This window comes from Dipodomys spectabilis, unplaced genomic scaffold (genome assembly GCF_019054845.1).
Source record: "Dipodomys spectabilis isolate Male_0828 unplaced genomic scaffold, ASM1905484v1 ptg000108l, whole genome shotgun sequence".
NCBI classification, from domain to species: domain Eukaryota; kingdom Metazoa; phylum Chordata; class Mammalia; order Rodentia; family Heteromyidae; genus Dipodomys; species Dipodomys spectabilis.
In genome coordinates this window covers 15,475,975-15,620,153 of record NW_024870785.1, presented here as the reverse complement: position 1 = coordinate 15,620,153, position 144,179 = coordinate 15,475,975, and the positions used below count along the sequence as shown (strand labels likewise).

The 144,179-nt window shown below is 41.9% G+C and overlaps 1 protein-coding gene across 1 annotated transcript; it reads left to right on the top strand.

Annotated features, from left to right (window-relative positions):
- The first annotated feature begins 36,403 nt into the window (after positions 1–36,403).
- Rora (RAR related orphan receptor A) lies at positions 36,404–130,369 on the top strand. Its single transcript, XM_042687394.1, has 10 exons — positions 36,404–36,798; positions 95,858–95,943; positions 111,656–111,797; positions 115,228–115,623; positions 122,560–122,681; positions 124,482–124,614; positions 125,415–125,522; positions 126,949–127,059; positions 128,536–128,648; positions 129,328–130,369. The coding sequence occupies exons 1-10, from the start codon at positions 36,768–36,770 to the stop codon at positions 129,490–129,492; spliced, it is 1,407 nt and encodes a 468-aa protein (XP_042543328.1). The 5' UTR covers positions 36,404–36,767; the 3' UTR covers positions 129,493–130,369.
- Positions 130,370–144,179: the final 13,810 nt, after the last annotated feature.

Below are 144,179 nucleotides of genomic sequence, written 5' to 3'. Positions count from 1 at the left end.
CCCCAGCTACTCAGGAGGCTGAGATCTAAGGATTATGATTTTTAAGCCAGTCCAAGGAAGAAAAGTCCCGGAGACTTTTACCTCTCAAATAACCAGCAAAAAGCTGGAAGCAGAGGTATAGCTTAAGTGGTCAGGCACCAGCCTTGAGCAGAAAAAAAAGCCAAGAATTGGAGGCGCTCTGAGTCCAAGCCCCCATTACCTGCGCTAAATAAACAAATAAGTCAGTAAGTGAGAGAGCAGATAGACAAATGAGAATCTCTGGCCAGTTGAACTTGAAAAGGAGCTTTTGAACCTTCCATTCCATCAGTGTTCTCAACTATACAATATGAAGAGGAGGGGAGATGGGCGGGGGGGAAACGTGACATGTAGACATTGATTTCAGGACCATCAGCATTGGCAAAGGATGAAATTGTGCTTGAGATCTTGGCTTTTGCTTCAAACTTCTAATTTTTTTTCCTCTTCCCTTCACCCTAAAATGTAAGAAGTGCTGGAAGGACTGAGTTCTGTACAGGAGACGTGTAGAGACTAGATTCCCCAAAGCAGTACGTGAGTCCAGGATCCCAGCCCTTGGCCGCCCTGGGCTTTGAGCTGTTCCTGCCACGTTAGCAGGCAGTAACTTTCCGTGCAGTTCTGGGCCGCCAGGCAAGGGGTGGGGCTCCTCTGGGCTGGCCCCCTGGCCTCAGCCACAGCCACCACCAGGCCAGGCGCCAGGATGCCTGGGCAATCTCCCAGGCACCACCATCTCCACCACCACCACCACCCCCCTACACACACACCCCAAGAGCCACACGCCCCAGCCTTGGGAGTAATGCAGCTGAGCCAAGTTGGCCGCAGGACCTGGTTACATCCAGGGCCTTTGAACTGCAGTGATGAGATAGCTGTGTCTGCAGGTGCCCCTGCCCTCTGGAAAGTTCTGTCAACAGCCAGTACCCTTTGACCCCAAGCCCACGCTGGGGGCCAAGGTTGAAAAGCAGTAGTTGGCATCTATCGAGTTGGGTAGCTACCCTGTGGGCATTGGTGTGTTATTTAATTTTTTTTGTTTTCATTTTTAAAATGCTTACATAGTAGTATTTGCTGCTGCATGCCGGCACTGTGCTAACTACTTTATAAATGTGAACTCATGTAATCCTCCTGACAGCCTAGGAAGTAAGCTGCATTATTATTTCACTGTTTGGGGAATGAGGAAACTGAAGGAGAGTTTAAATCATATAAGCAGATGAGATGAACACCCTGTCTTTGAGCCAATGCTATACCTTTTTAAAATTCTTTTCTTTTCTATGTTCACTTTTTCTACATTATTTTCACTTACGTATTTTTCCAGCCTGACATTTCTCATTAACAATACGATTTGGATCTGTCTCTATATATGCATTTAACACTTCCTATACAATATATCTTGGGGAAATTTGGTAGGGAGCAAATACAACACTGTGTGAAGCAAACTACCTAAGATTGAGGACTGCAGCAAAGTCAAAAACAGATTTCATGCGCTAAAAAGAGTAGCATTTGGTAAAGGAATATATATTCTATTTTTTCTCTTTCTTTTTGTGCCAGTGCTGGGGCTTGTACTTAGGGCCTAGGCACTGTCCCTTAGGTTTTTGGCTCAAGTCTGGTACTATACCACTTCAGCCACAGCTCCACTTCTAGCTTTTCGGAAGCAGAATTTCCTGTCTTGGCTAGCTTCAACCCCAATCCTCAGATCTCAGTAGCTGGGATTGCAAGCATGGGCCACAGGCACCTGACTAGGGATGAAGAGTGTAAACTTTTCCATCAAAACGAGAACCTATGAGAAGTTGTTCCTGGAACCTGTGGCAGTTAAAAGGACAGAAATGAACAGGGGAGGGCTCAGAGAAGGTAAGTGGAGCTGCTAGAAAAATCAGATCAAATGGAGGCACAAAGCGTGAACAAATGCAGCTGTACTACTCACTTGATGCTATGTGGAAAATAGACTATACAACTTGTGGGTGGAGAATGAGGGAAGGGGTGACATTGTCCAAAAAGAAATGTACTCCTTACCTGACCTATGTAACTAACCTCTCTGTGTATAAACTTTATCATAACAAAAAATTAAAAAAGAAAACTCAGATCAGCTTGGGATAAGAGAATCGATCTGTGGCCTCTGCTTTCTGTGCCCAGAAGCCTGCAGTTGCAGGCCCAAATGCACTCTACCTTATTCAGAAAGTTCCTCAATATTGGATAGTTTGCTTCGCATAGTACTGTATTTGCTCCCTACCAAATTTCCCCAATATATACATAGACATGATGCTTTTCATATGTTTTCCAAGAGCTTTGTGAAAGTCTGAGGGACATGGATGTACCATGTTCTCTGTATGTCAAGAACAAAAGCCACTGTGCCAGGATAGATTATTTCTCTGCTACAATCCAGAGTGATCCCTGAAGAGAAAGTCATGAAGTAGAAGAGACCCTGAGGTCAACTTATAGGCAGAATTCCAACTCAAGTGCAGACAGATTTCAATACTCTGAAACTCAGGAAGAAAAAGTGGTGAACATCTTTAAAAGATTCCAATCTTAGGGGTGAGATTCTCACTTGTTTTTGTATTTTATATACTTATGCAGAAAGAGAAATTAAAAACTTTAACAAACAAAACAAAAATCAGCCTTGCTCATCATGAATGGACCCTCAAATAATCCATTATTTATGAATATGGGTGATTAGACTTGCAGCCCCAAGGTATTTTATCCCAAAAATAGATCAAATGAAACTATAATAGGTACTGACAGTGCATAAAAGAAAATTCAACCCTCAGTAATTAGAGGAGTCAAAACTTGTCTTGGTCTTCAAAAACACAAAAATAACAAAAAAAAAGATGATCGGTTGAAGGATGTGTGTCAATTTAGGTAGTTTGTTTTATTCCCATAATCCTACTTTATATCAAAGAAACCATTACCATGCATTGAATTCTGGAGTGCACTGTTGGTTGTGAATTATCATGGTAGCAGCTTACATCTAACACGATTGCATTCAGAGTGTAGTCATGAGAAGACACCATCGGTGTAGAATGCATTAGTGAACCCCTATTGGCCAGGAACAAGCTTTAACCTTTTGTATAGCCATCAGGGGACAGTTTCCAGGGTCCCTTGTAAGGAGACCCATTGGGGTTTCTTTGGAGCAGGGAATAACTAGTTTATGTTTTTGAAAACCAATCCCTTTTTTAAGCTGAGCACCTTTGGGCATGTGTCAACAGGAGACATTGAGACAGATGGACAGAAAGAGAAACATTAATGAGCTTCCAATGCAGCAGACTCACAAAATTTGGGGAAATGACAAGATACAAAAAGAAATTCCAAGAAATTGCCTGATTCCATAATTTATGACTATTGAGAAGTGGTGTTATTTTGCAGAGAAGATGAGGGTGGTCCTTGACAGGTAAAACTCACAGGAAAAAGATGACTTTGGGCTGTCTTGAAATGAGAAAGGAAATTATTTTTCTTTTTGTTCCCAAAGCACAGACAACCATAGTACTTACGTGTCCTGGAATTTCATAAAGCTCTTGAAAAATAGCCAAAAGAAAAAGAGTTACATTCACATAGTTTCTAGTGGAAGTCTGCTGTGTGTGTGCGCGTGCGTGTGCATATGTGTGTGTGTGCGTGTGTGTGTGTGTGTGTGTGTGTGTGTAAGGGTTTTATGTCACCATGTTCTACTTTATGTGTCTGTAGTGTAATTGTGAGGCCGGAATCAAGGAGGGAAAGAAGATAGCCGAGCTAGTCCCTTGGTCTTAGTCTAGGTTGATAGACTGTGGAGTGCTGATATCAAGCATTGTTAGTTCATCACCATTTTTTAGGATGCTGCTGTCATATCTTGTCAGATCAACTCCAGGTAACCTCTGCCTTACATCTTAGCTCACAAGAGGAGAAGAATAATCAAGCTAATCAGGTGTTAATAGACTAGGAAGGTATGTAATAACGGAAGGATATGTGTCCAGTAGCTTATCTGGAGAGAGTCTATTTGATAAATAAAAACAGCACCTCAGGTACAGGGCCCTATTCACTTCTGCATGACTGAAGATTCTGAGAATCAGCATTAGGCTCAGCATTGTTGTCCAACAAATTTGAGCATCACTCATCCCTAGCTGCTTGCCTGTCTTTCCCCCATACACACAGGGACATCCTAGTCTCCCAACACATCTGGGCCAGACCTCTGAAACAGCCCTACCCAAACTTGCCCTTAGCAACTGTTGTCAAGGACCTGAGGAGCCAAGGTTTCCTATTCACTCTACAGAAAATCTGCCCATCACCAGGTTTGAAGGTCTTAATGGAGATTGGATGGTAAAGAAGCTCAGGGTTTTGAGAGAGAGAGAGAGAGAGAGAGAGAGAGAGTGTTTCTCTTTACTCATTCTTCCTTTTTGATGAATATAGCTCATCATTCACAGCTACTGTAACTGGTCCATGACAGTGCTTCCAGTGGCCCCTTTGTGGGGAGTCTGTGGATATGATGCTCCTTTTGGAAAGCTTCTTTTGTTGTTGTTTGTTTGTTTGTTGGCAGTTGTGGGGCTTGAACTCAGGGCCTGGGCTCTCTGTCCCTGAACTTTTTTGCTCAAGGTGAGCCACAGTGCTACTTCCAGTTTTCTGGTGATTAGTTAGAGCGTCTCATGGATTTTCCTGCTTGACTGGCTTCCAACCATGGTTTTCAGATCTCAGCCTCCTGGGGCAGTTAGGATCATAGGCCTGAGCCACCAGCACCCAGCACTGTTACAGTTTTTGGGTGTTTTTTTGGGGGGGTATGAGATTGATTGACTAATTTTATTTTATTCAGTTGTATTTTTTATTACCTTAAGTAGTTGTATAAAGTGGTTACCATTCAACTATCCCAGTTTTTGATCACTTACTTAGTTGCTACCTCACACATGGCCGTCTTTCAAGATCATGGTAATGAATTCACCTTTTGCTCCTGTATTCTTGAAACAAAAATAGAGACCCCAAATTTCTTTAACAGTAGATATAATTTCTCTGCCTCAATTCTTGGACAAAGAATGTGCTTAAGACTAGTGGGATTCCATACCCTGCCTGACTTGCTTATTCATTTAACAAATATGAGCCACAAAAGTGGTAATTGAAACTATCATATTGTCCTAGAATAGATAGCTAGATAAAGCCATATGTAATATATTATTTAATGTATAATATGTAATGTATAATATGTGTTTGATGTGAAGTATATGTAAGATATGTGTAATATGTAGCATTTAATATTATATATGGACTTTCAGTATATGATATAGCATATCTGTAATATACAACATATTGCATGTATTAATACATGTATTACACATATTAATACTAATATGTATAATATGTAAGATATAGAATGTTGTATATGTACTATAGTATTTATTACATATATAATATGCAATGCATAATAATAACATAATTCTCATTGACAGTTATTCAAGAATAAGAAAAGGGAAAGGGCATGGGAACTACTATGTTGTGATGTTCTTTTTTGTTTGCTTTTGGAAACACTTGAATATTGTAGATCTCTTCTCCCAGATGTATTGTCTGAGGATTATAGTTGATTCCAATGTGCCATCTTCAAGATTTTAGCTAATGAATAGACTACAGCTATTTCTATGGGGAAGAGCAGATAAGTATGTAAAGTGCTGACATATTCATCTGTCCCCTTAAAGCATTGATTTTTACTGACATGTACATGACAGATACATACTTGGTAGCATCATGTTGTACACATTAAATACACAGGACAAAAATTAGGTTTTGAAAGTGCATTATATCCTCTATGAAGCTTCTGTGTCATAGTAAAAGCATGTCCATCAAATCTTCTGAGCTGGGCGCCCGTGGCTCATGCCTGTAATCCTGGTTCCTCAGGAGGCTGAGATCTGAGGATCACAGTTTGGAGCCCACCTGGACAAACAAAGCCATGAGACTCCTTATCTCCAACCAGCAAAAAGCCCAAAGTAGAGCTGTGGCTCAAGTGGTGGGGCTCCAGCCTAGAGTGCAAAAACTAAAGGAGCAGTGCCCAGGCCCTGAGTTCAAATATTAGGACTGGCCCAAAAATAAATTTTTAGCTGCTGAAAGAGACATACATGCTTCTGCCTTGAGCACACAGTGTTCAATACAGGCTTGTCATGAACTCCATGAGTCTTTGAATTAGGTGGACTGAACTTGGTCATGGCCCCTGCTTGGAGTGGAAACATAGGGATTCTTACATGATGATCGTTGACCAGATGTGCATTTTCTCCTCTCAAGCTCTTCGTCTGGAATGAAGTTTGGGCGCATATGCCATTTGTTTTGGTTCCCAGATCAGAGTCTCTTAAACTCCAACCCCTCATATCTGTCCTCCCAGTTGTTGCCTCCCACACCCCCAACACGTTTTTGTGCTTCCCTTCCCAGACTCTCAAATTCTTTCTGAGCTCCTTGGAGGGCTTCAAAGGACAATTTCTTTACTTTTTAGTTAGCAAATGATAACCAGGAAAACAACAAACACATACGCATGGGAATTTCCCTAATCCTCACTAACCAGCAACAGTCCTCATGCCTGTGGGAGGGAGCCCAGCAAGTGTGGGGGATGAGACTGTGCTAGCCGGAGTGACAGAGAAGGTGGGGACTGACATTGGCCACTCACACACCAAGGGCGCATCACAGCACCACCCCAGAGAAACACACGCCCAAGGATCTCAAGAGCCCGCTCATGGAATTGTTTAACATAACCTGTTCACATCTTCTGTTTCTAACCTTGCTTCTGTCACTACCCAGATCACAGCTATAGATTTGTGTGTGAATCTAGTAAATGGGATGCAAAGTACTTTGTATGTATCAGTATGCATGCTAGTGTGTGTGTGTGTGTGTGTGTGTGTGTGAGAGAGAGAGAGAGAGAGAGAGAGAGAGAGAGAGAGAGAGAGAGAGTGTCCTGGGGTTTGAACTCAGGGCCTGGGCATACTGCCCCTGAGATTTTTTTTGCTCAAGACTAACACTCTACCAATTGAGCCACAGTTCCAATTCTGGGTTTCTTGGTGGTTAAGTCAGACTGGCTTCAAATCACCATCCTCAGATCTCAGCCTCCAGAGGATCTAGGATTATAGGTATGAGCCACTGATGTCTAGCCTTTTATAAAGTTTTATGCTTTCCTTTCTGTGTTACCTTTTGGCAGTACTGGAGTTTGAACTCTATGCCTCTCACTAGCTGGGCAGGTGTTCTACCACTTGAGCCAAGTGGTACAAATGACTTTTTCTTTAACCTTTAGTTATTTTTTCAGATAGGGGTCTCACACTTTTTGTCCAGAGTAACCTCAGACCATGATCCTCCTATTTAAGCTTCCAGGGCAGTTGAGATTACAAGAATGTGCCCAACTGGTTTGTTGACATATATCTTGCTACCTTTTTATCCAGGCTGGCCTCAAACCATGATCTTTGCCTTCTGAGTAGTTGGGATTACAGTCATGAGCCACTGTACCCTTGCTCTGAGTTGTAAACATTTCCCAGTCTTTCTCATGTATGGAAATTGTACTACTAAGTATGGATATGTACTACACCCCTGGAACAAGGCCACTTTGTAGAGAAATAAGCACACATGAGATAAGGGCGTAACCGTAATGTCTCTGAGCTACCCACACAGGCACACATGGGCATATGAAGAAGAAGAGCCTCCATCTTCACCTTTCTCAACAGATCCAAGCAGCTTAAATGGGGTCCAGGAAGGCGGGCCCCATCACAGCCCTCCCTTGCCCATTAGCAGAAGGGTTTGTCATCTGCAAAGCTGGTTGTCATGTGTTAATGGCTAGGAGTTCAGGATAGACTGGTTTCAGACACGCACACACACACACACACACACACACACACACACAGAGGCTTTTTTGACAACAGGAACATATCACCAGGATCCTTATAAGCTGGGTTGGCAGGGAGCAGCACCCATGGACCATGGCAATCTCCTGCTCACATTCTTCCTCCATCTACTAGAGATGGCTTCTCCAAAGTTTGGCTGGTTAAACCCAAATCCCACTTATGACTAGCTTTCCCAGATGAGATCTGCCAAGTTTCAGGACTTAGGACTGTTGGTCACAAGGCTCAGCTGAGAACAAAAGCTACGCTGTGCCCCTTTTATCTCTGCCTTCCACCTCCCTAGCCCTGCTAAGCATAGAGAATTATGGGACACAAAAAAGTACAAGGATCAGAAGACTTGTGGTGGTGGATAATGGCAGATCATCCACCACACTGGAGCTGTTGAAAAGTCGCTTTGGTATCCTGTCTCATCTCTAGTCTCTATACCTGTACCTATGTGTACAATGTATACCTTTAATCATCATATTATCTTGGCATTGGATTTGTTTTCTATCTGCTCCTATATGAAGAATTAGCTTGCTAATTCAAGAACTGACTATGATTGAGGCATTTTATGTGCAAGGGTGTCTGTGTGTCTAGCCGTGTCTACAATATCTCTTTATCTTTATGATAACTATCTATACCATATGTCCTGAGTTCCTTCATTGAGAAAGCTGAGTTTCAGAGGCGAAGCAACTTGCGCAGCAGGCGTGCTTGTCAGCGAGTGACAGGGATTGGTTCAAACCTTGGACTGTCAATTCCCAAAGACCTTGTTTTTGATTCTGTGCCAGTCTGTTCCCGTCCCCCACAAAGTCTTGTAGAAGCAGTGGCAGAAGCCAGGCCTTTGAAAGCCACATGGTTGGCAAACCGTATTCCAAATGCTCCCTTTTTGTGTTTTGTGTTTTGTTTATGGAGTAGTGTAGGATTTGAAATCAGGGCCCTAACTTACCCTGGGTAGGCAGGTGCTCTGCCACTTGCACCATGCCCTCCAGTTTGTATTCCTGACTTTCAGATGATCTTCTTAGGGCTTTCTCCTGTTCCCCTTTCACACACAGCCTGTGGATTCCTCTTTTTCACACACACACACACACACACACACACACACACACACACACACACACACACACACACTTAAAGGAAAAAAAAAAAGCCCTTAGAAATTTTGTTCAAAGCCAGGTGCTAGTAGCTCACACTATAATCCTAGCTACTCAGAAGGCTGTGAGAACTAAGGCTTGCTGTTCGAAGCTAACCCCAGGTAAAACAAATCCTCATGAGACTCTTATCTCCACCACTCAAAAATGGCAATCGGTGCTGTGGCTCACATGGTAGAGTGCTAGCTTTGCATACAAAGAGGCTCAGGGACAGTGCCCAGGCCCCAGCTTCAAGCCCCAGGACCAACAACAACAACAAAAAAATTGTGTTCAACCACAGTCCTGCAGACCACCATTTCTACTTACTTGCACTCCTCCAGTAGTGTTCTTATTTCCAGAATCCCCCTCCCCCTAATCTTCATACTGCTTACATACCCACAGCCTACCTGACCCAAGTCTGCTCCCCTCATCTGGTGCCCTACCCTCTTCTCCACAGTCAGCCCTGGCCTTCCCTTCCTGCTCCTGAGAAGAAATCTTGGAACCAAGTAGGCCATTAGCTAAAGGATTGAATCTCTAACCACAGAACTCCCTATTTGCCCCCTAAATAACCAAATCCTATTTTAAGTAATCGTAAAAGAAGCCACATACCTGTGGCTCATGCCTGAAATCCTAGCTAATCAGTAGGCTGATTTCTGAGGATCAAGGTTCAATGCCAACTGGACAGACAAATCCAAGAGACTCTTACCTCCAATTACCTTCAGCGAGGCCAGAAGAGGAGGTGTGATTCAAGTGGTATAGCACCAGCCTTGAGCAAAAAAAGCTAAAAGAGAGCACAAGGCTGTGAGTTCAAGTCCTGATGCTAGCATAAACCAAGAAAAAAAGGATGATAAAGGAAATTAGAAGAAGAACATACTTCCCCCCCTCAGGAATCTACCAAAATGTTTCTACTTGTTGTTGTTGTTGTTGTTTTAAGCATACATATGTATCACTCTTATGTTTCTGCAGTGATTGTATAGCTTCAGTGTTGCCCCCTTTTGAAATTGTATTTTATTCTCAAGTAACTCCGGCTGGCTTCAGACAATAACTTTGTTATCTTTCCTTGAACACTGTCCCTGAGATTTGAGGGTGCCTGTGACACCTCTTCACTGAACAGGAAGATAAAGGGAGAACCTCTCCCTCTTTTTTTTTTTGCTGGTCGTGGGGCCTGAACTCTGGGCCTGAACTCTGGGCCTGAACTCTGTCCTTAGCTCTTCAGCTCAAGGCTAGTGCTCTACCACTTGAGCCACAGTACTACTTCTGACTTTTTCTGCTTCTGTTGTGCTAAGGAATTGAACCCAGGGCCTCATGCATGCAAAGCAAGCGCTCTACCACTGAGCCACCTTCCCAGCCCCACCTCTCCCTCTTTGACCTCCCTTTTCACTTGCCTCTGTAACCTTAATTCTATATCCCCTCCCCCACCTAAATTCTGGACATAAGATTTCAAATTCTGTGATCACTGTTCACTCCTTCATAAATACCATTTAGGATTTTTCTTTAAGAGACATTGATTTCACATCCATTCTTCTGGGCCCCTGGTAGACATTTTATAGTGAAACATGAAGATGGAGGAATCTCCATTTTCAAGTGAAGAAACCCAGGTTCACAAGGATGAAGGTCTCTGCCCCCCAATTGACAAGAAAAAGGACAAAATTTGGAAGTCATGCTGACCTTAAGTCTCGTTACAACTTGCCATTTGACTTTCTCGCTTAGAAAATTCTTCTCCATAAGGCTCAATCTTCTGATGTGCCATTTTCAAGGCACATCAGAGAAAACATAAACAGAGATCCCTCCCCAGAATAATAATAATCTAGATGATGTTTTGGCTATTGACACCCAGAAATATAAAAAAAAAAAATGTAAATATATTCAAATATTGTAAGAGAGGCGGTGTTGAGAGGCCTGCCAACTAGAGACCTGTTACTTATAATTGATTTTACTAATATTTTAGCATCTGACCTGTTTCTCTTAATTGAATTGAAATCACTTATGCAACACATTTGTTTGACTGACTTTGGGAAGAGATAATCACCTTCACCTACACATTTATTTTTAAAATAGAATTTAAAAAATCATTTCTGAGCAGTGGCCTTAAAGATAAAAGTAAAACAAAATTAGAGTTTTCTTCCCTAGGAAATATCCCAGCAAAACTATAGTTATTTTGTTTTAAGGGAGAAATTTTTTAATTAAAAAAAGTACTTCTCACAGTGATCAGTGAGGTCACCCTGAATGAAAATTTATACACACACACACATACACATACAGATATCCAGGTAAGTGTGAGAGAATTACTTTGCCTTCTTGTTTAACTTAGTTGAAATTAGCAATTCCAGAGCCCTTAAAATATAAACTAATTTCATGTTTACAGGAAGTATTTTATCACGGGCAAATGTGTGTATGTGTGTGTATGTGAGAGAGAGAGAGAAAGAGGGAGAGAGAGAAAGGGAGAGAGAGAGAAAGGGAGAGAGAGAGAAAGGGAGAGAGAAAGAGAGAGATCTCCTCTTCTAGGTGATTTGAGAGATAGACACTCTCTCTGGTGATTTGTTCTGCCAAAATTCAGAAATATCCCCCTCTATATAGGTAAATTGTTCAGAGAGACAGACAAAATATCTCCCTGGTGATTTGTTCTGTCAAAATTTAGAAATCTCCCCTTCTATGTAGGTGACTTGTTCAGAGAGACAGACAGACAGACAGACAGACAGACAGACACAGAGGAAAGTAGGAAGAGGAGAGACAATATCTCCCTAGTAATTTGTGCTGTCAAAATTCAGAAGTCTCCTCTTGCAGATGAACGTGTTCTAACGAAATTCAGACACTCTTGGTCAGCCGGGCTTTCCAGTGCCTGACCCAGCAATAAATGAAGGGATCACAGTTCAGAAGCAGAGGAAGGGATTGTCTTCTTACCCACAGGAGGTTAAAAAAATTATGACTCTAACTTCAGACACCAACCGGGCTTACTTCTACCCATTTCTGCCCGGGGTTGGTTCATTGAAGCTTGGAGAAATGTGCCAAAATGAGGAGAGGTTCAGTTATGTTTTTTGTTTTTCATGTTGGCAAGTCTTGTCTTAGAAAAGAAACAGAATGGGTATGCTGGCTTTCATGGATGATAAGATGAGCAGGCCTTGGGGAGAGCAGAAGGAAAGGAAGAAAGACAAGTAAAGAGAGCATTTTTGCATTGAGAAGGGGCAAGATCTCGCTAGCCAATGGTGGGCCTCCATGGACACATCTGTTGTGTGTTACTTTTGACTGTCACTCTCCATTTCTGAATAAATGACCTCAGAACTTCAGTGATTGCCTCCAAGGGAAAATTAGAAAGTGAGTGAGTTGGAGGAAACTTTTTTTTTTGGGTTCCTTCTCCCTGTGCCCAACAAGGAAAGCACTGACAGAAGGCCTTCGTAGTCTTAACTTGAGGCCACCCATTGGCTGGTGGGAGTAGGATGAAACGTTAGCACCTTTAATGTAGGGTTGAAAAATGGAATGCCAGGAAGTTAAAAGGACTTAGGGGAAAATGTCCTTTGGCCTTCCGCTGCATGACAGGATTCTGAAGTGCCTGCTAGTCAGCAGAGTAGACTCAGTTAGTCCAGTGAGAGGGAAGAGGGAAAAAAAAGCAGCAAATCCAGAGGACCAACATCAGTAATATCTTTGAGTACAGTGATGAAAGTATGAGAATGGCTGTGCCAGAAAGGCGGGTCTCTCATCAGATTTCCCAAAGCAGCTTATGTATCTGGCTCGCTGTTGGAGAGAGCTAGCCCTGCCTGGTGGGTGGCATTTACTGAGCACCTACTAAGTGCTCTTGAGTTCTGTACATCTTTCATGAAAAGAAGATTCCATCCTTCTTTTCTTTTCTATTTTTTTTCCTCCTACTCCCCCACCCCAAATTAAGAGATTTTTTAAAGTAGAATGAGATGGTGATTTGATTTTGTTTTCTGCCAGGACAAAGCAAAAGAAAATGTGGAATAGAATCATGAGGGGGGTGAGCCTCTCCCTAGCAATTAACATAGTATGCAAACCAGGAGGCGTCCAAGGAGAGCTAAAACTATGGCGAAATGAATCTCATTTTCCTTCCTCTCATGACTGACTCTGGCACTGATTCTGGTGTTGGAAAGGTGATCAGATCTGCAAATGATCGACTGACATTTACAGACAGAAAGAAATCACAACAAAGCTCCGATTGCTAACTGCAATAGAAATTTCCTTGGAGCTCTTTTGAGGTCTGAGAGACCGAACCCATTCAAGAAGAAGGAATTTTCCATTCTCCACTGTCTATGTAAGAGTACCCAGCTCAGCACAAGTCAAGATAGTTGTGTGGGAAGGGACATTGCCTCCCAATGCAAATTCCTTTTGACTTGTCTCTCCTTAGAAATACTTTCTTCCTTCTCCTTATCTGAAATGTAGCTCAGGTGAGCCCAGGGATATCACCCACTGGCCCACGAACTTTAGGTGTCACAACAACATGATATGCTCTCATTTCTCCACTTTACGTGAACCAAAACACCTGCGGTCCTGAGGGTCTAGTGACCATGACACAAATGGGAACAATATTTCTCAGTCCTTCTGCAGTGGTCTGTATGACACAATCACATTGTACCTGAATGAGATTCAAAGTTTTTGTTCTGATGGCGTCTCTGGATGGGACCCAAGCAAGTGCTAAAGAGCCTTTCCGATTTAATTTCTTGCTTCCTTTCTCTCTGAGCTATTGCTCAATTGTGCTGTTTTTGTTTTTTGTTTGTTTTTTTATTATCACCTTCTTAGTAAGGGCAATGGGAAAGGACACTAAACTGATAACCAATCCTGATCTTTTTATTGTTCCTTTCCCTTCTGCTGGTCTCATTAAAAAAAAAAACAAACTCACAACACCTGGCCATTTATTTCATCTCATGTATTGTCAATCAGCATCACATTTTTCACCTCTTTACTGTGATTTCCCCCCAACCCCCTTTGTGCTGTGTTTCCTGAGTGTGGCCCGCTTCCCCGCTGAATTCAACTGCAACCCAGACAAAAACTAAAGCGTGCGTCTCTCCCAGAGTTCACGGTGAAGGTCACCCCTGGAGAGGTGGACATTGCAGATGTGCTAGAAACATTACAGGCCCCTTTGATGAAGCCCGTGTCTGTTCTTTGTTCTTGGTCCTCGGAGTGGGAGAACAGATGGATCATCATCGCTTTGCATCGTTTAAGACTTTTGATGAACACCTCCCAATCAAAATACTCCACAAATCCTGGCCTGTCGTGTGTGTGTGTGTGTGTGTGTGTGTGTGTGTGTGTGTGTGTGTGTGTGTGTGTGTGTGTGTGTGTGTGTGTGTGTGTGTGTGTGTGTGTGTGTGTGTGTGTGTGTGTGTGTTACAGCACTTCAGAATGACTGAGATGTTCAAAAGGGGCCTTGCCCAGTGAGCTGCTTGCAGGGATCCCATTCCCTGAGGTCGCCCTTCGTTAAGGTCTCTTGGTGGCCTACGGTTCTGTTTGATGGCGATTTCTGTTCATTCCGGATTGTATGACATCTCTTTAGCAGCTTCAAAGGGTCCTCTCCAAGCTGCGATTTTAGCATTTGGGTGCTGATCACCTCAGTCCCTGGACTTTTGTTATTTTCCTTGCCTTTGATGGCTTTCCTCCGTTCTTCTTCAGTTGGCGTTGACTTGTCCTTTCATCTCCAGGGCCTGTTCTGCAATGGCGTTATCTATTCATCTGGGAGTCCAGCCATTCAGCCCTCTGAAGAAGAGGCCCTTTCCTCACTCCTCTGCCCTGGCTGCCTCAGTGGGTAGTCTGGGATTTGTGCCTTTCATCAGGCAAAACTATGGAGACCCCCTTCTTTGGGCAGCCACTTTGGGGCCAGAATAAGGATTAGTGTATCACGATTTCTTTTTTTCTCTCTCTCTTTCTCTCTCTTTTCTGTTTCTTTTTTTTTTTAAAAATCAACCTCTTCTGTGTCTTCTCAACTGGGGTTGAGATGCAATGGTTTCTGTCATGGTAGGAATTTTTATAAACGGTTTCGCCTCTGATCATTGCCAAATGATGAAAGGGTGAACACTTTATCTCTACCTCGTAGACTTTGCACAGATGTACATTTATTGTCTCTTCCTAGAGTGTGACCAAATGACCACTCCTGGAGGGGTTTTTTCCCTAGGCCTGCTAAGATTTTACCTGAGTTATTCATATGTGACCACATGGATTTTCTCTAAAACTCCTGCTACAAATATCCCATTTATTTTGCCTAATTAAACATTGCTTAAACATTGCTTATATTTATTCCAAAAGCTTGAGTACCAAATAATATGTGTGGTATGTCTGAGTGTGCATGCATGTGTGCCCCCCACCCCTAGCATGGGGCTCAAATTCAAGGCCTCATGCTGTTGCTTGACTTTTTCACTCAAGGCTAGTTCTATATCACTTTAGTTACACTTCTATTCCGGCTTTTTGCTGGTTAATTGGAAATAAGAGTCTCACTTTCCTGCCCAGGCCTGGCTTCAAAACATTATTGTCAGATCTCAGCCTCCTAAGTAACAGGAGCTACTGGCTAAAGAATATAATTGTGAAGGTGACATCAGTTATTATAATTCTTTTCTAAATTAATTTAGAATTTCATACCAAGTAGGGTTTCCATGCAAAGTTCTGTGAGGCAGAGATACCAACGGAGTAACCCTTTAGTATAGAGGGAGGGTAGTTTTAGACTTGATCTTTTTATACTGTTGGCAAACACATGCAGTACAACCTGTCTCGATGAAATGAAAAGTATACTTTTAAAAAAAAGGTTTTAAGTGGATTTGTTTTTTAAATCACCAAATGCATTGAAAGAAAAAGAAGAGACATGACTTGGAAATTTATTCTTGATTTCTGAGACCACTGTTAAAATGTACAGCAGGACTACTACATTCCAGAAAATACTCTTCTGTCCCTATCACACTGAAAAAGACTGAAGACTGTAAAACAGCCATCAAATGACAGCAGTCAGTTCATGCTGTACACCACATGAACCAGTTCCTGTAGATTGTTAAGCAGCTCCAACTAATTCAAACTTATTTGGTGATTTGTTGGTAGCCTGTAAGAAAAAGCCACGTGAATTATCTCTTCTGGTCAGAATGAACAGATAATGTACGTATGTGTAAAAGGAAGATATAATTCGAGACAAGGCAATTTTCTGAAGAAGTATGAGACATCCCCATGATTTACCTTCAAAAGGCCTGCTCTGGAAAGTTGCCCTTAAACTTTACTTTTTTCTTTTTGATGTGTATGTTGGTCCTGGGAATTGAAGTCAGTGCCTGAATGCTGTCCCTGAGCCTTTTCACCCAAAGCTGATGCTCTACTTCTTGAGCCACAGCTCTCCTTGCAGCTTTTTGGTGATTAATTGAAGATAAGAATCCCAAGGATTTTTCTGCCTGGGCTGACTTTGAACCGTGATCCTCAGATCTCATCCTCCTGATAGCTAGGATTACTGATGTGAGCTTTAAGCACCCAGCTCAGACTTACAGTTTTTATAAAGAATTTTTTGCAGCCACTGAACAGGATATTGATATAATGTGTATGTACATGCAAAATATCTCTTTTGAAAATCTTACCTCTTGACTTGCATTGGACAGAAACAACATAAAATTTTGCCTCTGGTTGGTTTTTTTCCCCCTTTCCCCATCAAATGTACCTTAACTAATAACCTTTTCTTCTTGAAAATTCCAGCAGGTTAGGCATTATTATTACGAAAATAACCATTAGAATAAGTACCTTAGTATAATGACCTACATTTAAACCAGAGACCTGAGCATTCATAATTCAAGGGAACATTTACAAAAACATTCTAGCTTTAAGTAGAGTTTTTTTTAAGGGGGGTGGTTTAAACAGTTTTTCTTTTATTAATTTTTGGAGACTATTATAGAATATTAGAATGAAATTAGATAACCAACTAGAGAAATTGCTTTATTTTTTCCCCCAGTAGGTTCCAATGCATTGCTTACTTGAGATTAGGACAGCTAAATCCTTGACAATAAGGTTAAGTAATGAGCATTATTATTTGCAATGTATATATATATCAATATATCAATACTATATCTCACAGAAAGTGAGATATCACATGTAAATTGATTTTTTGTAAATGCCTAAATTATTTCATCTTTTTTTTTGGTAGGGAAGGTCTTTCAAAATATATTATGTAAGTCTCTGTCACCTAAGAGAGTTCATGGTTAATCTGTTCTTAATGATTTCCAGTCATTATAAACATTAATTATTATGGCGTGTGCAGTATGCTGTAATTCAGGATGTCTTTACAGAGACCCAGGTGTGGCTGCCTCTTGACCTCTTATACTAAATGGCCCCATACATGCATCCTTGATGAATTCATGTGTCTTTCTTTTAAATCTCTTTAAAAATCTCTTCCTTTAAGATCGATCTGTTTCTCTGCTGCTAATATAGCTGAACTCTCAGTTCCATTCTGATATGCTTCCCCCTGGCCCTTCCCCCCCCCACACACACAATATTCTGTTTCCCAAACCCCTTGATATCAAGATTGTTAGAATTATGTCTCACAGAAAAGAACAATATCTCTGAGTAACTCAAAGGGCAGAAGAAAGATGCCTTTTTAGGCCCTTTCTGGTGATTCTAGTTCTTAGAATTATAACCATATCTTTGTCTATCTTTGTTGTTATTTGGTTGTTGTTGTTGTTGTTTTTCTGGCTCTTCTGTGCTCCATTTTGCAAGGCCTTCAAGTGAGAGATCTATAATTACAAAATGTTATATAGCAGTTGTTTATACTTTCCTGACCATAGTTATAATTAATTTAGTATTACTTTTTCATTTTATTTCATGTCATTTCATTTCATTTTGTATGTCAGCTCTTGGGCTTGAACTCAGGGTCTGGGAGCTGCCCCTGAGCTTTCTCACTCAAGACTGGCACTCTACCACTTGAGCTACAACTCCACTTCTGGATTTTTGCTGGTTAATTGGAAATAAAGTTGTCTGACTGGGCTGGCTTTGAACTCTGATTCTCCTGGATATCTAGGATTAGAGTTGGGCCACAGGGGCTGGGAAGGTGGCTCAGTGGTAGAGTGCTTGCCTTGCATGCCTGAGGCCCTGGGTTCCATTCCTTAGTACCACATAAGGAAAAAATCCGGAAGTGGCGCTGTGGCTCAAGTGGTAGAGCGCTAGCCTTGAGGTGAAGAGCTGAGGGACAGCGCCCAGGCCCAGAGTTCAGGCCCCACGACTGGACCCCAAAAAAAAAAAAAATAGAGTTGGGCCACAGCTTAAAAAATCTAGCTGCTTTTCTTACATATAGATAAACTGGAAATTGTACACATGTCTTGGTGTCAGTATTTGTTGTGTGAGAGCAAGAGTAGTTTCCTTGGTCTGGGAAGGTGGCTCAGTGGTAGAGCGCTTGCCTTGCATGCTTGAGGCCCTGGGTTCGATTCCTCAGCACCACATAAGCAAAAAGAAAAAAAAGCCAGAAGTGGCGCTGTGGCTCAAGTGGTAGAGTGCTAGCCTTGAGCTGAAGAGCTGAGGGACAGTGCTCAGGCCCAGAGTTCAGGCCCCACAACTGGACCAAAAAAAAAAAAAAATGAGTAGTTTCCTTTTAACTTCCTTTTTTAAACATTTCCCACAGTGGCTCCTCTGAAGTCTGTGCCTAGAAAATATCTATTAATTGTCTGAGATTGTAAAATAATTATCACAAACACAAGCCACATATGAGTGAAACTTTCAAAGAACTGTATTTGACTTTCACATCCCGGAACATACCTCTGTGTTTTTCACACCTTGGTTTTGAAACAAAAACAAGCTTGAAAAACTATCATGAAAGACCCACGTTGACCATAAATAATGAAAAAAATGTATGAAAGAGCTAAAAATAAAATTCTTCATAGACATACATTCCAGGCCCACTGCAACTTTTCTCTGTCTCTTTCTCTGTCTCTCTGTCTCTCTGTCTGTCTGTCTGTCTCTCTCTCTCTTGCTGATCCTGGGGCTTGAACTCAGGGCCTGAGCTTTGTCCATGAGCCTCTTTGTACTCAATTTTAGCACTCTACCACTTGAACCACAGTGCCACTCCGAGCTTTTTTGAGTTTACTGGAGATAAGAGTTTCACAGGGACTTTTCTGCCTATGCTGGCTTCAAAACTGTGATCCTTAAATCTCAGCCTTCTGAGTATCTAGGATTATAGGCGTGAGCCACTGGCACCCAGCTTGCAGTTATTTTTTGAAGGAAAAATTTGTAGCTCCTAATTTGCAACTCTTATTTGTTCACTCATTCATCCATCCACTTATTCATTATTATTAACTATAGATATATGTATATAGCTATAGATATATGTATATAGCTATACATATATGTATCTATGTCATATGACATATCATATATTCAATGCCTGCTGAGCCTAGGAGGAATGCAAAGAACAATGAGACCAATCTCATGAGACTGGGACTCGTGAAACAGGTATTTGGGCCAAAATTTGAAAGTTGATTTCATCATAGCCCACCTGCCATTTTAACTAGACTGATTTCTTTTTTTCGGTTAAAACTGAAAACTTTAAAGTGAAACATAACTTGTGGGGTTTTTGGTGTTGTTTTCTCATAAAATTGTCTTGATTCTATTAGAATAGTCCCAAATAATCCATGTTCTGGGAAGAAATATGGAAAAGTGGCATCATAATATTTGTCTGTTTGCTGACAGGTCATTCAGGAGTCCTGTCCAAGGTCATTGACAATAGCCTGGAAGTGATAGGAAGTCATGGGCCTCTGACAAACACACTCAAAAGATGCCGGTCAGCAAGTGACATCTGATCCCTTAGCCTTGACTCATACCTGTTGTTAGGTTTCCTAAGGGAACTTACAGGTTGTTGTTTAATGTTGTTCCCAGGAAAGTTAATAGAGATGCAAGTCAGGAAACAATGAAAGTTTTATGTACAACAATCAGTCTGCATTCTATGGTTTTACTGACCTATTGTTTTGTTTTGTTTTGTTTTGCCAGTACTGGGACATAAATTTAGAGCTTAAGCATTGTCCCTTGGCTTTTTCACTCAAGACTGGCACTCTATCACTTGAGCCACAGCTCCATTTCTGGCTTTTTGGTGGTTAATTGGAGATAAGAGTTTCATGGCCTTTCCTGCATGGGCTGACTTTGAACCATGATCCTCAGATCTCAGCCTCCAAAGTAGTTAGGATTACAGGCCTGAGCCACCAGTGCCAGGCTACTGATCTGTTTTTGCTTTGTAATCAAATACACTGACTTAGCACTTCTCCCTCCCTGCCATTAGCTTGCTTTCTGGGTGACTCAACATGTTTTACATTTTCTTTTTCTTTTTTTTTTTATATTGTGAAAATACCATACAGAGGGGTTACAATTACATGAGAAAGGTAATGAGTACATTTCTTATCAAGCATTGTTGCCTCCTCCTTTGTTTCCCCTTCCCATCTCTTCCCATCCCACCCCCCCCCCAAAGTTGTAAAGTTCGTTTTTCCACATAACGTCTTGTACAACTCATTGTTGCAATGGGTTCACCTGTATCCCTATTTAAACAATTGGTTTTTTCCCTTCTTCTCCACAAATTATACCAGCATCAAATACAGTGAAAACAGGGATTATACCATGGGGGAAGGGATGTTTTACATCTTAAATAGTATCCTTTAATCAGATCTGATCATCATAATTGTGTAAGGCATTCATTTATATAATTTTGGAGTGAAGTTACCAATATTTTGTTTTATGCAGCTTCCTTTCTGCTGTAAGTTAACATTTAAATCCTTTGTTGGCCTTCGTCACACATGGAAAGATCGAGATGATTTTATAGACATTGTTGATTTTTATTGCCTTACAGTTTTAAGAAACACATGAGTTCTTTGTAAGAAAACATTTCCAGCCGAATCATAATGTGCTTATTAATTAAATTTGTCATTAGGAATGCTTGAAAGAAAAGTCTTATTTGCAGAGTATAAACTGCTTTTGAAAAAAAAAGCGTTTAAACATTCAGCAAATGCTTTTTTTTTTCCTAAGCACACCATTGCAGTTTGTTTTAATGCTTTGAATTTATAACCTTATAATGTGGCATCATTATTAAATTCACCAATGCAGAATTGGAAAGCTAGAAATGACTAAAACCAAAATCACTCGCTCTTAAGATGCCACAGTTGGACTGTGAGACACGCAACTCGCTTAACTGAGTAACAAAACATCCACTTCCCAAGTGAAAATTCTTCAATCATTTGAATATTCAGAAAATATAGCACCAGTATATCTCAATTGACAAGTAAACTTACATATATCATTTTCTGTTGGTGTTTTTTTTTATTGCTTATATAGTTATAAACCTCTAGTTTGGGCTCATAAGATATTTATTTTTCTAGTTTTATAGATGAGGAAACCAAAGTTTATGTGACTTAAGCAACTTGTCACCAACCTCATAACCAATAAGTGTTAAAAGTATAATGAGAAACCAGATTTTTCTTCCAGTTTCATTTCTAGAAATCAGCTGGGCAATAGTGGCTCATGCCTATAATCCTAGCTGCTCAGCTAGGCTAAGCTCTGAGGATCATGGTTCAAAGCCATCTTGGGCAGATTTATCTGAAAGACTCTGATCTCTAATTAACCAGCCAAAAACAACAGCAACAACAACAACAAAAATCTCTGAAAGTTGACATGTGGCTCAAGTGGTAGAGCACCAGTCTCCAGCAAAAAAAAATCCAAACAAGAAGAGCCTCATGACCTGAGGTCAAGCCCCTGTACCCTGGCAATGATACACACACACACACACACACACACACACACACACACACACACACACACACACACACACACACACACACACACACACACACACACACACACACACACACACACACACACACACACACACACACACACACACACACACACACACACACCTAGAACTCTTTCTCACTATGTGCTGCATCTAATGAAGGACTACTCACTTGTTCAACAAATATTTACCCAACCTCTATATGTGGTAAAGCTTAGTGTTATAAGAGAGATATAAAGGTTAAAAAGACAATAAATGAAAGTGAACACAATAAATGATGACAAAAAAAACCAGGGTGACAAGTCAGGCTGGGGGCCAAGAAGGAAGGGGTCGTGTAGGGGAGCCACAGCTTGTGTGATGGAGGACTAGGAGGTGGGCCCAGCCCTTCCTAGGGGCAGTGACATTTAAACTGAGATGACAAGATGGGAAAAATAGACAGCTACAGTGCCATCTCAGGGCTGGTGAATTCTCTATTTATGAATTTGCTGCTACCTAAAATTTCCAACCCCAAATCAATATCAACAGGTGCAGATTTTGGTAAACAAGTGCGCATTTGCAGACCCTCCCCGCCTTCCCTGTCCCAGCTCCATCAACACAAGATTCCACCTGCTGGCTTTCCCCTCTTATGCTCTATGAGTAAGGGAGCACCTCAAAGTCTAGTGCTACATTTTTGTAAAATTTTGCACATTTTTTTTGGTGTGCGTGAGCGATCTCACTGTTTACAAGGACTCATGAGCCTAGTGCTTGCCAAGGAGCTGTCCATAGCACTACCCACCAGAAGACGGAAAGCCACCAACAGGGAAAACACTATGGCCTGCAAAAGTTGCCCTCAGCCCTCAGCCCATGAATCATACTCCTTCAGCTGAGAGGTCAGGGTTAGAAAGTGGACAGAATATATTAAATAAGGTGGCTTTTAAGCAGAACCATTCATAAACGTGATTATGTGGACCATGAGCACAGACCAGCAGAACCCAAACCCTGTATTTCCTATGACAGTGGGGATTCCACATTCCTGGTGACTTTATTGAACTTAACGACAGCAAACCTGCAATAGATAGATAAGTACCTAACAGTAAAAAAAAAAAAGGGGGTGGGGAGGAAGGAAGGAGAGAGGGAGGGAAGGACGGAGAAAGGGAGAGGAAGGCAGGCAGGAAGGGGAAGGAAGGAGAAAAACAGAAAGAAAGAAAAGGGGTTGGTGAGAAATCGGAGCCACTGGAACTCCTGTAAGTAGCTGGTGTAAATGTAAAATAGCATGCCACTGTGGAAATCATTTGGCATTTTGTAAATAATTAAATGTGTATGTTTGTGACACATGATCTAGCAATTACTTACTACCCACAGTAAGTAATGACATTTGTGCACGTAACTACCAGTACATGAGTATTCAACTTTTATTTGTGATAGCCAAAAACATTGAAAATGACTTTTTCAATTGATGAGTGAATGAATAATCCAGCTGTGAGACTGAATATTACTCAATAATAAAAAAGAGACAGATTATTGGTATACTTGGCCATTTCGGATGAATCTCAAATGCACAATGAATGCTTACTAGAAGAAAATTGAATAGTGTATTTTTTGTTTGTGTGCCAGTTTTGGAATTTGAACTCTGAGCCTGAGTGCTGTTCCTGAGCTTCTTTCACTGTATTTGATGTCAATATAATTTGTGGAGGGGAAGGGAAAAAAACAAATTTAACTAGGGATACAGGTGGACCCATTGCAACAATGAGATGTACAAGTCGTTATGTCGAAAACAAACTTTACAACTTTGGTAGTTAATTTGAGATAAGAGTCTCACAGACTTTCTTGACCCAGCCAGCTTTGAACTGTGATTCTCAGATCTCAGCCTCTGAGTTGCTAGGATTACAGGTGTGAGCCACCAGCATCTGGCTCAAATAGTATATACTTGTACTCAAATACTGTTCTTTGAAAACAAAACTATAAGGTTAGAAAATGGATCACTGATTGCCAAGATTTGGGGTAATGGAGTAATTTGGTTACAGAGGATCCTAGGGGAATATGAGAATTTTCTTGATTGTGTTTGTGGTTATACAATTAAATACCCTTTTCAGAGTCCAAGCACTTTACACTAAAAATGGTGAGCTTTGCCATATGTCAACCCTGTTTTATTAAAAACAAAAAAATTAAAAATTGGAAGCTGAAGGTTGAATAGAATGTTTCCAGTTTGCTACAGTAACAGCAGAAAATACACTGCAGAGAGGGGGAGGAGGGAGGGAGGGAGGGAGAGAGAGAGAGAGAGAGAGAGAGAGAGAGAGAGAGAGAGAGAGAGAGAGAACTTTATAACCATTCTACTATGGGTATAAATACTAGGTAGTTATTTCTGTTCTATGACATACTGGACAGCGTTACCTCTGAACAGTTCAGGCATACATGCCTAATTTCTTCTTGCTTGTTCATGCCTAAACCTAATCTGGTGACAGGAAAGCTTTCTTACAAGTGTTCCTGACAAGTGCTGAAATCTGCAAACTTCACTATAATTCTAATGGATGCATTATTAATGAGGACTGAATTTTTTAGATTTTCTAATTGTTTTTATAAATGTAGTGTACAGTTACATAAGTTAAATAAAGAATACATTTCTTTTGGGGCAGTGTCACCCCTTCCCTTGTTCTCTCCCAATTTTTCCCTCCCATCCCCACCCACAGGTTGTAGAGTTCATTTTCCACATAGTGTCTAGTGAGTACCACTGCAGCATTTGTTCACCCTTTGTCCCTCCATTTGTGTGCCTCCCTTACCCTCCCAAAGACAGATGAAGAAACAAGACAAAAAGAAAAGAAAATAATAGGGCTGGGAAGGTGGCTCAGTGGTAGAGTGTTTGACTTGCATACATGAGGCCCTGCGTTAGATTCCTCAGCACCACAGAAGCAGAAAAAGCCGGAAGTGGCATTGTGGCTCAAGTGGTAGAGCCCTAGCCTTGAGCTGAAGAGCTGAGGACAGGGTTCAGCCCCAGAGTTCAGGCCCATGACAGAAAGAAAGAAAGAGAGAGAGAGGGGGAGGGAGGAAAGAAAGAAAGAAAATAATAACAACAACAAAGAAAAAACCCTCTTATTTCCATTTCCTGGAGTTCATTTTGATAAATATAATTTTATTTTCTTCTCCTAAGGCTATTCACCTTTGATCTCACCATGTGATGGTCAAGAGTCCTGTATAATTGACCATGTCCTGGTGTGCTTTAGGTCTACCTTCCACATAAGAGAGAAAATGTACTATGTGAAGGACCAAACTCTTACTGGATTGGAATTGCCCAGTTGAATGGCAGTTTAACCTTGGGATAGAAGAAGAATAAAAACAAACAATAGAATCGATGGGCTAGTTTATCTTGCTTACATTTGTTTATTTAATGGTAGACTACTATCAGACATAGATAGCTTACATACTTGTGTCCTTTGATGTTTTCTGAATAGTTTGCAGCCCTACTGGTTCTCATCTTCTCTGTTTTTCCCTTGTTTACAAAGTCCTTATCACCTTTCCTCTACTCTAGTTCATGGCTAGGAGATATTGTCCCAGCAGCTGAGGGTTCCATTCTAGCTTATGAAACTCGGTTTCACCACACACTTACATATACCTAACCTTTGGAGGAATGGGCAAGCTTGGATCTCTGAGACTATTATTGCATTCAAGCCTTTACAACAAAATCAATAAAGCATCACAGTAGTTTCTCAAGAATGTGTGCCATAGATTAAATATTTGTGTTTATGAACTCATGCCTTGTATCATGAAATGTTAAAAAACTTTTGCTTCGTGTTTCACTTAAGATGGGATGTCCATGTATAACCTGAAGGTTATAAAGGTGCTGTTTAGAGACAGGTTACCTGTAGTAGGGGACTAATACTTAACCAAAGTTGTTTAGTGAACGAGGGCTACAAGTTACTCAAAGTGCACTGAACACTGAATGGTTGTGCTTATGATTAGGTGAGTGAAGCCATTGGTTAAGCGACTACAGTACGTAACTGAGATGCTATCTTACAGGACATATCTTGCAAGAACTGTTTGTAAAAAGGAATAGCCATTATCCAATCCACAAAAGCTTTTTTTTTTTTAAGTATTAAGTACCTTTTCTTTTGTGCATTTTCTATTGACTAGCATGAAGTGCAAAAATGGCTGCTTTTTACGTGTGTGGGGGGAAGGGAGGGGAGCGGGGAACCTGATCCCAGGGCTTGGGTGGTTCCCTTAGCAATTTGTCTCTTAGCATTTTTACCATTTAAACCACACTCTACATCAAGCTTTTTGGTGGTTAATTGAAGATAAGAGTTTTGTGGACTTTCCTGCCCAGGCTGGTTTCAAACCATGGTTCTCAGATCTCAGCCTCCTGAGCAGCTAGGATTACATATATAAGCCACCAGAACCCAACTATTTGCATTTTGAACTGAATTTTTTTTCTTTTTTTCTTTTATTTATTTATTTTTTTAATTTTTTTTATTTATTTTTTATTGTGAAAATACTGTACAGAGGGGTTACAATTACATGGGCAAGATAATGAGTACATTTCTTACCAAGCATTGTAGCCTCCTCCTTTGTTTCCCCTTCCATCCCTTCCTGAATATTTTTTTTCTTTTGCTTAGAATCTTTTAGCAATGGCAGAATTAGCCTCTGTGTGTGTGTGTGTGTGTGTGTGTGTGTGTGTGTGCGCGCACGCGTGCGCGCATGCACTTAACATTTCCTTGTGATCCTAACGTTCTATTATTAATATGTAGAATTCTTTCATTATTCCAAAATTTAAAAAAGTCTCCCCTCAAGAGTTAATTTAATAGGTAGCAAGTGTTTCTTAAACACACAAATGGCAACATTGTTTCCAAACAGGATAATTACAACTCTGTACAGTATGTTTCTTCATTAGTAGTAATTAAATAATTTACTAAATTGTGCAATAATTCCTAATGACACATGTAACTCTGCTCAATTACAGGAGCTAGCAATAAAGGAGTTTCTTGCACACATGCCTAGATGTGATTAGAGTACTAATTTCTGGTTCCTAGAGAAGTCTCCTTGCTATTTTTACAATACTAAGTAGTGCTGTAGCACCGGATGCAAGGGAAAAAATGTAAAAGTTTTGAGCTTCATGATGTAAGTACCCTAGAAAGGGTCTGTTAGCGTTTTCTTATTCCATTGGTTTTCTTATTCCATTCTTGTACACTTAGACAAGTCACTTAATTTCTCCATGCCTTAATTTCCTCATCTGTAAAATGAGAGTAATACATTACAGATGTTGCTGGGTGAGGTGGTACATGCCTGTAATTCCAGCTTCTTTGGAGGTGGAGACAAGAGAGGGGATGGCTCAAGGCCAGCCCAGGTAAAGTTAGTGAACCCCTATCTTAAAAAAAGTAGTGCATGCCCATAGTTCCAGGTACCTGGGAGGCAGAAGTAGGATGATCTTGTCTTGAGACCCCTGAATGAAAATCAAACTGAAAAAAAGCAAAAAGGCAGGGAGGCATGGCTGAAGAGGCAGAGCACCACCTGCCTAGCAAGCATAATTCAGTTTGTAATACTGTATCTTTATATTAAAAAAAGGTACAGAATATTTGGCCCTCTTTTTTTTTCATCAAGGCTGGCGCTCTATCACTTAAGTCGCACATCCAGTCCAACTTTTCCCTAGTTGATTGGAGATAAGACTCTCATAGACTTTCCTACCCGAGCTGGCTTTGAACCTCAATCCTTAGATCTCAACCTCCTGAGTAGCTAGGATTACAGGCATGAGCTGCTGGCACCCAGTGTGTAAATGCAAAAAAGAATAATCAAATACATGACGATTAGAGAGGGAATGCCACGGGTAGTTTAGCCAGGCAGAACAGGGATAAGAAGCAAGAGCAGCAGTATTGAATAATTATCGAAAAGTCACTGTGAATTTCAAAAATTATTTTAGGAGTCCTATGGCTTAATGTAATTTGAATGGAATGCCCTCATTTCATCTATCTCCACTTTTCAAAACATAAGGATAGTTTTTAATGCAAGAGAAAAGCAGCAATTACATTGTTAATATGAACCCAACCTATCTAGAAGACTGAAGTATGTGTTTTTTTCCCCTTCCAATGAAAACACGCACTCCGTTCTATTTATACTTTAGTGCTCGCTGTGCAGGACAGGACATAAATAATAGATGGGCTCGTAAGAGTTGAGAATTGCCTTGTGGTCCGTCCTTGTCAGCCCAGATAAATCCATCCCCTAAACCAGACCTGAAATGTGAGCATCAAAACCACTATTGACAGGTAGCTCAACTGCCTGTAATGTCAATAGTTCGAAAATGGGGATTTCATAATGCAGAATAATTGATTACTTTGCTTGACTGAACAAGAACATATTTTCTCTACAAAAGCAAGAGAATGCCATCGTTTGTGTCTGGATTTCTCTCAGCTGTGAGACTTGGATTTCCCAGAGATGCCCATGCTGCTGTGTGGTCTTTATCATATATGATCCCCTCCCCACCAAAAAAAAAAAAAAAAAAAAGCACAAACTGTTCCTCTTTTCTCCATTATTTGAAAATATCTTTTAAAGATTGTTCTCTGTATGTGGTACTGTTCCTAGGGCTTGAACCTGAAGCCTAGGCACTGACTGGCAGGTGTTTTTTTTGGTTGGTTGGGTTTTTCTTGGGGGGGTTTGACTTTTGTTTTTTTCCTCTACCACTTGAACCACAGCTTCACTTCTAGCTTTTTGGTAGTTAATTGGAGATAAAAGTCTCACAAATTTCCTGTCCAGGATGGCTTTGAACTGTGATCCTCAGATCTCAGCCTCCTAAATAGCTAAGGATTACAGGCGTGGGCCACTGGTGCTTGGCTTTTACTCTTTTTTAAATAAATAAAATGATAATAATAGGGGTCTACATTCAAAGCATCTATATTAATAGGACTGTCTCAAATAATGTTTAGAACTCGATGAGATGCAAAAAAAATAACATTACATTTTATCTTGTTCTTCCTAGAGTGCTCTGCTTAGCTTTCCACTCCAATGAAATAACACCCATTTCCAGTTTTATTCTTCCTTGGTGCTGTGATATGCATTTCTTTTGCTCTATGTGTTTTATTAAGTGTAATTTAACTTTATGGCTATCAAACCAACTATTAATCCTTACAATAAGAGTGAAATAGATGACCTGCAAAGAGATTTATTTTTGAAACCAGTATTTCTTTCTTCTGCCCTCTATTCTCATTCTCTCTCTCTCTCTCCCTCCCTCCCCCCTCTCTCTGTACAGTTTGAACAGCTGAGCCCTAGGCACTCTCTGGGAAGCAGGACCAATAGCTACAGCTTCTGTTTGGGGCTCTCTACCCTTGCTTTATCTGTATGTATCTGAAGGTACTTTATGAACCCCTGGAATTAATTGTTCCCTAAGTGAGAAATGCCTTTTCTGTCTGTACAGCTGTTGTTTCTGCCCTCCTACCAATTTCTATTCCTATTTCTCTTTCTTTACTTTTTTTCTTTCTTTCCTTTATTTTTGTTCAGGTGTTAGGGTTTGAACTCAGGGCCCTTGGACTCTTGCTTAGCTTTTTCTCTCAGGCTAGCACTCAACCACTTGAGCCACACCTTCACTTTTGGCAGTTCATTGGAGGTAAGAGTCTCATAGACTTTCCTGCCCTGCGTGGCTTCAAACCATGATTCTCAGATCTCAGCCTCCTGAGTAACTAGGATTATGGGGTGAGCTACTAGCACCCAGATCCTATTTCTATTTCTATCCACTGAGATTTCCTTTGACCTGCAAAGCCTCACTCAGATGCTACCTCCCTCTGAAAATCCTTCTCAGGAAGTTTCAGAATGAACCCTTTACAAAGTAACCTCTCACTCCTGATCCACAGAGCCCTTTATTCCTGGCACGCTTCTAATAACATGTCACAGATGCTGTCTTACACTATGAGCATTGCCGTTGTTTTTCTGTTTGATTACAAGCACCTTGAAGGACAAGCTAATGTTAGGGTCATTTTTGTCTCCTCTTTCATGTTCTTTCATGTCGGGGCACACAGAGATAGCTTAATCACTATTAGCTAGTTAGGAGCTTAGTCTCTTACAGGAAAAAAAGATGTAAAGGACTGCTAGGCCTTAGGCCTTTTAGATAGAGGTAACTTGCTCTTATTTATCTTCATGTCTCTAATGCTAACTTAATAGTTATTTATTGCCAGGCACTGGTGGCTCACTCCTGTAATCCTATCTAGTCAAGGAGGCTGAGATCTGAGGATGGCAGCTTGAAGTCAGCCCATCCAGGAAAGTTTGTGAGAATCTTATATCTAATTAACTACAAAAAAAAAAACAAAACAACTTTGAAGTGGAGCTGTGGCTCAAGTGATAGAGCACTAGCTTTGTGCAAAAAAGCTCAGGAGTATTGCCTAGTCCCTGAGTTCTAACCCCAGGACTGGCACACACAAAAAAGAATTAGTTGTTTATTGTGTGTGTACGCATACACACACATACACATAGAGTTTCCAAATTGTAGAAAGCATAGCCATATTGCATGTTAATACTCATTTCAACAACTCTTTAGTAAGGATCAGTGTTTTATGCCAGGTACAAGTTCTGTGAATAGCATTATAATGGGCTAGAAGGAGAGACAGTGCTGATGGTGAGTGCTATTAAAACATGATGATCAATTTGTCATTTCTTAAAAGTGCTCACTTTAATCTGTCTAGTGACCTTACAAGATTCTGCTTAGCCTTATCTCACACTTGATGAAGCAAGGATTTGCTCAAGATCTCTGAGCTCCTGAGTGGGATGACAGTTGGTTTTGTGCCCAATTTGGTGTAATGCCAGTGCTCCTTTAGCTATACCATAGGGTTCAATGGAGTAGCGAAGGCTCCTTGGAGAAGTGAGTGGGCATGGCTAGGCAGGGGAAAAACAAGAGGTGACAGTGTTCCCCAAAAGTGGATGGAGGGGATCCTGGAGAAATGATGAGTTGTAGGCATTGCAGAAGTCCCTTGGATGTCTGGTCTCACACTTTTTATTTCACAGAGGCCCTGAATAAGGCCTGGGCTCCTGTCAGGTGCTATGGTCTCTCCAAGGTAACAAAGCTAGATTCCAGGATTCTATGTCCTTACTTCATTTATATTTACTGGTGGGGACGGGGGACAGGGGTGCATGTGCGTGCGGACTTATTTCTGAGTACTTTTATTAAAAAGCCTCACAGACTTTCTCTTGCCCAAGCTAGCCTGGGCACTATCCCTGAGCTTCTTTTTTTGGGTCTGGTCGTGGGGCCTGAACTCTGGGCCTGGGTGCTGTCCCTCAGCTCTTCAGCTCAAGGCGAGCGCTCTACCACTTGAGCCACAGCGCCACTTCCAGCTTTTTTCTTTTTGCTTATGTGGTGCTGAGGAATCGAACCCAGGGCCTCATGCATGCAAGGCAAGCACTGTACCACTGAGCCACCTTCCGAACCCCTTTCCTGTTTTCTTTAGCTACCAAAAAGAAAAATTTCCTGAATGGCCAGTCTACTGTCAGCTTTAGGAGAAGGGGTGAAGATAGATGCTGGGGATATAGAGAAATGGAAGAGCTCTTTGATTCTGATTTATATCTCTCTTGCTACCTTAGCGTGTGTGTGTGTGTGTGTGTGTGTGTGTGTGTGTGTGGTACTGAAGCACCTGTTGCATACTTCATCTGTGGAGGCTGCTCCTCCATGTGTCTGGCTGAACTTTACCCTTTTCCTCACTGGGATGGTTACAAAACAGAACACCACTTCTCTGAATTTCCTAATAGGTATATGAAATCTTTGGTTCCAGAAATCCCAGAATCCCTGCAACCATTGACTCCATACAGCCAAATCTTTCACCTCTGACATTCCATCACATTCAGAGTGACTTGCAGCCACGTGTGGACCATGGGTGGCAACATTTGGTACCAAGCATCTTTTCATTGGGAAAACCAGACTCTGCACTTCCTCTACCTCACTCGGGGAACCCTCTGCTATAGGGTTTCAAGGCAAAGGTCAGCTGATAAGGGAACTTTCTGCCTAGTTCTTGGCTTGATTTCCTAGCACAGTGATAGGCACATAGATACTCAGTTTTGTGTGACCGATTAAGAGAAATGTGTGTGGGTATGAGCCTGCACATGAAACACTGAAGACATCTCTTGCCACGCAAATGCATGTTGTGTTGTATTTCCTGGACAATGCATTTGTAAAAGTATGTACATGTGTACTTAAAGCTATATGTACATTTATTTTAAAATTGTAAGACAGGTAAGCCACATTAGTACATCCATTTCCTCCCCCTAAACACAAACTCAGAAATAAGATCAATCAGGACTTTTCTCTCTCAGCTCATTCATTCATGGCCCTTGCCAGTGTGACTCTACTCATGAATATTCCTTTTGTAAAATACTGGCTCCTCTCTGGACTCAAAATTAAGCCAAGCTGTGATCTATGGAGGCTAAATCTTTTCCTTCTTTATTGCTTCCCAAGTGATCTTGCTTAGAATTCTTTAGGCCTATCCTTATTTGGCCTATGAGAAACTGGGCCCCAGGTCCACCAGAATGTTGCAACTCCTATAGATCACATTGGAAGGCGGACTAAGGATTCAGCCAAATCAAGCAGCCCAGGACCACATTAACCTTTCACTGATCCTTTCACTTGTTCAGTTAAAAAGAAATTAATTGAATTAGGAAGTTGCTACACATCAGAGAGAGACAGAGGGATGGGGGGGGGGCGTGCGGGGGAGGGGGTAGAGGCAGAGATAGAGATGGAGAGAGGCTACATGAGAACCTAAATGTCTGTCCCATCTATCAGCAGGCTTTGAAATAATCATTATCCTGCAAACTGCCCTTGCAGACTAGGGATAATGATCCACCAGTTTCTCCTTCTACTCCTTAGCAGGGGATGAGGGGATGGATATGCCATTGGATCAATCCCTATGTAGTAAGAAACCAAATAAACTCATGAAAGTAAAAATATCATTTCTTTATTTACCCTCTGAAAGAAAACATATGGGCACCAGTTTACTGATGATGCTCCATTCTGCTTCCTTGATATGTGCCAGATCCAGTGTGAAATCCAGGACGGGACAGTCTGGGGGGAAGTCCATCATCTCTGGGGAGATTACATGTGTTTCTTCTTTTTCTTTTGCTACTGTTGTTGTTGTTGTTGTTTGGTGCCAGTTCTAGGCCTTAAACTCAGGGCCTGGACAATATCCCTAAGCATTTTTGCTGAAGGCTTGGCACTCTACCACTTGAACCACGTCTCCACTTCCAGATTTTGGGTGGCTAACTGGAGTCTCACAGACTTTCTTGGGCTGGGCTGGCTTTGAACCATAATATGCAGATCTCAGCTAGCATTATAAGGTAGGAGCTCCCGCACCTGGCTAATTTCCTCCTTTTCTGAGATTTACCAATAGAAACCTTTTAAGAGTTAACACAAAACATACATTCATTCACAGCAAAGAATTTTTACCCTGTTTGATTATGTTCATGTACCAGGGGTGGGGAACCTTTTTTCAGTTTGTTTTTTTTTTCAGCCAAAGGCCATTTAGAAACTTAGAACATTTTTTGAGGACCATACAAAAGTATGAATACAGGCAGCCTAGCACAGGTGATGAGAAGCAAAGGAGAATAGATGTCCCATGTAAGAAATGAGTTTACTCTGGCCCAAGTAGTTATTCTTACTTTTTTTTTCCTTTGAGAACATTTGGTTAAAAATAAAAGTATAGGAAGAATACAACACTAATAACATGTTTCCCCTTCCACATAGTACAAACTCTGTAAGCATTTAATTAATAAAATGTAAAGCTATTCCCAGATGCTTATTGCATTTTAATATTGTATTTCTGCATTTTTGTATTTTAATATACAGTGGGTATAAGTTTTACTGAAAGGTATAAATTATGGCTGCCATTTGGCATTATTGAAAGGGCATAAGGAACCTTTCATTCCTTGCTGATTTGTTTGGTTGGAAACTTATGATTTCATAGAAAATTTGTGTCTCAACTGATGTAGAATAAAACCACGTTCATTCATTTTGGTGGCAGTGCTGGGACTTGCACTCAGGGCCTAGGCGCTGCCCCTTAGCTTTTTCACTCAAGTCTGGTGCTAAACCACTTGAACTACAGCTTCATTTGGTTTTTTGCTGGATAAGAGTCTCACAGTTTCCTGCCCACGTTGGCTTTGAACCAGACTTAGCCTCCTGAATAGCTAGGATTCCAGATATGCGCCACTGGTACCTGGCCTACCTCTTTTTTTTTTTTTCTTTGCCAAGTTTCCTGGGTGCTTTGTGTTAACATAAAGAGCAGTAGTATAGCTAGGGTTAAAGGCAGAATCCATGTAAGAGAGGTATGTATTACAAAGCATCCAGGCACACAGGAAGGTTAGAACTTAATATCTGAAATTCTGTTGCTCATTAGTTGTAGGTTGTGAATGAAACACATTTCTAAAGGGCAAGGTCAATATTACATTATCCCAGAAGTGTCTTTCTGAAATAAATGTGTAAATATTTCACATAAATATGATGAGATGAGATTTCTGTGGAGGATCTTACTACATGCAATTACTACTTGTAACTGCAGGAATACATGGCACGTTGTTCTTTGTCATTCCCCATTACCGATTTCATTTGAAATGGTCTGGAAATACATGCCGATGACTAGTGATGTAAGGCTATTTACCTTGGAGTCAGATGTCTGACCAGCCAGCAAAAGCTAATGGATTTGGTTATTTTCAAAGCATTATTTTTCTAAAGCAGGATACTGTTTTCCAGTGACATCATGAATTCTCAGAGTTGTACATCTAGATTCATTCTCACTAAGTAAAGAACAATATAACTGTGAATGTGTAATTACTGAATATGTGTATGTGTGTGTGTGTCTGTGTCCGTGTCCGTGTCCTCCAATACAGGGGCTTGAACTCAAGGCCTGAGTATTATTCCTTAGCTTTTTCACCCAGAGCTAGCATGCTGGTGACTTGAGCCATAGCTCTACTTCTGGCTTTTTTGCTGGTTAACTGAAGATAAGTCTCTCACTTTCCTGTCCAGTCTGGCCTCCAACCGAAATCTTCAGATCTCAGGTTCCTGAGTACAGTAGCTAGGATTACAGGTGTGAGCCACTGGCCACTCAGTTTGCTTTATTTTTACCAGCACAAAGGGTGAGAAAAGTGGGCCTAGGAACTACCACCAGGCTAGCGTGGAGTTCCCTCTTCTTCTCGTTGTCAGCACAGGGAAATCAAGAACCAGATTTGAAGGATGGAGCCTGTGTCCCTGAGGGGCGTTGCCTCACTGGCAAGTGGGTTGCATCACAGGAACATGGTGTGATCTAATTTCATAACTGTAAACATTACATGGAGTATGGTTAATTCCTTTGCAACCCTTGTCCACTTTGCTATGGCTGGACAACTGAGTTAACATGGGTAGGTCTTGGCTTTACATTTTTATAATGCTTTTTTTATTGTGGTTTTTATTTGGTGGTGGTTTTTATTGTGGTGGTATTTTATTCTAAAGGGGGAAACCTGGGCTCTGATAGATCTGAAATCAAACATTTTTCTTTGAAACACACACACACACACACACACACACACACAGTTTGACTGAAACACAGTGAACTTTTCTGACCTTCTCAATGAGAGCACTGTGAAAATGTTGGGAAAACTTAATTTTTGCCTTGAAAAGGGGCTTGGAGATTTGGGAAGCTCTGAAATCTTGTTTTTTTTCAGGGCTGTCTGCATGTGTTTTAAATTATGGTTCAATGGGGGCAAGGGAAACTCAGTTATATGGGAAAGAAAAAAAAGAGACAGAAAAATGCTAGAATTCTTATTTAATTATCCTAAAGGCAACAACTAATAGTCACCCAGTATTTTTTTTTAATTTGTAAATGGCAAAATGGACCAACAGCAACAAAAAGTAGAATTGAAATTTCTCAGAAGAACAGCAGCAGGTAGGCAAATGTGATTTTTGGGAACCCCCCCCATTATTATTATTTATTATAGCTCTAATTCCCCCTATTCCTCATTATTATAAATGCACTTGTCCAAGTTTTAAATAATCCAGATTGTGGCTAAATAGCTATGAAATTCACCATACGGATATTCATTTGTACAATAATAATGTCATGATTTACACTCGGCCAGTAAAGACGATTAAGCTTCAAAGTGTGGAGGGAATTAAATCTTAGTTAGCAAGTTAAAATTCATAACGTTGGTCTTTAGAGACTTTTGTAAAAACACCCCCCACCCCGTGTAAAATACGTTTTATCTTTAGGGTTATGAAACTAGAGTCTTTTCCCGCTTAGAGATGGGTTCTCCGGGAAGGTAATTCTGGTCATGATAAACTTGAGAATTGAGGTTTAAATTGGCTAGCACCTGGAGCGCATTTGGGTGATTTCACAACGTTTTTCTAATTCTCCCAGGTGTCCGTGGCTTTATTCTGGAGGGGGGGCGGAGAAGGGGGGGAGGAACAGGACTTCAGCTGGCATGAAGAGGATTACTGGGGGCGGAGTTCCCCGGTGCCCAGATAGTCTCTTTTGTAAAACTAAGGGGGCGCTTATGTCCCTGTTCCAGGATCACTGCTTTGTAGGAGCTTTGTGGAACCAGGGTGCTCTGAAAAATTAGGGTGACTATCCTCTAGATCAAACCCCTCCCCCTCCTTTTTTTTTCTGCCAACCAATGGAAAGCGCCCCACACCTCCCGGGAGCAGGGGGTCCGGGCAGTGGCGTCCGGCGGCGGCGCCTCAGGCCTCCCCGAGTTTGGGGGGGGGGGGGGGATGGGAGAAAGTGATCCGACGCGTGCGGCACCGGGCGGTCCCTGGCGATTGGACTGGCAAGGAAAGGGTGTGTGTGTGGCGGGAAGGTGGGGGGGGGGGGGCCTGGGTGCGGGCCCGGGGCGCAGGAGGGCAGCGCGGAGCCCGCGTGGACCCGCCCAGCCGCGGCGGTGGAGGCTCACCTGCCCGCGGGGGCGCGGCGGGGCGGGGCGCGGGGCCCGGGCGCACCCGCTCCCCGCCTCCCGCCTCCCGCCTCCCGCCCCGGGAGGAAGCGGAGGGGCGCGGTGTAAACAGAGCTGCGGCCGTGATGTCAGCCGGTCACATGGAGCCTCTTATGGCTCCGGATGGCTCTCGGCGGGCGGGCAGCTGCGGCAGCTGCTGCTGTGGCTCGGGCGGCGGCGGCAGAGGGGGCTCCGGGGTCGGACCATCCGCTCTCCCTGCGCGCTCTCCGCACCGCGGCTTAAATGATGTATTTTGTGATCGCAGCGATGAAAGGTGAGCCGGGGCGCCCTGCCGGGGGACTCGGGTGGGCTGGCGGCTCGGTGCGGGGGGTGCAGGGGGGCGGAGAGGAAGGCGCGCAGGGGGAGGGGTGGGCGCGCCTGCCCGGGCGCACGTACGGCCCGGGGCTGGGCACCGGGGCCCCCTCCGAGGCCTCCCGTGTCAGCGCTGCGGCGCCCGCGGAGCCCGGCCCGGTCTCGGGTTTTGGGGCACCGGTGCGCGGGCTGAACCCGGCGTCTCCGACCTTTCCGGCTTCTGTCACCCGCCTGGGTCTGCTTGGCACCCGGCAGGGCTCCCCAAAAGAAAAGTTTGCCTGGAGTCGCGGCGCTTGGGGAAGGGAAGGGTCTGGACAGCCGGGGGGACGCGCGCGGGGGTCGGGGGGATCCGGTCCCGACCCACACACACACAAGGACCCGCACCCCGGATCGCTGTGGCCTACGTGGGGGGAGGGCGCCCCGCGGCCAGGCCAGGCCGTGCGAGCAGTCGCGCTGTCACCCTCAGGGTCTGGTTTAGAGCCCCAGGCCTTCCTCACGCCCCCCCCCCAGCACCCCCCGCACCCCCTCGGGCCGGGAAGCTCGGCTCGCCCGCGCCCCACGTCGGCTGGGGACGTCCAGACCGGTCCACGCCGTGGCCACTTCCGAAAGCGCGCGCGGGCCGGGCGAGGCGGAGCGGCAGGGACTCCCCGGCGGCGGCGGGCGGGCGCCCCAGCCGCAGCGCACCCCACTTAGGTAACTTAGGTTTGCGCATGGGTGTGGGAAGCCAACTCTCAGCCCACAGGACCGGCGGGCAGAGGCCGGGGAGAGACCGTGGGGGGAGGACCGACGGGTGCGATTAACCTCCGCACCCGGCCTTCCAGTCCTGATCCGAGGTGGGGGGATCGGAGCCCGGCCATTAACGTAGGGTGGCGGGGGTGGGGTGGGCTGGTGAGAGTGGGGGTCATGGTCGTAAAGGAAGGGCAGAGGTCTCCAGTGAGGAGCAACGAAGCCCGTGGCAAGGCAGAGAAGTTTCTGACCGGAAAGCCAAAGTTTGGGAGGTGTGCAAAAAATAAAAAGTCGCCTTTGCTTTGCCGGAACAACCGAGCCTCGCGCTCCGAGTACCGCGAGCCGCCCCGGAGAGACTCAGCGCCGCGGCTCCGCGGCGGTGGATAATCCGCAGCTTCGCCGGCCCCGCCGCCACGCGTGGGGATTTAAACCCCGTCTGCGTGAAGCGCAGCCCCTCGGAGCTGTCTCGCGAGCGAGTTCCGCACGGCGGGCGCGGGGGCCCGGCGCGGAGAGATGCTCGCCTCGCTTGGGGATGAAGGCCACCCCACCGGGCCGGTTCTCCGCGAGCTTTGCGTTTCTTCAGTACCTATTGGGTGGCATCGTTTATTAATTAGGAACCCGCCGAAACGCACGGGAGGCCGGAGGCGAGCGGGAAGCGAGCTCTCTTCCGTAGGATGAACGTTTTCACCCCCTCCCCTTCGCAGTCGGCAGGTAGATGGGGTCGAACCTGTGCCACGCGGGATTTTAAGTAAAGGAGAGGCAACTTTCTCGGATGCACGCTTTTAAGCATGGAAAAAGCATCTGGAAGGGGAAAAATGTTTCTTACCGAATTCTTATGTGAAAGAATTCAACCCCCCCCCCCCCAAAAGAAGCCCTAAACACTTCCAGGCGATTCCTGCGGTCTTCGTAAAGCGACTCAAGTGTCATTTATGAAGACATTTCATTCTTTTATTTCCCTGTAAATTAAAACAATAGATTTTGCTACTAGGTTTTGGTGATACGTGTATATATAAATATATGTGATATTTATGAATATTTGTGGTTGATTGGGAGAAAGTAGAGAGGCTGAGATGTTTTAAGTAGCTTTTTCCTCCTCTCTCTAATGAACAGTAACCAGACAATAAGGAAAGGCTGTTTTGATAATGTAATTTAACTTTGATTTTTTTCCCCCTAGTCATGCAGGCTTTTGCTTTCGAAGTACTAGTAGACAGTGAAGTTTTGAGTGCAAGCGCTCCCTTAATAATAGAATTGTGAGAACTTGCACATTCTCCCTCACCTACACACCTTTTAGTCTTTGAGTGACCATTGGCTGGAATAAACTAATAGATTAAAAGCGTTGTGCTTTGAGATAAGTAGCTCTGAGGTACCAGCAATGCCATTCCCCCCCTCCCATAAGCTCAGTTGCAGAGAGAGAGAGAGAATGAATATAAATAAATCTGGACCATTAGAATATTTCATTCCCAATAGCGCAACATCCTGTGTTTTAATAGAATTATCTTGCCTTTGGTGCAAATTTTGACGGAAGAAAAATAGATTGTGGGGAAAATGAGGAATGCAGTAAATGTTTCCATATCAGATAAAAAAAAAAAAAACTTGGTCCCGAATCATATTAAATACTTCCCTCCTGCCTCTCAGTTAATAGTTAAATTGGTTCCATATGTGAGCAAGTTTGTATAATTAGACCTTTTTCTGCAAAATAGAAAAGGCACTATTTACAAAGTAGCTTTTTGGTATATGGATGCCTGAGGACAAAAGAGGAGCCAATAAGCAACGATAAAACAGAAACATCTTTACTAGCTCATTTACTGAGGGTTTAAAAAAAAAAAAAGTCATTCAAAAATCAGGCGTTTTGAACTCACCAAAGAATAATCTTTCTTAGCGGTGAGTTATGAAGTCTAGTTGTTGTTGGTTTTGTTGTTTTTAAGTAGTTTCAGCCTTGCAGGTGATACATCTTCATTTGAGCCCCGCTGGTCTCCCTCTTCAGTTTTGTTTTTGAGATTGCTTCTTGGGCAAGCAGAAAGCAGCAGCAGCTCAGTACTGTGTGTAGTCAGGGGCACACTTGTCCTGCTCCTTCTAAAAAGTACATTCACCAAATGTCATCCATGCAGCTGAGCTCTAGAAGGCAGAGAGAGCATTGCTCCTTGGTTTGGTAAGAGTATGTGTACCTTTAGTCGGCCTCTGGGAGTCTGAATGATGAAGGGAGGCTGGCCAAGGATTTGCTGTCCAGGAGAGATTTTTCTTATTTGGGCGCCTGTGCAAAGCACCTGGTCCCTGTGAAAGTGCACTGGAGGTCTGTGAATAGATTCACACCCAACTTTATTGGATAGGATTGTATGGTTTGGGAGAACCGGGCTTTTTCTTTTTAACTATGTGAATTTGGCTTTTGTCTCTACTCTGTTTCAGCCCTCCCCACCCCTTCCATGGTATACTTGTGCTGGGATTTTTAAAAAAAAATTTTATTTCTCCTATTTGGAAAGATGAGTAAGACTTGGGAGTTGTTAAAAAGATGCTGAAAAGGGAAAACATACATAGCTGAAAGTATGGAACAAGTTGGTTTGGTGCTGGTGGGTTTTTTTCTTGTTTTTAATTGTATTTTTATTATCTTGAAATCATTGTACAAAGGGGTTACCATTGACCTAAATCAGATTATATAAGTACAGTGCCTCTTGGACGATGTACCACCCTTTTCAGTGTCACCCCCAATCCCAGCCCAACCCTCCTCTCAGTTTTCCTAGTTTCATAGGATATGTATCGAATATTATGACTGCACACCCCGGCTGTTTTAAAGACAAAAATGTCTGTGAATTGATTGTGTATGGCTAGAAGGGACCCTGGAGCAGAGAGGGTTTATTAAGGCCCATTTTTCATAGATCACCTAATTGGTTTTATGTATATCAGTCACATCACCCTTGTCAGGAAAAGCAGCTATATGCTTAAGTCAATCACTTCCCATCCGTTTGAGTTGAGAACTGTTGAGATCTTATCCCAATGTTACCAGGTATAAATTAATACAACTTCTAAGCAGAAATGTATTTTTAATGTATACATTCCATGATTTATACCTTGACTTTTAATACTTAGTAGATATACTTGTAAATATATTAATAGTCTTCTAGACTCCTGCTTGGCCTGTTTCCCTCCCAGCCAAGTAAATCACAATCGAAATGAGTAAGATCAGCAAATAGATAATTGCAAAGCATCTGCTCTAAGTAGTACCTGTCCACTTTGTAATTTGCTCTGTGGCACCTAAGAAAATAATATTTACAAATGACTTTGGGAGAAGTTGTTCCTGGAGGATGGATGCATGCACGAGTGAACAGATCATAAAGGTAAATGTAAAGTTTGGTTTTCTTTAAAATTTCTCACAATCATTTTAGCAACCAATAAAAGCCTTGTCTGGGACAGAGCTTCAAAGAATATTTTGTAATAGAAAAAAAACTATATATTTTGTAATAGAAAAAATATATACATATTGTTTTTGTAGGCCAGGAATATAGCTAATTGGCTCGTTGCTCTCTAACAAAGCCCTGGGTTTTCTAACATGAAGGAAGGAAAGAAGGAAGAAAGGAAAAAAACTAACTTCTGCATACATTTTTAAATATCCAGTGTTAATTACTAAAACTTCAAGGCTATTTTATGCATTTCACTTTTTTCTATTAAAAAAAAAAAAAACCAACATAATCAGACACCAAGCGGGCTTCTGTACTGTTAGAGACCTGCACCAGTGACAAGTGTGAACTGGCATGTGGTATTTTCTCAAAGTCCACATGCTGACCCTAAGAGGAATGAATTACTACAACAGGTAGCTTCTCCACAAGGATTCCTCTCTCTTCTCCTAGCTTTTGGACTCTGGGACCGAGAGACTCATAGTCGCAGCTCTTTGTATCAACCAGTATTGTGGCTGACATGATAGAACTTGTGTTCTCCATAAACTGTCCCAAGGTTAAATCCAGAAATGAGATCTAAATAGGCATGAAAGATCACAGTCTTTTATTTCTGCTTTCCTTTTTCTTTAAATGGAAATCTGCTGGAGTATATCGTGTAATGGGGAGATAACATGATGGCTCTTTTAAAGTTAATATGAAAACATTTGAAAAAAATTTGCTCTCATGGCTATAAAAAAAGTAATATCAGGTTTCTTCCTTACGTTTGCTAGTGAGTTCATCTTCTGCTGAGAGTTTTCTTTCCTCTGAAGTTTACTAGTCATTTCACAAATAAACAGGGTGACGCTGTTAATCAACATTTCATTTGTGCTTTTCTGGCTCTCACACACTGTGATCTTGTGCTGTTATTCTTGGAAAGTCACTGACAGCTTCTTTGACTCAAAAGCATGAGGTTAAGGCTCAGACACATTATAGAACAAGGACTAGAATCTTCATTTCCAGCATCTTCCTTTCAACCCCCGAGGCAGCTGTGAAAAAATGTCCCAGATAAACTTTCTCTAGTTAGTGGAAATTAGAAGTCTGGCATTTATATTGGGGGTGGGATGGGGAATTTAGATTCAATTACGTAATGCTTTACTGAACTTGCTATCTTTAAATCACTAATAAAATCAATTTGTCCAAAATGGTTATTCTGAGTTGCTTATCATTAGCTCTCTTCATCCATGATTTTTATTAAGTCTGCTTGTTAAATTAAAAAATCTGGATGAAATGTAAACATTACTTTCCTAAGCAATGCCAGATACCACGATGTGTAGCTAGAACCTGGGTAATGACCCCATGATATAGAATCACACCTATAATTGTCTGTATGTTCTGCTTACCTTCTGGGGAAGGGAGCATTTGCAAGTCTCTTTATGGAGCGGAGCATTTGTCTTTATGCTCACCACTGTGGTCCCCAGCATCTCCATGGCACTGAGGGCCATGATTAGACACTTTGGAGAAATGTGGTGTCGTTCAGAAAAATCAGCTGTGTTATAATGGCTTTGTGGTAAAGACTGCAAAAGCTCAAAGGCGGGCCCTTACCTTTCCAACAGCTAGATTGTGGTTTGTTCATCTGAATGCAAAGGAGAATTAATTGCAGGGAGTCCCAGGAAAGGAAGAAACCTTAAAAAGTCGCTACTCAGATTAAATATCCCATTGGCACGTGAGTCTTCTCCACTGCACTCCAGTAAAATGACAACGGGTGAACCCCCCTTCAAGAAAAATCCAAAAGGAATCGTGTGCCACATTAATGCAGCTAAAGCATGGCTAGACAGAGCACTGAAATATCTAAGCCTGAATAGCGTAAGGTGGTAGTGAAGAGGTGCTTTCTACAGACATAATAAAATATGGCTTACGAATTCCCACCTCAAAGATGATACACAATTACAAAGAGTGAGGGGCCAGGTGCTGGTGTCTCACACCTGTCATCGTAGCTGCTCAGGAAGCAGAGACCTGGAGTTTCGTGTTTCAAAGTCAGCCAGGACAGACAAAGCTGTATGATGCTGATGTCCAACAAAAAGTCAGAAGTGGAGGTGTTGTTCAAATGGCAGATTATCAGCCTTGAGCAAAATAGCTAAATGAAAATAAGAGTCCTTGAGTTCAAGCCCCCATACTGACACAAACAGGGTAGAAGGAAGGTTTGGACTTTAGTCTTTGGGGTAAATACTATAATATGAAAACCATAAAGAACTGGATCGTTAGCTTCTTTTATCTACAAAAAGTATCACTATACTCAAGAAGATATTAAAAGTTCAAAATCTATGAAGTCTTGGCAGCCATGATAACCTGAGATTAATGAGGAGGAGAAAGAGACCAGTAGGATCTACTGCAAAGTCGTTTATTTACATCCCATATTCAGTGCATTGTACATTTACAGAATTGGCTAATTAGAAGACAAAACCTGAGCAATGTGTGTTACTGCTACTTGCTTGTGATAGTAAAAATTGAAGAGGTCCTCAAAACATTTCCAACTAGAAAGAATATCCAACTAAAGACACTGATATTCTCTCGACATAGCATGTGGAATTGGAGTCTACTAATATCAAGCATAAATCTCTTTTTAATCTTATGATTTTTTATCTTTTGGGGCTAAGTAGAACATATTTAGTCCATTTTTTTAATTGAACACTGTTATGTGAAAAACCAGTAGCAAGTAAAATATACCATAAACACACACAATTCTTAGTCTGTTGTTCCTCTGGTCTATTTTACCCAAGTCTGAGGCTCTCAGACTTCCTACTATCTTGGGCAGTTTCTTCTTCAAACGTAAATCAATGAGTTTGTCTAGAGCCCTTTGAAATTATGAGGCCCCAAAGAGTATCAATTGTAATTGGCTTGGCATTCACCACAAATTTAAGAAGAAATGACTTAAGAGATTAAAAAAAAAAAAACCCTGATTGAAATATTTTAGGGTACATAGCTAGATTGTATGGCACCTCTCATGAATAGTGTTGGTGATATCGTTGTAATTTGTGAACGTGAATTTTGAGCTGCTTAGGGATACTTTTAATTGAACCCATGTTGATTATTAAATGTCCAGGAAAAATTAAGTATTGTGAATATGATTATTGGAACCTTAGAAGCATTTATGATTTTTTTTTTTTAAACCATGGCAGTGTCAGATCTGAGATAAGGCTGCCCTCTAGTGGTAAGTTACTCCCAGAAAGCTAAAACCCACAATGATGGTACCAGTGAATTTCCCATCATGCTAATGGAGAAGGTCAAAGGTTGAAATTATTTTCTCAATTGCTATGAGGGTATTCTTTCTTATATTCAGAAGTGTATTTTGGTGCTTTATATAGCTCCTAGAAATGTCACTGAAGAGAGATACTGAGTTTTTTAAGTGATAGCTAGCATTTTCTCTTCAAATCTAGAGCCTCTTTCTGTTTTCTATCTTCCTCTCTTTTCTTTCATTCCTTCCTCTTCAAAAAAGTATATAACTAGAAATTAAATATTCTGTCTCCTTTTGGCAATAAAGCACTTAAAAACACAGATGCAATGACGAGTAACTCCTTGGTTTCTGAAGGCTTAAGATACTTTGGTCCCTTTCAGTACAGTTTGCTTAGAAAATTGCATGCAGTATCTGTTGTCTAGGGTTTTCTGTAGCATGACAGAGGTTATGATTGAAAACATGCCAGAAACAGAGATAAGCATTCATTCTTGAGATTTGTAGGATCAATGGATAATCCATGTGACTTATGACTTTGCGACTGAGTGCAAAGTCAAATGTGAGCTGAGAGAAGACCGCCTGATATCTGTGTAGGAATCCAGTGAACACTCACTGACTTTACTGTGTTTCCTTCCATATCGTTTGTTTCTGGTGTCGCACTGCAAACATGCAGGAATTTTGTACCGCTCAAGATGTCAAGGCTTCTGACTTGAGCTACAACCACCTCAATAATGAAGATGAAAGGTAATACCAGGATTTTGAAGGGTGACAATGCTTGACCACTGCTCCTAGAAAGGTGAATTTGTTTCTTTTCATGAAAACAACAACAACAAAACCAGGAGGGCAAAAGCAAGGAATCTCGGCCTGTTTTGACCTACTCATCACAGAAATTAGGTAGTGTTTCAGAAGTCAAGATTTCTGATTGAGTTCATATCAATTATGGAGCAAATTGTTGTTGTTGTTGCTTCAAACAGTATCACCCAGAAGTGTAACTATTGTACCTCCTAAGAAAAATCATTTTTTCCTCCACAGAATGTTACAATTTGTTTTTCCCTCTTCCTTTTTAAAATGTATCTCACTTTAAATCTTCTGCAGAGTACTGGATAAACATCAATAAATTCATTATCACAATTACTCAAGTAGCTACTGTATACTAAGTCATTCTGGAGCCACCCTATTATAATAGAGGCCAGTCACCTTCCTTCTGATTGGTTGTCTGCAGTCATGAATCAGTGTCTTAAGAATGCACTGTGAGCGGGGCACCTGTGGCTCACACCTGTAATCCTAGCTACTCAGGAGGCTGAGATCAGAGAATCTGTGGTCTGAAGCCAGCCAGGGCAGGAAAGTCCTTGAGATTCTTCTCTCCAACTTAACCAAAAGCTCGGGGACAGTGCCCTCTGATCTTCACAGTCATCACGAAGGTATTTAACCCACACGAGGTTCTGCTTCCAATGGTGTGGGCTGAAGCCACATTATATATATGCATTTGCAAAAAGTTTCTCCCTCTCCTTAGGAGAAGCAGAACTACTGCCCTGCTCTCCTAATCAAGGAAGAAAGTGCAACTCAGTCGATGCCAGTAAGATAAACAAGCTTCCCTCATTCTACCGAAAGCTTCTTTCAGGGAAGGAGCCACAACTACACTGCTGGGTAGATTGTCACAGGTTAAGTTACTTTTACGGTTTGAATACCCTCCAGTTATGATACATTCTTCTGGCTACCTTCTGGTTCCCCCAAACCTGTCCACTCAAATGACCTCAAGAGGAGACGCTCCCACAGGCTATCTTGGCACCAGAGGTGCCTGGGCTACCTGGTGCCCTTACTACTTTACCTGTGACATAGACACAACACAATCTATCCAGCAGTGTAGGTCAGAGCTGGGTCTCCCCAACACTCCCCCCAGATCGTTTAAACAAGGACAGGCCCAGATTCTACCAAAGTCAGGACCAATTCCACTCTTTTCTATGTTATTTTTGTCTTTTTCTTTCTTTCTTTCTTTCTTTTTGCAACAAAGTAAAGGTTTCAGTGCTCTGCAAGCACATCAGTGGTTCTTACTGACAAGATGACCTTTCTCAGGCATGAGGGCCTGTTGTGTGCTTCTAGCCTCTGAAGGTAGGGAAGTGGGAAGCAAGCAGACGACGCCCTGCCTGCCTTCATAGAGCTTGAGTTATAGTCTGGTAAAACAGGTATAAAAGTGGAATGAAAGTTCTGGGAGTTGTGGAGGTGGGCACTCTGACGCCCTCTCCTGCTAGAAAATGGTGGTACAATATCCCACAACTGGTGTTGACTTAGATTTTGGATGCTTGTCGACTCTGGGGTCAGTAGTGACTGTTGATGTAGTCTCTGGTCCCTGTGAATGTAGCAAAAATATAGATGACCTAGATGAATGCTAACAGCCATAAAGAGCAAGGCCAAGATGAAAACTGTGTGAAGGCTTTGTGGATAGACTTAAGAGAAACAAATCAAAACAAATTTCCTACGGTAGAAACCTAAAAGTGACTCTGCAGGTCATGTTGTCTTTTAGCCCCGGTTTTGTCTGTCTTTGAGATGCATTCAAAAAACAAAAAGTGTAGCCAGGCGACGGTGGCTCACGCCTGTAATCCTAGCTACTCAGGAAGCTGAGATCTAAGGATCATGGTTCAAAGCCAGCCTGGACAGGAAAGTCTGTGAGGCTCTTACCTCCAATAAACCACTAAAAAACTGGAAGTGGTACTGTGGCTCAAGCGGTAGAGCACTCACCTTGAACTGAAGAGCCGAGGGAAACAGCACCCAAGCCCAGAGTGCAAGCCCCATGACCAACAAACAAAACAAACAAACAAAAAAAAAGTGTGAGCTGGTGGCTCATGCCTATAATTGTAGTTATTCAAGAAGCTGAGATCTGAGGATGGATATGCAAAGCCAGCTTGGGCAGGAAAATCTATGAGATACTTAATCTCTAACCACCGAAAAGCCAGAAATGGAGCCATGGTTCAAGTGGTAGAGCACCAGCTTTGAGTGAAAAAAAAGCTAAGGGATAGTGCCTAAGTCCTGTAGTGACACAAAACCAAATAAAACTTAAAAACTCAAAGGTTCAGGCCTTCATTGACATTCAGATTACATTCATCTGATTCTGCTAAGGGGGCTGAAGGTACTCTAGTTTCTAGTTTATATAATATATGAAATATATAAGTATATATAACATATACTGCACATAATTTTACTTATACAGTTGAGACCTAGTCTCTTTTTTTAGTTTCCTTTTTTTGTTTAATTTTATTGTAAAGGTATTGTACAGAGCGGTTACAGTTACATAAGTAAGGTGACGAGTACATTTTTTGTTGAACATTGTTACTCCTCTCATTTTTTTCTCCCACTTTCTCTCCCGCAACTTCTCCCTGCCTCAAGTTGTAAAGTTCATTTCCAACATAGTGAGACCCAATATCTCATAAGAACTTGAGTTTCATTGAGACATTAGTCTAGAAGAGAGATTGGCTATAATCTTGGTCTGATGTAAGCACCTTAAATTCATTTCCTTTTGGAATGGAATTTCCCAGTGGGATGTTAAGGCTTTCTACTGTCCCAGCAATGAAAGAAGAGTTAAGAAAGAAAAATCAGATGGGAATTGGTGGATGAAATTAGATCCAGGTCTTTTTCCAGAGAAATCTTCTTTAAAGATTAATATATTGCCCCTTTTTCCTGAATATATTAAAGAAATTGCTTACATATCACATACATGTTAGCCTTAGATGTTAAGATTATGAAACATCTAACTTAAATTGCATGCATAATAACAAACAACTTGAAATCAGGTACCAGTAGCTCACACTTGTAATCCTAGCTACTCAGGAGACTGAGGTCTGAGAATTATAGTTCAAAGCCAGCCAGGGTAGGAAAGTCCTTGAGACTCTTACCTCCAATTACTCACCAAAAAAATCTGGAAATGGAGCTGTGGCTCAAGTGGTAGAGCACGAGCTTTGAGCAAAAAAGCTCAAAGACAGCACCTAGTCCCTGAGTTCAAGCCCCAGAACCTGTCCAAAAGAAAAAAAAGAATGGAAAAAGCAACTTCTGAAAATGATCCCTTGTAACGAGATACTCGAGATACTCGGTTGCAAGTGAAATCTACTGAGAAAGCAGTGTTTCCGTCACAAGCAAAATCCTGTAACAGAAGTGTTTTTGTTTCCCCTGGCCATTGCAGAGAAACAAAGTTGTTTTAAGATGAGTTAAGATGTCTCAAAAGTTTTTGGCCTCGTTTCTAAGTCCCCTGCTGCTCTTTGCTTTCTGAGTCCCTTTTTGAAGTGGCTTGAAAATTTTGGTGCAATTTCAATGGCTCTTTAGGAGAAATATTGGCCCAACTACTCATTATTTTACTTTATTTTTACTGTGAACCTGACTTGAGTGTTTCCAGGATGTTTTGGTTTGCTAGAAATGTTTTGTTTTTGGTTACTTTTTGTTTTGTTTTTTGTTTTTGCACTTAGACCTCTCTGGCTGAAAAAGTTTGGTTACTAGCCATCTGATGACAATGCTTTGAGGGTGTTTACAGAGAATGTGGGTGCCATAGTTATATTTGAGTCCAGCCCATCCCCCCCCCCCCACCAAAGATAGTGTGGTGTAATTAGAAGCAATGAAGAGAAGGTGTATTTAAGGATTGATGCTTATAAAAGAGTGGCTGTAAAGAAACACGGTTTTTCAGATGTCAGACATGACTGACAGCTGTGCTGGTAGGCATGCTAGTAACAATAAAGTCTCCAAGTTCAACATCAAAGCCGTGGCAGCTTACCCCACCAGTGACTGGAACATCAAAGGGGAGCATAAGACAAAGGAAGGGTGCTGAGGTATGTTTCTGCCTCTTAGCTAGATACTTGAGGCGGGGGCCCCCAGCGCCAGAGCTCTTCTCAGGAATGCAGTGATTTTTTTTTTGTTTTATTTTTCTGCAGATCAGTATCTTCATTGTAAAAATGATGAGGAATATTTTAAATTAAAAGGGCAGGGCAAAATGAGTGCTGTAATTGCTCGGATCCCTGTTGAGTTAGGAAAAGATTCATCGGAGAAGAGATGGGTCTCTCTGGCTTCCTTCAGTAGTGAATTCACTACCAGTGTGAGCTGCTCTTACTGCACCTTGCTCGAAGAGTGGAGGGAAATACTGTACAAAATAAGGCAGTACACAGTGGGGCGCTTCCTCATTAGTTGCTCAGGAGTCATGTTTGACAAAATAAGCTGGACCTTCATTTGTGGGAGGAGCTCTGGCTATCTCTCCCCCTCCCCCTTCTCTTTCTCTCTCTCCATCTTTTTCCTTCACTTTCTTTCTCCCTCCCTCTCTGTTTCTCTTTTTCTCTCTTCTCTATCTCTCTGCCTCTGACTCTCTGTGTACCTATTTCTCTCTGTTTCTCCCCTTCTCTTTCTCTCCCTGTCTATATCTTTTTCTCTCTCCCCTCCCCACCCCTTTTTCTACCTGTCGGTCTCTTCACTCACCTTTTTTTCAAACTAACCATGTGGGTGGATTTTTGTTGAATCAGGTAGTGTGTTACTTAACAGGTAAGAATGATAATGACACTAGACCTGTTAGACTAGCTCTTAATTAATCACCAGATCCAAGCTGCAACTCTCTTAACTCAAATGATGTGTATAGCAAAATGACCAGTGTGACCAGTGTGACGCCAGAACAGTCTAGAATTCATCCTCCCCCTTGATATTAAATAGGAAATAAAACACTCTCTATGTATTATGGGTGGTCAAAAATACTGTGCTTTCCCCAACCCTTTCTTTTTTTTCTCTTTTGGCTTCCCTGTGAAAGACGAGGTTATTTTATAGTTCATCTTGAGTGATTTACTCATTTTAAGTGCTACTGAAAAATTCTAGTGCTCTGCCTAGCCATTTAATAAATAGAAGCGGCTCTCTGAGAGCTCCAGGGAAATGCAATAAACACAACTGTGTTACTAATTGATGTGATACTGAGCTAACAAAAAGTAGTGCATCCGTAAACAGAAGTTGGAAAGCAAGAAGTTAAAGAACTGTAGGGGAAGATGGAGATATCAAGGGCTGGGAATTCTAATAAGGCCTCTTTAGGGGACCATTAATTTGCATGTGGCTGAATTAGGACACCCAATTATTTCTGAGGACATGACTTAAGAACTCATCCAGAATATTCCGCCCCCAAAATGAAATGATTTGGTGGGGGCTGGGTGGCATTGCAGGATGGGGTGGGTGGTTGTCTGTGAGGGGAGAGATTTCTGCATGCGTGTTTTCTCACTAGAATGATTACAGTAGTTTTTTCATTAAGGACAAAAATACTGATGAAATCAAGAGAATAATTTCTTTGTTCTTTGTACATGATTTTAAACTGTCATAATGGCATTTTTAAAAAAAGCAAGGAGGGGAGGGCAAGAATGTGGGGAGACAAACCTTTGATTTCTTTGCATGAACCACACTAGGACACAGATTACAGAGTGATTGGATTTTTTGGGGGGTGAGGGGAGGGAGGTGCATGTCCTTGGGCTTGAACTCAGGGCCTGGGCACTGTCCCTGAGCTTCTTTTGCTCAAGCTAGCACTCTACCACTTGAGCCACAGCACCACTTCCAGCTCCCCCCAAGATAACGGTATTTATTGTCAATAAAGTCAGTTTTTCAGCCTCCCCCCCCAAAAAAGGGGAAAAAAAGAGAATTTTGAGAGATTGATATTGAACCCCATGAACTTGACTAGCTTCTCAATACTTAAAAACTTTTCTGATGATGGGTGTGATATGAGTCATTTCAATCACTTTGATAGGAGCACATCTGATAATGAAATGTCTCTATGTCTGGAAAAGTGACAAAACTCAGTGAGTCAGTAGTTTCATTGTGAACCAGGCTTACTATTACAAGAACACACATGGGTGGATGGTCCTTCACAGTGTACAATACACCAACATCTTTAAATTTAAGACCGTATTAAAAAAAGAAGTTGCTGGTGTTGGCTCATGCCTGTAATTCTAGCTACTGAGGAAGCTGAAACTGAGAATATCTCAGTGCAAGGAGAGAGCAGGCAGGAAATTCCTCCAGATTCTATCTCCAATTCTGGAGAAGGAGAAAGGCTGGAGGCATGGGCCGGGTGATAAAGCACCATGCAAGCAAATGGCAGGTAAGATTTCAGATTCCATGTTATAACCTTTGAGAATTGGCCATTTTTAAAGTTTGAAACATCTGAAATTCTCAGAGTAAGTTCTCTCCCTTGGCCATCTACTTATCTCCTGGTGGCCAGGTTTCCTTCTCACACTGTAATCAAAAGAACTTGATAGACTGAGTGCAGAAGCCAAAGTGCAAATCCACTCCCCACCCCCACCACCCCTTTCTTTGGTCTGTTGTGGGGCTTGAACTCAGGGCCTGGGCGCTGTCCCTGAGCTTTTTCACTCAAGGCTAGTGCTCTACCACTTTGAGCCACAGCTTCCCTTCCGGTTTTCTGGTGGTTAGTTGGAGATAAGAGTCTCATCTGCCTGGGCTGGCTTTGAACATGATCCTCAGATCTCAGCCTCCTGGAGTAGCTGGAATTACAAGCATGAGCCTCCTGTACTCAGCTTAACTTTTTATTAAACCAAATGAAAAACAAGATTTCTAACCTTTTCCTTCCTACCTTCTGCACAAAGAAAGTCTGCCTGAGGTGTTTGTGGGCAGTCATTGTGTAACAGGAATGCTCAGTCTCCGCCTCGCTTCAGATACGCTTGGCCGGATGGATTTCATTAATGAGACTCACAGAAGCCCAACTCTTCTGAAATGTCCCGTGCAACGCAGAATGCAATTTAGAAGAGTCAGAGATTGGCCAAAAGGTTTATGTCTGTCTCCTTCCCCTCTCCTCCCCTCCATTCCCTTCTTTTGTTTTCTCCCTTCCCTTCCATCCTTCCTTTTCATCCTTTCCTTCTACCCTTCCCTTCTTTTCCCTTCCCTTCCTTTTCTTTCCTTTCCTTTTTTCTTTTCTCTTTTGTTATTTTTTCCTTCCTTCCTTCCCTCCCTCCTTCCCTTCCTTCCTTCTCTTCCTTCCTTCCCTCCTTCCCTCTCTCCCTCCCTCTCTTCCTCTCTTCCTCTCTTCTTCCCTCCCTTCCTTTCTTTTTCTGTAATTTTCCCACCAAGCCAGAAGGGCTAAAGAGAATGAAATTCTGGTTGTAAGCTGGGCCCTAATGGCTCATGCCTATAATACAAGCTACTCAGGAGGCTGAGATCTGAGGATCAAAGTTTGAAGCCAGCCTGGACAAGAAAGTCTGTAAGACCCCTGTCCCCAATTAACAAGCAAAATACTGGAAGTAAAATTGTGGCTGGAGTGGTGGAATGCTAGCCTTCAATTAAAAAAACAAAAAGCCAAGCAAAAGTAAGAGGCCCTGAGTTTAACACCCCCACCCCCCAGGGCATTATGATGTCAACAGGCACAGGATGGTGTTCTGTAGTGCTTCTGTGCATTTTCTAGGTCCTCCTAAAGACATTTAGCAAACTGAACCACATTTTTTAAGCGATCATCATGTATATAGGGGCTCTCAGTGGTGATCTGGCTTTGCCAAGAGCTGGCAACCTCCCAGACCTCTTCCTCCTCCTGTTCTTCCTCCTCCTCCTCCTGGCTTTGACCCTGTGATTTGGTCTAGGGTCTCATTCTGTCTGGCTCTTTGAGAAGATGTGAGATAAATGAGAAAGGAGCTGGAGAAACATGACACAGGGAGAAGAGCACATATGGATGTGGAAACCAGGTTTTGCCACATAGAAAGTTGAACTCCTTAAGGACCTATAGCCCTGCTCTTGAGCAAGTCCTAGATCATCTCAATCTTGTTTTATCTTCTGTAAGATAAGTAGCTGCCTCCTAGGGCCCTGGGGAAAGAGGAAGCTGACACGCGGGAGGCGCTTAATGCATTGTCTCACCCATATCAAGCACTTCGCATACGGTAGACACTAAATAAATGTTGCAAATGTCATCTCTGGTGCATATGACTGCTGCTGTGTGTCATATACCCAGGGCTGGGGGTCAGGTAATCATTCCTCATACGTACTACCCATACTCACAAGGATGTATATGACACTACATAAGATGCTGTTAGTGCTGCATTCTCCAGGACAGGCTCCATGCCCACCATTCATAAAGCGCTTCCTCCCTGCCATGGGGGACCACACTGAATGCTGACACTGGCCTCTAATCCCAGTTTTACAGAAGAGGAAGCTGAGCTTGGGAGAAGGGGTGCATTTCTGACAGGGGATCATGGGGCTACCCCAAGACTGCAGGATCAAAGAGATCCTTCTGCCTCAGCTTCCCAAGCACTGGAATTATAGATGTGTGCCACCAATCTTGGCTAATGGAATTGTTTTTGTATCAGACAGTGATGGAACTGGGAAGAGGCTCCCTGTGGGAGGTGGGCAAATAGTTCCCTTGGCTGCAGGATCGCAGAGCTAGTCCACAGCTGCATCTGGAGGCCACATCTGGCTGACTCCCGGGGTTGGGCCCACCTCTTCTGCTGGTCTGACTCAGTAGCCCCAGGATCATGAGGTTTGTCCCAGAAGACAGTCTGAGATTAGGTCATCACAGACATGGCAGCTGGGGGCTCTTCCCAAATACTCGGAGTGGGGACGAGACACAAATAGACATTCCTTACACAGCTGATGGATGCGCAGGCACTGTAGACTGTTACCAGGGAGAATCTGGGGCAGGAGCCTAGGTGCGGCGCCAAGGACAGGTGGAGTCATAAATGTTACAGAAGATGGGGGGGGGGGGGTAGTGCCTCCCCCAGTCAGACAGAGGACTTCATTGGAAGCAGTGAAGGCTTAGCTGAGCTTTGAAGCAAAGGAAGGATATTCCCAATGATGGGTTGAGTTGGAGAAAATGCTCAAAGGCTGGACAATGAGCAAGGCAAAGCCTGGGAACAGCAAGAAGTATGGTCTAGCGGGCTGCTGGAAATACGGCGTCAGAGAGATGGCAGGGGTCACAACCTGAATGTTCCACACTGCAGATCTCAAAGGAGTCATTCTTTCAATTGTGTGTTCTGTGCAGATACTGGGACTTGAACTTGGGGCCTGGGCACCATCCCTCAGGTTTGTGACTTGAGTGGCACGGCTCCACTTCTAGCTTTTTGGTAATTCAATGGAGATAAGAGTCTCCTGGACTTTATTCCCCAGGCTGCCTTTGAACCTCGATCCTTAGATCTCAGCCTCCTAAGATTACAGGCGTGAGTTTCCTGCTCAGGCTGCCTTTGAACCTCGATCCTTAGATCTCAGCCTCCTAAGATTACAGGCGTGAGCCTTGGGTGCCTGGCTTATTCTTGATGTTTTGTTGCAGTTGTTAGTATAGTTTTGAGAACAGGGTCTTGTACTGTCCAGCCTGGTCTCATGAGCTTCTGACCTCAACCTTCTGGGAGCCATGATTACACACATGGACCAGTGTGCTAGCTAAGGGGATGCTCTCTATCCTGACAGCCATAGGGAAGAGGGAGTTGCCATCCCCCTCCCCCTCCAATCACATGGAATCATAAAAAACATCAGATGCTCTTAGAATGCACCCCCAATTCGTTGCAGTAGGGGAATAAATTGGGGGGGGGGGATGTAGCAAAAAGCCTTTTCTCTGGTGTGATTGGGTTTGGGTGCCAACCCTATGCCTCTGGTGTACTGCCAAGAGACATGCGGGAGGCACCCGCCACACACTCCGTCCATGGATCTGGGTGTAAATTTGATCTGGGGACTTCATTAGGTTGTTGCCGAGATGAATGTGGGCCAGTCATGTTTAGGGGTGCCAAGCCAGAAGGAGGGAAAAGCAAGTTTCTGGGCTGCTGCCAGGGCCACGGGAGGGTGCAGGACTGGCCTTGGACAGGAGACACTGGGCTACATGAATGCAAGAATGGAGCCAGCCCTCGAGCTGAGCAAAAAGCTCAGCCCACACTCAGGTACTTACTCAGGCTTGTTAAAATAAAAATACACTCTTGGCTCCACGAGTGTCACAGCCGCTGTAATTATGACATTGAAGATTGCTGTTTGAATTGGAGTGCCTGCAACACACGTTTATTTAAAGATAGGCTTGGTAATTGAATACATGTTAGCCAGGACTTGGGCCCACACCGTGAAGAAAGTCTTTCTTCACCAGCTGCCTCTCAGGTGCTTTTCCCTCCAGGTAATTCAAAGTAAATTCTTGGAACTTGGCAAATTGATCTGGAACAGAGGTGGTTTTCTTGCTCAAGAGGCTTAACTCCCTCAGCTCTGGTCTGCTCTCAAGAATGCTAATGTCAGGATGTACACACATAGACACACGTCCACACATCCACTCACATCCACTTATTGTGCTGCTGTTTCTAGTTCTCTATACTAAGTTTTGCTGTGTAACTGTAAGTTCCCCTGATTCAAATCATGGAGACTAATATGTATGAAGCTATCCTCAGCTTCCCTCCCCTGAACCTGCGGCCACCCCCTCTTGTCTTGGGGTCCTGGGCTTTATGAGCTTCTTGCAATGCTCCGCCTCCCACCGTCCCCTGGACTATTAAGTGAGGTAACAGAAAGCTCACCAGGCCAATTTACATATTGGCATATGGAGTGAATCTTGGTAATTACCCAGTTGGGAGCAGATGTTATGTCATCACAGATGATAACATGAAAAAAAACAAACCACTTTTCTAAACTGTGGGGCATTTCCTAGACTTTTAGAACCACAGACTATAGAAGTCATCTGCTCCGTTCTATTTATGATCGAGTGTTCTGGAGGTGAGAAGTCATGCCCAGCATAAGTTAATGACTGGATGAGGACCAAAGTCAGTCTCTTCACTCCTCTGTCATGGTTTTTCCACAGCTCACTCATTTTCTGAGAACCACAAAATACTATATCACCAAGTGCCACAAGTGGTATAATAGCCTGCTTTTTCATAAGTAGGCTATACCTTTTCTTATCAAAAGGTTTGTTTAGTCTGAACAATTGCTCTTAGTTTAATAGAAGAAGGAAGTGAAGTGAATTGCAACCACTGTCTAGGCATGGAAGCTCATGCCTATAATCCAGACTACTCAGGAGGACCACTGGGAATTCAGGCAAAGTTTTTTTCTTTTAACATATATTTTTATTGTAAAAATACTGTACAGAGGGGTTACAGTTACGTGAGTAAGGTAATGAGTATATTTCCTATTGAGCATTGTTACCCCCTCCTTTTTTCCCCTACCATCTCTTCCCTCCCCACCTCCACAACACCTCCCCCCCTTCCCCTTTCCCCACTTCTAAAGTTGTAAAGTTTGTTTTCAACATAGTGTCTTGTACATCTTATTGTTACAATGGGTCAACCTGTATCCTTGTTTCAGCATTTTCTTGTTTCTTTTGTATGTTCTTCCCCCATGGTATAACTACGGTCTTCACTGTATCTGATTCCGGTACCCTGCATCTTTATATACATTTTTCTAATTTGGGGAGGAGAAGGGAAATAAAGTTTTGAGATAGAGATCCTATCTCAAAAACAAGATATAAGCAAAAGGACTGGGGGCATGGCTCAAGGGGTAGAGAGCACTTACCTAGCATGTAAGTAGTTCTGGATTCAGTCCTCAGTATCAGCAAATGAATAAATGAATAAAAATAAATATTATCTGCCAAGAGGAATGGCAGAAGAAAGACTCATATGTACTGGAGCCCTAATTTAGTCTTTAAAGACATAGGGAGAAAAAAAACAACATAAGAAACCACTTCCTATATACCAGTATAAGGAACTCAAAACTGTGTTAGGGAAGCAATGAAATAACCATTTCCTTTACTAATGGGTGTTGGGAAAATGGATCCTCCTTGTCTTCCTGTTGTCTTCTCCTGGGAGACCCCCGAGCCTCCCTCCCTGCCTCCGTGCCTAAATAAACTACACCAAGAACAGTAAATAAACAACCTGCAGATAATCCAGATGGGTAAACAATTTCAGAACTGATTATATATCAGGTACTGTTGACAAACTACTAGCAGGCAAAATGAGAGGAGAGGAGAAGAGGATGGGAGAGGGAGAGAGAACTGTTATCAGCCATCCTCCTACGCTGGGACACACTAGCATACTAGACAGCCTGGAAATGGTAAAACTCTTGATGAATATGGTAATATCTTTGATGAATATGGTAATGGGCTTCCATGCATGCATGAGCTGGGCTCGTTAGAGGAGAGTCCTTGTGGCTATCTGCTCCAAGCCACTGCTGAAACTCAAGGGAAAACAAATTCAGAAAGGTTAAATAGCTGGCCTAGCATCAGCCACTTAGAAGCAGAGCCAATTTTGGAACCCTGGTCTCTTGACTCTCAGTCCAGTGCTCCCCGGACTGTGTCATGACCCTCTAATTGAATCTGTGACTGCACCTGTATGAGCGGTACTCAATGAAGGTCATGGTAATCTCCCTAAACACTTGTATTCACAATCATCCATAAAGCTGTCTTATGGTATTAATCACCTCCAGAGGACAAAAACTTAGGGATACAGTACTGTATGAAAACACTGTCTTCCATTTATCCATTTTTTCCTGTACATCTGGTTATTCATCAGGCAGTTTCTGAAGGCTCACACTGTACTTGGTGTTACCTGTTGTCTGTAATCGGCTGGTCTCTCCTCGCGTGTAGGTGGCAAGGGTGTGGTGGCAGCTTCCCCCAGCACATCCCCTCAAGTCATAGTCTCCTCACCTCTCCTGTCCAATCCTTTTCACCTGCTCTTTAAATGTCACTTTCTGTTCTCCTTTTTTTTTTTTTTTTAAATTTAGCCTGTATGGGTTTCTCTCATTTTATCTTCGCTGACGTATTTGTATCACATTAGCCGCGGTTAGTATCTGCTAAATCAAACCATACTGGCTTCAGTAGCTCCCATTGATGGAAGAATAAAGAAATACTTCAGCTCCCTGGGCCAGCTCTCTGTATGGTCTTTGTTACTAGGAAGTTTAACTTACTCAAAACCTTCCTTGTCTGCATCCCTCATTTTACCCCTGTATTGTTTAGCCTCCCTCTGTTTTAGTCAGTTCATCCTTTGAGCTGCCCTTTCCTGTAAGCAAGAGCCTTGTTTGTGGGGAGAGAGACCGACTGCTATTTGTTTTTGCTTTGCTTTTGTCTTGCCTTTGCTTTTAACTCCACCCTACCCTCCACACCACCAAATGATTGTGAAGATGAGGACTGGTGTTGTTATTAGCTAAGACATTGAGCATCTACTATGTATTTTCTGAGCCTCATTTGGACCTTGTAAAGATGGAGGCTTTGGGTTTACTTTGAGAAGAGGTACAAAATAGAACAAGCCCCTTTCATTGGTTAATTTAATTCAACTGATTTCTGATGCATTATCCCTCTTGCCACAGACAGATGATAAGATTCTAAAGATTAGGGGAAAAAAACAAAATGGAAAAGCACCACAAAAACATCTCTTACATGTTATGTCATCAGATAGTGGACCCTCCAGGAAACACTGTAATCTTAAAGTTTTGGGTTTTTTCTTTTGTTGCTTGGTGTAAAACCATGCAAACCAAAATCCATGTGAAATGTATCAAAAGTACCTGTACCCACTTCTTCACTTTGTCCCTGTTCCCTCTCAAAGCAACTCCTCTGTGTGTGTATGTGTGTGTGTGCACACGCGCGTGTGTGCATGTATGCTTGCATACCAGTCCTGGGCTTGAATTTAGGCACTAGACACTGTCCCTGAGCTTCTTTTGCTCTAGGCTCTAGGTTAGTGCTGTACTGCTTAGCCACAGCTCCATCTGGCTTTTTGGTGGCTAATTGGAGAAAAGAGTCTGGTAGACTTGCATACCAGGCTGGCTTCAAACCATGATCCTCCTGAGTAGCTAGGATTAGAGGTGTAAGCCACTGGCACCAGGCTGCAGCTCATCTTTTTTGCTTATATTAGGAAAACCTCTAAAACTACACTGGCAGTTTGGTTCTGTAACAATGATGCTTAGATTCGAGACACATTTTCATCCACAGAAAACTGAAAGGAGCTCTACTGGTGGAGTGAGTTTCATTTCATGTCTGCGGCTGTGGAGTGAAGGGGGATGGAGGGGGGGGGGCGAGGCTCTGGGACCTGGTTTGACACTGTGTCAGGTCTGTACCTGGCTCACCTCCTGTTTCCAACTGGAAGCCTGGCTCTCCCCAGTGAAACCCCAATTGGCCTTTACTGCTGCCGGGTTGAAGAGAAAGGACTTCTTCCTTTCTCAGAGGCCTTCTGACTCACACTGAGCCTTTCTTTAGCAAGCATCCTCAAGTTACTAGCCTCTTCCCCCCAGCTGCATCAGCAACAGAGCAGAGAGAGGGGCTTGACTGCCAGGGTGCCTCATAGAGGCGCTGACGGTTCTTGCAGGTAGAAGAGGCCTTTGGGGCCTATTTTGATATCACCATCTGAGATGGCCTGGCTGTTCCACCTCCTGGTGATTACGAATGACCCTTGTCTCTAGCAGAACAGAAAGGTGTACAAGGGCAAAAGTGACATTGGGGTAATGCTTGTACTGTCTTATCCATTTTCCAACAAGGAGCTCATTTTCCTGAGTACCACCCTTTCCCAGCATGGAATGCTCAACTGGGGTTGATTTTTGACCAGGAACATTTGCCAAGTATAGAGACATTTTAGATGACCACAGTTGGGAAGTGCTACAAGCATCTAGCAAGTTAGAGGCCAAGGACAGGGTTAAACATCCCAAGAGCACGTTATACCTTCACGACAAAGAATCGCCTACCTGGCCGTCACCGAAATGCCAGAAAGAATAAAGCTGAGAAATCCAGCTTCAAAACATACCCTTGGCCTTGTGTACATCATAAGTCCCTTATGTTTGACATCCTGTGTTATAAAGCATGATAAATTCTATTTTAAAATGTTCATCTGTGAAGGAAGGCTTGGACAAACTTACTGGCATCTGAGACAATGAAGAAGTAGCACACTGCACCAGAAAAAGGCACAGGAGAGGTGCTTCATTGCAGTGGCAGAATTAATCTTGCCAGGTGGACAAGAGGACATCTCTCTACGAGATGGCAGAAACCCAAAAGCGTCGGTCCCTAGGCAGGTGCAGGGAGTGTGGCAGACAGAGAAGACACCTGTACCACTGCTCAGCACATATGCTATGGAGATAGCATCACCACCCTTGGCTCTAACCAACTGTCGCCATTTGGGATAACTGGTCTACCGCAGCTAGGGTTTTGTTTTGTTGTTAAACCCAGAAATCTCAATTTTCATGGGAAATTCTCTAGTTACTACTCATTAGAAACTTTTTTTTAATTAATAGGTTAGTGGTGAAACCTGATTAATAGTTGTGACTGATTCATCTTTCCTTGTTAGTATCTTTGTCACTATTGAATTGTATGGTTAAATACTGAGCAGATCAGATCCAAAAAATCTTAAGTTAGATCTGAAGGTATGGACTCCATAGGCTCCTTCTTTTCCAAAAATAAAATTTGAATGATATAGTAAGAGGAGTCCAAACTGTTTAGCAGAATGTTTAATAAGACTAGAAAGAGGGGCTTTCCAATCAAGCTGCCTGTTTTCCAGCTTTATTAAGACCCGTTTGTAGCTGGGTGTTGATGGCTAATAGCTGTAATCCTAGCTACTCAAGAGGCTGAGAGCTGAGGATTATGGTTCAAAGCCAGCCCAGGCAGGAAAGTCTGTGAGACTTCAATTAAACAATTAAAAATCGGAAGTGGTGCTATGGCTCCAGTGGTAGAGCACTAGCCTTGAACTGAAATGCTGAGGGACAGCACGCAGGCCCAGAGTTCAAGCCCCACAACCAACAAAAAGGAGCCATTTATTCCTCTTTCCCCTCTTTGGAGACTTACCACCAAGGGTGTCTCTGCACACTCCAGGCATGTCAATGCTGGGACCTGTGTTTGGATTTCCTTTACTCCCACTGCTTAGGGAACTGTAATATTCATTCTTTTTGACCCAGATTAAATGATGGATGACCCTCTCAAATTCCCTCCAAGTATGGTTCATTCTTTGGTGTAATTATGGTCTTACATGTTACCATGCAAAGGTCTGGTTATTCCTTTCCCTCCAGGAAGACAGATGTAAGATGGGGAGGCTAGGAACTCAACTTGGTCATTGTCTTTCCGGTGGAGATTTAGCTTTCCATAAATGTTAACCCTTTTTCCCTTCACTGAGCACTGGTATATACTTTCTTATATATGATACCAAAACTTCCCTCTTCCCTTCCTATGACTAACTTTTCAAACAAAAAATAATAGTCATCTTATGAACAGCATTAGGGGATTATAGTTTTATGTCCTCTGAGATCTTTTGTTAAGAGGGGGGAAAACGAAAGGCTTAGCAATGAGTAATACTTATGAAACCCTTGGATAGCACTAAAATAAGTGGTTTTTTGCATCTATAGTTAGATGCATAAATTATTATTCTTTGAACCTGAAGTGGATTTTTAAATGTGTTCTACGTAATTATAATAATCATATATATACATATATATATATATGAGCTGTATAGACATTAACCAATTAATTCTTGATCACATTGCCTAATAGGAAGGCTTTCCTTGGTACCTTAGTTTGAGAGTGTGCATATGAGTATGCGTTAATTAGAGACCTCAGTTATTAACTTTGCATCCTATTACCAACTGCTTACTTAATAATTTACCAACATCAAGGCAGGTAGGTGGGCCAAGAAACTTGTATCAGAATGAAGTCCTGTTTGCAAGCCAGGAGGCAAGTGACTTTTATGAATTCATCAAATACCTGGCCAGAGTCCAAAGACAATTCATTTTCCTTAAGTGTGTAAGTAGTTATTTGAGGAGGTGTGTTGACTTTCTCAATTTAGGCTTCATCATAATTACTTATTTTAAAAAATACTTATCTAGATGTGGTTTCTCTGTATATTTGAACCAAATTTAATTTCACTATTACCCTGGTTCTATGTAGGTGCCATAGCTAATTAAGTTCTCCCTATTAGCTTATGCTTTCAGAAGTGGCTGTTGCCGGCCGTCATTTCCATTAAAAAACCACCTTCATCACTAGGTTTAACGTGAAACAGATCCATTTGGGGAAAATCCATTATAAATGAGACAGAGTTAGCTGTTAAACAACATCGATGGAGACTCAAGGCTGAATATAAATGTACTGTGGATGGCAAGCTATTGCACAAATGTAATCGTAACTCATTATTCAGCCAAAAAAAGAGATATTTCCAACATCCTTGGTAATGAGTGTATAAAGTAGATGACACATAATGAGCACATTTCCATCACACTTCTAGGAGGACCATTCTGAAAACAACATTGAACAACAGTTCTGGAACTTCTAGTTTGTAGGAGAGTATGCCTGTAGGTTTTCTTTTTAAAATTAATAACATTTTCTTTAAAAAAAAAATTTCAAGATACTGAGGATTAACCAGGCACTGGTAGCTCACACTTGTAATCCTAGCTACTCAGGAGGCTGAGATTTGAGGATCACAGGTTGAAGCCATCCCAGGCAGAAAAGTCCATGAGACTCTTACCTCCAATAACCTACTCAGAAAAAGGTGGAAGTGGCACTGTGGCTCAATTGGTAGAGTGCTAGCCTTAAGCAAAAGAAGCTCAGAGACAGCACCCAGGCCCTGAGTTCAAGTTCTAAGATCTGCAAAACAATTCAGAAATTGAAGATTGAGGCCCAGGGACCCACCTAGTTGGGCATGTACTGTACCACTGAGCTGTATTCCCAGACTACTCCTGCTACTCTCTCTCTCTCTTCCCCTCTCTCTCTCTCTCTCTCCTTCCCTCCCTCCCTCCCTCTCTCTCTCTCTCTCTCTCTCTCTCTCTCTCTCTCTCTCTCTCTCTGACTGACATACACACACACACACATTTTTAATTTTAAGAAGAGAAGTCCGTTGTCTTCTCCATGGAATTAGAGAACAATTCTTGGGAATATACCAATTTTATCTAAATAAAATTGTTCTCCATTAAACCTCTGATGTCCCTGAGAAATTAGCTCATGTGAACAGAAGACAGTGTTCTTTCCAAGCTCTGATGGACAAAGGCAGAGGCTGAGGTTTCTGGAACATTCTGTCTCTTTGCTGAGATACTGGTAGAACATGATAGATACCATTCACAGAGCTGAGTCCACAGAGCTGTCACTGCCTGCCAACAGTTGGCGACATTAAATTTAAAGCCCCAGAGAGTGCAGCAAATGTACTATTATTGTACTAGTTGTTGGGTTTTAAGCACATGTTCTTCAGGCATGAAGTTAAACATCTTGTAATTTTCTCAAAATAAGTATTTTTACATTGGGGAGAAATTTTTTTCCACCTAGGGTCCTCTCAAATCTCACATCCCCCAAACATATCAGACAATAAATTTGCAGAAAGATCAACAAGCCTAGTGAGCTGTACCCTACTTAGGCCCCTGTCTGTCTTGGTTAGAGGACCGTCCTTCAGGAAATCAAGGTATCAGATTCGATGTGCCACGTAATCTTAACACACAGGAGAACAGTAGTTTGTGGCTTTTAATTATACTCCTGCCGCTCGCCAGCCCTCCTAAGTGAAGTAAGTAGATGAGAGTGTATGGGGGTGACTTGCTCCAAATTGCTATTACAACCAGTAAGAACAGCTCTAATTGCATTATATAAACATGATATCAGTAACCATGACAACAGAAGCTGAAAGGTGTCATGTCTTTTCCGTATGCCAGACTCCAGCCTCACCAATCAATACACAGGATCACCTTTTACTTGCACAACAACTTTGGAAGTAGGAAACGGTTCTTATTTCTGGTTTACAGCTGAGGGAAACTGAGGATCAGAGAGATTAAAAGTGTTCTACAAGATCAGTCAGCAGAGGGAACTGAGATTTGCCTCAAAGTGTCTAAACCCAGAGCCTCTCCTCAAAGTCTCCCTTCAGCTATACTAGTTGTAGGGTGCATAGTTCTCAAATATGAGAGCACCTGTCTGAACATAAGCCTCACTTGCTACAGGGGAGAGGGATGAGGACAGGGATGCCCTAGTCAGGAGCCTGCAGAAGGAAGTATGTGATGGGACACATGAAAGGTACATGCACGCCTATGAAATTCAGTGGCTAGCCAGTCCTAATAGGCAGGTTTGCTGGAAAATAGTGCTTGAAAACAAATACACTGGGCACTGGTGGCTCACGCCTACAATCCTAACTACTTGGGAGGCTGATATCTGAGGATCTCCAAAGCCAGCCTGGGTACGAAAGTCCATGAGACTCTTATTTCCAATTAACCAGCAAAAAGTCAGAAGTGGAGCTGTGGCTCAAGTGGTAGAGCACTAGCGTTCAGCAAAAGAAGTTCATTTTGGTTTTGGCTTTGGTTGCAGGCTCTACCACCACTTGGGGGAGAATTTCAAGTTATATGACTGGGGGCTGACATTTGGTTTCCTTCTCAATTAGCAACCTTTCTAAAAAAACAAAAATGTATTTATATTTTGCAATTCAGAATCTAATATATTACAGAAACCTTGAGAGCCATCTTGTGGTCAAAGCAACTTTCTTGAGTTTGTGGATCTGTGGCACTCAATGGAACTTTTGCATTAGCTTTAAAATTTTGAGTTTAACTTTTACCTCTGTCATTGGAACTATCTTTATGTCTTAATGATTTCCTATCAGCCGGCAGTTTCACCACTGATAATAATTACAAAAATTCATTGTTTAAATTATCACAGTGATTGTTATTACAGTTGTTATCACCATCAGTGTGCTGTGTGTACTCAGGTGTGTACAGGGAGATGCACACGTGTATATGTGGGTATTGAGTTGTACTAGGGCTCAAACTCATGGCCTTATGCTCTTTTGCTCAGTCACAGTTGAAGCACTACCATGTGAGCTATGCTTCCCACCAAATGTGCATATTTTTAAAGCCTTGATTATCTCTAAGAGTAAATAGAATGGTTTGTGTTTTTTTTGTTTTTTCCTATAGCTTTCTTCTTGTGCCAATCCTAGAGCTTGAATTCAGAGCCTGGGCACTGTCCCTGAGCTTCATTTGCTCAAGGCTAGTGCTCTATGGCTTGAGCTCTACTTCTGATTTTTGGGGGGAGAGTTGGGGCTGTAGTTTACTGGAGATAAGAGTCTCATAGACTTTCCTGCCTGGTCTGGCTTTGAGCCTCAATCCTCAGATCTCAGCCTCTTCAGTAGCTAGGATTAGCAGTATGAGCCACTGACACCTTCTAAACTTGCTTCCATAAGCCTATATAACTTCTAAACAGGAAACAAAAGTTTCATTAGCCATGATTGCAAAGGGAAGATGGACAAGGGACTTACATGTGCAGCCACATTAGAGGAAAAGATCTATTCCATATAAGCAAATCAGAATCTGCCAGGGAAACTGAGTTAACAAAATATTTGAGGGTATTAACAGGGACAACAATGCCCTAGTTATATCACATAAGTGTTTGAGAAACACTCTGAGAACAAAAAACTAAAAGAGAAAAGGAGCAAAAGAAAGAAACACAATTTGGTACATGTATGCCTGTTTATTCTGTTTGGGTTTTTTTTTTTTAAGTGACTTAACCTTTTTTTTTTTTTTGGTCTGTCCTGGTGCCTGAACTCAGGGCCTGGGTACTGTCCTTTAGCTCTTCAGCTCAAGGCTAGTGTTCTACCACTTGAGCCACAGTGCCACTTCTGGCTTTTTCTGCTTATGTGGTGCTAAAGAATAGAACCCAGGGCCTCATGCATGCAAGGCAAGCACTCCACCATGGAGCCACCTTCCCAACCCAAATGACTTATATCTTAATATGCATATGGGCTGCATTTTGTGACTTCTGTGGACTTCATCAATGTAAACCTCCTTAACAAGGGAATCTGACAATAATAAAGAGATCTAAATTGATGAAAATTTGCTCTGATGAACTTTTTAAGGGTTACACACAGAGAGTGGTTTAGTGGTTTAGACTTCTTGCTAAATTAAGTTGCTTCTTTAAGAAAAAGCAACCACAGCCAGATGCTAGTGGCTCATGCCCATAATTCTAGCCGCTTGGGAGGCTGAGATCTGGAGGATCAAGGTTCAAAGGCAACCTGAGACCCATCTCCAAAATAACCAGCAAAAAGTAGGACTGGAGATAAGACTCCAGTGGCTAAGTATCCTCCTAACAAGCTTGAGGTCCTGAATTCAGACCCTGGTACTGGTGGGGTGGAAGGTAAACATAACTCTGTGTATGCATGTTCAAGTGGGAAACAGAAATGAAGATAAATCAAAACTAAAAACACCAGTGCCAAGCTTATGAAGTTATATAGATTTGGCTTTAGAGTATTTTAGTATTTTGGATCTTGCTAACTCAACATGAAATCCCATTTTCATCATCTTAAAGCATATGTACTTGAAGCCAAAGTATTGAGGGTTTATACTTGTAATCATAGCTACTCAGAAGGGTGAGATATGAGGGTCACAGTCAAGGCTAGCCTGGGCAAAAAAGTCCGTGCAACTCTATTTACCAGGAAAGAGCTGGTAGTATGGGTGTGGCTTAAAAGATAGAGCCTTAAGTGACAATCCCACAGGAAAGAGACATGTGGCCCTGGGTTCAATCCCCAGTAATTGGCACCAAAAAAATACCCACAAAAAACAACCCCCTCTCCCCCCCAGAAACTATGTATTTGAATGCATAGAGAAAAGGAGAAACCTTCTCAGATTGCATCTGCCTTGGCCATTATCAAGCCATCAGGCAACAAACAAAGGTGATTGTCACACTTTGTGGGTCAATTGAAGAACATGGTCTCTCAGGGACTTTTTTTCCCTTCCTACTACAGCAAGGCCTCACCTCCAGTGAACCTGTCCTCTCATAGCCTCTTCTGTCATCTGAGCACGTAGAAGTCAGCAAAAATAAAACCCCAAAGCTCCCAGAGACAGTCCCAAAGCTCCTGCCCACCAGCACTTTCACTTACCTCAGAGGAAATCCTTTAGCTACAACATATCCCATTTAGGAGTTTTTACACAGATCATCTGACAAGCTTGGCAGTCTGGGACAGTACTAAGCACATAGCTAATTCTAAGACAAAATATGGGGTTGCAGAGGTAGAACATTTATCTAGCATGTGTGAGCCCATGGGTTCACAACCCTGGGAGAGGTAATGGGATAAGACAGAATATTCATTTCAAGTAGAAGAATCTAAAGACCTAGTGCATGATGACTCTTGAAGGAAGGAGAATAACTAGTAAATGGGCGGGGTGGGAGGGGAACTTTTTAAAAAATTTGAACCATTTAGTGGTGGAGCAAATGCTATTGAAGTCTTAGAAGACCTCCAAAGCATGTCACAAGTATAGTACTCTCATGCCTTTTTGGTAAATTCTGAGCTGGCAATGGTAACTCATGCCTACCTGGCTACTGGGGTGTCTGAGATCTGAGGATCTCAGTACAAAGCCAGCCAGCCAGATAAACCAATGAGACTCTTAACTCCAGTTAACCAAAAGCTGAAAGTGGAGCTATGGCCCAAGTGGGAGAGCATCAGAGCCATGAATGAGAAAAGCCAATCCAAGAATGTGTAAGAGCTTGAGTTCAAGTCCTAGTACTGGTACAAACACATGTTTCCAATAAGTCCTTGGGTTTTAAAATGTTATTTCAGCATCAAGAAAAAATAAAACATGTTTTGAATAGTATAAGGAAAAGATAAAGATGTGGTCATTTTATAAGCACGTTCCACAAAGAATATTAATAACGACTCCTTTTGTTTTCATGCCCTCTGTTGGATACAACTCCAGCCATGTGAAATTTCTGCTATTTCAACTTTCTAAAACTCTAATTAGCTTCCTTTGTCTTTTGTCCTGGTGATTCTTTTCAAGCAGGTGATACTCACAGAATGTTTCTGAAGTTAGGAAGATTTATTTCATCATATTCTTTGAGAGAATAACTGAAAAAGCAACTTGTTTGTCCCCAGTTGCCAAAACGTTTCTCTTGCAGCCCACAGAATATATCCCTTACCCACGTGAACTTGATCCACCCCAGGGGCCAAGTACAGAATTGGTGTTTAGTCTTTCACCAGCCTTTTAAGCCGTTGCCTCTGGATATTTCATCTCACGCAGTTTAATCACACAGTAGCCACTGGGCAGAGGGAAGGGGCCCTTCCTTTCTCATTAGCACAACTGTGATTTTTCCCCCCAGCTTTTTAACTAAAGCCAAATCATATGATTTTTTTTTTTCTTTTTCATACCAGTCCTGGGGCTTGAACTCAAGATCAAGGCACTGTCCCTGAGTTTTTGTGCTCAAGGATAGTGTTCAACCACTTAAGCCATAGCTCCAATTCCAGCTTTTTGATCATTACTTGGCTATAAGAGTCTCTTGGACTTTTCTGCTCTTGGCTGGCTTTGAACCAAAGATCTCAGATCTCAGCCTCTGAGTGCCAGGATCCACGTGCATTTTTTTAAATTTATTTTTCACATATCTTATAGAGTTCTCTAGCCCCAGTGTCTTGTTCCCAGATGACCACAAGAGTTGATGTGCCTGTTAGTGCTTGCTTAATTCAAGAAAGTGGGTCAGTTTTAGGTATGACTCGCGGGAGAGAATGCAGACTCATCCAGGGCAACTTGAAGCACACCCTTCCGAGAATCAGTGCTCACTAAAGAGCACAGAGAAAACGTGGCAGGAAATGCGTCCTACTAGCAAGCCACAGAATTAATAGAAGCTCCTTAAGAAACAAAGGAGTAATCAAAAGACATACTCAACTGACTATGGGCTTAAACAGACCAGGGGAGCTGGCTCTCGTATGTATTTACTGTGGTTCTAGCATTTGGACATGTATTATGCAGAAGTGAATGTTCCCATAATGTCATCTTCCATGGGGTTGAGATGGACAGATACATGTTTCTGGAGGGCAAAATGGCAGGAAACCATCTCCACAAAAGGAAGAAGAGAAGGAAGTATGAACTAGATAGGAGAAGTGAGGGGAGCTGGCTACTGTAATGTGCATGGTGTCTTCATTTCCCAAGGCTTTGGAGGTAAGGGTTGAATCAAAGATGGAAACACCTGAAATGGAAAAGAGGAGAAAGAGATGAGCCTTCACGCAGAGGAAGCACCTCATTTGTGAGCAATGGGTTCATGAGACAGGGCCAAATCTTTGCATACCAGGAGATGCTGACGTCATGTCATGGTCCACAGACCCACTCACCCATTCTCAGAACATTCCAGTAGGTAGGTGAGTACTACACAACTTGTATTCAGATAATCACATTAGTGGTCTATTTTTACATGAAAATGCCCATCCTAGGGATAGGATCAGTTGGGAATGGGAGGGGGAGGTGCAATTCCATTGTTAATATTCACAAGCTGTTTCTTCGACCAGATTTTTCTCCTCCCTGTTTCTATTTGTGAAGTGACCCTCAACACCTTCTGTTCTGAGGAGATTTAAGCCATGTGTATTCACTTGGGGCTGGATGGGAAACCCAGAGTCCCCTTGTACATAATGGGGTGGTGGGTTTATAAAAGAGAGAGGATATGAAATAAACAGGAGAGACACCCAGAATGAGTGTCTCCCCCCCCATTTTTTGTCCTGAAATGCCACTCTTAGCAACTTTTGTTTTTGTAGAGAATGAGAAATTCCTTTTGCTAGTTGTGTTTTGTTGGAATGTGGAGGGACTGCTATTCTTTCAAATGGGGGCATTTTGTTTTCTGGTGTTTGTATGTTTGTTTTCCTGTGCCAATACTAGGCCTCTCTCACTTGGCTCTTTTCACCCAAGGCTGATATTTGAGCCACACCTCCACTTTGAGCCTTTTTTGCTGGAAGATTGGAGAAACATAGATTGGAGTACATAGATTTGGTCTCCCCAGGCTGGCTTCAAATCAGGATTTTCAGATCTCAGCTTCCTGAGTAGCTAGGATTACAGGCATCAGCCATCAGCACCCAGCTAAATTGTTTTCTTTTTCTGTGATGGCACTGGGGCTTGTACTCAGAGCCTGGGCGCGCTTCAGGCAATTTTTTTTTTTTTTAATTTGCTTGTCAGGTGCTAGTGGCTCACGCCTGTAACCCTAGTTACTCAGGAGGCTGAAATCTGAGGATTGCAGTTCAAAGCCAGCCTGGGCAAGAAAGTCCATGAGACTCATCTCCTATTAAACACCAGAAAACCAGAAGTGGTGCTGTGGCTCAAGTGGTAGAGTATTCGCCCTGAGCTGAAGAGCTCAGGGACAGCGCCCAGGCCCAGAGTTCAAGCCGCACAACTGACAGGAAAAAAGTTTGCTTGAAGAGATTGTGTTCAACAATGTCAGAAAAAGAGTAAGAAAAATGTTATTGGACACTAATTGTTCCTGCCTTTAATCCTAGCTACCTAGGAGGCTGAAATATGAGGATCCCTATTTGAAACTAGCCAGAGCAGGAAAGTCCATGAGATTCTTAATCTCCAGTTAACAAGCAAAAGACTGGATGTGGAACCATGGCTCAAGTAGTAGAGTGCCAGCCTTGAGCCAAATAGCTAAGTGGGAACATGAGGCTCTGAGTTCAAGCCCCAGTACCCATACAATAAATAAATGAATAAATTAGTCAAGCAACACTATTGTCCTTATAATCCTCACCTTTCTTCTCTTTCCATCTGTGAATGCAAGACTCATCTTCTACTTTAGTGCATCATCGTGCAATCATTTCCAGTTTTCAAACAGTAACATAGCACCAAACAGAATTTTTACCATAGCCAACTGCTTCCTTTGAACAAGGCCATGTGTGAGCAGTTATGAAACAGGGTAGACACTGGCAAGCACTTTCAGGATAATCATAGGGTTCCTCGACTAGTATAGTAGAAATAATTGCTGGTTTAAAGGCGTTATTGTGAACAGCAATTTATACTAAAATTTCTGTTTGCTCTGTGGAACCAATATATACGTCAAGAATGTCTCCCTCCCACCTGCTTTCCCACCTCGAGATCTCCGGGGCTTCACAACTCTTTTTGATTCCAATTATACTTTTAAGTTCGCCAGGCAACTCCACAAGGCACGTCTAGGCAGTAGTAAACAAGAATAAAGAGAAATGCCTTTAATAAATGGGCATGAATGAAGTCATGAAATTGTTCCAGCCCAGGCCACCTGGTGTGCTCCCCGGATACTGACGTGCAGAATGGCCATTTTGGTACAGATAGGAACAAAGAACTGCAGTGGTTTCACTTTTTGCCAGGGCAAGTAGGACACACAGAAGATTATCGTCTCTCTGGCTTACGACAGTATGGATGCAAAGCACAGAGGGCCCAAGGCACAGGAAATTCTAGGAGATAATGCAGCTCTAAAATAGCCACTGAGACTTATTAGAATATATATTTTCCTCTCTGTGGAAATTTTAATTTTATACTATGGCATATTAAAAATGGATAGGTACATATCAGGCACTATTGGCTCCATCCTGTAATTCTAGCGACTTACTCAGGAGGTTGAGATCTGAGAATCACAGTTTGAAAGTCAGCCTGGGCAGGAAAGTCCATGAGACTCTTCTCTTCAGTGAACCACCAGAAAAACCAGAAGTGGAGCTGTGGCTCAAAGTGGTAGAGCACTAACCTTGAGTCAGAGAGCTAAGGGACAGGATCCTGGCCCTAAATTCAATATACATGTCCAGGCACGCACATGCGCACACACGGGCACACACACATACACACACACACACACACACACACACACACGAGAGAGAGAGAGAGAGAGAGAGAGAGAGAGAGAGAAGAGAGGTATGACAGAAAGGCAGGGGGAAGAAAAGGGGACTTAGATGGTAAATTTGTGAAGGACTATTCTGTTGTATGAATGTTGAACAGAAGTCCTTTTCCAAGCAGGTAACTGGATGTGTCATCTTGCTTGTTTATCCCAATGGCTTCTCTTATCCACTGTGAGAACTTTCCCTGAGATATTTCACATCCTGGATGTCTAGTACAAGTAGCTTGTGTTCTGAGAGAATAGTGCCACTGCTGTTATTTAGTTTCTGCGTTCTAAAGCTGTGTTTTCCATGATTGTTAAGTGATGGCTTTGGTACTTAAATAAGCTTTTCAATGGGTCATTAGCCCTGTAATTAATTCTAGCTATTTTTAAATGGTGTCTTGGTTATTAAAGAAATGCCACATTCACAACATCCTTGTCTTTCTTGGAGGATCATTAAGCATCAGCTGATGTTCTTGCTGTAATTTTTAATTGTCATTTGAGCCATATTGGTCATTGATAGGAAGAGCCACTTTTTGAGTACAAGAACAGAAATATGTAACTTATACTTAACTACATCCCTGAGCTTTTTTTCTTTTAAATAATCACACTTATCCACACTGTATCTTGGGACCTGTCTCTCTCTCTCTCTCTCTCTCTCTCTTTCTGTTTTCCCCCTCCATATATATCTATATATATATATATAGATATAGATATAGATATATGTATAATTTATTTTTTGCTTACAATTGTAAAAAATCCATTTTGGCAAATCACAGGAATCAAGTAAGAAGTGATGTTGTAGAATAGAAGTCTCTAAAGCAAAATCAATCACCCAGTGTTAGGGAAAAACAAAAATCTCTTTACTTATTTTTAGTGTCTTAGTTCCACAAAATAAACAGAAAAGGATGAATTAATAGTTGACAAAGATTGATTTGATGTGTCTATGGATGTGAGCAAGCTCATAGGCATATGAAATGAGTAAAATCACCTGAAAAGGTGGTTGGACCTTAAACTGTATACATCAATTTAACAAGTGATAAACTTGTTAAAAGAAGTGACAAGGTAGTGGCAAATGGTTGGAATTCTTCAAGGCAGTGAACTATGGGAATCTAAATATAGGAAAAAGAACTAATGGGAAATAAGAGCTATTTCAGTAAAGTTTGGTTTTAGATTCAGGTCGGTGCCCGGCTCTAAGTAATGAGTTGACGTATCTTCCTGGTAGGCGATCAGGGAGGAAAGGCACCTTCACAAAGAGAAATTTATGTCCTGTGCTGAGGGAGGGGGAAAGAGCTTTTCCCATATCCATTGTTTTTCAGTTACCTTCAGATCAAAGTATCTTGTGCCAAAGAGGCCTGTTTGGGGAATAGTATATCCTAATCTTCACAAGTTCACTGAAGAGCTAGATTGAGATTCCAAATGATTTTGTAATCCAGTCTTTCTATTTCTCTTTGTTTCGTGTGTGTGTGTGTGTGTGTGTGTGTGTGTGTGTGTGTGTGTGTGTGTGTGTGTGTGTGTGTGTGTGTGTGTGTGTGTGTGTGTGTGTACAATGCCGTAGTACCAGAGGCTTACCAATTCTAATATTATACTCCAACAAGTCTGGTCTCCCTACTGACCTCACCCCACCCTCACCAGCTAGACATAGTGCATTTCTAGCTAGCATGCAAGCATTCCCTGGAAATATATCTGACTTGGAATATGACCTGACATCCACTTGCCATTTTTGACCTTACAGTAATCCCAGGATAAAGCAGTTAATTCCTAGTTCACAAAAGCAGATGGGGATTAACTTTGATTATTCAAGTCTCATCTGAGATCAGAGAAAAATATCAATAGCTCACATAATATAAATGGTACTATCATGGTGTGGCAGACACTTGAGCCAGTTGCATGCCCACACATATGGGTTTCATAACCCTGTGAAGTAGTTGCTATCATCTTTCAGACACAGATTGAAAGACAGTGCAATTGAATAGGTTAAAATAACTCGTCCACACTTACAAAACTATTAAGTGACAGGTTTAACATCTGGACCCAAGTTGGTCTATCTCTAAAGCCACCCCTTTGTAACTAATAGCACAGTGTTGACTACATGTAGTCCAGGCCCTAGATGTCAAACAAATGGTTACATTTCTCACCATGAGAACCTCAGACTCCTCCTATACTCTCCGGGTCATCCTTTTGGGTTACACTCTCTAATAAATGTAGTTCAGAAGAGAATGTCTGCCCCAGTTGGAATCAGCCCTTTTCTCCCTTTGGTTTTATTTTATAAATTAGGAACATGTTCATGTCATAGATTTTCTATGTAGAAGAAATGACCAAAGCTATCCCTATAGATCTTTAATATTTCTACCTGGAGTTATAGTGATTGCATGCAGGAAGTGGTTGGCAGGATTCCCTAACTCCTCCTTGCCTTGGGAGCATCTGCTGGGCATCAAGCTCAGAGCTAGGTCCTGGGGACGTGGAGTGAAGAAGAAAGATAGGTCTTTGCTCTGAATCTTACATCTTAAACATGTTGAGGTAACGGGTGCCTCTGGGGAGAGGGCTGGGGACCCCTGCATCTCTCGCTTTTTATTTCCTGTGGGCCCTAGGACAAATATTAAGGAGACATGATGAGGAAAGTTCAAGGTTTTGAATCTCTAGCTGTGTCTTCAGAACACTTACAGCAGAACTGTGGCCAGGGGGAAAATGTGAGGTAGATGTGAATCAAGTTCAGTGTAGTATCATCTTTAGTACCAGTCAGTCTTCTGGGGATCTTTTCTCTCTCATAATTCCTTCCATAACCACCACCCCCAGCTGCTGAGTAGTGCCAAAGCCTGCTGCTCTCTCAAAGTCCACTACTATGACCTTTAAATATCTATGTTTCTTGTCTTCAAGGGCAAGGGCTCCTGTGGCCATCAGGATTCATCTAGCTACCCTGATTAGCCAACCTCAAACTTCTAAGTGAAACTACAGGCTTTGGTTGTCCATACTGTGGGATGAGAGAAGACAGAATAAACCTACCTAGAAGATAGCAGGGGAGTGAGCAGATGTGGGAGATGATTTGCCTTGTTCTTGGCTTGGTAACCTAAAATCAGTCCCTTTCCTTCTCTGAGCCTCAGCTGCCTTGGCTAAACATGTACAAAGTTTGATTGGGTAATCTCAGAGGTCCTAATATTTCCAGAACTGAGCGATTTGGGAGGCTCACTTTAGCTCTTCTTGAGAGCAAAATAAAATGAAAAAACTAGGGTTTGGTAGAGGCAAATTCCTCTGCCTTGATTGACTAACCCACAAGGGTTTCAGGAGGGCAGTTGTGAGAGATCACTGTGGATGAAGTTGTTCAAAGTCTTTTAAAGTCCCTTCCTGTAGATGGTCAGGGCTGGAGGTCCAACCACAGGCCTTGAGCATGCTAGACAAGAGCTCTGACACAGTGCAACACCTGTATTCTTAATTTCTTAAACCTTGGAAATAGCAGGTTTTAAGTGTGTCAACTGCATCTGCTGACCAGGATGTGGGACTGAATGAGCCAAAGCAACAAACTCACTTACTCTTGTGTCAGTGACTGGTTGTCTCTTATCTGTCATTTCCTTTTGTTTAAACAGCATGAGATTACCAAGATAACAAAGAAGGAAGCTAAAACACCCTTGCCAGTAATTTCCAAATGCCCAAAACCTAAGTGAGCCTGGTTAAAATCTACATGGACAGATTAATGTATCTGGTATTCCTTGCATAGCTATAGTTGTAACTTCATGGATTGTAACTTAAGGAATCCTGTGAAATCTGCCTACTGAACCCAGAAAGAGGAAAAGATAACAACTTAATTCCTAGCTGTGTTGCGTTTCTCTAAAGGTGTTGGTTCAGCGCCATGAAGACCAGTGGTCCACGGAGTAAATCTTATGCACAAACTCAATTAGCAAGAGCAGCAACCCCCCGCATGTTTCTTCAAGGGACGGCTTTTGTTTTCTGTCAGGGTGGGAATGACTTCACGTGGTTGAACACTTATTTTTGTCTGCCTGTGTTGGGTGTAATTTTGAGGTGTGAATTCAGCTTTTCAGTGCTTGAGTTTTTCTTCTTTCTGGGTTCCATTATTTCTGTTTCCTCCTCACCTCTTTGGGGAAGTTACTATATACATGATCATATTTATCTCTCTTTGCTTCTTTTCTGTGAATATCTTTAAAAAAAGACAATACCAAAAAGACATTACATCTTTCTGAATGAAAGCTGGTCCATTATCTTGTGTGCTGACAATAACTCTAATTCTTTTTTAATATCTTTTTTAATAACTGAAAACTGTACAACAGTTCTGTTAATATTTTCCAAGCATGATATAATAGCAAATACTTTTAAATACTATTTTTGGTGAGTTCTATCAGATAATAGATCTGTATATTATAGATTTGAAAGCTTTGTCTCCTGAGATGACTTTGTTTGGGGTCAGGTATGAACAGCTTAAAATGTTAACATTCCCATCTAAATTACAAGTCTTAGGTCTCCTCTCATGTACCCAGGACTCCCACTAATTTTCCCACTAGGAAATGATACTGGTGAAGTATTTTCTCACCCATTTTGTGACTTGCTCTTACAAATCACACACAAATACTGCTTTGTATTTGGCCCACTATCTGATACTTAACATTTCTTAATCCAGGGGCAATGAATGGGAAGAAAAAAATGTATTTTACTTAGGTAAGGAGCAGCATTTGGATGTGGTCTTCAGAGTATTCAGTAATACATGTTAGGAAGTGGTATTCAGCATGAATACCAGACAATGAAGAATTTACTCCAGATACCACTTCCCAACTCCACTTCCTACCTAAGAAAATGGTGTTCTCTTCTACTCTTATTGGGCCCAAATTTATTGCATTAGACAAGCAAGTAGATGGCAGCTCTGTTTCTTGATGGCAGGCTGCTAATTCTACCCAACACCAAGTGCTGCTATCTTCCTTACTGCTCATGACTTGAGAGTAAAGTATGGTTTTTTGCTGTGGTCAAGCCATCCACCTAGTAGGAAAAGTTCTACCAACCCTCAAACATACCACAATGCCCCACATTTCCATTACTTTCCTCCACAAAACAGTGTTCAACTTTGCATATTAAGAAGTTCAATAGGAGGAATGTAAGGCTGACCTGATTTTTGAAACCAGAAGTCACTTTAATAACATAGTTGACAAAAAGAGATAACATCCATCATTCCAGAATTTTGTATGCATAAAAAATGGTAATATTTTATCTAGGCACCAGTGGCTCATGCCTATAATCGTAGCTACTCAGGAAGATCTGTGGATTGCAGTTCCAATCCAGTCTATGAGACTCTATCTCCAAAGTGGCACTTTGGCTTAAGTGGTAGAACACTAGTTTCAAGCAAAAGAAGCTCAGGACCTGGAGTTCAAGCCCCAGGAGCAGTCCCCTTCCCCCACTCCACCCCAAGTAATAGTTTATGATGTATTTATACTGGAATTTTGAACTCAGGGCCTTTCACTTGCTAGGAAGATGCTCTGCCACTTGAACCACACCTCCATCCCATTTTGCTTTAGTTATTTTTCAGGCAGGGTCTCTTTTGCCACCCAGCTCTATATTCCTTGTACCTGGCTGGGACTGCAGCTTACAGGTTGATCAGGGAGGGTGTCTCACTTTGTGTTTGGGCTGGCCTCAAACTGTGATCCTCTAGTTCCGATCAGCTACTCTGATTCCAGGGTGACTAGATTATAGCTGTGAACCATCATGCTTGGTTAGAAAAAAAATATGTTGTAAGGCATATAATCATGTAAAAGGTTGCAGGAAATACGGTATAACTGAACATACGCAAAATAAAGGCTATATTTATATATGCACCTACACTAGACAAATGATGAGATCTGGGTGCTATGGCCCACACCCGTAATCCTAACTACTATGGAGACTGCGATCTCACTGTATTTTGATCCACATCATTATTCTGAATAGATTCTATGAACTTTTGAAAGTAGCACTTAGACTCTTCCCCCCTCCCCTCCCCAATTTGAGGATTTCTTTTATCTTCAACAGTATTTCATAGAAAGGAAAGCGTTCTCCCATGGAAATTACTGGTTAACTCAAACACATTCAGACTGATCTATACGTTTAAAAGAGTTACGGGGGACATAGCTCATCCAGTGGCGGAGCCCTTGCCAAGCACAGATGAAGCTCTGGGTCTGTGTGTGACTGGTAATAGGAGTTTGTGTGTGGTTATCTAGAATGGATTGTCCAGAGGGTGCCTTTTGGAAAAGTACTGCACAGTGCCCCACATGCCAGTGGAAAGTCATGGTTTCGGTGGGACGATGACTATAACGCTCATGGAGACAGTGTTTGCGCATGGCTGCCATTAATGACACCCCAACGCTCTGCACTCACGGAGGGCCTTCATTTGAGAAGAACATCAAAACCACTGAGTCCTTTCAAGTCGTCTTCTTTTACTGTGAAACCAGAAACCATGCCGGCGACGGCCTTCAGTAATAACCTGGGTCCCAGCTGCAGGCTGTATAAACTCCTTGTCATATAATTTTCTAATTTGGGTGTAGGTAATTGTCACAAACAACTTAGTTTATTTCTCAGCATGACGTCAGAAGGCATATTTCAATAAGCAGTGGTGGGTAATGAAATCAGAATTTCCACCCATTCCCCTACATACAATCCCTAATTGAACATTTCTGTCAGAAGAAATTAAAAAAAGACTCAGAGATACATCTCAAGGCCATTTTCATCATTTTGTCTTAATGAATGTATGAGGAGATATCCCTTCACATGAATACTGACCCCCTTTAAAGCAGACAGCTGGAATGGCCAAACATTCTGTCAGAAGCCCCTCCTCCTATAGCCAGGGTTTGTTGTTCTTCCTAAGTGGGCATGGTTCTCCTGGAAAAGAGAACATGGTATTTAAAAACAACCAATATTGGGCTGGGAAGGTGGCTTAGTGGTAGAGTGCTTGCCTTGCATGTATGAGGCCTTGGGTTCGATTCCTCAGCACCACATACACAGAAAAAGCTGGAAGTGGGTGCTGTGGCTCAAGTGGTAAAGTACTAGCCTTGAGCTGAAGAGCTCAGGGACAGCACCCAGGCCCAGAGTTCAAGCTCCACAACCAGTGAAGAAAGAAAAGAAAAAAAAAAAAGAAAGCAAAGAATATAATAATTAATATGTTGAAGAAAGCAAAATATAGGCTGTTTTTCTGGGTGTTTGTATTCACCCATGTGTGGGTGCGTGTGTGTGCGCGCATGCCTGCATTAGGGCCATGAACTTGAGGTCTCTCACTTGGCTTTTTTCAGTTAAGGCTGGTGCTCTACCACTTGACCCACAGCTCTACTTCTGGCTTTTAGGAGGTTAATTGGAGATAAGAGTCTCACAAAGTTTTCTTCTTGGGCTGGCTTCAAACTGTGATCCTCAAATCAGTCCTGAGTAACTAGGATTACAGGTACAAAAGCCACTGGCACCTGGCTAAATGCTTCAGTTTTATTTGCTAGCATTTTCTTATTGCTTACTGTAAAATATTAAAGTACTTGCTTCTAGAATGATCGTAAGTCTGTCCAGTTATAATACGTTGCAGAACTAAGTGCCTAGCTTTAGGCCATTTTCTTAAAAAAAAAAAAAAAGTGGACTGCAAAGTTATTAAGTAACAAATACATCCTTCTCGTTGGCAATGACATTAGTAAAAAAAAGTCTATGTGAAGCAGTTTTGTGGAAGTGAGGTCGGGACTTTGAAGATCAGCTGCCATGTTGGATGTGGAAGTTGGTGCCAGTGATCTTGCTGGCTACTGCTTATCTTCTCCCATGAAACCAGTCAAGTCGATGATGAGAGCATTCCATAGGTGTGTCTGCATACACCGCTGCCACATGACTTTACATGCATTTAGTTCTGTGTCCAAGTATTTCTATTGCCTACTTAAAAGTATCCATCAGGTGGATGAGTGTGAGAAGCTAATATGGCAGCAAGATGGGGGAAGAAAAGGGAAACTCCTGCCCACGAGGGCCCACAGTGTTCACTTTGGTTTTTATAAACTGAGAGTCATCACAAGAAAACTGACTTCAGCTGCCAGTTTAGAAATCACTAAGGTGCCACAGAGCTTGGACGTAGGGCCACTTCAGCACTGTGACTAAACCCAACCCAGAACTCCATTTCAGGGCTGGTGAGATTTCTTCAATAACAACTATGGTGGGAGGGTCAAGATGAAGGAGCGTTCAATGTCAATTTTAGTTGGGACATGGATGTTGCTTGGAACTGTCATGCAAGTAGATAGATTTTGTTCAGGGCTAGAAGAGGGTCTTTTGCAACAATGCTTGATGAGCAATGTACCTATTACCTTGTTCATGTAACTGTAACCCCTATTTACAATAAAAAAAAAAAACCTTAGAAAAATGAGCTTTCCTAAAGTTCAGTTTTTTGAAGGCTTATGGAGTGTAACTAGAGAAGATTTAGAAATGTGACTTGTTTTCTACTTCTGTGCCCTTCTCTTTTGGGGGTTTGTCTTGGCTTGCAGCAGAGGCAGAGAAGAGCCACATTCATCCAAGAGCAATGGCATTTTGCCTGGAAAAGTCTAACTTGAGTGTGCCACTTGTAATCTCAAAGCCCAAGGCCCAAAGACCACTTAAACACATTGCTAAAGCACTCACGACCAACTTCCCTTGATTTAGCGATTGCTATCAGAAGACAGACCACAGCAATTGTTGCTGACTCTGATTCTAAGAAGCACTAAGGTGCGCTACAAGTTTAGGAAATATGTTAGGTGACTCTCAGAGTTTTCCATTTCCTCTTACACAACCCTTTCTGGCTCACCACTTTCTGGTTGGAGTTGAATAACAAAATGGGCCATGTTAGCAATGATAGAGATGCCCACACATGTTACCGAGCAGCATGGATGGTTTCACAGTCTCCAGAGTGATGACAGACAGACAGACAGACTGATTGATTGATTATTGCTATCACTGTTACTGGGGGATCATGAGGCTTAAACAAGGTACTGTGAACTTTTTGATACATGTTCTCAAAGAATATTTGTAAAATTGTACTCAAGGAAAATATTCTTCTGAAATTAATCACATCCAGATGCCGAGAATAAGGAAAGGGAACAGAAATGTCACAAATGACATTTCTGGTTGGATGGTGAAAAGTGCAGCATTTGCTTCATTGGACCAGAAGTGGGGAAAGGCTTGACCTTTTTCTAGAAACGACAGTAGTAATTCTCTCTCAAGAAACACTGTTTGAAATAGACAGGTATTTCTCTAGTTGACTTGACTGCTTTATTCTACTGACAGTGGTAAACTCCAAAACTAAGTAATTGTTCTTCTGGGCTGGCTCACTCCCTAGCCGATTCCAAGAACAGAAAGTTGGTTTCCATCAAAATTATGTTTCTTTTGGAGGCTGTTGATGGCTAAGCACCAGTTAAACATATTCTTGAGAAGGGGACTTTGAATTTCTCTTCGTGTGATCCATTCTGATTATTGTTCTGTTGACGGTATGGCAGAACTTTGAAACAAACATATGAAAGATTATGTGCTTGGAAAGGGTATATGCATTCAGAATCTGAGTTGGGAAGTATACATCCTTATTCACATGATTTTTTTCCTAGGGCTTTGCTCTCTGTGAACTCTTACTTCTCAGAACTGCTCTCAGTGATTGTATTAGGTCTCAGAATAACACTGGAGGCAAAAATCAGGGCATGTTGGTGTAAGGAGCTGAGTTGGGTTTCCTGGAAGATGGGGCTGCACTCCAGCCTGAGTTCCCAACATCTTACAGAGAATGCTCTTGTCTGAAAAGTAGACTGTTCATGCACCATGGGAGCCGGCCTCAAAAGTTACTTCTGTGTACAAATCGGCCTTGCCTTGGCCTTGATTCTTGATATAAATACATGAGGCACGGTAAGCAGAGACAGTATGGCTTGAGTTCCTCAAATGCTCTGCAGATGACAAAGGTTTCAGGTTGGAGAATGGATGACAATGGCAAATAGGTTTGTGATCATTATCTCCCCTGCTATGGGCTTTGCGTCTATTGGTTTGAAACAACCTCAGGGGTCTTCACAGAAAGAAATCATGGTACCACTGCTCCATCTCATCACTTGCCATTGAAATTGCTTATCTTGATGGGGTAAAAAAAAAAAATAAATCTTTTTCATTATCTTTAGTTGTACAAAGAGGTTGCATTTCAACATGTCAGTTTGTGAGCACAATGCATCGTGATCAATGTCACCTCTTCCAATGTTTTCCCCAACCATCCCCTCAAGTTCCCTGGTTCAGTTTTCATAATTTATAAATATTATGACCATGTTTGCCCACCCTTACTGTCTCCATTCGTCTACCTCTGCCCTTAATCTCACCTTCCCCTCTGACAACCCACATTCTAGCTTCCTGGTATTCATTTTGTTTGATGAAAAGTTAGCTGATCCAAGGAATTACATAACTGGAATCCTCCCCTGGGTATCCAATACTTGAGTTGATCTGTTCAATACTTTAGTTGATATATTTGTGTATATATGCCAATCACCCTGTTCATATTTGCATATATATCTATAAATAATTTAGATCTAACTTCTACATGTGAGAGAAAACATACGTTCTTTGTCTCTCTGAGCCTGACTTACTTTTTCTAACTCCATCCATTTTCCTGAAAATGGCACATCATTCTTCCTGATGGATGAGTAAAGTTCCATTGAATGTGTGTATGTATAGTGTGTGTATTGCATACTTTCTTGATCTATTTATCCAGTGTAGAACATCTGGGTTATTTCCATAATTTGGCCATGGTGAAGAGTGCAACAATGAACATGGGTGTGCAGGTGTCTTCACTGTATCCTGACTTGTAATCTTTGGATAAATGCCCGAAAGTGATATTGCTGAATCATAAGGTACTTACATCTATGTTTAGTTATTTGAGTAATCCCAAACTATCTTCATTGCAAATAGAATCTTTTCTATTGACACTGTGATAGTGTAAGTTATCCTGTGTCTTCTCTTGTGGCAAGATGTGGTATTAAACGGGATGCTTTCTTATTGCTGGTAACACACTACAAAATAAGGCAAAAAAGAAAAGGAACTGTCACATAGAGAATGTTCTAGTTCCAATGTGCACTCTTGCCAGAACTTTCCATTTTAAAGAAACCCCTGGCACACTCCCTTCCCTGGACCAAGATGTAGCGGCGGATGGGCACATGGCTCACCTGGTGTGCCTCTCCCTCACTTCAGCTCCTTTCCCCCAATTAGATGGCACCTGCTGGACTTTGCCATATGTGTGTGTGTGTGTGTATGAAAGATAGGAGTTCCACTCACTGTTGATCACTGCATCCCAGGATCTAGAGCTAGCGGTGTTTGTAGCCCAACCCTGGAGAGAGAGGCTCATGGAGCTGTGCAGGTGTCTGGGCACCATTGCTCATGATCAGTGCTTGGGAAGCCTGCATGGCTGACCTCACATGACCACAGTGTGTGAAGCCTCACTGTCTTCCTGCATTTGTCACCTTTCCAGGATGCTTTTTTGTATGCACCAAGGGGTATTTCTCATGAAATTGCACCATTAGAAATAAAGATTTTTTTAAAAAAAAGTATAACGTCGGACAAAAGGAATAAAATTATCTTTATTTTTCTAAGAGCTCCCAGGCACATAAATTCACATCCTTCAAAGATCAGTGGTGCTGATGGGTATGCTTTTTAAAAAAACATTTTTAAAATTTTATTCTTTATTAATTGTTATGTGAAGGGATTTCAGTTCAACATGTCAGCCGATCCATGTCCCCTCTTCCATTATTCCTCCCCTTCTGCGTCTTTCATACTCCATCCATCACCTCAACATTGGTAATAAGTAACATTTATTGAGCTCTTATTGTATACTACAGGCACTTCATTTGTGTCCAAATCCACGTAGCTAATAAAAGACAGACAGGGCAGGGATTCCACCTTAGCGTTTGCAAATTGAATCTCTATTATCAAGCCCTCTCCTTTTCGGTTTTCACTTTCATCTCTAGTCTACACGCAAAGATAGAATGATGGGGTGAAGCAGATTTGTGGGTTCTGTGCACCCTCTTCTGAGTGCCTGGTTGTGCTGCATCTCAGCATGGGGTGAAAGGACCTGCAGCTTAGACCTGTGAGTGTGTGTATGTATGCAGCGTGTGGTTGTGGCACATAGTATGACGTAGGAGCAGTTGGCATCTAGGAGATCCTGCTCTTCTGAGCTCAGGCTGTGCCAGCCAGCTGTAGCCGCTATTCCCATTGGAGTGTGTTTCCATCCACCCGGAGGTGTGACCGCAGACCTCCACCATCCTGAGGTTCCAGAGAGCACAGATGGCCTGCTCACTGCACATGAGACTTCACTGCTTCCTAGGGACTGTGCCACATTCATTCATTCAACCCAGCTCAAGTGACCAAGACACACTGCCCAACCCTGGATGGGACAGCCAAAGAATGTCAGCTGAGACGTGTCTCAGGAGGCAGAGTGGCATCTTGGACTGTACCTACAGAAACTGAAAATAGAACAGGAAGTACCATGTTGTGTACCTTGTTTTGATATCTCTACATGGTTCTTGTGCTTTGGTCTCACCTATGTGCAGAACATACATAAACATATTTTTTGCAAGGCTCATATCTGTAATCCTAGCTTCTCAGGAAGCTGATATCTGAGGATCCTGGGTCAAAGCCAACCAGGCCAGGAAAGTATATGAGACTCATCTCCAATTAACCACCAAAAATTTGCAAGTGGAGTTGTGGCTTAAGTGGTGGAGTGCTAGCTAGCCTTGAGCAAAAAAGCTCAGGGACAGCATCCAGGCCTTGAGTTCAAGCCCCACTACCAGCATATATGCACGCACATGTGTGCACACACACACTCAGGATATAATTTCATTTTACTGGGGAAAAACAGTATTTACATGTTAAAGAATGTGAACCAATGGTCAGATCTTCTTAAAGTAAGTCTGATAGTCTTAGCTTGATCCAGAACATTCCTTCTCTCCAATGTCTCATAACTAGTCCATATCCTCGACTCTGCTGCCTTTCCTAATGAGAAATACACATCAGTGGATACAAAATAATTGCTATCCATTCTGATTGTCCTTTTTTTTTTGGGGGGGGGTCTGGTTGTGGGGCCTGAACTCTGGGCCTGGGCGCTGTCCCTCAGTTCTTCAGCTCAGGGCTAGCGCTCTACCACTTGAGCCATAGCACCACTTCCGGCTTTTTTTTTCTGCTAATGTGGTGCTGAGGAATCGAACCCAGGACCTCATGTATGCAAGGCAAGCGCTCTACCACTGAGTCACCTTCCCAGCCCTGATTGTCCATTCTTAATTTCAACTTACAAACTCTGTTTGTTTAATCAGTCAGCTTAACGAGCATACATCCACAAAAGTCAAAAAGAACTAATTTCTGTGCCTCAGTGAACTGGTTGTCTGAGAAATAAATCTAAAAGACGATATTTTTCCTAAAGAAATACCATTGGATTACAATCCAGAAATACATCTATGTTATATCTGAAGGCCCAGAATTTTCCAGCTGTAATTGCTTGGATGCTAAGACTGTGTCCTAGAGATTGGAGGTGGGAAAATTAGTAGAATTTGTCATTTAAGAGTTGGTCAGTAAGTTCTCCAATCTTTTTTTTTTATTATTGTGAAAATACTGTACAGAGGGGTTACAATTACATGGGCAAGATAATGAGTACATTTCTTATCAAGCATTGCAGCCTCCTCCTTTGTTTAAGTCTTCCAATCTTAAATGACTCGGATAACCACATCTGCACTCTGGCAAGACTAAATAGTTTACTAATGATTTTTAATAAAAACCAGATCCTTCTCTGAGCTCTCCTTCATAGCTCAATTCTGCATACTAATTTTAGGGAGACTTCTTTGAAAAGAGCACGCAGGTGGATGGGGAGACAGGCTCAGGGATTATCCTCTTGAACCATCTTCACCCAAGGACTAAGAAACTTGATTTCATGAGTGTATTTACCTGGTCAAAGATACGTTGTCTCTGTAGTAATCTGTGGCTCAATGTAAAAGGAGGCAAATGGCTCTTTTAGGCTTCAAGCTATGAGTTTTTTTTCCAACTTTTCGTCATGAATCCAGTGTTTATTTGGTTGGAGAATATCTATTGAATGACATAATTTAGTGTTCAGCCAGCAGTAACTGAGCTTCCAAAACCACCAAAGGTAATGGAAAGAAGCTATGGACTCCTTTGCCTGGTAAACTTTTCTGACTTAACCTGGATACTGGTGACTTTGACCCACTTCTTTTCCTCTGACTTCACCCATCTGGTTTTGTGTATGTGTGTGTGAGGGTACAGTTAGGAGGTCATGGAAATTATGCAATTGGAATTAGCAATCCGTGGTTGACTTTTTAGTCAGCAGACATTGGCCTTTTAAGGGAGTACTCTGGGAAGCAAACAGAAATGTTTTCAATTATTGATTTCAGTGAACTATAATGCCATGTGGCAAGCATGTACTAGACCAAACTCACATCAAACCATAAGACAAATAGATTTAAGCCAACAACCTATTTGTTATAAGAGTCATTTGTGGGTTGATAAATCATTCTGTTTGTCTATGGAATTGAAACTCCAAGTGGGTTCAATTTTGTAAAAGTGTATGTGGGTGTATCTGAATAAAAAGCTTATCAAAACATCAGAATTGTAAGCTGGATATCACTTGTGGTATGTGGGGTAGGTGAGAAATTAAGAGAGCTGTAAAATGGAGTTGTTATCTCCTGGGATTAGGTATGAGAGTTCTGGTGTAATTGTGTAAAGGAATGTTGTGTCATGATGTAAGAGTAATTCTGATGTTTTAGGGTTGAGCAGAAAGTAGATAAGATTTCTAGATTTTGGTCTGGTGTTAAAGATATTCTTTTCTGTTGTTAAAAAAAACAAAACCAGAATCAGGATGATGACAGGAAGACTAACCTAAATGTGGCACAACTCTTCTTGCTATAAGCAGGAAGAGAAAAGAATTAGTATCTAGAGTGAGGTTGATCTCTAGAAAAGATTCGATGAAGTTCTGTAAGTCAGATGACATTTTGCGTCTAGCAATACCCAGTTATATAAGGAACACCTATTGTTGGAAGAGAAATTATTAGGAATTTCCCTGGAGCATAGACTAACCAATTAGTCAAATAAAATGGATTCTTTTTCATTCTGATATGAAATGACATTTAACCCAAACTGAGGGATTTAAGAAAAAGATTTTCATGAGACGTTCCTGATCTCAAGGTCCTAGAAACCCTTCAAAACCTCTATTAGGCAAAATATAGCTAATAATAAAATCTCACAGGGACTGTATTCCAACTTAGAATAATTGGCTAGATCTTTCATTGCCATTGTATTTGCCCCTGATTACATATAATCTCCCAAATTCCTAGCAACAAATAATGTTCCATTCTTGACAGAGGTTCAATATAGAGCCAAAAAGAAAAAAATATGTGTTCGTTGGTCTTACTGGCATCAACTTTTATTGGCTGAGAATTCATTCACAGGTTGATTCTCTGAATGAATACAATGAGGTATTAGCATCCTTTCTTGCTGATTTTTTGTTTTTACCCAGAACTTAGTGAGGTAAGAACTCAATTGCCTGAAATTTAGGCACTTGGTGCATTTTTATATAGTAGGAGAATTCTAGAGAGAACTGTGAACTAAAAAACAAAGCTGTTGTTATAGTCGTGAAGATGGGAGGGCAGGGATGGTAGGGGAAAAAAAGAGGAGGAGGCAACAGTGCTTGATAAGAAATGCACTCATTACCTTGCTCATGTAATTGTAACCCCTCTTTACGGTATTTTCACAATAAAAAAACATTAAAAAAAAAAAAAAAGCTATTTATCCCTCCATATGAAAACTCTGCTTCCTGTCTGGGTTTGACCGAATTTCCCTGTCTAGGAACAGAGGTGTTTACTTGAACCTGGCTTTTAGTGAAGATAACCTATGCATCCGTTTCTCAGGAAAGCTCACTCTGGTACAGATGGAAACATTACAAAGGATTAATCTACAGTCCCCACTGTCAGAACTCCCTGAATTTTCACAGAAAGCCACATGACAAGATGTGCCTGGCTTGTTCTGCAAATACAGCTCGGCTTTCTCTAAGTCACGTGAGACATTCTGGTCTAGTGTTTTAACACTTAGGTACTTAATTTACATATATGTGGTACCTAAATTATATGTAAATATGTATATATATGTGTATATGTATGAAAGAGACGGACAAAAATAATCAGCTAAGTTTCAAATCTTCATTGTTGTCTAACTTTGAACGAGTTTTGAAGTATGCTTTGTATTTGGCAGGCATGCACAATTATTTGGGGGAACCACTGTTTTTAAAGATGCTTTCTGTAGAATTCACATTCAATGTAAAGCTTTTAAAAAGTAGCTTTACAATTGGTGTGGTGTAAGACTTTGGGAGGAGGACACAGCAATGCACAGGATTTTTAAGACTTTAAACAAAGGCATTTGAACTGAATACTGGGACTTGCAATGTCAAGAGTACCTCGTGTGTCTATTGAGTAAGAAGAAGTCATGTGATTCCCATAATGTCTGGCAAAACTACACAAGTCCTATTTAAATAATTCGATTCAGCCAGTCACCACAGGCTCATGCCTGAAATCCTAGCTACTCAGGAGACTAAGACCTGGAGAGGATCATGGTTTAAAACCAGCCCAGACAGTAAAGTGAAAGAAACTGCATTTCCAATTTTCTAGGAAAGTGCCAGGTGGGAGGTATGGCTTAGGTGTGAGCAAGAGCTTGAGGGTCCTGAGTTCAAGCTCCAGAACTGATCAAGGAATTGGTATAGTCCAAGGGATTTAGTTTAGTTGAAGGATTTTGCATACAATTGTCAAAAGCCAGTGACTTCTTCCTCTCTGTGTGGCCTTTCCTCTCAAGTTGATTCACATAACATGGGGGCCCATCAGTTCTCAGGATGCCATTTTGAAGACGTACAACTTTTTTTTTCTTCTTCTTATGGCTGAGGCTATTGTGGGCAGGGAGAATACAGCGTCCTGATTCTTGCCAAGGATGATATATACCAAGCTTCCTAAAGCTATCTATTTATATAGGTTTTTTTCATCTTCAAAGAGCTTTGAAAGCATTCATTTACTATCCCCTACCTGGGGGGTAAGAATGATTCCCATTTTATAGGTGGAGGAAGTGGAGGTGTAAGTGCTTGCCTGGGTGGCCCCCAGGAGTCAGGTGTCGGAGGGAGGCTTGGCAGCGCCGAATGGGTCCCTGGCTCATTCTTTCTAGTGTCTTTCCTTGTTGAGAGCTGCAGGGCACTGGAAACATGAATCTTGGGAGATATCAAAGCTATGTTGCATGTGGCTGCTTCTACGGTGTGAGAAATCTGGACATATTACAGAAGCCATGTATGGTTCCAGAGTCTTTTCCCACCCTGTAAATGGGAAGAATGATACCTTATTTGCCTTCTTCAGGGATATTGTGAAGATGAAAAAATAAAGTAGAACAGTCAAAAACTCCATTGAACGTGTGACACACACGTCCTGGGGCTTGAACTCAAGGCCTGGGCGCTGTCCCTCAGCGTCATTGTGCTCAAGGCTAATGCTCTCCCACTTGAACCATAGCTCCACTTCCGGCTTTTTTTGGTAGTTTATTTGTAGATAAGAGGCTCATGGACTTTCCTGCCCAGGCTGGCTTCGAACCACAGTCCTCAGATATCAGCATCCTGAGGAGCTATGATTACAGGCCTGAGCCACCAGCACCCAGCTGTATTGAACTTTGTGAATGCTAGGCCTTTCTGCTTACAGAAGGGGTAAGAGTTTATCCAATCAGGGATCTAATTATTCCTGGTGGCAGGCAGTTGAGACTCAGCCTTATCATGCAAGAATTCAAAATCAAGGGAAGAATAGACTACATTAAGAGGCAGCCAGTTTTACCTACTGTATAGATTTAGCCATAATGACCAAACAAACTGATGATTAAGTTGCATTCATTATACCCGTGAATATTACCACGGTGTAGAAACAGAGCCACATGATATTTACTCTGAGCTACAGGAACTAGGTGACAGTCTTCCACCCCCTAGCGCAGAGGGGAAAGAGGAGCTCTCTGCAAACTCACAGGGCACAGAAAAAGCTGAGAGAAAGCACTCCAGCAAGGTGAATTTCAACCTCCTATCTTTGCCCTACTGGCAGGGCTCAGACCTGTGTGGCTGTCTTTGGACAGCCCTGGAACTGTGAACGTGTACGTAGAACCTAGAGTTCCCCATTGCTGCAGGGAATAGGGTGAAAAAGGCTCCACGGCTCTCGGCCAGCCAGCCTTGACACGTAGGCCAGGCTGCCAGGCAGGCAGCTGCAAACCCTTTTTAATACCCCAGCAGTTTTAAACTGGGGATAAAATAAAGTGACTAATCCATACAGGATTCAAACCATTTTACTGAAAATAAAATCAAATGACTTGGGGTTTTTCTTTTTAATCTTTATGGGTTTTGCTGCTCACACAACTAATACATGCTGGTTGTTTTTTTTAAAAAGGCAGAAATTTAAACATTAGAGAAGTATGTAAACAGAAAAGTGCTAAGTTCTCTCTCTAAAACACCATCCAGAGATTTGTGTAAAAAGTTAAGTTTACTATTTTTGCCAGATGTCCAGTATTGGTTGATATGCCTGTGTGTGACTGACATCGTCTCCTGGGTATTTGCAAAGGTTTGCCTGCGGGACTTACCCCCATTTGGTCCAATTCAAAAAAAAAAAAAAATCTATGGTATAGTGTGATGATGTTTGCTTTTAAAATATGAACTTAAGTTTAAAAAATGCATTTTCTTTTACTACTAGTGGTGATTTCCTTGTGACATTTCTCAGGACTAATTGCAGCACTACTGCTGTGTTGGAACAAGTACCAATGTTAAGTTAAATACCAGTCAAGTAGCAAAGTCAGGGAGGATTGCCACATTTGCTGGTTGGAACGGCCTGTCAAGCCTTGGGAAGGATAAGCAGCTTTTCTCTGTGCTCACTCTGGAAGGAGCTTAAACTCTGGAGAAAAGAATTTCATTTTGCTATAAGGCAGGCTTCCTTATCAACAACAATAATAACTAGTATTTATTGAATGCCACCTGTTTCTAAGAAGTGGGGGGAGGTGCAAAGAGAAAGAATGCATGTATCAAGTAGGCCTCTGGAAACATCATCAAGATGCTGATGTCTATTCATCGTGTATCATGGAATCTTTAAATATGAAATGGGCTCAGAGAGGTTAATTGGCTCAGTGTGAAGAAATGTTAACCGCTTGTGGTCAGTCATTTTGAGGGTAGATATTCTACCTGGAATTCTGAAGAACTGGGAAAGGCAACTTGATGTGTTAGTGGTTATTTCTACACTAGTGGCAGATAACTCTCCCAGAAAGGGACCTTGACATCTGTTCCTCAGCAGTGTGTAAGTTCATCCAAATTATTTAGACAGTGTTTGATCCCTGGTTAATGATTGTATATTGAGAGCAGTGTTTGTTGCAGGGACAATTTAGCTTGGCAATGCACAATGGTAAAATGTTAATTTTTTTCTATTCATCTAAACTTTAGCTTTATCCTTTTCTAGCTGCCTGAGCCAGGTTACCAAACCTTTCTTGAGCTTCAGTTTTTATGTCAGAAAATGTGGATCATAACAGGGACATATGAACAGTGGTGATATCTATCAATACCTATCTTGTGGGCCTGTTGAAGGAAGTCATATTTGTTCGATATCTTGTCACTGGTAACTAAAAACTCATTAGATGACCATCAAGAGAATACTACATACCCACAGGATGAAATATAAATAAGGCTATTCACCTCTTTTGTACAACTTTACTTTTTTACTTTTTTTTTTTTTGGTTGTGGGGCTTAAACTCTGGGCTTGGGCACTATCCCTCAGCTCTTCAGCTCAAGGCGAGCGCTCTACCACTTGATCCACAGCACCACTTCCGGTTTTCTAGTAGTTTTTATTGGAGATAGAGTCTCACAGACTTTCCTGCCCGGGCTGGCTTTGAACTGCAATCCTCAGATCTCAGCCTCCTGAGTAGCTAGGATTACAGGTGTGAGCCACCGGCACCTGGCTTACTTTTTAATTTTCTAAGTTTTTTTGTTTTTGTTTTTTGTCTGTCATGGAGCTTGAATCAGGGCCTGGGCACTGTCCCTGAGCTTTTTGCTCAAGGCTAGTGCTCTCACTTGAGCAACAGCTTCACTTCTGGTTTTTTGGGTAATCTAGTGGAGATTAGAGTCTTACGGACTTTCCTGTGGGGGCTGGCCTGGAAATGCAGTCTTCAGATCTCAGCCTCCTAAAGTGCAGCTAGGATTACAGGTGTGAGCCACTTACTCCCTGGGGCATTTTCATAACCAAGACATTATCCCCCAGACCCAAACTAGGTTCTAAGGAATAATCGAGGTGTTTTAAGAACATAGTGCCCATATTCTTTCTTTTTATTAAAAATGAAAAGGCAAATGTTTCATATATCAATGCCATGCTAAGTGACAGCCCAGCCCAAAGACCACATACATGGGTCATTAGCACAGCCACGTGGACAAGGGCAGTCCCCAGCTTCCTGCAGTCATCTTGTCAGGTGCGGAGCTCCTGCCTGAATTACTCAGGGTGCGTGAGAGAGCAAATTATTGAGGCAACAAAGCTGAAAATGTGAGCAAATTAGCATTTGTTTCATAGCAAGATCGTTCATTGTGAAGGCAATTCAGAATGATTTAAATGTGTCTGGCTTCTCATCCCTCCACTACACAATAAGCCTCCTTGCTGGCAAGCACAAGTACGTGCACTAATTTAATCAAGATCCTTGTGCACATTGACAGCCATGGCAGCTGACACAACTGATCCTTTGAAATGCAGGCTGAGTTCACAGACCCAGACTTGTAATTTGTGCCAAAAATATGTATTTGAGAAGACACAACAGTGTCTAGTTGTTGTTGTTGTTTTTCTTTTAAAATTAATGCTAGAGGGATGGAAGGCAAGAGGGGCAAAGGGACTTTGCTCCATTTCCTTCTTGGACTAAAATCTCTCAATGTACGGAACCTGAACAGTTTGCAAGGCACTGACATTTCTTCTGCCTTCAGTGATTCGTTGGTTCTATAAATTGAGTGCAGGTCAGGGAGCACTGTGGGATGATGAGTTTGTAAGCATCCTGGTTCCAAGCTGCAAATGGTGTGCTTTGGAATATGGATATATATACACACACACACACACACACACACATATATATATATGTCACTTACCTAAAGGACAGCCAGGCGGAGGGTCGGCTAGCAGAGCAGTGTAGTCTGAGCAAACAAAATACCATAGCTTTGCAGAAACCGTTCCTGACCACAAGACTCCTAGCAAAGCTTGCTCTGACTCAGGCTGATTCTTCAGCCAACACTGGAGGTGAGCGCACACACAGGGGATGAAGGTCTAGGCACAAGTACACACAATGAGTCAATTCACTGCATTTCCTGCACAGTCTCTCAGCTTAAGGATCCTGGGGAGTCATGCTGGACCCCCATTCCAAGGCCATAGGACAAGGATGGATTTCCAGGGACACCCTATCATGAGGAGACTGCCATACTATATATATGTATGTGTGTGTATATATATATATGTATGTATGTGTGTGTATATATATACACATATATACATACATATCCATATCTATATCCATATCTATAGTTTACCAGATTACTGGGGCTGTAAGTTGGACATTTTGATCATTGCCTTAATCATCATTTTGGGGGGGGTTGGACTAGGGCCTTGTGCTAGCTAGGCAGGTACTCTACTTCTGACCAAGGCCCCAATCCTTTTGGTTTTTTTACCTTGCTTGTTTTGGGATAGAAGGATTATGGTCCAGGCCAAAAAGTGAGACCCTATTTCAAGCTTCCTACCAGAGCTGGGTTGGCAAATGTGTAAGCAAGCCATCACATCCAGCTCCCCTCTCGTGTCTAGTCTTAACAAAACGTTTTGCCTAGAACTTCCATTCTCCTCAGTGGCTGGGATGACCACAGTGCCTGGCTCATTTCACTTCTGACTGGCCATGCACCACGAGCCTTGGCCAACTGAACAAGAACATGCATTGCCCACTTGATTCCCATAGCTTTATTTCACAGTCCCCAAGTGTCCTGCTCCAAGGTCTTCCTGTTCTTAGAAAGGACTACACAGATAAGGCTGGACTCCTCCATGACTAAGCTGGACTGAAGATAATTTTTGAGATGAAACATAGGCAGAACAGCTCCACCTTTGAGCAGGTGGTCCAAATGCTCTGTGCTACCTAACTTATTTCTTACTGGTCAGAATGGAAGAGACTGGTCTTGGTTGTACACTGGTTAATTCGAGTGGGACAATCCCAGCAGTAACTTTGGGCTGGTAGCACCTTTCACTTACTTCCCAGTTGGGTTTTCTGAACCTGAAAAAATGTCAGGCATGATGACTGTCTGCACAGTGCTGCCAGCAATCCGTGTGTGGCACCAACCTTGCCCTTGGCAGTACTGAACATTCTGGAGGGACCCTTCCACAAGAGGCATTACTGAAATCAAGCAAGTCACTGACTCCATGATTGCAAATCACATTCTTTTGAACAAAAAAATTCTAGATCTGGACAAAGAAACCCAGAAGGCCAGCACTAAAAGTATTGGTAGCAAATTTACCCTCCTTCTAGAAGAACACATCCTATAGAGGGAATCAGCAGACCCCTAGACTGTAATAGCAGTCAGTCCAGAAGCTTCTTTCTAAACATTCATCAAACCCAGAGTAAGTGCTTATGGAAATTTCCCTGGAATATGGGATTCCATTAGAAAAGTGGGTTGTGTGAATCTCTGTTCACTTCATTTAACATATTCCCCCCAGACCTCAGTCATTGCTTGGTATGAGGTGTGTAGAAGCTGTATAAAAGCTGCTTGGTATGAGGTGTGTAGAAGCTGTATAAAAGCAAAGCAGGCATGAGCTGGTAGCTCATGCTACTCAGGAGGTTGAGATCCAAGGATCGCGATTCAAAGCCAGCTGGGGCAGGGAAGTCTGTAAGATTCTTATCTCCTATGAACTACCAAAAACCCAGAAGTGGTGCTATGGCTCAAAGTGATAGAGTACTAGCCTTGAGCTAGGAAGCACAGGAACAGCACCCCTGCCCAGCGGTCAAACCCCATGACCAGAAACAAAACAAAACAAAAACAGTTTGGGGCACTTGCAACTGTGGTAATTCTTGTAACTAATTAGGGAATTAAGTATATCCATTAGTAAAAATCATGGTGTATTAGATTTAGCATAATAGAATGTTCCAGATAAACTCACCATTGCCATTCCGTGTACAGCTCAACCTCCATCTTTTATCTCATGTATGAATTCTGTTTCTGATCTCAATAATGCTATATCTAAGGCTACACAAGGTATAAATGTGTGCTTAGAACTGTATTTGAGAATTTGTAATTTGGTTGGCTGGTTTTCCAGCATGAGACGTCTTTTTAAATAATCAGTTGGAGAGAAATGCGCACACACTACACCAGGAAATGCAATTTCCAACATAAACAACTCAGAAGCCAAGAATCTGATTTGTCAAGGCTTATCATTATTAAACTTAGCCAGGATATTAACGTTCTGGTTGAAAGGCTTTGATTGTACACAAATGAACTAATTTTTAACACATGGCAAGAACAATAATTTTTTTATAAGATGAGTAAGGAATTCCTGTCATCACATATAACATTAATATTTTGACCTGGATCATTTTTCCTAAGTGGACCTGATTTTTTTGCAATGTGTCTTTCTCCAACCAGGTCAAGCTACAGTGGCTCAGCTACTATAGCCTATCATGCCTATCAATAATCCTCGCTGCTCAGGAGGATGTGATCTGAGGATCTCGGTTCAAAACCATCCCAGGCAGGAAAAGTCCCAGAGACTCTAATCTCCAATTAATCACAAAAAGCAGGAAGTGGAGCTGTGGCTCAAGTGGTAAAGCACTAGCCCTGAGCAAAAAGCAGCTCAGGGACAGTGCCCAGGTCCTATGTTCAAGCCCCAGGACTAGCACCAAAAAATTAAAAAATAAAAAGATGGAAAATGAGATTGGAGGACACAATTTCATATCTGCTATGCTATGAGGTCTAAAGTGCAAACTCTCTAGTTCTGGAAGGCTTTGAAATGCTGATTCCAGTCTTCTGGTGGGTTCTTAAACACCTTCTCAAATGACCCATTTTAATAACCCAAAAGCTATTATATAACGAGCAGTCATAATTTAGTCCAGGGCTCTGGGGGGACCCTCACAGTTCAGCAATGAATAGTTAATGCAGTATAATGTTTAGCAGGTTATTAGTTTTCACTATACAAATGCTGATCAGGGAACGCTTTTATAAGGTGTTTAAAAGCAAATGTAATTAACTGGTTGCATGCTTCTGTTACAGCTCAAATTGAAATTATTCCATGCAAGATCTGTGGAGACAAATCATCAGGAATCCATTATGGTGTCATTACATGTGAAGGCTGCAAGGTAAGCCTTTTTCATTGTTGTTGTTGTTTCTATTCATGTGTCCTCGTGGTGTCTATATTTTATTTCCACTCCGTCTAAAAATTCAACTCCTTGGAATGTGGAGTGATGAGAAATGAGTGACAGGCCAGAATAAACATGCTGCTGTTAAGTTACAATGAATGCCAACTACCAGATAAAGACTATTTTACTCTATCCGTCTAAGTAGCAGGAGACCAGAGAAATGTCTTTGGAGTTTGAACTCAGGCCTCACTATTAGGCAAGCACTCTACCACTTGAGTCACATGCCCAGCCTTTTTTTTTTTTTTTTTTTTTTGCTTTAGTTATTTTTCAGGTAGGTTTGGGCTAAAACATGAGATCCTATTTATGCTTCCATTGTAGCTAGAATGACAAGCACATGGCACCACACACAGCTTACTAATTGAGATAGAGTCTGGCCCAAGCTGGAGTGAAATAGTAGATGCTCCCAATCTTGGCCTCTTGAGGAACTGTAGTTACCAGCATGAACCACCCTGCCCAACCTTAAAAAGAGTTATTTTTGGGGCTGGGAAGGTGGCTCATGGTAGAGTGCTTGCCTTACATGCATGAGGCCCTGGGTTCGAATCCTTAGCACCACATACACAGAAAAAGCCAGACGTATTGCTGTGGCTCAAGTGGTAAAGCACTAGCCTTGAGCTGAAATGATCAGGGATGGACAGAGTTCAGGCCCTACAACCGACAAAAAAAAAGTTATCTCTGAATTTTTTTCCCTTTAATGGGTTGGCATACAGATACTGTTATGAAGATCTCATTGCCAGAGGTGTTCACATTGTTTTAGCATGGTTTAAATCTTTAAGCCACTCAGTTTCTTCATCTGTACAGTGGGTATAGTGCCCAGTCTTCCTAGAGTAGAATGAGAAACTCTGAATAAAAGGCCTACTAAATGGGAAAGGGCCATTTAAAATAGTATGGTTAATTTGTATGGATACTTGGATCTCATGGGCAGTGGTGGTCCATTCATAATGTAGGGATGGAAAATAAAGATGTTTATCCTCATAGGGAAACATGACTTAAACCCTTTTGCTTTGTTTTTTTGGGTCCGGTCGTGGGGCCTGAACTCTGGGCCTGGGCACTATCCCTCAGCTCTTCAGCCCAAGGCTAGCGCTCTACCACCTGAGCCACAGCGCCACTTCCAGCTTTTTTTCTTTTTGCTTATGTGGTGCTGAGGAATCGAACCCAGGGCCTCAGGCATGCAAGTCAAGCGCTCTACCACTGAGCCACCTTCCCAGCCCACAAACCCTTTTTGTGCTTGTATGGGAGGGACCTCCAGGCAATTTAGCAGACAAAGCAGCACAAAATAAACAGAAAAGAAGTGATTCAAATACACTGGAAGTGTCAGGGAGTTGGTAATGGATGCTGCCAGGCTGAAATTACCCCGATAGGCTTTTTGAAATAGAGGCAAAAAAAAAAAAAAAAAAGTCCACAGATCAGGCTTTGCTCCTTTTAGGGAAACTAGAAAGTACAATTATCAAATACAAAAATCACCCACAGACACAAGCCATGGTGGAGAGACTTCAGGGACATTTGTGTCATTGTTTCATCCTTTATTATGACTCATTTTAAACATCACAGTTTCTTCATTTAAGTTGATCATCTTGACATTTGCTCGTGTATGCATATATAAATGGTTGCTGTTAGCCAGTGGCTGGGCAGCTCATACCTATAATTCTTGATGTTAACAGTATGAGCTCTGAGAATCGAGGTTCAGTGCTAGCCTGGGCAAAAAAGTCCATGAGAGGCTTATCTCCAATTAACGAGCAAAAATCCAGAAGTGGAGGTGTGACTCAAATGGTAGAACTCCAGCCTTGAGAGAAAAAGCCAAGTGAGAGTTGAAGGCCCAGTACTGGGCACACACAGTGTTTCTTGATGATCCTTTCCTAGCGAAGTCTGAGATTTTGGCTACCCTCAAGCACGTGTAATTTTATTTTTAATCACCTGGCTTGTGGCAGAGGGGAGCTTGTTACTTAAGTTTGAGATTTTGAACCATTGATCTCTGGTGTTAAACCTCCAGGTGAGGCCTTGAGGTTCTAGCTTACTCCCCCACAAAAAAAAAAAAAAGAGGCCCTTTCTCAATGTTCTCTTCCTCAAAATATTTTTTAAAGGAAATATTGATGAGCACCAATGATTCACGCCTATAATCCCTGCTACTCAGAAGGCTGAGATGTGGGAATTGTGGTTCAAAGCCAGCCCGCAGGAAAGTCCATGAGACTCTCATCTCCAAGTAACAATTCACCAGAAAACCGGAAGTGGTGCTGTGGCTCAAGTGGTAGAGCTCCTTGAGCTGAAGAGCTCAGGGACAGCGCCTGGGCCCAGAGTTCAAGCCTCATGATCCCCCCCGCAAAAAAAGCCAGCCCAAAACATCTGGAAGATGTCAGGTACAAGGGAGTGATAGCTTGACAGCTGTGCCGTGTAGCTCACCCTCTGTCCCTGTGATACGGACTCTGCTAGAAATGGCAGAGCCATCCTTGTCAGTGAAGGCACATACACAGCAGTACCTACAAATTTGATGGTCTTTCCTGCCTGACCTATCACCAGGTGTCTTCTTAAAGGACGGGGGTCCCAGTTTTACTATCTGCACCTTCATTTTCCCCAAGAAACTCACCAGCTGAGTCTCACGGTCAGGCTCTAAGTGGTTCCATGGCACATAGGAAGAGCACGTGTGTATCTGGTGGAAGGGTGGGTGACGCTCAAGGGCTTCCACAGCCTCAGTTGGTGGGCTCAGTGCTTCTCTATTCACATAGGCCTCCAGAAGGTGTGCACTCATGCTCACTGTCCATGAAAAAATTAAAAGAGAAAGCAGATGGCAGTTATATGTCTTTTTCTAGATTCCTTTCCAGATCAAATACCAAAGTGTTTTTTTTTCTCCTGCTCAGTCGACATTCAACAATGAAGGCTTTTACAGAACTAAAATGATCTTATTCAGATTGAGACTATGCCCAGCCTAGGACTTGCACATTGTTATTGTTACTTTTGCATATTGTTCCGCATTAATAGTTCCCCTGCTTTAGCTAACATCTTGATTTCTAGAATGAAGAAACTTCTACCACTGATACTATTTATATCACAACCAACTGTCAATCGTGTATATTTGATAGTATACCATCTGACTAGCTACTGTAATTCTAACTAGATAAAGCCAATAGTTATCTAATGAGAGAGAAAGAGATGACCGCCGTTTTTTCTGTGCTAATCAGTTTGGGAGTACCTTTTTTTTGGTCAGTTGTGGGGCCTGGGCGCTGTCCCTCAGCTCCTCAGCTCAAGGCTAGCACTCTACCACTTGAGCCACAGCGCCACTTCTGGCTTTTTCTGCTTATGTGGTGCTGAGGAATCAAACCCAGGGCCTCATGCATGCAAGGCAAGCGCTCTACCACTGAGCCACCTTCCTAGCCCTGGGAGTACATTTTTAAATTGAATTTTTACTACTAACCTGAAACCACAAACACTAGAGAGCCTGTTCAGTGAACTAATTCATCCATTTGCCCACATGTTGGCTCAGGTAAACATTGAAAAATGGCAGACATTTTGGAGGCTCTTTGTCTTGTTTCTGGCTCCTCCCCAACTCACCCTCTTGATCTTCTCCTTTGCTACCTGTGGAGAAAAAACCCAGTGCTGCACCTATCCACTGACTCCACAGCCAGGCCACCTAGGGTGCAATTCCAGCTCTGAAATTTGCCAACATGAGCACCTTATCTAGCCATGCCAATATTATTTCTGAGATATGCCTATGAGTTCCGTAGAACCTGCTAGGAAATAATCTCTTAGGTCCATGTACCTCAGGTACTGGAAACAACCCATAGATCTACCAGGTATCACGACACACTCCTGTAATGCCAGTCTGCACTACGGTTAGACCCTAACTCAAAGACCTAGTCTTTCCCTCAAGCAGTTTTATAGATGGCAGACATGAGGAAACAAAAAGGAAGGTAAGTAGTATAGGGAGGACCAAAGAATTAGAGAAAGGCCGGTGGCTCATGCTTGTCATCCTACCTACGCAGGAGGCTGGAATCAGAGGAGCCCAGGTCAAAGCCAGCCAAGCTAAAAGTCTCTGTGAGACTCTTATCTCCAATTAACCACTCAAAAACCAGAAGTGGAGCTGTCACTCAAAGTGGGACAGTACCTAGGCCCTGAGTTCAAGCCCAGGATCAGCACGCACACACAATAAAGAATTAGAGAAAGGCCAAATCTGTGACATACAGAAGCCTGTATCCACAGGGCGGCTCAGAGGAGTGTGGTCCACCTGAGGACCGAACAGAGGACCAAGAGGGAGAACCTGCTCAGTGAGGGAGGACCAGGACTCTGGGCTAGAAATGCCAGCACAGAAATAGAGAAGGAAGTCTTAGTTATGTTTTATATTTACAGAATGGTGCACCACCCAGTTTGATGGACAGGAACAAGAGTCATTTTCTAGACAAGAATCTAATTTTTTAGGAGAAAGCATACACATTGATTTAATACTAATTTCCCATGGCCAAAGGATCCATCACAAAGAAATGAAACCCTAAAGTAAAACTTGATAGTCACTTAACTTTTGTATTGAATTGGACAGAGAATATTACCTTGTAAAGAAGCAACTAAAGGAGAAAAGATGTTTGGAACCTGTGCTGTACCAAATTGTGACTCCATGTCCCTTCCCCAGTATTTAAGGGGAATGCCATTTTGACAATGTTTGGGGCTCTTTTTCCCCCTTTAAAAAATTAGGGAAGGGGAAACAAAGGAGGAGGCTACAATGCTTGATAAGAAATGCACTCATCTTGCCCATGTAATTGTAACCACTCTGTACAGTATTTTCACAATAAAAGAAAAAAAATCAAGCTGCCTTAAAATTAAAAATGAATTTTATCCTTTCATAATAACAATGTAACAATATACAGCCACCCACCAAGCACAGTACTATTAGAATGCCAACCTGCAAGAGACATTTCTGAGATGGCAGAATGAATATTAGCCAGACACTGATGCCTCATGCCTAAAATCGTAGCTACTCAGGAAGATAAGACCTGAAGGATTGTGATTTAAAAGCCGCCCTGAGCAGCAAAGTCTGAGAGATTCCATTTCCCAATAAACCAGCAAAAAACAGGGTTGGGGCCATTGCTAAATAAAAATTAAAAATGCCACTCAACAATTAGGACCCAATATGAAAGACCAAAGCAAACTGACCCAGCATCTTCTTCTAGACTTTAAGTTACAGGTTCTGCCTCTTCCTTGGAGATATTAAAACTTCGGTAAACTCTTTGCAATGAGGAAAGAGACAAAGAATGGAAAGGCATCCCTGGCAAAGGGAAATTCTGAAATAACAAACTGCCCCTGCATGTTGTTTAGGCCTAGATTACATCTCCACCCATCTCATCCCTGCCCCCTCCCCCCCATACCATTGTTACCATGACAACCATGTATATTCTCCACATTTAAAAACTACCTAGCAGAATCCCAACTTTTGAGTCTTTAATTTCTATTTCCTGTGTAGAGAGCAGAAGATGGGGTTTTATTTTCCTTCTCTTTCTCCCCACTTTTATCCAGATTATATTAAACAGTAAATGCTTGCTAAAATTTTTACCTTGTGAGACCTTGTGAAACACTTTTTCTGTGTGGATCTCCAGCTCCTTTGTTAACTAGGAAGGAAGCTCTTCTCCACCATCCAGTGCACAGACTGTATTCCTGACCTTGCTGAGCAGGACAGGGTGCAGGCAACAAGGCCATGGGAAAAAGTGAGAAATGGTAATATTTCTCATTTAATCTGTGCCTACCTTCATCATAAGAGAGAACAGTTACAAATCAATACACACTGGGGGCTCAAGCCTGAAATCCTCACTACTCAAGAGGCTGAGATCTGAGGATCGCAGTTCGAAGCCAGCTTGGACAGGAAAGACCAAGACTTATCTTCAATTAACTTCCAGAAAAAGAAGCTGGAAGTGAAGCTGTGGCTCAAGTGGTAAAGGGCCAGCCTTGAGCAAAAATGCTAAGGAACAGAGTCCAGGTTCTAAGTTCAAGCCCAGGACTGGCACAAAAAAAATGAACACACCTATATACACACTAACTATATGTATATAGCTATATTATAGACTGTCTCTATCATTTTAAGTTTTCCAATGATAATACATAGTCCAATGCTGGATTAGTGAATTGATTTCTGATTCCACTGGATTAGTGAATTGATTTCTGATTCCACTTAAGACCTTTTGCTCTTGGAAAGTCAAAGGAAAATTACATGTTTGTCAATAGAGTTCCTCATCCATGAGCTCCCTTAAAGAACATCTTAGGCAAAGTTACTACGTCTGCTCAATAAAGGGAGAAAGTTCCCTTGCATTAACATTCTCTGCAAACAACAACAGAGAGCCTTTTCCAAGATCTCTAGAATATATAATTGATACTATTTATTTTTCCTGTAAGGAAATGAACTTTTACCAACTTCTGGAGCTAGTAAAGAGAATCTTAGAATTCTAAAAAAAAAAATTAATTTAGCTGAGTCCAGTAGCTCATTCCTATAACCCTAGCTAATCAGAGGGCTAAAATCTGAAGATCACAGTTTGAAGCCTTCTTGGGCAGACAAATTTGAGTAACTCTTATCTCCAATAAACCAGTAAAAAGCTAGAAGTGGAGGTGTGGTTCAAGTGGCAAAGCTCAAGGCTTTCAGTTCAAGCCCTAGTACTGGCAACAAAAAAAAAGAAAGAAAACAAGATTCTTAGTATAATTGTAAAAAGTTGCTAGTCTTAAACCCCTGTGCATGTGTGCTGTCAGCCTTGCTACCCAGGCTCAAGATTTTTATTTTAATGGTTTGTAATACCTAGCCCCAATTTTAGAGCTTGACTTGGGCAAAATGAAGCTGTGACTTCAGGTTTAGGACACAAAAAACTTTCATGTCTGTTATAGACAACTGATAAGCTGAGTGTGTTAGAGCTCTTGCTGAACGTGTGCAAACCTTGGCCTTGAAGCCCAAAGCTCAACTACAAACAAATTGGTTTGGTCTTAATCTTAGACTAACGTCATGAGTCCCTGTCACTACCAATGACATTCATCCGCTGGACCGGCAGCCATGTGGACCATGTCATAGGCAGGGCCCTGATGTGGTTCAGTGTGACTTAGGGAGACTCCCCTTATGGTTGCTGAGGAATGAATGACGGGCTGAATGTGTTCATTTGAGTCTCGCTCAGGCCAAAGCAGAAAATCCCAGTTCCTGTGATTTATTGCTACCAAATTGCATAAGTGTGGGGCTGTACCATTTTGTTTTTAAACACATGTGGCTGCCTGTTCTTTTGGAAAGAACAAATTTCCTTCCTCATTCACTTCTTTGGAGATGTTATTCGTGTTTTCACTCCCAGCACATTCTAATTTTATCATTTCCCTTCCTTCCTCTCACTGACTTTAATCTATGCATGACCTCTCTTTACCCATCAGTAAAATGAACTCAACTGTTACCCTGTTTCCCCACTCCTCCTGTATTCAGACACCACTCTGTTCCCAGACATCCAATAATATTTCATGTATGTGCCAATACTGGGCTTGAACTTGGGGCCTGGGCGCTGTCCCTTAGTTTTTTTGTTGAAGGCTGGCATTCTACTATTTGAGCTACAGTTCCATTTCCAGCTTTTTGCTGATTAGTTTGAAAGTAGAGTTTCATGGACTTTCCTGACCAGGCTGGCATCAAACTACTATCCTCAGATCTCAGCCTCCTGAGTAGCTAGGATGACAGGAGAGAGCCCCCAGTGCAGGACTGCTTCTTCCTTAACTTCATAATCTTGAGCATTCTCCAAAGAAAGTTCCCAATAAAAATTAGCCAGGTGCCTGTGGCTCACACCTGTAATCCTGAGATGCTGAGATCTGAGAATTACCATTCAAAGCTCACACCTGTAATCCTGAGATGCTGAGATCTGAGAATTACCATTCAAAGCCAGCCCAGGCAGGAAAGTCCATGAGACTCTTATCTCCAATAAACCACTCAGAAAACTGGAAGTGGTGCTGTGGCTCAAGTGGTAGAGCGCTAGCCTTGAGCTGAAGAGCTCAGGGACAGCGCCCAGGCCCAGAGTTCAAGCCCCACGACCGACCAAAAAAAAAAGTAAAATTAGAGCCGGTATATTCCTGCACTGATTAAATTCTCAGCCCTTTACAGTCTCTGAAATAAAAATGAAAGGCAGACACAGATCCACTTAACACTCCCCCCAAATTTCCAGTTTTCAGTTGTATTAGAAAATATCATCGTTTGGCAGGCACTTGAGCACTCACAATAAATCATAGTTATGAATAAATCTTACTTGTCAAAAAGCAAATGTGTAACTGTTCCAAAGCGTCTGCCATTAGAATTCAGCAAGGCAGCTGTCAGCTGTTTTCTTGTAATTAAACAGCCAATGAGCAGCTAATTAAGACATATGTGTATACAGAAGTAGAAGTGGGTATGTTAATGAACTGTAGGAATCAATTCATTAAGTGAAAATTGTCAAAAGACCAAACATCAGATCAGCACTTTAGCCTGTGCTTCCGTTAAGAAGGAGCCCCAAGCCGGAGGAGACCCCCTCAGAGCAAGACCCCCTGAGCACCCAACAGCATGCATAGCTCAGCGGCCAGCCAGGGCACATGCCTGCACCCAACTATTAATAACCCTAATAGGTAATGTCATGTGTATTTCCAAACTTTCTATGAAGTAGATCTAGTAATCATTGCTCCCTAACCTAAAGGGAAACTTGGTATTAGTCTATAAATGATGTGAGCAAGATTTGCACAGCAGAATTGGAAGGTCAGAGAGTGGTTCGATTTGCCCATGTTTGTTGTCTCTGTGCTGTTGGGATGGCACATTAAGCAGTCTATGTTCAACAGGCACTGGTGGCTCACACATGTAATCACAGCTACTTAGTAGTAGGCTGCAATCCAGAGGATTATCATTTGAGGCCAGCCTGGACAAAAAGTTCATAGCACACTACCTCAACCAATAAAAAGCTGGGCATAGTGGTGTGCACCTATTATCCTAGCTACAGGGAAATCATAAATAGGAGGATCACAGTCCAAGCTGCACCAGACAAACACAAGAACCTATTCAAGAAATAACAAAAATGAAACAAGAAAAAAAAAAAAAAAAAGGCTGGGCCATGGCTAGTAGAGTTCAAATCCTAGTATTACCAAAAGCAAAGCCAAACTAATAAACCAAACCCCAAAACGCTGGAAATGAGTGGTGGGTTAAGGTAATTCCTGTTCTGGAAAGAAGAATGTTTACACAAGTTTTCAGAATCTGTGGGTAGAGGAATGTATCACTGTTTTAAGTGAATGCTTATCAGAAATAGGGAGGATTCCTTCAAACATCAAGGTAAGCTGGGCTAGTCATCCACTCACTTAGGTCCATATCTTTAGCATACATATCTCTGAATTAATTTCACACTGTTTGCAAATAAAATGCACACTTCATCCCACACAGACAAACTGTCCTCACTAAATTCTCTCATTCATTTTTACTGAGCTCTTCCATCCATACCTGTGGTTGGAGCTGACCCAAGTCTATGGTTCTAATATGAATTTTTAGCTGATAATTTCATTTACATTAATGGCAGAAGAAAGTGAAACCACCCACACACACTTCTGAAATCTCACTTTGTCGTCAGCAATGATGTGAGCCACTTTGTAGAATCAGATAATAGTTTTCCAAATCTGCAAGGAGATTTCCTCCGTGCATATTATAACGTCCTTTTAAGTTTAGTCTTGTTGTCCTTTTCTACATCCATTTTCAATTTTTGACCACAGCCAGGACATGGAGCTTTGGTATGTAATACTCACCGATTTCCATAATGTAACTAGGTCATCTCATCACCATTCCTAGCTACCCAGGGCCATCTCATTGACTGCAGAGTAAGAAGAAATGAAATCTAGGCCACGGTTAACAGTAATTTCTACCATCCACATATAATTGGCATAAATAACCTCCCTACACACTGGCAAGGAGTCTTCAAGACATGGCAGCAGGTAGGAGCAATGGAACTCCTCTCGCCAGCAGTTTTGTGAGTCTTAAATACTCAGCCATGAGTGGGGTGGCTCGCTCTTGTCATTTCCAGCAACTTAGGAGATCAAGACAGAAAGATTAGAGTTAGGATCTAGCCCTAAGAAAAATTAGTAAGCTCCAAAATAAAAATAAAAAAGGATGGGGCAGCTCAAGTGGAAGAGCACTTGTCTAGCACAGACAAAAGTCCTGGGTTGAAAACTTCACAGACACTTAAATAAGAGGGCATTGGATTTAAAATCACGACTCGGCTATGTGACACCTTTCCAGCTATGAGTTATAACCATTCTGAGGTCTACCTGTTTTTAATCTACAAAATAAAAGAATTTTAAAGTAGAATACATCTCTGATTCTTTACAAGAAGGAGCCAAAATACTTAGGGAGATTAACTTTTTTTTAACCATACAAAGTTATTTTTTCTTCTAGATCAATAAAATGGCAATTTCATATTGTCCAAACTATATCCCAAAGGGAACAGATATTAAGCTGTATCCTTTTAAGCGTGGTTCAGACCACTGAACTTAATATCTCTCATCTGATTTTGATTTCAATGGCTGCATGTTACCATGGAGCCGTGAGGTGGCGGTAGTGTGTCAAAGTCACACTAACTACCTGAAATTCATCATGGTGAGCTCTTTGGAGCCCACCATGTTCATTACCAAACAGCTCCATGGGTTTTAACATTAATGCAAAAGCAAACTTTTTTTTATTGTGAAAATACTGTACAGAGGGGTTACAATTACATGGGCAAGATAATGAGTACATTTCTTATCAAGCATTGTAGCCTCCTCCTTTGTTTCCCCTTCCCATCCCTTCCCATCCTCCCCCCCACCTCCCCCACCAAAGTTGTAAAGTTCATTTTCGACATAACGACTTGTACATCTCATTGTTGCAATGGGTCCACCTGTATCCCTATTTAAACGATTTGTTTTTCCCCTTCCCCTCCACAAGCAAACTTTCTTTTGTAATGAAGAATCCATTAGCAGCTCATCTTGCAGAAATCATAAAATTGCAAAATTAGATACTTCATCTTCCCCAGATAACACATAGCTTCAGCCCTTTCTTGGGCGGACTACATATACAATACTTCACAAAACTCCATGCGCTGGCTCGTCCTGTCCCATCCTCTATGTGACCTCAGATTGCACAGCCCCTGGAACTCATGTCTGCTGTCACTCATCTCCAGGAGGGATTCTCCAAGGATCTCTCCCTAATGGACAATGTAGAATCTCCCGATTCTACACGTAGCCAGGAAGATTCCTACTATTCCCTTTTCTATCTCTCTTCTAATCCCAGTCTGTCTTATATGTGGTTTAGCCTTTAATATTTAATCTCTTTCAACTTCCCAAATTATTAAATCTCTGAGAAACCCCTAAGGAATGTTGAAAAGATGAAATGTAAAAAGAGACCTACTCCTCATTTTCTTCAGAAAGTGCATGCAAGGGTTGATTTGAGTCAAGGAGGTATAGTGAGACTCTCACCCTGTAACCCCGCCTGACACCCCCCCCCCCCCCCATCTAGTAGTCAACATTTCTCCTTGTGCTAATGATTCTGTGATCTTATCCCAAAGAAGGTATCTTCTCTGGTTCTTCCTAGCTATACTACTCCCAGATCTTCTTAGCAAGCATTTGCTCAATGGATCTGATTAACCAATAAACTATGGCATAAAGTATCGTGCACAAACTCTTCCCAGCTGAGACATCAAAGCAGACAGATTGGAAGATAGACATTAGCTATAACCACAGCACCACTCTTCAAAGTAAATGTGGAATGCCTACAGCCAGGCCCTCCAATTTTATGGCACAATTCCTCAAGCTTTATTTAATCTTGTTGGTGGTGGGGCCTGAACTCTGGACCTGGGCGCTGTCCCTCAGCTCTTCACTTCAAGGCTAGTGCTCTACCGCTTGAGCCACAGTGCCACTTCTGTCTTCTGCTATGTGGTGCTGAGGAATTGAACCCAGGGCCTCATGCATGCAAGGCAAGCACTCTACCACTGAGCCACCTTCCTAGCCCTATTTACTTATTTTTTGCATGTGTTCTTGAATTTAGGGCCTCAAGCTCTAAGTTGGCATTTTTGATCAAGGATGGTAATCTACCATTTGAGCTAACACCTCTACTTTTGGCTTTCTAGGGTAGTTAATTGAAGAGTCTCAGGGACTTTTCTGCTTTGGCTGGCTCTGTGATTCTCAGATCTCAGCCTCCTGAGTAGCTAAGGTTACAGACATGAGTTATCAGGGCCTGGCTATTCAGGCTTTATTTTTATAAATTTTTTTTGTCGGTCATAGGGCTTGAACTCTGGACCTGGGCGTTGTCCCTGAGCTCTTCAGCTCAAGGCAAGCGCTCTAGACCCACAGCACCACTATTTTTAAATTATCTTTAAAGTAGTTGTATAAAGGGGTTTCAATTCAACATGTTAATTTATGAGTACGACTCATCTCAGACATTTTTTAATGATAGTGACTGCTTTGTAAAGTGACTGCGTGTAGATAGGTAAGGCGAATCCAAAGGGACATATTACTTCCAGACAGAAATGCCAGAAATGATGGAATCATAAACAGGTGTCTCATGTGACTGTCAACCTCTATACCACTTAAGCTACACCACTACAAAGCTACACCTCTACAGGAGAATCTCATAAAAATGTCTGGGGAGCAGAAACCTGGGCCAGCTGAAAACAATTTCCAGAGTGAGACTGGTCTTATTACATTATTATGCAATTTTTTTTAAAAATACTGATTTATGGCTGCCTTGTATAGCTAAAAGAATCCTTCTGCTATACAAGGGAAGCAGACAAACAGAAATAACAGTAGGAGACCCCAAAAATGCATACACCAACATGACCTCATACTTCATGTGGGATTCTGAGCAAGCTGCTTCCCCCTCACAAAACTTACTTTCCCTCACTCTTACCCTGATAATGAAGGCAACGGCAGCACCTGGCCACGTTCACGTGTCACTATCCACATAACTCATGGGGTAAGCACTGTTCCATTGGTACCTAACATTTGTTCTAATCAAATACCACAGGACACCCACATGTGGAAAGGACTTGTGGAGACACTGGTTATATTCCCAAATCTCTAGAAACATAATCTATGACAAGCCATGCTGGGGGTAAAGGGGGTGGCAGGGTGGGAGGATGGAGGACCACAGCAGGGAAGCGTGGGATGGATCAAGAGTCAGAGGGAGAGACAGGAAAACATGGGCCCAGGGCCTCTATTGTAGTTCGGCAGGTTTAAGATTGGCTAGTTTCAACACAGAGGGAGTTAACGCATAGCCCTGTCTGGGTCCTGGGGTGGCGAGGGCGGAGGACAACCGATGTCTAATAAAGGAGACTGTTGGATATAAGTGGTTTGTCTGTGAAAGCCTCACTGTGGGGCCTGGTTAGGTCTGGGAAGGGCAGTGCCTTCAGGCCCATCAGTGACCATACATCTAAGCATCAAAACCACTGAAAAACAAGATACGATTAATGCCAGTCCTCATTAGGATCTGTCTATGTGTGCATCATCATGAGGCCCTCTCAAAGTTCCCTTGTTCTAGAAAAAACTGGTGGTTATATATGGCTTCCATGCAAACATTCTAGAACTTTGTAGTGGTGTGATGTGAAATTAATAATGGGGAAACCAAGACACAGCATCCCTTTCATCAAGGTTCCAACCATGACTCAAGCTCTCTTGTCTCAAGTTCCGCACTTCTGGCTTTTGGCAGAAGTGAAAGAGTTGGAGAGGGCTCTGAGAAGAAATATTACAAGTGGGAAAGAGCCCAGAAAGGGAAAAATGACAGATCCTGTGACCTTCGACAGCCCACCAAATCCTAGTTCCATTGAGAGGAAAACAAGAAAATAACCAGATATTCTATATCTCATTGATCATGTCAGTTTGAACGTGAAGCCCACAGTTCTACCTCAACTAACCTGTGTGTCAGGACTGGGGCTTGAACTCAGGTCCTCTTACATTTCACTTTTTCCACTCAAACCTGGTGCTCTACTACTTGAGCCACACCTCTACTTCCAGATTTTGCTGGTTAATTGGAGATAAAAGTCTCCCAGATGTTTCTTTTCAGGCTGGCTTTGAACCTGAGTCCTTAGATATCAAGTTTCCTGAGTAGCTAGGATTACAGGCATGAGCCACCAGTAGCCACACAAATAAGTTTCTGATTTGAGCCCTAAAAAAGCATGAGCAAAAGAGGGTTTGAGTAATGGCTGAGACTCAAGACAAACCTCTCAGCATTGACAGAGACTGTCTGTGTCACACTGAAATAAATGCCTAGCTAGGTGATCTCCCGGATCTCTTTCAAAAGATTATCTGCTTTAATATTTTCTTAGATTGTCTACACTAAACACAAAGAAGGCTTTGCTTCTTCTCTCTGTTTTCACAGGAAGGGGTGGCGGGTGTGGAGAGAGGGGAGAGAGAGAGAGCGTGCACTTGTAGGTATTTTGAGAAGAGACCACTTTACTGAAGAGGCCAGACTTGACATAGGCGCATCTAAAGTACAATAAAGACAGGCTTGAGAGGCCCAGCCCTTAGCACTGCTTGTATCTAGGTTAGCAAGTGCGCAAGAAGAGGTGAAATCAGAATTCTGCCCCATACACACCTTCCTGGGATCATTTTCCGACAAACTCATAACTGAGGCCCAGTACATCATATGCAATGATTTACTCCACAAAGCCTCCTGGTCACCACACAGAGAAAGTGGTCATGCTAAGATTGGTCTTTCAAGTAGCTTGTATGCCTTTCTACCTGTACATTGTAGTAGGATAAAAAAAATCTGAGTGCACATGGGTCAAAATGGCTTCGAGAAAAACCTCTTCAAGAGTACTGTGGTCAAGCTCACCAGGGTTTTACTCTCTCCTGTCCACTAGTGTTCCCTCCGCTGTAGTCATCCATCCTTACCACTGAAGCTTTGAGATGCTAATTTTGTCCTGTCTATACATCACAAACCTGACAACTCCAGCTATACACACAGCTCACTTACAAAACCCCTGTAAGATAGGGGTTTTGTATTTTCAACAATGAAAATACAGGCTACCTGGGTGCCAGTGGCTCACACCTGTATTCCTACCTACTTAGGAGGCTGACATCTGAGGACTGCTGTTCAAAGCCAGCCTGGCCAGGAAAGTGTGTGAAACTCATCTCCAGTTTAACTACCAAAATTGTGTGGAAATGGAGCTGTGGCTCCAGTGGTAGAATATTCACCTTAAGCTCAAACGCTCTGAGACAGCACCCAGGCCTTGGGTTCAAGCCTGAGGACTAGCACAAAAACAAAAAGCTTTTTAGTGTAACATGATTATAACGTTCTAGATTATGGTATAATTGCCATGTCCTTAACTCTGAACATCCCAGAGAGATGTTTTATGTTTATATATTAAAATTACTTTGGCAATAAAGATTAAAGAGGAACCAAGCACATGACTTTCCATCATCAGATGCCAAGAACAGGAGCTTAGTCTGGTGCCTTTTACATGGGCAACTATCGAAGTTAAAGTTTTGCATGTATAAGGGATGCAGGATTAGGCTCTGGGGATCAATTTTCCTCCAGGAAAAAGAAGTGACTTTAATTTCATTAATGGGCTCCTGGATGATTCTGCTACGAGTCGAATTCTCCATTAAATATTAATGCCGCTCGGTGCTGAGGATACCGCCGTGAGCATCATCGCACTCACACTGACACTAACCTGCTTTTTGTTTTGTAACTGAATCACAGGGCTTTTTCAGGAGAAGTCAGCAAAGTAACGCCACCTACTCCTGTCCCCGGCAGAAGAACTGTTTGATTGATCGAACCAGCAGGAACCGTTGTCAACACTGCCGGTTGCAGAAATGTCTGGCTGTGGGGATGTCTCGTGATGGTGAGTGCTCTCTCCCTCTCACTCTTTCTCACACACACACACACTCACACTCACACAGTTGGGAGTGGTGCCCAATCAGAAGGTGGAAATATACCTTCAAAAACAAGGACCAGATCTGACAGAATCAGCTCCCTTCAGAGAGCTGGCAGATTTCTCCCTGTGATCGATGTAAGTCGACTAGCTGATGGAAAGAGGAGGGGGGATTAGAAGTGACAAGTCTCATAGCTGGAAAACCATCTGATTCTTGACATTTCAGACACTGCAGGGGTGTGAATTGGTTAATCCTAAGTATGATCTAGGAGCCTTCATGAATATACCTCCAATAGGCATTTTCCTCACAGAGTAAATACAAGCCAGGCTTATCAGATCCCTTAACTCAAAAGTTCATGAACTGTTACAATGAAAGAGATCTTTTTTGTTGTTAACTAGATTTTTTTTTTTTTTGTCGGTCATGGGGTTTGAACTCTGGGCCTGGGTGCTGTCCCTGAGCTCTTCAGCTCAAGGCTAGCACTACCACTTGAGCCACAGCACCACTTCTGGCTTTTTCTGTTTATGTGGTGCTGAAGAATCGAACCCAGGGCCTCATGCATGCAAGGCAAGCACTCTACCACTGAGCCACCTTCCCAGCCCCAACTAGATCTTTGGAATCACATGGCAAAGTCAAATATTTCTCCAGAAAGGGTGAAAATAGTGCAGATTATGGCTTGATGACAAATGTGCCTTTCATTGAAAAGCTATTTTAAGCCGGGTACCAGTGGCTCATGCCTGTAATCCTAGCTATTCAGGAGGCTGAGTTCTGATGATCGTGGTTCAAAGCCAGCCCAGGCAGGAAAAGTCAGTGAGACTCTTATCTCCAATAAACCATTCAGAAAACCAGAAGTGGTGCTGTGGCTTAAGTGGTAGAGCACTAGCCTTGAACTGAAGAGCTGAAGAACAGTGCCCAGGCCCAGAGTTCAAGCCCCATGACCAACCAAAAAAAAAAGCTATTTAAAAAAAAATAAGGACTGGACAATAGCTACCATTTAATTCTAGAACATTTCAAGATCTTCCTGGAAAACTATTCTACGTGCACTAGATAATCCACACCAGACTTGAAGGTGGTTATTCTTCATGTGGAAACTGGGAAGCGAGGACAGCAAGTCCATTTGAAGGATTTCTCTGAATATACCAGCTAGCTGCCTGAAGAAAAGGCACAGCAGTTCACACCTCTGGAAGTTCAGGGGAGGAATGCCTGCCTTCCCTGTCCTTAGGGTCTGTAGGCCACCCAGGCAAGAGACTGCTCTGTGCATGAGTACAAAAGTTTTAGCCAGGGGCTGGTTGCTCATACTTCTTAATCCTTGTTATTAAGGAGACTGAGATCCAGAGGATCTCAATTCAAAGCCAGCCTTGGCAGACAAATCCAAGCATCTCCAAAATAACCAGCTAAAAGCAGAGTTAGGAGGCATGGCTCAAGTGATAGAGCACCAACCCAGCAAGCAAGCTGAGCAAATGTGTATCCCTGAATTCAACCTTAGTACCCACACAGAAAAAAAAACATAGGTCTTGGAGATACAAGTTACATAGAACCTCACATTCTCAAAAGTTTTTAAGACAAACAACTCTGCAGATTCCCCTTCCCATGATCATAAACTGACAAAGGTAGACATAGCTCACTCTTAGGAACCCTTGAGTTAAAACTAAGCTTGGGTTTATTCTCTCTTGGTCCTTTCATTTCACTTCCTGGATGGCAGGATTATTGCTAATATTACAGCAAAAGTGGAGTTGAAGCAGAGTGTCACTCCTGAATATTCTCCTGCAAAAAATTTTCAGCATGCCTTCTGAAAAACTGACACATAAGAAATATCATGTGCACAAGTCAGGCACTGGTGGCTCACACCTGTAATCCTAGCCAACTCAGGAGGCTGAGATCTGAGGATCAAGGTGTGAAACCAGCCCAGGCAGATAAATCTGAGAAATTGTTATGACTGGTAACAAGCCAAAAGCCAGAAGTGGAGGTGTGGCTCAAGCAGGTAGAATGGTTTTCTTGCATGGAAAAAGCTAAGCAAGAATGAGGACACCTTCTTGAGTTCAAGTCCCTGTACCAACACCAAAAAATAGTTGAAAGAAAAAGAGGAGGGAGGGAAAGAAGGAGGGGGGAAGGAAGAAAGGAAGGAGGGAAAGAGAGGAAGGAAGAAGGGAGAGAGGGAGGGAGGGAGAAAGACAAAGTACAGTTGTAGGGGTGGACTGAATCTGGGAGCTTTCCTAAACTTAAGAGTCCTCCCCAGCCTGACTGTTAAGTTTCTGAGTGGTGAAAACTGCCCTGCTTCCAGAGGGACAGCATATCCTCCTGGCAGGGAAAGAAGCCACCTGCTGGCCAACGTGCTATTTCCTTCATGTCCTGCCTCATGCAATTACGCTGCTGGTCAGAAAGATGAGGTTGCCTCCCAATACAGAATCAATTTAACCACAACCAATTGGGAGAACTAAGTCCCTCTGGCAGAGGCTTATCTGCATCTCGAGTCAAGCTGAGAAGTAAATTAGTGGGAGAATTCAGACTAGAAAAATCAGAGGTTTTTTTTTTTTTTTTGTCAATTGTCTGGGGGCCTCAGAAGGACATGGGGCTCTGAATAACTCAGAAGTAAAGAGAGGCACTGCAAACACAGATCCACCTGACAGTGTCTCGCCATGTCTGCCTTTTCAAATTCATGTTGTTCTCTCTCCTGAATAGTTAAATGAGCAAAGAAGGGTTTGTCACCTTCAGATAGGGCAGTGATGTGTGCCTGTAGTCCCAGCTACTTTGGAGTCTGAGGGAGTCTGAGGCTGGCCTGGACTCCATAACATGACCCCTACCTCCAAAAACACCACCACCAACAACAAAAGAATCCAAAGATTGAGTAGTAGGAAAGAACTACTTCTTAAATCACACTCAGATGCAATTCAGGACATTACAAAGGCACATCTAACCTGCTCACACCTTTCCATGCAGCTCCAGATCCAGCTGTTAGGTCAGAAAGCTGCTTATGTGAATGCCCAAAACAGAGAGCTCAATGAAAACTCAGATGAGAACCCCTTCTGCTTCAGCGTACCCAAAGAGTCCGGCATGCTGTTCTTAGCAGTCAATACTGGAAAGAGGCAGAGGAGCTAGAAGAGCTAGGTCAACTACATGGATGGAGATGAACAAACACATTAAGTTCATCTCTTGGTCCCTAGCGAATCCCAGGGTCCATAGCAGCAGGAAAATAGAGGCAGGGCGCTCTCCCCCTTCCTGGGTCTTTTTATGAAACAGATACAGACAGTGTGGTCACCTGGGCACACCGTCATTATTCTGTGGCAACTCAGGTTGGCGTTGGACAGTGTCTTAGATCTTAAGGGCACCTAGAAGCACTAGGGAGTGGATAATGAAGTCTAGCTGGTTGTTTATGGTGTGGTTGGCATTTTGCTTTTCTTGTAGCTGTCAAATTCGGCCGAATGTCCAAAAAGCAGAGAGACAGCTTGTATGCAGAAGTGCAGAAGCACCGGATGCAGCAGCAGCAGCGAGACCACCAGCAGCAGCCTGGAGAGGCAGAGCCGCTGACACCCACCTACAACATCTCAGCCAATGGGCTGACAGAGCTGCACGATGACCTCAGCACCTACATGGACGGCCACACCCCCGAGGGCAGCAAGGCCGACTCTGCTGTCAGCAGCTTCTACCTGGACATCCAGCCCTCCCCAGACCAGTCCGGGCTCGATATCAATGGGATCAAACCAGAACCCATTTGTGACTACACACCAGCATCCGGTTTCTTTCCCTACTGCTCCTTCACCAATGGCGAGACTTCCCCAACCGTGTCCATGGCAGAACTAGGTAAAGATGGGTTTGCTTCACACTGGCTTGCTCTGCACATGCCCCTTGATGTGAAATGGGTGTGTCCCATTTTAACATCTATTAAAGTGATACAATTTACTGGGCCAGCTGTAGTGGCTCAAGCCTATAATCCCAGCTACAAAGGCAGGTGGGGAGAAAAGAAGATCATGGGTAAAGCTAGCTTAGGCAAAACGTTAGCAAGACACCTGTCTTGCTCTCCATCTTCCCAGCTACAAAAGAGAGAGGAGTAGGAATATACATACCAGCTAAGGTAAAAAGGAGGCCCCATATGGAAAAATAACTGAAAGAGTTAGGGGTGTGCCTCAGTGGCTCAAGTAGAAAAGCAGTAGCCTTGCAAGCATGAGGACCCGAGTTCAAATCCCTATACTTCCCTCCACCCCTCTAGGAAAAGAAAATCAAAACTGCAGCAGTGCCACTTCAAATTTCAGCCACTTCCCCTTGCTTTTGTCCGGTGACTATACTAAATACATTGATCTCAGTTCAGAAATGAGCCAAAATGATGCATGTGCACAGTCCTTAAATTCTGCTGAAAACAGTAAGTCCTGGGAATGGCCGGGTTCACTTAGATATCTACTTTAGGTCTATCCAAGGCATTGCTGTATACACACACCCACACACACACACACCAAGGCCACCAAAATAATAACTGTCCACACATTGGCTCTGGCTGTAGACCTTTTATAAACCACAGTAGAGTCTTACTCTCTAAAATCTACTTTTTGTTTTTAATCAACACATACTAATTGTGATTATGGAGAGGGGTATGGCATTTTGAATCATACAGCTGTGTAATGATCAAATAAAGTACATAGATATCTCTTACCTCATCGTTTCTTGTACAGTGAGAACACTCAAAATCCTCTCTGAGCTGGTTTGAAAGGTATAACTGCATTACTATTATCTACAATCTTCCTGTTATGCACCAGAATATCAGAACTTTTTTCCTCTTATGGAACTGTAATTCTGTACCTGTTGGCCTGTCTCTTGGCTTTCCCACCCTCCCTCACTAGACTTGAGCACTTCTAATACGAGTTCCGATTGTCAAGATCTCCTTGCCTGGGTCCCATATTTAGGAATGTCAGCAACCAACGGTCCCCGGTCTGGAATAACATATCCTATGTTCCCCAACCCCCTCCACCACTTTCCATCATTAAGGTTTGCTTTCCTGTGGCTACTACAGATGTCAAAGGGAAATAATTAGCTTCTTTTCTTGACAAAATGCTGTGAGATTTGAGCTGGGTGACAAAATTAATGTATTTCATTTGAGGCTCATAGGCCCAAAGGAAAGGGGTGGGGAGAGAATACACCGTATTCTTTTGTGTCCTCTTGCTGGGACACAACTGGTTCTTGAGATGCATGACCTAGAAATGTGGTCACCATGAACAATGGAAAGCTTTCCCATTGCCAGGAAGGTATGTTTACACCCTCTGCTGTGTTTAATTGATTTTTAAATGTAGCACTGTTGTCAGAAAGGGGAATGAGTGTCTTTGCGGGTGAAGAATTTGACAGCCTCTTTGCAGTGATCCTTCAACCGAGATCACAGCCTTTGGCATATTTCAATGAGCTGCTAGGGAGACAAGGAAGCAATAGCAAGGAGAGAACGAAGGCTCCTACAGAAAGGAAGCAGCAGGCTGACAAACCCCGAAATCCTCAGGTCACAGGTTCCAACCTCTACACTCTATAAAATGCCTTTTAAGTAAATTTGTATTTCCAGAGAAATCTTGCTCCCGTTAGAACAAACTGAATATTCTCTACAGGTTTTTTTTTTTAATCCAAGTATCTCTTTATGGGTCTAAATTTAAATCCTTGAGAACCATTTTAAGCCTGGTCTTTAACCAGTGAACAGCTACTTGTGTATTACAACTCTTTTGATTAGCAGAGAAACTTCTGAACTAGAAGCCAAGCTGAGCACAGGTTGGTTTGATTTTTTTTTTCTTAGACTAGAAAAAAAAAAAGAGAAAAGAAAACCTTCCCCTTTTGTCATGAAATCTTGGTTAGCTGAGACTTAAGCAGAATTGTAATAAGAATAAAATTTTCTGAAGTGAATGAGAATTCGACTGAAAGTGGACTTGGTTCATGAAGAATGACCTTAACCATAAATATTAGTGGCTCATCCTGTGTACTTGCCCCATAGGCAGTCCTAAAATAAAACCACTAGGGCTAGCCACGTGTTGGTGGCTCACATCTGTAATCCTAGCTACTCAGGAGGCTGAGATCTGAGATTCAGGGTTCAAAGCTAACCCCAGGTAGATAAATCCAAGAGTCTCTTATCTCCACTTACCCAGCAAAACGCTAGAAGTGGTAGTGAGGTCCCAAGTTAAGCCCCAGTACTGACCCATGCATACATGCACACCTGTACACACACACACACACACACACACACACACACACACACACACACACATCTACAGATCCATAGGGCTTACACAAGGTTTGCCCTTGCACATGTCAGACACTTTGATGTGGCCAGAAATTGCTGGGCTGCTTCCCCAAGGGTCTGCCCAGACCCAGTGGTTACCTTACAGCACCGGGCAAGGAATCTTGGGCCCCTAACTTTGCTCTTTTCACATGGATTGTAGCATCTCCCAGTTTGAATTAACTGAGACCTTAGGGTAAGGAGGAGAACCAGACTGAAAATTAAACCAGAATTTTCTGGATAAGATAAAATCAAGCTTTAGTTTTCTTAACTCTATGTGCAGAGTGGTTCAGGAAGCTAAAAGCAGCATACAAATGCCCAAGCCTGATGGTGCCTTCTTCAGAGCCACCTAAAATTACTGGATTATTTCCATTTAAGTTCTGCAATTGCCCTTCACTAAGTCTCTTGACTTGGATTTAGGCTAAAAGTTGTTAGCAGACTTGTAAACACATGACATCAATTCCACACTAGGAAAATAAAGCATAAAGTATCCTGAGTCCAGTTCTACCTTCCAGTGATAGTACTCAACACCCTTTCAATCACAATAACCAGCCATTTTGTTCTGTGGGGTTTTGGGTGTGTCTTTATGTTGGCTAGGAAATCTTGTCCTTTATGTATAGCTGATTTACATACCCTAGATCAATAATCTCAGCTCATTTTTAAATTGTAGTAAATGCCTACGCAGGAGAGATAAGTGATACATCAGACATGAGACAATTGTACCCAACTTTACATGATAGTACCTAATTAGACACAGTTCATATAAATTGTCCAGCCCAGTATAAGTTGTATAAATGCAAGCTACAGTTTCCCCTCCTATAGATTAGAAAGGTTGAGCACAGACTCTGAAACCAGATTGAATTTGACTCATAGCTAGGACACCCTGAGGAATGTCATCTCTACTGTGACTCAGATTTCTCATCTGTACCATGGGAGAGAGGACTGACACCTTTTTCCAGGAGTTATGAGGATTGAGAAGATGAATGTATTCAGAATGGATGTAAATTGTTGGCTCTTGGCTCAGAGCAAAGGGGCATAAAATGTTCATCACTAATGAGTGGACCGATGAGATCTAAAGTCTTTCTCACTCTGAAAGTGTGTAAGTCAGAAGCCAAGAGTGTATCCAAAGGCTCTCTGTGTGGATGGAGCAGTTCTGCTTGAGAGAGGAGCTCTGTCCCCAAACCGGGTCCTGTAATGAGCATCTTAGGTATTTCGTTGTTCCGTAAAGTTTCTCTTCCAGGCCACACTAGCTTATTAACTTGTAGTCATTCTGACCATAGTCAGATCTTTAAAGTCACCACGTCTCTAAAATCTTAAGACCAAATCTATTGTGAACAGGCAGGCAGTGAATTTGTGCAGATGTGACTGCTGCCCTCTACTGGTACAATATGTGCAGTGAACTGTTGCTGGTTTCACTGGCTGTTCTTTTTTTTTTTTTTTTTTTTGGGTCTGGTCGTGGGGCCTGAACTCTGGGCCTGGGTGCTGTCCCTCAGCTCTTCAGCTCAAGGCTAGCGCTCTATCACTTGAGCCACAGCGCCACTTCCGGCTTTTTTCTTTTTGCTTATGTGGTGCTGAGGAATCGAACCCAGGGCCTCAGGCATGCAAGGCAAGCACTCTACCACTGAGCCACCTTCCCAGCCCCTCACTGGCTGTTCTTTAAAAGTCAGTCTCTAGTTGTCAGCTTCACAAAACTGGAGACAAAACCCAGGGTGTTGGCCATGCCAGACAGGGACTCTCCACTGAACTATGCCCACAGCCCTGGAGACATTTTTTAAAGAAAATTACAATGAAGCAAGATGCTGACAACATTAACTTTAAAAAGCAACTTCCCATCTTTCACTTACCCTGTGAACATTCTGATTTTTTTCTCATAAATGCAAAACTTGCTCCATGTCATGGAAGATATTTTAGATATTATTTCATTGGAGAAAGTTCACTAGTTTGTACAGTAATTATCTGATCTCTGAGTCCTGTCATTTTTGTCTTCAATCTTCATAACCATCATCTGTTCCAACACACATAATCTGCTGGATTCTCCCTCTGTTCATTTCTCTTTACTTTTTTTAATTTTTTTTAATCATAACGGTATTTATTCATGCTGTCTTAATGTTTCTGTGTATCTGCAAATAGAGCTGCTAAGATTTATTGTTTCCGTGTCTCCAAGGAGATTTTCCTCTCAGACTCTCTTTAGGTGAACCTGCTCTGTTTTCACACACAGCTCCTTCTGGAAGAAAACAGTAACTAATTTGCAAACAGACACACTGACTAGGGTTGCCAAGTTCACGTTTTTTTAAGTAGCTTGCTTATTATATATTCAAGACCCTAGGAGGGGGAATCTTTGGGCACGATTTCATGTTCATGGAATTTCATGGGTTCTTTTAAATACATCTGTGGGCATTCTCCTCCTTTCCAGAACAATTATTACCAACCTATTTCATGCTCCGTCCCTCACATCTACATTCCAGCAGCCTTCTACTTGGTTCTCCTGACTCGGCCTCTCTGCTTCAATCCAAGCTCAAAATTGCTTGTCCTCTGTCCCCAGGCACAAAAGTTCAGTTGGCAACTCTCACTAGAAAATCCTGCCATTTGCTTGTTGCCATGTCATTCTGATTAAAGATTCTCAAGCAGGCTAGGTCTTGACCACCTCTGGGATGCACATGCATCCACATTTCTGAACTCGAACTCAGGGCCTGGATGATGTCCCTTAGCTTTTTCACTCAAGGTCAGTGCTCTTCCACTTCAGCCACAGCTCCACTTTTGGACTTTTAGTGGTTAACTGGCGATAAAAGACTCATGGACTTCAAACCGTGATCCGCAGATCTCAATCTCCTGTATAGCAAGGATTCTAGGTGTGAGTCACCAGTGCCCGACTTCTTTTCTGTTTCAGCACTATTATCTTAATCACATTTGACCGTCCCCTGAAAATGTCATGTTTGTTCTTTCATCCACCGGACATTCTACACAAACTAATCATCCACACCAGGGGGCTCTGCCTGCCAGGCTTAGCTGTCCTTCGGTGTCCACTGGGAAGGGTCCTCTTCCACCAAGAAGCAGCAGTCTTCCTGAGTCAACACTGACCTCTCCCACTTATTTTTTCTTTATCTTGTGATATAATTTTGTGTGTGTGCATGCACACGCGCACACATGAACATACTTGTGTCCAGCCTATACTACCAGCCTGAACTCAGGGCCTTGACTGTATGTATGCTTGTGTGACAGGACTGAGGCTTGAACTCAGGACCTGGGTACCATCCCTGAGCTATTGCACTCAAAGCTAACACTCTACCATGTGAGCTACAACTGTACTTCTGGCTTTTTCTGTGGTTCATATGAGTCTCACAGACTTTTCCTGCCCAGGTCGGCTTTGAACCACAACCTCCTGAGCCACGAGGATTGCAGGCATGAGTCACCAGAGCTCAGCTGTAATTCACTTTTGTTATTTCCTGGTCTACTGACTTGAATTACCTGTTTCAGTTTTGTCTGCACATATCCCTGGCACCGAACGTGCTAATGTCGTCTGGTCCTTACTTCAGTCTACTCCATCCTCTTGCGCTCAGGTGTAACAACACAGCACACGCTACGTGACCCTCCCCATTCCTGCCTGCTCAAACTCACGAACTCTCACAGCAGCCCCAGAAAACAGAGAGCTCTATTAAACTGCCCTCCCTTTCACAGATGAGGAAGTTAAAGCACAGAAAGGCTGAGCAACATACCCCAGATCATACAGCAAGTAAGTCACGGGGCTGAGGTACAGACGCAGCTCATCTCTATCCAGAGTCTAGCTCTTTACTTCCCTCATCACTAGCTCAGCGTTATTTGGCCCGCCACTAGTAGGATAAGCAAATGCAGAGTTGTCGTCGTCGTCACTGACAAATACAATTTCCTACTTGTCCAAGCATAATCATTCCCTTGAGTGTCATTAAAACGCCACCAAGTTCCCATCCATCATTTTCCCATTCTTAAGTAGGTCAATAGTTGTTCATTCCCAGACAGTGAGGTAAATGCACCAAAAAAAAAAAAAAAAAAAACCAAGCTCAAGGTTGGCCAAGTCTTTGAAGTCATCCAGCCATTGACACTGGCTTTGCCAAGGCCCTGTCCTCCATCCTCAAGTTTCCCAACACAGAGTGATCTCGTTTCTTCTTTCGATAAAAGCAGTATGGACACTCATCATTCCTTTTGTACCATACTGGGGAATGAACCCTGGGAGTAGCACTGTCCCTTGGCTTTGTCCGCTCAAGGCTGGTGCTGTACCACTTGAGCCGTACCTCCACTTCCTACTTTTTTTGCTAGTTGACTGGAGATGTCTCTGATTTTTCTGCCCGCTATCAGACTTTTCAAATCATAATCCTCAGATCTCAACTTCCAGGGGGCTAAGATTACAGTATGAGTCACTAGCATCTGGCTTACTTACTACTTTCTAAAGCAAATAGTTAAGGAATCACTGCTTATCAAACAAAAAAGTGGCTTTCCATATTTGTGACTTCTCCTTTTCTCCTTAGAACACCTTGCACAGAATATATCTAAGTCACACCTGGAAACCTGCCAATACTTGAGAGAAGAGCTGCAGCAGATCACGTGGCAGACCTTCCTGCAGGAAGAAATTGAGAACTATCAAAACAAGGTAGAACCCGAAGGATTTTCCTTAAGACTGTGAAGCCACATTGGGAAAGGGTGTAAGAGATTGATTTAAGCAAACAGAATGAATGGCTTTCCTCAGATATCAGATTTCTGCTTAACAAAATCATTTCTTCCAGAGCTTGAGGCTTTGTTGTTGTCACTGAGATGTGGCGATTTCTTTTTGGTTTGTGTGCGCACACATAGCTCCCTCTGTGTGTCAACACAGAACCTGATCAAACACTTCCCAAAGTCTGTACAAACTTGTTCTAATCTTCCAAAGGAAGATTTTTAAGGTCTAGAAGTTGATGTCAAAGGAGCTCAGCCTCATGTTACCAGAGGTTAACCAGGAGTTTAGAAAGCATATATAAAAATAGAGTTTGGAAGCTGGGTGCTAGTGATTATACCGGTAATGCTAGCTAGTCAGGAGGCTGAGATCTGAAGATTACAGTTCAAAGCCAGCTGCAACAGCAAAGTCTGAGATTCTTATCTCCAATTAACCACCAAAAAACCAGAAGTGGGGCTATAGCTCAATGTGGTAGAGTACTAGCTTTGAGCAAGGAAGCTCAGAGACAGCACCCAGGCCTCAAGTTCAAACCCCAGGACCAACCAGAAAACAAACAAAACAAAAAATACAGGGTTTGGTAGCTAAGATCCTAATCTGATCTGAATCTTTTATAATGAATCTGATGGATGGAGCTGCATCTTGTCTTTTTCCATACAATACTGATTGAGAACTTCTGAGAATCCATTTGCCTTTGGCAAAAGAAGACCTGGTGGGTCTTCACAGTAATTAGAGATTCAAGCTTACAAAAGAGCATGGGGATTATCTAGGTTAATTCCCCCCTTCATGAGGAAACTAACATCCCATAGAATATGGCTAGAGTATGGGAATATAAGGACCAGGCTGGGATTCCTAGCTCACAATTTAGTGTTTCTCAGACCCTATTTATTATATAAACATAGTCTTAAAGACATTGTCTGTAGATACAGTCTTAAACCAAGTGGGAAACAGGCAACCCTGAGATTAAACTGTAGTGTGACTGCATGAAGGGAAATTAACAGGCAAGGTGGGAACTGCCAACATATTACTTTGCTTGCCTTTGAGGTAGCAGATGCCCTGTTCTCCAAAGCTACATAGCAGAGACAAGAAAGCAGTTAAGACACAGCAAGCCATACGAAATGGCATTTCACAGTGGGCTGTGTGCATGGATTTGAATCCAGCTCCTCTAGCTCGTAGCTGTGAAATGTGCTCCTCCATTGTCAGATCTAGACAATGAGGAAGAAGTTCTTATGAAGATGCTGAGTTGAGGCTGCCACACAGCCTCTAGCTCAACAGATGGGTACCCTAATACATTTTACCGTTCTCCTATTCTTCCCCTCCTTCTCAGTACTGTTGTTCAGTTTCCCAAGCAAACTGATTTGTTTGAAAGAAGATCCACTTTTACCATTCTGTGGCAAAACACGTATGGGCTAAAACATATATGGGCATGTGCTGTTTCCCTGACTTCTGTTCACCTTTTCTGACCTGTATATTTGTAACATGTTACTCCTGTCCCATTGTTTACCACACACCCACACCCACATGTCCACACACACACACAAACTGTAAGAGCATAATCAGAGAAGGAAGAAACACAATCCTTATAACTGGAATAACAGGAAAACTCTGCATGGGTCTCTGTGTGAGTCCTCTAGGCATTTTGAATCAATTTTCCAAAGGAGGATATTAGAACCCAGCAGTCCTCAAAGCCACGGTGCCAAAGGTGTTGGGTAACTGATATACTCATGTGTTTCTCCCTCACAGCAGCGGGAGGTGATGTGGCAATTATGTGCCATCAAAATCACAGAAGCTATACAGTATGTGGTGGAGTTTGCCAAACGCATTGATGGATTTATGGAGTTGTGTCAAAATGATCAAATTGTGCTTCTGAAAGCAGGTATGTGCTTTACAAGAGGATTCTAAGGTCTCTTCCTAACGTGCTTTCCTTCTGCTCGTTAGAGAAATTGCTTGCTAAGGAAGGTGTCAAGTGTGGGGGTTTTTTCCCTGCTAATGATACGGACTCAGATTTATCTTAGCAGAAAGTTAAGTCCTAATTTTTTTCAAGATTTTTAAAGTCAGGTTCAGGCACCATGTCTTTCATTTTGCTTCTCCTGAGAGAAAAGTTTCAGGTGAAAGACACCACCATTCCTGAATGTAATCATCTCCTGCGTCTTACCCCTTCCATGTGCCAACATGCGGTCCTGTTAGGGAGGGCGCGTAGAGTTCAGTAATCCCTTAATTTGGGGATAATGAAGAATACTAAATATGAATAAATGATGTTCTAACAACTCAGACTGTCATTCCAAGGCAAAACAGTATCAAGAAAGCTGGGTGCTGGTGGCTCTCTCCTGTAATCTCAGCTACTCAGGAGGCTGAGATTTTAGGATTGCAGTTCAAAGCCAGCCCAGGCAGGAAAGTCTGTGAGACTCTTCATCTCTAGGAAAAGCCGGAAGTGGTTCTTTGGCTCAAATGGTAGAGCTCTAGCCTTGAGAAAGGAGCTCAGGGTCAGTGCCCAAGCATTTAGTTCAAGCCCCAGCACTGACACACAAAAAAAGTCACCTGTAAATCAATCTTCCTTCCAGTTAACTGAGTTTTACCATAATAGCCTGTGCTTATAGTCTCAAGCTGGGCCTGTGGGACAGAGAGAAGTAAACTCCCAGTGAAAAAATGACCCAAACCACTTCTGCCTCTGCTCAGGTTCCCTAGAGGTGGTGTTTATCAGAATGTGCCGTGCCTTTGACTCTCAGAACAACACCGTGTACTTTGATGGGAAGTATGCCAGCCCAGATGTCTTCAAATCCTTAGGTAAGGAAATCTCAGGGTATCTCGTCCATAAATCGGCAATCTGAGGAAAGCGGTGGGTTGGACGGAAGCACTGAATGGACAACATGGAAGCTGGCCCACTGCACATCCACATTAAAGGACGTTATGCTTCTGCAGTTAGTCACTGTGGGAAAGTGATACATCTCAAATGCTTTTGGCTTCCACTGTAGGTAAACCTCTCAAGTTTTACTTTCTAGTTCGGGATTGAAGCAATTAATTGTACATATTCGTCTAGTTCCCCCTCTTTGATGTGTTTGAACTAACATACATTAGTTATACTGGGGGGAGAGAGATTTCCATGCATGTCTACAATGTATTCCAATCAATCGCACCTCTTTTATCCCTCCCTCTGCTCCTCTTCTTTTCCTCCTAAGACAATTTCGACTTGTTCCTCTGTTCTGTTCTCATATATGCAAACAGTCTACCTCGACCTCAGCCTAACCTGCTCCTGAGCTAGCTTATTCATCTCCAATAGACTTTCCCCCCTTCAGATTTTAAGAAATCAGATTTTCAGTGGATAAATGTTGAAGTAACTTACAATATGATTTGGTACATAAAAATCAAGCAAAGAGCAAAATGTCTGCCCTTCCTGACACCCTCAAACAAAAACCATTAATGAGAAGGAAACACAAATAGCCAAGAAATAAAATATAACTAAGAAAAAAACAAAAGATGGCATATACTATATAAATAAAATGTTCTGGATTTCTGTAACTTAAAGTGAGATCTAGTCATTAAGAAGAATGAAAAGGAATCCAAGATATATGGCATTAAGTTATTTGCTTTAAATTGCATGGGAGACCTCACTGCTATTTTTAAACGTAACAGGTAAATCGGAAAGAACAGACACCAAACTTAACCTGACTATTGAAGATTTGATTTTTTTGTTGACCATTACATTCTGTGTCATCAGTTTGATAAATAATTATGGTAGCTTTACTGTCAGTCTGTGTCATTTGTCATCATTTTTAAGGGTGATTTATTTATTTCTGTGCCAGTACTAGGGCTTGAACTCAGGGTCTCACACTCTTACTTAGCTTTTTTCGCCCAAGGCTGGCATTCTACGGATTGAGCCAGACCTTCACTTCTGGCTTTTTTGGTGGTTAATTGAAGATAAGAATCTCATGGACTTTCCTGCCTGGGCTGGCTTTGAATCTCGATCCTCAGATCTCAAGCTGAATAGCTAGGAGTACAGGTGTGAGCCCTAAGTGACCAACTATGAGTGTTTTACATAACAGAGTTGAAAACAAAGTTGAGTGAATTTATCCTCTCACAGCTTTTGAACTATAAACGGTATTACTGTGCTTACTGATCTTCAACGACTGGAGCTTTTTTATCTTGTTCCATATTTTTCCCAATAGGTTAATAACCAAATAATCTTAGACTACCTTTATTTGTATTTTGCCAGGTTGTGAAGACTTTATTAGCTTTGTGTTTGAATTTGGAAAGAGTTTATGTTCTATGCACCTGACTGAAGATGAAATTGCATTATTTTCTGCATTTGTCCTGATGTCAGCAGGTAAGACAACCAGGTAAAAAGAAAGTGGTTGGGGAGGAAGAGTGAGGGAGGGGTAACACTGATCAAAAAGAAATGAACTCCATTACCTTACGTAACTGAATCCTCTCTGTCCATCACCTTTACGATAAAATTTAAAGAGAAAGAAAGTGGTTGTTAAATGGTCCAGGTGAAGTTTTACAAGGTGAGTCCTCTGACTGGCAACTGAGTGTCTGAGGGGCTTCCAAGAGCCCCTGTTAGCCTTAGTAAATTATTTTTTCCTGTTTTCAAAAAAACCCCTCTACAGACACAAACACAGACCTCTTTTCAGTAGAATCTTTTCTTTTAGATAGAATCTTAGGGACTGATAACCAAGTAAAACCCAGTCCAGAATTAACTTCTTCTGTGTTCCAACACAAACACTGTGGGAGAGTTGCTGCTCTTAACACCAGCCTCCAAGGCAGCATGCCCTTTGAAGACTCCCTACCTAGCTGGGTGCACTCATACTTGCAATCTTAGCTACTCAAGAAGCAGAGACCTGCCCAGGTGCTGGTGGCTCACGCATGAGGATCACCATTTGAAGCCAGCCCAGAAAGCCAAGAAAGCCTGTAAGACTCTTGTCTCCAATTAACCACAGAAAAAGCCAGGAGTGGAGCTGTAGCTCAAGTGGCAGAATGCTAGCCTTGAGCAAAAGGAGCTTAAGGACAGCACCTAGGCCCACAGTTCAAAGCCCAGGACTGGCAAAAAGAAAGGAAGAAAGAAAAAGAAAAGTGCGGATCCGAGAATGACAGTTTGAAGCCAGTCTGAGTAGATAAACTCATGAGACTTTCACCTCCAATTAACTACCAAAAAGCCAGAAGCAGTGGTGTGGCACAAATGATAGAGCTCTAGTCTTGAGCCAAAAAGCTAAGCATAAACATAAGGCCCCTGCTGGGTTTGGGTAACCCACACCTGTAATCCTACTCAGGAGGCTGAGGTCCAAGGATCACTGCCAAGTGCTGGTCCAGACAGAAAAGGCCAAGAGTCGCTTACCTCTAACCACCAAAAAGCCAGAAGTGGAGCTATACTCAAGTGGTAGAGGGGCTAGCCTTGAAATTCGATTGACAACCTTAGTAGACCTGCATTATAAAGCAATTTCAATTTTCCAAAAAGGCTAGCAGGATTGAGAAAACATCTTTGAGAAGTGTATATGAAAGCCTGGCCAGACCAGGGCAGATTCATTTGCAGCTCTGCCTGTATGGCCTTACATTGCAATGGCTCCCTTCCTTCAAATACCAGTGAAAATGGGAAGGTTAACACTATTTCTTTTTATCACTGTCATGGTTCATTTTCCTACTCTTTTAGCAGCAGATTTTGGAAGGAGAATAAACCCAGACTGTGCATCTCTTAGTGTGCATTGTAGCATAGGAAAATCTGCATCCCAGGGGTGAGGGCAGAATGGGGGAGGCCTGACGCCTTGTTGGAGGAGTGACACTAAAGACAACCATTTCTCACATTTAGATCGCTCCTGGCTGCAGGAAAAGGTAAAAATTGAAAAACTGCAGCAGAAAATTCAGCTAGCTCTTCAACATGTCTTACAGAAGAACCACCGAGAAGATGGAATACTAACAAAGGTGAGCCCGCAGGTTCTCATTGGTGTGGCTGAATTACTGCATAGCGTGGAGCATGCTGGCAGAAGCCCTTGGCACATGACTAGTCCCCAAAGGGTCATGGCCCCATGGTCAAAGCAGGGACTTCCATCCAGGCCTTCGGACTCTAGGTCACCTGTAGAATTGCATATTGGCCTCCCTATGAATAGGGATAGTTTAGCGAGCAGAACTGTTACATCCTTGGATCTAACTAGTACTGAAGTTCTGGATAAGATGTGGGGTGGATAGTTGGGGTGGCCAGATAACCGTGGACTATCTCCACTTGTCCATCACGCGCCCTCTTCCCACAGAGAAGGGACTAAATGGTGGAGCAGAAAGCACTTTGGATTAGGGAGAAGAGGAGAGCGCCTTAGGTTCTCATTTGATCCAGCATTGATGAGCAGGACCAACTTGGCTTGTGAATACTTTCCTCAGGTTAAATTGTTCATCCTTGAAATAGCACTCAGTGATTTGTAACAGTCAATGACAGGACAAGATCTTTTTTTTTTCTTACCAGTCCTCTATGATTAAAGGGGTAAGAATTTCAACTGTGTTTCCCCAGTCAGCAAAGTTGCAAATAAAGAGCATCCAGATTCCTTCATTTCTTTTACAACCTTATGTCTGTCCTCCCCTGACATGGTGTCCTTTTTCCCCCCACTTACAGTTAATATGCAAGGTGTCTACGTTAAGAGCCTTATGCGGACGGCATACAGAAAAGCTAATGGCATTTAAAGCAATATACCCAGACATTGTACGACTTCATTTTCCTCCATTATACAAAGAGTTGTTCACTTCAGAATTTGAGCCAGCGATGCAAATTGACGGGTAAAGGTTATCACCCAAGTACTTCAAGAATGTCTGAAGTATAAATATGAAAAAGAAAACGGAAAAAAAAAAACCAACAACAATAAAAAAAAAAAAGTAACCAAGACACTTTTTATGGCCCTGCACAGACAGCCCTGGAGCGCCAACACACTGCACATTTTTTTTTTTTTTTTTGTGATTGGGGGTCAGGCAAAGGAGGGGAGACAATGGAAGCAAATAAAAGTTGAACTTCGTTTTTCTCACGCATATGATTTCCATTCTGCCTACAGATATGGACCCTTTTTTCTGTCTTGACGTCTCGAGCTTTGACCTCTGTTTACAGCAGAAGGATGATTTACTAAAGTCGGAGGATTTTTTTTCCCCCTTCCTTGTAGGTCACTGCCCAGACTTTCTACAGCTCGACCAGTCTGTACGTTCCAACGGAGAGTCCAACAAGAAAAAAATCGGTGGCTGGTGTGTGTGTGTGTGTATGGTGGAGGTAGCAGCATTTACTTCACACGACTTTGCTCTGTTTCATGAAGGAAGTTTTTTCGTTGTCTCACCGAGTATTTCCAGTCAGCAGGACGGCCTAGAAAAGAGCGCAAGAGCTCTACCAACAATAGCATTATAATATATTACAGGGTAAATGGGCATGAAGACTATATATAGCTTAAAGAAAAAGAGAGATTGTTTATATATTGTTTTTAATTAATATAAAATGTAGTTATGGTGTAGCTTTTCTTGTTGAATTGATTAAGGCACTTTCATTTTGCACCTTTTTTTTTCTTTAAATTAAATGCTAGCTGTGTTCACTGTCGTGTTCCATGTACACCAGAAACACAAGTTGAACTGAGAAGGCTTGGAAGGTATGTCGGGAGGTATTTATGCTGCTGTTTACAAAATTACTTTTTAAAAAGACTGGCTGGTCATATCTAGAAATCAACAATATTGCAAATATTCTTCCCACATGTGAAATTTGGAATTTGAAATGGAATTCTCCCTAAATTATACTTTGCTTTTGTTTTTTTCTGGTTAAGTTTAAGAATCGATGTGTTTATGCTTCATACAAAGTTGAAAAAGTAGCTCTGTGGACATTTTTAAACCATCCAGTGCATTTAAAGACACACACACACACACACACACACACACACACACACACACACACACACGTGTGTGTGTCTTTAAATGCCACCTTTGAGAGGTTAGGGAAAAGAGGTTCCTTGTCCAAGATTCAGTCCTCATGGCTTAAGTCTCAACTTGGAATGCTTTGACAACAAATAAGTAACCAGAATATTTATTAGAATCTAGAACCCAAAGATTATATCTGGAACAATGGCACATGCATTGTTTGAGGAAATAAAGCATGATGTGAATGTTTGATGTTCTCGGTTTAATCTAGGAACCCCAAGAGTTCATCTCAAGAGTACACTGATTCTATACTAGCTATTCCCAGACACCACGGTTCTACAACACTGCCCTCTAGGTCCTGGTAGACCATGGGTAGAAGAGTGAGGGAGGTGTTCGAGGTTGGACCTGTTTTTCTTATTTAAGTATTTTAAGCCTTTAAAAGTGAAGTTGATGCTAGCTGCCAACGTTTATTCTTGCGTTTACCCTTACTAGAAAACTGTGGATTCTAATTTATTTTACTCAATATTTAGAAGATTGGTTGGCTTGTGTGTTCAGGTGAGAAATATTGAGGTTTTTTTGTTGTTTGTATTATTTTTTAATAATCCCCAGTGGGAGAGAGAGAAATGAACAGTCCGCTGTACACAGGTGTGCATATTTTAATGCCCAGGGACCTTTGGGGAATGTAGGCATTTAGAACGTTTTTCTTTTTAGTCACACTAGGGATGGGGGCTCAAGTTCCTGGTCTGACATCAAAGAACATGGCTCTAAGGACATGGGAATATATTGTATGGTATAAAAGGGGGAGTCCCCCAGAAACCCTTTGCACTTGAGAGCCTTCTGCAACACTAGGGTCCCTCTAGAATCCTCTGATTCCTGCTGATGTCCATCTAGATGGCCAGGGCTGGCTTCCCAGAGACCTCACTCTGTGTAACTCCATTGACTTGTTTCCTGGGGAATTTAGAACAGGGGAAGGAATTATTTACACAGATGTGTGTATGAAGCCTAAATAACATCCAAATTTTTTTCAAAAATATAGTAATGGTTGAACCATGAATAGAAGAGTAATATTTACTTAACTATCTTACAGGCATATAAAATTTTATGTGAGTGTTTATATACAGAGGTTAACTGTCAGCGTATAGTATTTATATTTGGGCAAGAAGGGTTAAATCAAATTTTTATTTAAGTACATAGTTCCTTTAAAGATTCATAGTATTTATACTCTGAAGAGTACCAAGTTCATTTATTTATTTGTCCAGTATTTTTCTGTTCTCTCTCCTTTAGTGAGGTGGGTGGGGATGGGGTTGTTTTGTTGTTGTTTTGTTTTCCCTTTTGGTGATTTAAATTCACTAAATTTAGGGATGGTTTTATTAAAGTATATTAACTTGTTTTTAACCAAAGCTTTCTGAATATGACCAGCCTCAGGTGCTAGCATATTAAAGAGCAACTAAACCTAATTCCAGTGTCCATTTGTGAAGAAGAAGAAAAGCCAACTGAACTTCTCTAAGGGTGAGAGAGAATGCAATGTTGAACTTTAGGAAATTGCTTTGCTCAGAAAGGATTTTACACATACCCAATTTGGAAACAGAAAAAAGCTCTAATCTCAGTAATAGTTAGGCGATCTATAAGTCATATACTGCTGCTTCTAAAGCATTTCTGGATGAAAAGCAGGAGGTAAACTTTCAAAGCAAAGTCCACCGACAGTGTGAGAACAGAACAGTAGAGACAGAGATGGGCTCAGAGAAATGGAGAGAACTCTTTATTTTGATCTGAGATGGGATCTGAAGCTCAACAAATAAATGCAACTGAGAGGAATATGGAGTCCAGAGAAGGATGTAAACCTTTGCATTTTTTTCTCCCTTATTAGTAAAAACACTCATGGGGTGACATAAAAATCCTGGATGATACCAAAAGAGATAATCTTAATAGTTGATTTGATTAGAGTATTCTAAACTTAAATGTCCACTAGTCTTTTAAGGACTAGAACCACTTCATAGCCAGCTTGTCTGCTGTAGTTCCCTTTATATACTGTTTTTTACATAAGGCCAATAAGCCTTTAAAATATATGTATGTGGGTGTGTGAGTGTGTGTGTGGACACACATGGTGTCCAAACAATCAAGTTAATATTGTGAAGTACTGGCGTTAGTCACAATGAAATCAGAAGTGTAGGTGAAAGTGTTTTTTGGACAGACTGAAAATGGTGTGAAAGCTACGGATTTTTTAAAATAAGTGTTCAACTTTTTTTTTTTTTTTAGTTAAATCTTGTTTTTTTGTTTCTTTTAAGTCTTCAGCATCCTAATTCACCCTTCCTAACTTAAAAACATCGCCTAAGACACTGCAGCTAAGTTTGGTTGTTCTTTATAGTGTGGATAACAGATCTTTGTAAGTGTATGGGGGTAGACTGAGGGGCAGGGGAGGAAGGAGGGAGTGTGTGCGTGTGTGCATGTGAGCGTGGATGTGTGTGTGTGGGATCGCTTCTAGGCTACTAAGTGTCAGTGGAAAAGAAAATGTATTCAAAAGACTTAAATCAAAACTTAGAAGATGGAGAAAAAAAAAAGATTTATTCTATACAAAGCCTTGTCTGGACCACTTTAGAGAGACTTCTATTTTTTTAACCCTTCTATAAATATTTGATGGCACTTGAACTATTCCTGCAATAAAATGTGATTTGTGTAAAGGAAAAAAAAACAGATTTTGTAATGTGAAACAAAGAAAGTAATGTAATTTTCTAAAAAAAAAAATACAAACACACAAAACTTTGTATTATTTTCTTGATGGGATTTGTCTATCTGTCTTTGGGAAAACTTTTTATTTCATTGAATGTGCCATAGTAGAAATGTATGTATGGGGTTGTTTTGTTTTGTTTTGTTTTTGGTATTTTTGGTGTGTTTTAGTTTTTGTTTGTTAGTTTTAGACAAAGGAGTAGTTAGGTGTTTGTGTTCCGACATTCCAAGATGCAAAACAACATAGTACAATCCTTCATGGAAAGGTTTAAGTAGTGTGTGAGCTTTTCTCATTGTTGCTTTTTTGCACATCTTACTCATTCCTCTCTTAGTTAGTGCAATATGTACATAGAGCTCTTGCGGGTGTACCTTGATCCCTCAGGGAAAAAAAATACATATTTGTACAGTTTTTTTTGTTTTGGGTGGTTTTTTTTTTCCTTTTTTTTTTGGCTAAGGAATGTCGATCGAATCACTTGTTGTTGAGAAGCAGCCAGATAATAATCCTAAAGCCACTGTTTTCAAACATTGTTTTAACCATGTGTCCTTCCACTGCTACTATTTTAAGATAATGATAATAATAAAATGTTATTTTCTGACAGTTCTTTGTGCTGATTGGTTGGGGGAGGGTAACTAAGCACCTTATGATGAGTTACTGTGAGTGACAATCCATCTTGGTATCAAGGATAGACGCCCTATCATTTTGGAGTTGGGGTTAAGAGTCAGAAACAATGTGCTCAGGGATTTCTAAAACTCTTAAAACAGGGTGGCCAGTATACTGGGACAAAATGTGTTTTTTTTTCTTCTTAATAATAATAATGATAATACTATCCCCCCCTCCAAGGCACAAGTGAATTGTAAAAAAAAAATTGTGTGAGTGTGTGTATAGTGTCTGCAGGATTGTCTCATTTTACAGAGTTCAAAACTTACATGTACTTCAGTTTTGTGAATAACCCCCACAGAAGTGTAAAGTTAGGCCAAAGTATTCAAGAAAATAGTGACAGACCAACAGAGAATTAAGTACAGTCCTTAGGTATTCTATTCTACTAACCAGTTCTCTAGTGATTGAAATAGTCATGATAAACAAGCATATAGAGAGAATTAGGCATCTTGTGCTATTTCCGATGCTACAGATTATGGAGTTTAAAAACTATATGCCCCACCTATCAGTACAGTGAGAAGGGTCAAGATGAAGGATTTTGTGTGTAAGTGCACGTGCGTGCGCTGCTACTGGAGCTTTTCTACTCAAGGCTTGCACTCCACAACTCTGCTTCTGGCTTTTTGTGACTAACTGGAAATTAGAATTTCACAGACTTCCTTTCCTGGGCTGGATTTCAGCCTCAGATCTCAGCTTCCTGAGTAACTAGGATGGCAAGATGAGCTACCATGACCCCAGCTAGGATTTTTTTTTTTTAATGCCAACAAATACCTGTAATTTTCACTGTGTTCTCTCCTCTATAAGCAAACCAAAATATCTTTATGTAAAACAATTATGTAAAACAATTATGCAAAATATGTCCACATCCCTGTGTTTCTAGCTGATGAATTAATAACAGGAGCTAATATTTAAGGACAAATAATCTGGCTTTTGGAAGTACACATATTACATATTTGAAAATGCAGAGTTATTCATATACTCCTGTAAATTCCTCCCCATAAAGTCAGAGAAGGTCAGTGTAATTATTTTGACATAGTTGGCAGATTAATGTGTTTTCTTACTGCCAGAGAGAAGCACAGAGAGAAAGCTTTCCCCGATTATCAGGAAATAATGATGCCCCACATCCTGGGTTTGTGCCAGTCCTGGTCTTGAACTCAGGGCCTGGGCACTGTCCCTGTGCTTTTCATTCAAGGCTCTGCCACTTGAACTTCTTACTGGTTAACTGGAGATAAGAAGTCTCACAGACTCCCGCCCAGGCTGCCTTCAAATAGCAGTCCTCAGATCTCAGCTTTGTGAGTAGCAAGGATTACAGGCATGAGCCACTATCACCCAGCAATAACAAAGCTTTCTCTTCTATTCATACATACTCTCTGCACATGCACACCCAGAAGTTAGCACTCGTACATATTATAACATAACCACTTATGAAATTATGAGAACCCCGTGAAAGCAACTTGGGACGATGTGTCATATTATGTGCCCACAAATAGAAATGCAGTTCCAACAGTAAGTCTTGATATGTTTCTCAGGATCTAGAAGATAGGTCTTCATTTTATCCCTACACACTAGTACTTAATGAATGGAATATCTCTTTAAATGGATGATCAAGGCATGCCCACTGCTGCTGTTTGCTTATTCTTGCAGGTCTGTGTACTTATTTGTGTGTGGGGTTTATGTACTTCTTTGTGTGTACAAATGTCTCATCAAACTCTCAGAATAAGTAAAGAAATAATCCAGAAGCTTGGTTTTATACCAAGGAGACACCACAGAAGAGAGGGCCTCCATGTTCAACTATTCCCTCAGAACTTACAGCAATAACTATGTTCAGCCATTTATTTCCTTGCAAATGAATGGCAGAATATCTAATCCAAATAGAACCCACCTTGTTATTTTTTTTTCCAGTGATGCAATGTAACATGGAGTCTTGTGTGGAGAAGGTGAATGTGGGTATCTTAATGAATGCCTAGAGGATCCGTGTTTGTTGTTTACATTTAGTTTTGCCATATGAGCAGTGCTAGACTTTTTTTTCTTCAGTCCCTCTAGAGCTAATGGACAGACAGCTTGCTGTTACCTTTGACCTGTCGCACACGCACCATGAAGTTCTCTAAGAATGACAAAGTTCCCTGGTGTTCATGTGTGATTTTCTATCCTTCATTATGTACTTTAAATCCAGTTGTGTTTCTATAATCTAATACTGAATACTAATTCTAGGAACTCGATTATCATTAACCAGATTGCATATGTAAATGCAGGTCGTTCTTGAGCAATATAGTGAATATGACTTCACACAAAAAATAATAATTCGTATGTACTGTATACATCTTCCTGCATCCAAACATTTTCTTCCTATCCATAGTGGTTTGAAATCTCATAAAAACAGTGGTAAAAGTTTGAACATTAGGATATTAGCTGGCTGCTTCTTTTAGATGTCCCTGTATTGTCTGCCTGCTCCTTTTGTGGAGATCTGTTTTTGTATTGGATATTTGGGCCAATGGGAGGCTTCAAGCTACAACGTATTTTCCCAGTTTAAATATCTTTAACATATGACAAACCCCAGACAAGGCTTTTAATATGTATAAAGAACTGCAATGTTAGGTGGTTTATTTGCAAACCGTTTTCAATGTTGTCCATTTTTATGGCACCTTTAAGAATATTCTTGTTTCCAAAGTACAAAAAAAAATAGGTTAAATAATCTAGCCATAACTGAATGTCAAGCAATAAAACAAATGACTTTTGTGCATAGACTTAAAAACAAATACAAATTTTAGACATCTGCATGTAAATGCAATCTCTTGTTTACTGCTTTTCAACTTGAGCAATTGATTCCTTATTTACTATGAACTTAAGAACTTATAATGGCCTGTAAACATTTTCTCTCTTAACTCTTCTTTCAAATTTACCTTTGTCTCTGCTTTTGAGTCATAATATTTAATGTTGTTCTGCACATTTCTATACAGTTAACTTTTGGGCTCTCATTCTGTATAGATAAGAAAATGTTATATTATAAACAGCCTACTCAGTGCAAATATTTATCTGTTTATCAAATCCACAATATGCTGTATAATACCGGTTTTACTATATAATCTATTTTAGACATAGCTGTTTAGACCTAGAGTGTGCTATTTTTGTGTTTTTCTGATGTGTGGTGCTAGATTAAGTTACTTTTGTGAACAACAACAAAAAAATATCCCTTTTATTCCTAGACAATACCACCTTTGGGTCTTGTTAATTTCACTGAGTATAACTATATATTTGTATATATATACATATATAGATATATATATATATCTACCTATGCCCAACTGGCAGCTGTATCAGAGTGCTGGATTTGGGACATGCTTTTCTCTTTAAATACATAATATCATGATATAAATTATTCTAGAGTGTATTTAATTAGGGCACAATTACTTCCTTAGGATAGATATTTGACATCTATTGGATCAATCTGTACAGAAATATGGACATATGAAAAATTATTGGCTTTTATATGTTACTTGGCTTTATGTCGTATCTCCTAAGACAAAAATATAATTTTCCAGGCCTTAAGAATCCAAAGAAACACTCTTGTTTAATGGAGTAATACTTTATGTTTGTTCCTGAAAATTACATTATTGGCCCCTGAGAGAATTGTACATTTAACTACAATCATATATAAAATACTTGCAGATACTTGATGGCAGACTTAAGCTTTTTCTCTCATATATCTTACTCATAAGAATGGAGACGTACACAAATAGACCACGGGCCATTTATCAAATTTGACCAGGGCATTCTGCTTCCAGATGGCTTCAGTCAGTCCCATGAACTCAGTGGAGGACCTTCCTTTTGAAAGTCGTTGTAATCCTGAGCTTAATTACAATCATCCACCTATTCTCCCAAGATCTATTGGCATCATTAAATATCCCAGCATATCAAATATCTACCTAAGGATGTAGTTAGCCTTATTAAATATTGATTAGAATTGTTCTGTAATTATTACTGAATTTGTAAGATCTTTAGCAAGGATTTTTGAGCAATTTATAAATATAGAGCAAATGTTTCTGTTTACTTCACTTTTTGTAACTGAAGGTGATAAATTCTCAAGCCATGATTAGTGGCTCCATGCACTGCTCTCAACTTTCCCTCTACACTTTTCTGGAAGAGTTGCTGTTAATTATAAATGCAATTGTGTGGTTAATGAACGTTGATGCTAATAGTTAACCTTTTACAGAAAATTGGCTACCATTTAGGGAGACATGTCGTCTAACAGAAATTATGTCATTCCTTAACTGTCTTATCTTAGAGAGAGATTGAAACCTTTTTTAAGCATCATTTAGAATCGCACTTTCCTACCCACACACAGACCTGCACATGTCAGTATTCCGTCATTGCTACATGACTAGGGTGCCCCAAAAAGCAAAACATTTTCCCCTGGGTTTTTTGGAGGGAAGTGGGGGGATTTGTAAATGTATGCAAAACTCTATGGCTAATGTTCTCTTGTTCAGCCGAGTCTAAAAACCACACTGAAAAGACCGCACAAAGTGCTGATTCCCACTGTGTGTGTGTAGGTCTGGAGGATTAAGCACACAAATTTCACACAACTCTGAATTACAACCTCAGCCTTCTGTAAATAAAATACAAATCTGGAAACAGTAATACTGTACCTCTAACTCTCTGCTGTCTGTTTTCTGTACAGTATGTAAAGACTCCTTTTTTTTTCCCCACCACACTAAAATGCTGACCATTGATGGGGATCCTAAAAGATAGTATTGAACTAAAACTTTGCTAATGATCTTTCTTAGAGGATCATCCGACTTTTCACTTAACATTGGGTTTTTGTTTGCAATTCACTTTTTTCTGTAGTCTGCTTATTTCCAGCTGTTTTATTTTATTGACTCCTGAATTTAAAAAAATATTTTGATTCATTTTGTAAATATAAGCTGTAAAAAAAGAGAGATTTAATGTTGTCTTTTAAATACTCCGATTTTCATTCTAATATGAATGTTGTTATATTGTACTTAGAAAAACTGTACCTTTAATAATACATTACCTTTATTAAAAGTGCATTGAACACATCAATTTTAGATGTGCTTTATGTACTGTTATCCTACAATAAAACTTCAGCTTCTAATGGAACACGTGTTGGGTTTTTCTTATTTTTCGTTCCTTATTTAGTACCGCACATGATTTCCTAGACTACATCTTCTCTAGTGAATGGAAAGTGTGGTCCTCAGACCAACATCACCTGCAGTGTTGTCAGAAATGCAGAATTCCAAGCAGAAGACCAGACACTGTCAATCAGAGCCTTTTTAAAAAAAAAAAAATTGGTTTTGTGCTGGTACTGAGGTTTGAACCAGGGCCTCTTGCTCTCACTTGGCTTTTCCCTACTGAAGGCTGGCACTATTCCATGCCTCCACTTCTAGCTTTTTGCTAGTTAATTGGAGATGAGTTTCACAGACTTTCCTGCCCAGGCTGGCTTTGAGCCTCAATTCTCAGATCTCAGCCTTACAAGTAGCTAGGATTGACACACATAAGCCACCAATACCCAGCCAGTCTTCATTTTTACATGATCCAGATGATCAATATTCATATTACAAATTTACAAAGCACTGGTCTGATAGTATTATCATTTTCTTTAAAAGAATATTCACTGCCATTTACAGTGACAAAGCTACTCTTTTGGTACGAGAAAGTAAATAGAGGAGCATTTTACCTTTTGAGATAATACCAGGAACTGGTGGTTGCTGTGGGAAATGCAGAATTGAGACTGCTTTCTACCCCAGAGGAGGATGCAGCCAGCAATGAGTGATACTTCCCAAGTACTGGAGATAAATCAATCCTGTGTGCTCACTATAATATTTGGCCATCATCACCTTAGAAACCATTCAAATAGTATGGCAGAAACCATGCCAAAGACTTGAAATCTGACTTGTACTGTATTGTCACAATCCCGCCTCCCGCCCTTTTCTCAAGTACAACACTCCCATCATAAATTTAATAGCACCTCAAGTATTCTTCCACATCAACACTGCAACAACCTTTTCGTGAATTATTTCTAGAGTGATACTAAGGACATTCCAAAGCAACCGGGCTTGCATTTCTTTCCATACACACTAGCCTGCCCAAGTATCTCTTAGGTTAAATATCTGAATTGATCGCAAAGTTACTGCATGTAGCAAGCAGTATCCCCAATCCTGCTTTTATTTTCCAACTATCCCAGAGGACAGTGAGATTAGGCACATCTGAAATCTTTGTACCCCATCAAGTACTGCCACACAATGACAACCAAACAATTCTTTCAGGTGACAGAGGATTGACCATGAAACCTGTCATCTCTCCACCCTTGTTCACGTTCTTCAACTGCTTCTGCTAAAAGTCATGATCGCATTCGCTTCTGCTTCTTGGACTGGTTCACTTGATGTCCAGGAAGGAATTTGCGTGGAAGTCTAAAGGGAGCTTTCTAAGTTAGATCTAAACTAAAACTGTATGTAAAAATATATATAGGGTCATACATATATACAGATACTGACTAACGGATGGTGTGCACAGAGGAGGATCCCAATGGTGTAGCTCCTTTGAGAAATAACAGTTTAACAAAATGACTGCTGGAGCTCAACGTTGTGGTGGGGGAGATTAAGGGGCGGGAGGGCAGATGGAAAAAGGAAAAATAGGCAACTACAGACATACTATACAAGGTACATGTGTGAAACTAGAACCAAGACACTTGAGGGAATGGGTGGGGCTGGGAGGGAGAGGAATGGGCAGAGGTGACGTTGATCAAGATACGTTGTACTCACAAACCAACATGTAGAGTTGGAATCCCTCTGTACTGCTGCTGAAAAAAAAATTTTTAATTTAACGAAGGGAGGGACTGGGAAAGAGATAACAGAAGACAGTGTACGGAAGGAAATGTACTCGTCCCTGACTCATATAATTGTAATCCCTCTGTGCATCACCTTCATAATAACAGTAAATTAATTTTAAAAAATTAACGAAGGAGTTTCATAGAACTCTCTTTATAATGAACTCACGGGGAAAAAAAAATCAGAAAGGACATACACGTCAGGCCACTGAGAAACCCTTAACAAAGAAAGTACAATTAATAGTCATAGACTAGCCAGTGAGAAGCCAGCCCAGAAATGTATCCATTGCTTGTTACTGCTCACCTTTTTGGTGAGGCAGATGGAACACACTAGCCCATCACAAGCAGACATCCAAATGGACCCGTGTCAATGCCTCAGCTTCTCCTAACAGGTCCGTGACAACGTGAGACTGAAGTGGCAGTGACAGAGAAATTGCTGGGCTCAGATGCAGCTCGGCACCTTTTCGCCTTTCCCCTCTCAAACAAGCAGCTGAGCATGGGGCCCTGTACTGTTCAAAGTCATAGTCCCAAAGAAGCCACTAAGGGCTGGCATGGCTCAAGCAGTAGAGCCCCTGCTTAGCAAATGTGAGGCACTGAGTTCAAGCCCAGTACTATGATAAAAAGAGACCTATCAATGTTAGGAACGTTGCTGGGAAAAAGAAAATATATATATATTTCTATGCTTAAAGAGTTTTGAGAGCTGAGCACTGGTGGCTCACGCCTATAATCCTAGCTACTCAGAAGGCTGAGATCTGAGGATCACATTTCAAAGCCAGCCTCGGCAGGAAAGTCCATGAGACTCTTATCTCCAATAAACCACTAGAAAACCAGAAGTGGTGCTGTGGCTCAAGCAGTAGAGCGCTTGCCTTGAGCGCAAAGACAGCACCTAAGCCCAGAGTTCAAGCCCCACGACCAACAAAAAAATGGAAGGAGCGAGAGGGAGAGAGAGAGAGAGAGAGAAGGAAAATTTTTCCATTATTTGCAAGAACATGAGCTGGGCAAAGGGGAGGGCATTAAGTGACATAGCCCAGACACAGAAAGATGTCCTCATTGATATGTAGGGGCTAAAAATGTTGATCTCATACAAGAAGAAAGGAGTAAAGTCATTACCAGGGGTTGAGGGTGGGATGGGGGGGGCAAGAATGGGTATCAAAATACAGTTAGATATGAAAAGTTCTGTTGTTCGATCTCACAGTAGGGAAACTAAAGTTGATAATAATTTATGATACATTCTAAATAGCTAAAAGAGGGACTTTGAATACTCCAAACACGCACAGGAATGATCAGCATTTGAAGTGACAGAGACACTAATTACCTTGATTTGACCATTACCCCTTGTAGAGCTGTATCTCAATATCACACTGCACCCCATAACCATGTACGATTATTAGGTACTAAGCTTTTATCAAGAGCCCCTCTGGGTCCCAGAAGAATCTCACCAACAGCACCCACTGCCTTATCTCTCCGCCCTCTAATTTAAAAGCAAGACTTGGATTGGAAACAGGCTCAGGTGGTAGAGCACCAGCCAATGAGCCAAAGCCAAGTTCAGGCCCCAGTCTCAAACAAACAAAAAAACAAACAAAGAGCAAGGCTAGACAGACATCTCACGATACCTAAGAATGCTACCGAGCCTTTCCTTGGATCACCAAGTGTGAACGGAGAAAAATTCTGGTTCATCCTAATATCATTGACATCTGCTGTTGGAAAGGACTGAAATGGGGTTTCCTGCATTTAATGTGATTCAGGATTTTTCTCCCTGGGATGATATGAAATATTGATTTCAATAAAATACAGCCAGGCCTTAAGATCCATTTATTGTTTATTCACTTGATGGAATTCTCAAACCATTCTTTTTCACTCTAGGACTTCCCTTTCCAGTTAGCGGGGAAGAAGTGGCTTTTGTCTATTAATTGTCCTGTGCTCGGAGGATAAAATTCCATGTCAACCTCACCGTCTGTTAGTTGTGTCAGTGCTCTCACTGACACACATCCCTGCCTCCTACCATCGCTCACTGACTGTCCAGTCAAAGCACTGCATTCTGGCTGGGCACTGGTAGATGACCTCTCATCTTAACTACTCAGGAGGCTGAGAGCTGAGAATCAAGGTTGAAACCCAGCCTAGGCAGAAAAGTCTGTGGGACATTTATCTCCAATCAACCACCAACCAGAGGAAAGTGAAGCTCTGGCTCAAGTAGTAGAGCACCAGCACTGAGCACAAAACCTCAATACCCAGGCCCTGAGTTCAAGCCTCAGTACCACCACAAAAAAAAAAACAAAAACCACATCAAAAAGAAACCGAACATTACATTCTAGTGAAAGACAAAGAGCACGTGTTTTCCCTTGCACGTGTTTTCCCTTGCACGTGTTTTCTCTTGCACGTGTTTTCTCTTACATGTAGAAGTTATAACTGAATTATAAGCATATATGAAACACATACAGGGCCTTATGCACGTATACACAAATTGACTGAAGTATGGGGGAGGACTTCAATGGTAAACTCAGGTGAACAACTTATAGTGTAATAAAAATGAATACCACCAGAAATAAATCCACAGGCCTACAGCCAGCTGATATTCCACAAGGGAGCCAAAGACATACAATGGAAGAAACACAGCCTCTTCAACTGCTGGTGTTGGGAAAACTGGGTGGCCACATGCAGAAAATTAAAAGTGGACCCCAGCCTATCCCCATGCACCAACATCAACTCAAAATGGATTAAAGGCCTTAACATTAAACCTGAATCTCTGAAACTACTGCAGGACAGAGTAGGAGAGACACTTGAACTAATAGGCACAGGAAGGAACTTCTGAACAGAGTCCCAGGGTCACAACAAGTTGGAGAGAGACTCGACAAATGGGACTACCTTAAAATAAAAAGCTTCTGCACAGCTAAATCTATCGCAACTAAGCTAGAAAGACAACCAACTAATTGGGAAACAATATTTACCAGCAATATATCAGACAAGGGGTTAACATCCTGTATATACAGGGAACTCAAGAAACTAATCCCTCCCAAACCTAACAAACCAATTACTAAATGGGCAAGGGAACTAAAGAGGGACTTCTCAGATGAAGAAATAAAAATGGCAAAGAAACACATGAGGAAATGTTCATCATCCCTGGTGGTGAAGGAAATGCAAATAAAGACAACCCTGAGATGCCACCTTACCCTAGTCAGAATGTCCCACATCCACAAATCAGTCAACGACAAATGCTGGAGGGGATGTGGAGAAAGAGGAACCCTATTACACTGCTGGTGGGAATGTACACTTATACAACCACTTTGGAAAGCAGTCTGGAGGGTCCTTAGAAAGCTAAAGATTGACCTCCCTTACGACCCAGTCATACCACTTCTAGGCATCTACC

Excerpts from the sequence above, each read along its gene's own strand:
- Rora (XM_042687394.1), top strand. The coding sequence starts at position 36,768 with ATGATGTATTTTGTGATCGCAGCGATGAAAG. Across the intron at positions 111,798-115,227 it reads TGTGGGGATGTCTCGTGATG|CTGTCAAATTCGGCCGAATG; the intron begins GTGAGTGCTCTC and ends CTTTTCTTGTAG. Across the intron at positions 124,615-125,414 it reads AATTGTGCTTCTGAAAGCAG|GTTCCCTAGAGGTGGTGTTT; the intron begins GTATGTGCTTTA and ends GCCTCTGCTCAG.